Source organism: Sinohyriopsis cumingii, chromosome 6 (genome assembly GCF_028554795.1).
Source record: "Sinohyriopsis cumingii isolate HCF-2022 chromosome 6, ASM2855479v2, whole genome shotgun sequence".
Classification (NCBI taxonomy): Eukaryota; Metazoa; Mollusca; class Bivalvia; order Unionida; family Unionidae; genus Sinohyriopsis; species Sinohyriopsis cumingii.
This window is the reverse complement of record NC_142966.1, coordinates 104,344,180-104,460,384: the sequence shown is the minus strand read 5'-3', so window position 1 is coordinate 104,460,384 and position 116,205 is coordinate 104,344,180. Positions and strand designations below refer to the sequence as shown.

At 37.0% G+C, this 116,205-nt stretch overlaps 2 protein-coding genes across 6 annotated transcripts in view; one reads left to right on the top strand and one right to left on the bottom strand.

Annotated features, from left to right (window-relative positions):
* The window catches only part of LOC149797618 (protein mono-ADP-ribosyltransferase PARP14-like), an 18,998-nt gene extending 13,998 nt beyond the window's left edge, over positions 1–5,000 (top strand). For 2 of the 5 annotated variants that reach the window (XM_089962505.1, XM_089962504.1), the window contains 3 exons: positions 869–1,047; positions 1,739–2,183; positions 2,716–5,000. In XM_089962505.1, the coding sequence (XP_089818631.1) occupies positions 869–1,047; positions 1,739–2,183; positions 2,716–3,083 (992 nt within the window). In that variant the 3' untranslated portion in view covers positions 3,084–5,000. Of the gene's footprint in view, positions 1–868; positions 1,048–1,561; positions 2,184–2,715 lie in introns of those variants that run through there. The other 3 variants (XM_089962508.1, XM_089962506.1, XM_089962507.1) reach the window with 3 other exon arrangements.
* A 4,626-nt stretch (positions 5,001–9,626) lies between these two features.
* Positions 9,627–83,877, bottom strand: LOC149797617 (uncharacterized). The gene is made up of 11 exons (XM_089962503.1): positions 83,761–83,877; positions 42,706–42,798; positions 41,750–41,986; positions 24,805–25,026; positions 23,295–23,334; positions 22,326–22,417; positions 20,175–20,402; positions 19,292–19,522; positions 15,808–15,850; positions 15,390–15,494; positions 9,627–13,539 (listed from the first exon to the last, which is right to left on the bottom strand). The coding sequence occupies exons 2-11, from the start codon at positions 42,790–42,792 to the stop codon at positions 12,680–12,682; spliced, it is 2,145 nt and encodes a 714-aa protein (XP_089818629.1). The 5' UTR covers positions 42,793–42,798; positions 83,761–83,877; the 3' UTR covers positions 9,627–12,679.
* Positions 83,878–116,205: the final 32,328 nt, after the last annotated feature.

Below are 116,205 nucleotides of genomic sequence, written 5' to 3'. Positions count from 1 at the left end.
ACGATACAGTGAGTAACTTCAAATACCCTGCTTAATTAATTACCAATACCACAGTTATGATTGTAGGATACATATTGTATGTTTGACATGTGAATTACGAGAAAATACAAAATAACACACGGATATAATGTTTTACTGATCGGAAAAATTAGCTGCGAATCAAACATTCAATTATTGTCACTGTATTCAGATCGCACAGACTGCTACAATGCATCTCCACCTCCCGTAATGCCCGTTGGTCCCAGTCAGCGTAATTCTGTTTCCTTCTCATAGAAAGGTGCTTATGATTACCTCTTTCTATAACATGGACCAGTCTAATTATCATGCAGGAGCGCTATCTATCAGCAGACAATACTGATGAGCGAGCTTCATTCGTGTATTTCAACATGCTTTGTCCGAATCACTGGAATTTAACTTTGTTGACATGTGAAATAATGTTATAAAACACCGCTAACTTGTGATTGGTTCAGTTACTCTATCTGAACTGAGATTCCTGTAGAATTACATCGACCTTTTATGACCCGTGCGATACTCAAAACCGACATTTTTCTGAGGCAACGATGTTACAGGAAGAAATTACATATAACCGGTTCTGCATATAGCATATTAAATCATTAGCCAATTATTGACTTCCGTTTACAGATGGTTTACATACAAATTCAATTGAAAGTTATAACGTTTGACTATAATTCAACTAAATCAGCCTTAATGTACTATAGCCTATGTAATATGGAACGAAAGAGATATAGGACACTTGTATGGAATCACAATTTATAATACAATACAACATGCGAAACAAACCGGTTCCATTGGTACGTTCACCTACATGATCGACACTTACAGGAGGATTGTATTCTCTCTTCATCAGCCCCAGTACTAGCTGTACCTAAACCAAAATCTAAACCAAAACCGAATCGGAAAGATACCAAGGACTACTTTGCGTATCTGTATCAGTCGGACCGAAAGACACCAAAGTACTGGGAAAAATTTCATCATAAGAAGACTATCAAGGAATGGAACGGTAGCAAGGGCGATCTGTCCCTGCAGGTATAGTATTACTGGTGTAGAAGGAAACAAAATTTGTCATGCCTATATATTAATAGATTATAATATAAGGTGCCCGATATTTCCTTTCCTTTTCTAGATCTGATGAAACACTTAAATTATATATGATCAAAATTTAAAAACTTTCTTTTATTTATCCCCAAGACATCTTGAATATTTTTATTTTCTCCTGATTTTAAGGTATTCAAAGGTTGGGCTATACTGGGTTGCAAAATAAACCAACAATACATGGTTTTAATTAAGTTACGAGACTGATATTTGTTAAATAAAATGGTAATGTTTTCTACGCATATACATATGTATTTGAGATTAAAAGATATTTAATGAGATCGTTTTCGATATTTCTTAATGCAGTCTGTTGATATTTTGTTATACGTGACGCGTTGAAATATTATCATCGTGCTCCTAAATGTAACTTGACAGGTTATGTCCCATACAACCCTATAAAATTACAAATGATACTCTGTATGATCAAATATCTTATTTCTTTAAAAAGCCATGGACTAATGAACATCATCTCAATACGGATTGCCAAGTCAGTGAATAAGTAAGACCACAAATAGGTAATCCTTACTTTTTTACACTGAGATTTAATTTTTTTATTTTTAAAAAGTAGTTTACGCATACATTTATCATTGATGATATTTGTGTTTAGAATAATATACATTTTTAGATTTTTCAAGTGACAGGATCAGCTCTGAGTGACATTATACAGTTGGTAAATGATACACTAAAAGACCAACCATCCTCAGACTTTACAAACATTAAGGTCAAGGAGGTCCAACGATTGGAGAACTTGCAACTATTTGACAAGTATGCCAGCTTTCGGCATTCTCAGTTCTCAACAGCGTCCAAAACAGGGAAACTGACACCTTTAGAACATATCCACGCATGCAAGATGGGTCAGCCTCTAACCTTAAAAAATACGAAACGTGGCTGTATATTAGACCAGGACATCTACCCTGAGGTGAATGAACATTACCTTTTTCATGGTACAAAAGCAGTCACCCTAGATGGCATCTTTCAACAAAGCCTTGACAACCGTCTGGCAGGCAAAGGTCTTTTTGGAAATGGTATCTACTGTGCCGAAACACCAGCAAAGAGTAACAATTATACCGGTGTGTACATACCCTTAATCGACATTGTGGCTGTGATGATGATGATGATGATGATGATGACGATGATGAACAATGATTTTTATTTACAAAGTGTTCATGACACCGATACGATCAAAGTTATTCATATATAAATGAATGTATTCAACAGGGACTGCTGCCTGTTTCACGAAATGTTTGCTATGACTTGTATAACTCCTGACATGCCAATCGAAATCATTGTGTTCAATACCTCTGTTTTTGCTCTCTGATACGTGATGCACGATACATCCACTTTTAAATTATTGAATTATTACTAACCATTGATATTGTTAAGATCAAGCAGACCATGAGGTATGTATCATTTTGAGCCAATTTGTCATGAAGAATGTATTTCCGGGCAGTAGCACTGTGTCCCAATGGTGACCTACATTTTGACTTGAGAGTCACATGCCTATCACACTGTAATAACATTATTGTCTTTTTAGAGAATCTGCTGCATATTATTGATTGTACAGATTGTAATGAACCATTAAAAGCATTATCTTTTTCATAGATAAAGCCGGAGAGAAGAAAATGTTCCTGGTTCGGGCGTGCCTTGGAGAAATTTACATTCACAATGGCGAATGTACGAGTTCAAGCGAGCTCCCTGCAAAATATGCCATAAAGATAAGTGTGTATGCGGCATGCCTTTGTATGACTCTATTGTTGCTGACGGAGCATTACAGTATCGAGAATTTATTCTTCACAACAGATACCACGTCTATCCTGAGTACCTTATTACTTACACTTGTAGCTGAAAATGTCATATTTCATGAGTCGCGCAGAAAATTAATGCAGAATACATTAATGCCGTCGTCCATTCCACTGCTGGCTCGAAGAACTCACCCTAAATGTCTTGATATATCCATCCTAACTATATAACACTTGGTTTAATATGGGTAAGAACAAATCAGGAATGTTTCTTTCTAGAGAATGCACGTTCAAATTTATCCCTGACAATACAGTTTTCTGTATAATTATCCTACAGTGTTTTAATTTATGTTTTTTTTATATAATTATTTTACCCGGAGAATGAGGAGTTTCAAAAAAAGGATTCCCATGTATTGCTGCGTAACACCGATTCCTTAATTTATAGCTGAGTCAAGGCAAAAGTTTATAGTTAATACCCTTAAAGTATTCTTTTCTTAACATAAGAGTTTTGACAGATTTGAGGACGATCTCGGATGGAACGTTGTAACTAGGGGTGGGGGTGGGACGGTGAGAAATCTGGCGAAGTCAGTCTCATAGTCGGGTTTAGTGAAGCTAAGTTTTAAATACCCATAATTAAAGCAGTACCAAAGGAGCATTACTCTGAACCCTACCATGGGAATTACATCATTCATAAGGATATTATGTATTCGTTGTCAATATTAATCGAGTATCTAATTTAAAATAATCTCAAGCTTACACTCAGACCAGACTACACATTCGGAAGTCTGGATTGCTGATGTGAAATCACTGACCAGTCAATGAGGTCCCGAGATTCCAAAACAATTCTCCCGTCCAGGCTCAAGAGTTAAATCAAAATCCTGTGGCCTAATTGGTTAGCTATTTGAGTTAAGAATGAGTGTGTCTAAATTATAATCCTTGAGTCAGATCGCAGAATTAGTAATTATATATGAGTCTGTGAATGAATGCTTGTAAAACTTTGAGGGCAGGCATCGTCTTTTAGTTCCGAGTTTTAGCTCAGTCAACAATTTAAAAGCACGCTATTTAGGATACATTTACTAGTATATATATATATATATATATATATATATATATATATATATATATATATATATATATATATATATATATATATATATATAGAGAGAGAGAGAGAGAGAGAGAGAGAGAGAGAGAGATCATTTCAAATTAAATTTACGAATGAACTGACAACTTTCAACTTATCGTGGATTTTAGTCTGATTTGAAAGTATTCAAGGTAATGATATGTGAGGTAAAATCTCAATTTATTTCCCTGTGAAAAACATTTTGGTTCTATTTGGGTTCAATATCTACCATCAATAGTTTTTTAAAAACAATTTTGTATGCTAATATTATTGAACTGATTATTAATGATTTTAACCTCATTATAATTGTTATGTATTTGTGGGGATTAAGTGTTTAAACGAGTGTAGAGTTGCATGCATCATTGACAATGTTTATTTTGTTCGAAATATTTTAAGATGTTTCATTGTGTTTGTGATACTTTCTAATGTATACCCATTTTACTGAAAGTGATTCTTGCATATTTGTGGATAGGTCATATTCGTCTTGAAATGCGGCTATTTCGATACTATGATGCAAAAAAAAACGTAAAATACCCCCCTCCCGCCGATTGGGATGCCACTCAAATTTTTTGTTGCTTGTTCCTCTACAGGATGTCATGTCATGTTACAATGACATTGCCACTCTACAGGATGTCATGTCATATTACAATGACATTGCTACTCTACAGGATGTCATGCCATGTTACAATGACATTGCATCTCTACAGGATGTCATACCATGTTACAATGACATTTCCTTTTTCAGTCAGTAGCAGTGACAACAACATTAAAACATGATGTTCATTTCCTTCTATCAGGTTTTGATTGTGGTCGTCGCATAATTCTGTTTTTTTAAACATTTCGAGGATTCTTGTGCACCTCATCTGATAGTTACTATTTTAGAAACGGTATAGATGTAAGATCAAGATTAATAATTCATTCTCTAATATTGATTGCTCTTATGATTGTCTATTGAATTCATGGTGTTTATGCAGATAATAAGGTTATAAAATAACCACATGGACTGCAATAAAAAGTTCATTGTGCAGCTTAGCTGAGTTGCATGTCTTCTAGTTTGACATTCATTATAGATCCATGGAGTTTCTTTTTCTTCTGAAATGATTTGAAGCACCTAATTCTTGTAGTATTGACCCAGCCTTATGAATAAAACTATTAAAGCTTCGTTAAACACAAACACACACATCATTCTTGTCAATATTAATACTCGATTTAGTGCCATTGAAAAATAAGAATAAGTTACAACGATGTCCGTCTATCCAAGAGGAATGGCGATGACATTATATTTAAGATGGCCATAGTGCGGAAATACTGGATGCAAGATCGACACCGTTTTCACTTACGACAAACTAGTTATCATAAGACTATCCATTCAGGATTATTAAGACTTTCATTTGGCATTAGAATCATGGGCGTAATAATTCCTACCTTTCCTAGAAACAAAATCCAAACTTGCGTGATATATTTGGATTACTGAAAGTTATTTAGCCTGATTATTTCCCTTCAAAATATGGTTTTCACCGCATAGTGCATAGTAAAAATCCATAATGTACTATTAATATGCATATCCTAAATTTCTAAACGAACTTAAAAACTATAAATATATAAACATTACATTCAAAGTCAATCATGGCAAACTTACCTCATGATGTCATGCTGTTTTGATTGATTTGTGCGGGTGCATTCATCGATAGAAAATCAGGTGATGAAAACGGACAACTCCTTACTAAAACTGACTTAACTCACAGAAACTCAAGGCAGATTATGCAAATGTGTCAGTAGTTCATGCGAAATGACATATATACAGTTCCCCAGCTCTCATCTTACCTTGGTTTGCGTGGGTTCGAGTCTAGGATTTGGCCAATGTGGGTATGTAAGAAAGCTTGCCGGTAGCTTCTCATGGGTCCGTGGTTTTTTCCGGGGTTATTCCGGGTTCTTCCTCCATCATTTATACTGGCCGCCGTGTATAGCCTATCTTGTGCTAAAAATGCCTTTAAACCCTACAACAACAACAACAACAACAATAAAAAGAACCACTTCCTCAATTTGGCACTATTTACATGACTTAAGACAATATCATTTTATTATCATGATTCCAAAATGAAATTGCATTAAAAGTTTTTTTTAAATATATATTCCAGTTAAGAAATGGAAGTATGTTAGAAACAAATCGCGTAATATGCAAAGTATGTCTTGTTCTAAAATAGTCTCTTTACAATGTCTCTTAGAGCTGATAGTTCAACTGGAGACCATGAAACATTTGCACATATACAGTGGCATCATTGCGGTTGGTGTCACCCAGTGCGGTAACTCAAGTTGTCACCACCATTGACCTTCTTCCGTAACAGACCATGCATAATCCTTAGTAATGTCATTTTGGTGTCACCCCCTCTCATGGTGTCACCCGATGCAATCCGCACCCTCTGCACCTCCTACTGACGCCACTGCGCATGTACAATTTATACATTGGATATTGGATTTGATGACCAATGTCGGGGTCAAAAATGTACTAACAAAATGTTCATCTCATCCGTACTTTTTCAGCCTGCACAATATTGCAACTTGCGCAACATTCTCTCTCTCTCTCTCTAAAACTACAAATAAACCAACATGCACAATGAACAAACAATAGTTCAGTTTTCTTTTAGTTTAAAGTTGTACTTTTAACAGTTTCCTTATAATCCTTTTGTAGCAATATTGTAGACCAACGCATGACATGTAAGCCACTACAAAAAGCAAATTAAATCTTTTTAACTAAATGGCAGTTGATTGACTGCCTGTCATAAAATGTGTACTATCATCGGTTCCATTGGACTCGTCCTAGAACACATTTATCCAAAAAAGCAAAAAGGATAATGATTATTCTTCTTTCTAATAAGTTACGTTTGAACTTTAAGATCTTTTTTTATTGTAGCAAGTTATAGGAACAAAATCTGCAATGACCCCATGACTTTATAATCCAAATAACGCATTTGTCTCAGCAAGTTTACTGTTTTCTTTGTTGTGAACGAATGTCTTGGCTGGTAATGTGTTCTCCAGATATCATGTGGCGAACAAGAGCAGATTTTTAAAAATTCTTAAACTCTGTCACGAAAGGATTATTCACTTCTGCATTCTTCGCAATCATGCGATTAGTAGTCACACCGGTAATCCTAATGGGTCTGCCGTATTACAGTCAAGGGAATTGTTTTCTCTGTTTTTCATTAAAGTTAGATCCACAGTTATTAACTGTGTTCTGCTTCTCTCACTTTCTTAGCTAATGATTCTGAGTCCAAGCCGTTTTAAGCTGCTGATCATTTTCTAGGTCAACAAGCATTGACGTTAAAGGTCACTGGCCACCTATCCTGCACAAACATGTGATGTTATTATAGTCATAAGCAAAACGCATTTCTTATGTATGTACACCATAAAAATGTTTATTTAGACTTAAAATTCCGCCTTTTTAAATTAAAAAGTCATTCGGCAATCTCCGTAAAGAATAGGTAGTTTCCACGTGCCCAAAACGGATATGACGTACATTTATCCCATCTATTCAACCTAGCCATTCAAGTGTTTATTTTCCCCACGTAAATCTCTATGTGATATATCTTCCGTTCGTGCTTTTTTACAGCACACATGGTCACTGTGCTGCATATGGCTGTAACCAACAGAGTGATGATGGGACAAAAGGGTTCTTTCTTTTTTAGAAAGATCCTGTTTATCAGAAAAAAGTGAAATGAGGCTGTGGGATCGAATACGGTGAGGGATGGGAAAGTTGTATCATTTGTGCCGGATTATAATCAATTTGGTGCAAAGACGATTTGGACCATGACAGTTCGGCCCAACTTAACAATAGTTGGAACAAGTTATTTTCTTCAAACAACAAGTAGATACTATGTAACATAGGTTTTAGAATATATTTTAGAAGAAAAAAAAACTAAATTTAAACAAACCGAACTATCTTCATATTCTTTTAAAGAAAATAATTAATCATACTTCGTAACGTGCATACATATATGAGAAAACACAAACTGACATATTCTGCTCGTTCTGATTAAACTATTTATATACATTTATGTTAATGGCTAAAAGATGTATGCATCTGCACAAAGACATTCTCAATTTAAGTCTTCCGGTTAGCTTATCAAGATTGATTTATAAAACATGAATACTTAACAGATAATATTCGACAGAATACGTATACATTTTTCTAATGGTAGCGTACAAGATATATTATAACAAATATATTTAATTAAAGGCCTCAGGTTGTAACACGGCTGCATATAATACACTCGATTACACACGAGAGAGAGAGAGAGAGAGAGAGAGTAATGTTGAGCATTTTGTCAGTGCTTAGTTGCTGCAATATGAAGTCTTACTAGTTAATTGTATTGTTGGTTTTTTATTTTTCAAGATGTCGTAGCGTGTGCACGCGTAAATTGAAAGCTTGTAGTCAATTTTGTCAATGGTATTTGCTCCACTATTCCATACAAATAAGAAAGGAAATAATTTTGTGTTGAATTTGTGCCCCCCCCCCCCCCACGCACGGTACAATAAAATTGATAAACAAACACTTATCTGAAAATAAAACGAAACAAACTAACCTTGCATTGTTATCATTTATTCCATGTTTTTTCATCATGAGAAATTTATTTCAGGAAAAAATATATCCACGAACTCCGTATATGTAGCGGATGCCTGCTTGCGTATGCATCCTTACTGTAGTGTGTATCGCTTATGTCAAGCAACAAAATCGCAAAAGATACGAAAATATCACCCGATTGCTTGAAGGCGCATGCCATTCATGCATGATAAGTTACAAGGTGCAAACTAACCAAGATTGTTTTGCATCCAGGTTAACTATACGACGGTATTTCGCAAATAAAAAAAAAATCATTATTTTAAAATACATTCACTATGAGTGCAAATGATAATCTTTTCGCTATCATAGGTTACAAAAGTACTATTAAAGCAGTTTTTGTTGTGTATACGATTTGCCCTGCAAACATCAATTATGATTACATATGGCAAACAATAGAAGCCCAGGTGATGAATAAGCACAACTGGCAGCGAGCAATAAACTCCGTGCTTAAACTTACCGACAGGATAACAAAAAAAAAGTTCATTTTATTACAAAGCAAAAAAACCTCGGAAACTGGCTTTGGTATTTTTTAAGTGTGCCGAATTTTTTCTTATGAAGTTGGACGACATGTGTGCCTATTTCTTATTTTTTATTAAGTCGGTCGGCCGACATAGGGAAGCCAGCATCGATTCCTTTTTACCTGTATTAAAGGGAATTTTCAAAATAAATTGAAGCCATGGAACAGTTTTAAAAGCGACAAAATCTTGTGCGTCGTGCACGCACGTCGATATAAGGCTGAACAGCAAATTAGGTTGCAATAGTTTCATCTAAATGTTCCCTATCCATAGTTTTAAAGCGTTTTATTTTTCGAAAACAAGAAGCATGTACGTTGTCTTGTGGGGATAAATGTACGTCATTACAAATTAAGGTAAGTTGAATAAATGTGATTGATTAATCAGTGACCCTAGAGTGTGTGTGTATATATATATATATATATATATATATATATATATATATATATATATATATAGTTACGAGTCTATCCTCGAAAATAAGTAACAGAAAAGGGTATAAATCAACAAACTTTGTGAAATTCAACAAATAATTTATTTCTCTAGAACACAAAGTGAAAATAAGAAAAGACTTTACGGTAAAGCGAATTAAATCCCAAATTAATCATATAATTACAGATACAAGTCCTACAAAGAAAATTTCTGAATAAACATTAGTAGAAATCCAAATTATATCCAATGCTGAAGGTGTCAATGTGCTGGTAGCGGCCCGTATTGTGTTGTTGTACCAAGTCTTTCGTTGAATCAGTCATATAATTCCAGGTTTGAAATCCCTGTAAATCCAAGTGAGTGTCTCTGTCCAAGGTTATTATTTTTATGAGCATTCTGTATTTCCAGAGAAAACTCACTTGAATTGAACAATTTGAAAAAATAAACACCAGCCCAAATGAACTACTGAACGCAACAATAATACAAATCAATTCTACTAGATCTTAAGCATGAATGAATAATGTTTTCAGTAACAGTCTTCCATTTGACCTCAGGTCGCAATTAACATTTTCTATTAAAAAAAATGATTACCTAATGGAAAATAACCTTCAAGAAGGTTCTTAATATTTACAAAATAAAATAATAGCTATAATTAGCAGTCTGTTACTAAAATTATAATAGAAAATGTTCAGTAAACAACAGGTAGACCTGGCAATTCATATGCAATTTCCAAAGTTCAAGAATAATAATAACAGTAAGTTTGTTTTGTTGCGGGATAATGTAAATTTGATTGATAAGAAAGTAAATCTTCTAGTACTGAAAGCGTTTAATGTCGATTTACAAACCAATGAAGACACTGACACTGATTAACATGAAAAAAAATTAGGACATGAAGAAGAGCCATGATGAAGGAAAACGGTTCATTTCTAGAAAGGTCTTTGTTATACAGTAATTAGAAAGTCTGTTACTAAAATTAACAACAAGGTAAACACAATGTGCTTGACTCAGGCCAAGATTATAAACTAATAGTTAACCCATACTCATAAAGAAAATATTAGCTATGTATTAGGTTTCTCCTTTTTACAGAATTTAAGTCAATGATTCAGGTCAGGTAGAAATCGAACCTGATTTTGGACAAAGTCAAGTCCAAAATACAATCATCCATAGCATACACTGAATAAAAAAGAACAAAATAACAAACAATACAAATTAAATATACATAATTCAAACAATTTGGTATTCATTTATGAATCATTTAACAACAAAATCTAAGTTAGGGTTATCACTGAGACAAGGAAATCCCAGTCAAGGGGTTACATTGTTCGTCGCCCCAGGAGGCAAAGTCTTGTGGGGAGACAAATAATGTGACCCCGCCACTGGGATTTTCTTGTCTAGATACAAACACCAACACAGATTAATATTCTCACACATTTTTTTCTCCAATTAAATTAAAATAATCGTGCATTTTTGCAATATATTTAGCAGATTCAACTAATATAGTATTAATCAGCTACTGTTATTGTCTCTCACTTCATATAAAGGTCATCAGGTCTATTAATCTTTTATGAAAATATGAATAATTATCTAAATAGAATCTAGCTATATATGCCGCTCTCAGGAAAAAATAAAAAAGAGTTATAATCGCTATACGTTGGCAAATGTGTACAACGCGCTTGTTGGAGCAACGTGCTATTTTATATATATAAATACCGCCCATTAATACAAATATAAATTAAGGGTAATGGGGTGACATGTCGACCCTCAGTACAGAAGTTTTATGCATGACAAAATATAAACATAAAATAACCATTTGATCTTTTTTACTGGATTGTCACATTTAATCGACGCATGTCATATGAAAATAACAATAAGCAATAATGTCTTTTAATACAGTTAATATTTTATTTTCATTATTTTCTGTTTGGGAAACGTTCTATGCTAGGCAGTAAAATATACATCATATGTACAGTCATAAATAAGTGTGTAGTGATTGAGGGTATTTTTAATTCATGACTTTTTTGGAAATTTATATTTTTTGTCCTGGAAATATAACAAGTGTTGCTATCACTAGTGCAATGATACTGTACATGCAAATCGTGTGGACAAGCGCGTGAACTGATAAATGAACCAATCTGGTTGGTAAGTGCAGGGGTTTTCATCTGTAATCGCATTATTATGTTTGATTTAACTGGGGCGGATTGTGAGTATTTGCCAAAGTTAAAATAAACCAGTCTGACATAACACATTTCTGGTTTTTGCCAGCTTTGCAGACGTTCTTGAGAGAGTTTGGATTTTTGTTGTCAGTGATGTGTATTGCCGGTGTGTTGTCTGGAGTTCTGCTAAATTGCTCGACTTCGTCATTGTGTGTTTGTGTGACGAAGTGTTTCGTAATGTGTGTTATCAAAGTTGAAGAGACCTTAACTTGCTTATTGAGCGAATTTATGTTTGCTATATTTCTATTGTTATTGGATTTTATAACAAGTCCGTCAGGTATAACATAATTAACAAGGTTTTTTTTAAATATTTTTTAAAGTAGTTACTGGCGCATGGGCATCATGTCTCAGAAGACCGGACTTTGATTACTAGAGTGAGATAAGTAAGTTTAGCAAAACAGCAAGATTTCTCTCTCGCGTGGGTGATATATATATATGTTTTTTATATATATATCTTGATCTTTTGGGATATAAATATCATGTGAGTATTATCTAATTCTTACAGAAAGTATACCCACATAACTTTATGTTAATCCTTTGAACAATTATAACGTAGAAACCGAAGGTGACTTTGCTGACGAAAAGAACAAAGGAAATAATTGATTTCTGTAGCGATCAATTAGAGGTTTGTAATTACATGGAATATAGATCACTATTTATGCTACAGTTAATTACTGGAGATTATTAAACGCCCCATGGAGTTGTTACAAATTATTATTAATCAAACATCATAATCACCGACCTCGTCATAGTAAGCAATTTACTTTATTTCCTTTATATGGCAATTATAGAAACAAAGTATGTCAACACTTATGCATTCATAAGCACTAATAACTGCGTACACAGAATAAAATTAATTCAAAATACAATTCCTGCCCCGTTTTTCAGCAAGAAAGTAGAAAAATTAAACATCGATTCAGGTATTATTTTTTTCATGCACATTTGTCGAACTCATTTACAAGCCCCAGCGCAGATGGCCGTTTTGATGGATCATAGTCAACGCAGTTTGCGATGGCGTTTCGTACATAGTACGGTAGTTTAGAATCAAGACGCTGAACAGCAGGAGGTTTTTCATTCATCTTCATCCGCGTCATTATGTCAAGCTCCGTCACCAATGACCCATTAAGAGCCCATAAATCTAGCTCAGTGAAAAGTTCGATAAATGTACACCCAAGCGCCCAAATATCCGATTTAAAGGAACTACTTTTGCCCCCAATCAACAACTCTGGAGCCATAAAATATGGGGTTCCTTCCGTGGTGGGTTTCGAGGAATAAGATCGTATCTTGGAAATTCCAAAGTCACAAAGTTTTGCCTGTTTGGTGACTTTGGAAACCAGTACATTGGATGGTTTGATGTCCTGGTGTATAATTGGCGGCTTGACTCCATGTAAGTAAGCTACAGCTTGGCAACATTGCTTAGCAAAAACATATCTACGAGTTAGTTCCAACTTCGACCCACCAGGTCTAAATATTAGATTCTGAAGATCACTTCCATCAATGAACTCGGATATGATGTAAAAGGATGTCGGATCGGTGCAAACTCCCATGATCTGCACGATGTGTGGATGTCTGAGTCTGCTGTGCACCTTGACTTCCTGTTCCACCATCTTAATGACTTCTGCCGAGTTCGACCACAAGGTCATTTTCTTTATGGCCACATCAGTTCCCATCCACTTGCCATGATAGACGACACCAAAACCTCCTCGACCAATCTCATCATAGTTGCTAAATTGGAGGTCGGACATGTCAATTTTAGGTAATGTTTCGAAAGGTTTTTCAAGAGGTTTGGGACCTAGAAGTTTCACCAAAGTAAAAATTAAAACCCATTAGTTCAAAGTACTATGTGTCCCATGAAGAGTATTACGTCAAAGGAGATTTTGAAGACACAAGTAGCTGTTTGATTTTAATGATTCATTTTTCTAGATAATACGACCTATACGGTGATCAATGGAACAAACTTTACTGGTTGCAATTATGTTTGATTTGTTATGAACCCTATACGTGAAAGACAATCTTAATAACTGCATTCGTGACCTATTGACTGATGCAAGATCAGCTTGTATAAAGGAGACCCGTTTGACCATTAGTGTTTCACACACAGAGTCTCAAAACAGATCTCAACAATTAGCGCAGTTCATTGTTCATCAATTTATACACAACTATTATGTTGTTCTATGCGTATGAAGAGTAATACTGTTTAGCTACATTTCTTATTACAAATATCCTATTTATGATTAAAATAAAATCTTACGTTTACCGTTTATATATCAGTTAGAAACAATATCATTTTAACGCAGTAATTAAAATACAATCAATGGTCAATTATTCAGAGTGCAGCGTTCATGTACACATATTTGTTTCTTTATTTAAAAAGCTGTTTTGTAGTTCATATCTTTCAGAAAAATAATAAATAGATGTTTATCATTTCGTCGAGAGTTTGTTTCAATATAACTTGAGAACTATTTTGCTTACATAGACGAACACGATAATGTGTCGGAATAACAGATTCGCTTAAGCCATATAAGCTACTGAAAGACAAAATAATCAACCAATCACACAGTGAGTAATCGTATTTTCTGAATTATTTGTTCCGAAAAATAACTTATACCAAATTTATACTGAACAAAAGAATAAAAGAGCAAGCAAAGACGGGTGTTTTGCAACCGTGTGTTAATCCCAGTGACGATATCAACATTGGGGAATGTATGGATACTATATATTGCGATTTACTGTTAATTTGGCTTAAAGTAAAACCACTGAGGTATTATTGTTGCAACCCTGGCGCTGCCCATGTAAGATATACCACGTATAATGCTATTATTGCATGTCATTTACTTGCTACTTTAAGAAAAAAGTAAGTTAAAGAAACAAACAGGATCAAAGATGGAACAATTTAATAATGAACTGAAACTTAAAAAGTTCATATAAACATCATATAAATAAATTAAGACCGTTTTTGGATCGCCTGTTATTCTTTGAAGACGACCAGAAGACAGACTGCCAAGCCTCGTTACTAAAAAATACAACCCTCCTACGTCATTCTACGTTTTTTTCGTCCAAATATCTGACACAAAATTTGAAAGGCATACATAAAGACGTTCTTTGATATTCACTAAACATATCAAAATCTTGACTTAAACACAAAATAAATGCTGCCTATTTATCCAGAGTATATATTCATTTGATAGTAATGACAGAAAAGAAGGTACAAAAGAATGAATGAGACAAGCACAAAAATATCCTTAAACCATGTAAAAAAAAGAAATGGATAATTCCTATATTACATGTGGCTCAAATCTTTTTATTCCCCCAAAAATTTCTTAAAATACTTAGTTATTATTTGAGTCACATGACAAGCTCAAGATCTTTATTACACCTCATAAGAAAATAATGGAACAAGATAATATATAAACTATTGGGTTTTCTGGCTTTACATAAAAGAAAAAATGTAGAGAAACAGCGATATTTTGGTTTCACGTCTCTGCAGCACAGAACAAACGCTCCATAAATATGACTACATGCACTTATATAGATTTTTCGCCCGCATAGGATTAGAAATGGTTATGCAAAATAAAACTGACCACGGAAGGCATCAGAAACGGTCAAGAAAAATAATGGACATAAATAGATGCGAATAACTACCTTTTGGTCTGTGATGATGAGAAGACAAATGTTGTCGTCCTTTGGGTTTGGGATGATCAGCATACGAAGGTGTTCCTTCAAGCAGTGGGTCAAAAAAGTCCTTGACTGACAACAATAGAATTCATGATTTCAAGTCAAGCTGAATCTTCCCAACTTATGTGTTCCCGGTATAAGTACACATACATACATACACACATTATATATAACTTTTATTATTATTATTATTAATATTATTATTATTATTATTATTATTATTATTATTATTATTATTGATTTGAAGTTGTAAAATTATGCAAATTAACTGCACTAATTTTTTAAATCATAAATAATTGTTTACATGCTAGTTTCAATGATCTAATTTAATAATTGTACAACGATTATATTATAAAAGTGTAAGTGGAAAAGTACTAGCGTTTACCTTTCTGAAACACACTTTTCTCTGAGAATTCATCACGGTAAGCCTAAAAGAAAGATAAATGGATGGATGGATATATCGATAAACAACTGTAGAAAGAAGGACAAATATAACGTAAGAACGAAGCAGGAGTCCCAGAAGGTAATGATGTTCTACTGGCTGAAGATAATTGTTTCCTTTTAACTACAGAATGTTAACCATTTCTTATATTCTTGAGCGATGCCAAAATCTTTACATTAGCTACCGTGTTGACGACATAAGCTGTCTGTGCTTTACCGTTTCATCTGACGACCAACTAGACATCATACAGAAGTATTTTTGACCATTCATTCAAGAGGAGCTACGATAACACAATTTTGAAGATGGTCGCTGTGGCAGTCATAATATATGTAAGATTGGCATAATTATAATTTGGGACCAACTAGACCCCTCAAGAAGTTCTCTGTCAAATCATCATATCAATATGACTTTCCATTCAGGAGAAATATCAAAAAGATGATTTTCAAGAAGGTTATCATGGTGGCCATAGTGGATATGGCATCGGCATTTTTTTCCATAAGGACAGACTTAACATCACAAACAGTCTCCTGGTGGAAAACCCATGTCGATATGACATTCAATTTAGGAGAAGTAGTGATAACAAACGTTTCAATGGCCGTGCCGTTTTGGTAGCCATACTTGATGACTGAGCGGCACTATTTTCATTCAAAAGCAACTAGACATCATCAGAAGTCATATTGCTGAAATGACTTTCAATTCAGAAGAAATTACTATAAAAGATTATCAAGATAGCTGAAGTGACAGCCATATTGGATGTCACAGTGGCATTGATTTGGTTTAGAACCAACATTACATTTTATAAGGAGTCTTTTGGTGCAAGTGCTGTCCATCAGAAGTAGGGATAACAAGATTTTCCACATGGGTGACGAGGACGTCATATTGTTGGTCAGATCGGTTCTATTTTCATTTGGAACCAAATAAACACCATAAAAAGTGTTTTAGTAAATAAAAAAACATGTTTATATATCCATCCGTTTAAGAAGAATAGCAATAACAAGAGTTTCAAGATGTTCATATTGGATGTTCGGCATCATTTTGGTAACAAGTCTTCCGGTGTAAGAACCATGTCGATATGACTTTCTGTTCATAAGAGTCAAATTGTTAGGTTTGCTCAGCATCAGTTCGTAAGTCGTGTATAAACTAAGGTATTATTATAAGCCATGTTTGGATGTCTAAACATTGCTGCAGGCTATAGCTAATCTCTTACGCAAGGTTACGGTGACCAGAGAGAAGATTCGGCATCTTGAGTTAGGCACTCGCGTTGGATCGCGCGACTTCCCACCTATGTGTTACAGCTTAGTCCTAAGATCAGAGGAACCCGCGAGGGATCGGGACGTGTTCTAAATACGTCCCCACGTGGACAGACAGCGAGAAGGACATTGTCCGCTAAGTTGGATTGGATCGGGTCTAAGATAAAAGTTTCATAAAGGAAGAGTTTTGGAGGACAGAACTTCCGGTTCAGTTAGGTTTCGAGGATGTAAGAGGCGAGACGGAAGTGAGACTAGCAGAACAGTCGGAGTCGACAAGACTAGTCGGTGGAGAGAGTCAAGGAGGAGGAAAAGGAGTCGAGGAGGAGACGTGAAGAAGGAGGTGGAGTATAGAGAAGTCAAGGAGGAGAAGGAATTTGGAGAAAGTTGGGAGGAAGAGAAAGAATTAGAGGAATAATAGAGAGGAATTAACAGATGAGTAGAATACAATGACATATGGAAAGCTATCTCACACTACTAATCAAGTGATGCTATAGGTTATTACAGGGTCGAGCGGAAGGAGAGTACTTGGGAAATTTTAAAAATTCGATTATTGAATTGTCGTTAAATTGTTATTAGTTGGATTTCAGGTTTTGTAATTTCAATCATTTAACCGTAGGCATTGCTGACTGGGGACTCGGAGTTTTACATCTATCTTTCACTAATTCAACATCCATCCCAAATCGAGCCTGGGTGGGCCTTCTAAAATAATTTAAAAGAATATTGGGTGCACCCCATTCCCAACCATAGCAAACCTGCCACAGTGACGGCATAACAACCCGTCACACCACACACAAATAGCAAGAATTTCAAGATGGTTGCCATGGAAACCATGTTGAATGTCTGATAACCACCATTTTAATTTAAAATCAGGTAGATATCTAAAATTATTTCAGTGTATGATTGCTGGGGTAGATAACTTTATCCCAACTACCTTCTACATCGTTTTCGTGAGAACAACTGGATCCATCAATGGGCGAATTCAAACGATCTCACCAAAGTATTTTATGCTGACTAAGATTTCACTATCAAACATATTTTTGTCTAGGAGCTAAAACAGCTGTGTTAAAAACAAACAGGTTTTTTTCTTCTTTTCCTGAACGATATTTCAAACCATTTCAAAATCTATATTCTTAGTTTCAACTCAATATTACCTTTGCTTCTAACACAAGATCAAACATATTTATCAGCTCGATTCACTGATGTAGTGCTGACATTTTAAGCAGTTGAACTGTCTCAAGACGCTGATCCGTCCACCAGCTTGCCCCCATTCTGCATGGGAGTTTAAGGATCAGAAACCATTGGGTCAAGAAAATAGAAACACTAAACTAAGGTCGCCGCAAGGGCAGAATAATTACAAAATACTAAACACGTGTATCTGCAGATACTCATCTGAACAAAATCTAGGTTGAATCCAAAGCAAGGAGACACGTGTTTCACATATAAATACGGCCGATTTTTCTGTCAAATCTAGTGGGTATTTTTCTTAAAAATGGATCTCATTCGGTAGCGCTTATTTTGTCTTTTGCCATAGCATTAAAGATATTCAAAATGACACCACCACCGGAGCCCTTTGTCAGCCAGCAGGATCTAAATAGGGACTGTTTTTCTTATTGTGATGAACTTCCATTCTAGGAATTATGGTGTTGTTGGTATGGATATATATTAGGAGACATATATTAATCTCTATTGCTGATCTGAAGGTTTTCAACCCAGGTCTGTGCGGGGTTAGAGCAGAATGTACTAGCTCTTGCCAAAATACCGGTGACTAAACTTTTGCACGTTTGATTCGTCAGTATGATCACAAAAACATTTTCGCTGAGTCCTACTCAACGTTCAAGGTCTTCTTCATGATATATGTGTAAAAACAATTGAAAGATAACCAGCGACTGAAGCCAACAATACAGTGAATGAAAGTTAACCTCCCTTTTGTCTACAGTAATACTATCATGCAAAACCTTCGTTTTTGATTTCAGTATTGGTCCTGGAGATTCAATAGTTGTAACGTGCAAATGTCAGTTTGATTTTCAGTTATGTCTGTAGTGCTAAAAAGGTAATCTAATTTAAAGCATATTATAATAAGGAAATTTTCTAAGACGGCTGAATTGCAAAGTTATTTAGGTACTTAGCACATTTTGAAACTGCTGTGTCGTTTCAATTATGACAGAATACATTCTTACCTTCATGACATCTTTCCAGTTTTTGTCTCCGTCATATATGACCACATCAATGGTTTGCAGAGACGGTGTTTGGTTTTGTTTCAAGAACTGTTTCACACATTTCCTTAAGATTTGCGCAGATTCTTTTGGAGGATAGTCAAGAGCCCCTGTCCCAAGAGCCGGAAAAGCTATGGACGTCATATTATAAGTGTTCGCCATGTTCAAACACAAGCTGATAAAATTGGACATTTCCTTGAAGAAGAAAAAAAAGATTTCAGCATAGCTAATCATGGAGAACAAGACATTGGTTTTGTTGTTTCAAGGTACGTTTTTGCAGGGGAGCTAATGTGTGAAAATTGGGTATAATTTGTTTCGCAGACGGGTGACAATTGAATATCTTAGTGGTTAAACCTCTCGCATTTGCCTCAAGTGAAAGGCGATTTTGTTCAGTGTCTCCGGTTTCCATTAGTCCAACCAGGAAATCCACAACCCATATCGTCAAAAGTACTTCACGATGGTCTTTAGGCCGCATCGCACAAGTAAAAGTTGTTTCCAATTTGCAAGAAAACTGAATAGTAATGCTCCTCGTAAGTTACGTTAGAAACACATCAACAACTCCCCCTCCAGAAATTAAAACGAACACAATTGGAAAAATGAATTGTCATTTAAGAATACATGTCTTCGAATAATAATATAAATAATAATGTTATAAATAATGATGTCCATTAATACAAAATGAGAAGGAGCATTTTACCAAATTATTGATCCAGCAGATTAACAGAAGCTGATTAACATATTAAAAGATAGATACGCTACCTGTTTATTAATTAATTGATAGATATATAGATAGATTCGTACATAGATAATCGGACAGACAGCATACATACATATACGCTCCTCTAACCTGCACAGATTGCTGAGAAGTGTAGGGTAGCAATACACCAAAATACACATGTTTACAGTTGAGCTTGTACCCGCCGACAACGCCGACCTCAGTGGATGAAATACCATTGGGATACTTCGAGTGACATTCTGACTGGAGCTTATCGCCGCCCGCATGTAAGAGTGATCTTGCCAAACCGCTCTTAGTCAAATCCATACTGCGATTGCAGCTACACACCAGGATGTCGGCCTACGTACGTACGTACGTATATATATATATATATATATATATATATATATATATATATATATATATATATATATATATCATGGCTTTATGAAGGTTGCTAAAATTCAATTTGCCATGCAAATAAAGTATATGTATAAAATTGTGATTCGCCCACAACGTACGAATTCGCATAAAACTGGTTTCATCATGAACCCATATCTTCTATCGAACAACCAGTGATAAATGTTTCTAAGATAATTGAAGCCCAATTATCTAGGATTTCAAGTTCGAAAATCTCGAGCAATTTTCATTATAAATCAGGTAATGTTCTTTGTACTTCCCGACAATATAATGCAGTCATGTTTTGTACTTGTAGTATATTATATACAAACCAGATTCTTCAGTCTTTGTGGAAAACACGAATCTTTGTTCCGTCATTTGAAAATTGTAAGACACGTATATGTTTGCGAAACATTCGTGATGTAATAATTCCAAGACAATGAAATCTTGACAATGATGCATCGTGAAAGCAAATATTGAAAATATATTGCTCAAGAAAACACAATAAGAAATCAAGCAAATTTAAATGATGTGCGTCGTCTGAACACAAGATATAGATTTCCGAGTGAAACAGACCACACAGGCATAACTACAAAAGCGATTACATCAGAACAGCGAATATTAGACGAAAGAAAATGGAAATTATATCCTTCTCGATAGTGCCTCAGATTTCATAAATCTGTTTAGCAACAGTACTGTGAATGCTGTCGAGAGTTCTCAAAATGTCGATTAAGCTATGTCCACACTACTTGCACGCAAACACCTTGTGATAAATGCACATAATTACATGACATCATTTAGAATTGTTCAAACATTCTGAAATAAGAACAAACATATTTGTAAGGCCTTACCACATTTTGAATACAAGCAATTTTGAAAATAGATGGGGAATCAAAGCCTTGTGAAAACAAAAGATGCATCGTGCCAACACAACAAGGAACAAACACATTATCCATCAGTCACAGGTGAAAAGCTAAATATTCACAAAAATACCATAACATACAAGACAAAAATTGTGATCTACGTCATCACCTGCAATGAAAGCAGCACCTAGTATGTTGAAGAGACAAAGAAATTACCCATCAGAATGAATTTCTTTGATGAGACTAGCAATGCAACAAAATTGCAAGGAACCTAGTGGCGGAAAATTTCTCTTCCTCCGGCAATGCTTTCAATGAAACCATTTTTGAGTAGAATCGCTCGTAACTTAAAATTGACCCCAGCAAATTGGAAATACAAAAACATATATTACATTCGCACGGCTTCAAACATTCAAACAGAGGCTTAAATCACGAAGAACCCAACATATGCATTTTCCGAAGAATAGGTAACAAGGAATTCAGAACTTAGTATAATCACATTTTCCTGTCATTAATTCGCTTTGTCAAACCCATGAACTTAAAAATAGGAGTCTTCTGTAAATAAATTTCGAATGTTAAAAACGCCTGTAAATTGATTATTTAAGCTATTTATTTATGCTAATGATTACTTTCAACTCAGGTATGTAATGCTTTTTCCAACGCAACTTCAACAAGTTTTAAAAAAACGCCAGTCCAACAAACTACTTTATCCTGGATAAAAAAAAAAACTTAATTGGAGAATTGTAGATGGCGTAAAGATGTCAAAAACAGAAAACCCGAACAAAACAAATCAGAAAGCACAAGCATATAATACCTATACAGAATCTACATGAAAGATCACTATATATGATTATACATACATGCAAAAAAATGAAGGCAAAATATAAATAAAATGGTCGTACGGTTTAAGTTGCAAAATCACGTGGAGGTTAGAACTGACTATAATTAGATTTCGATAATATTTATGAAACTTTTTCATGGAAAATTTAGTAATTCCCAATAAAATACATTGCAGTATTACTACCTTCCATTCTGCTAATTTCCCTTGTTGAATTGTAACAGGTCCAATGTTATTGCCATTAGACAAGCCATTTCTGTGTCCAGTACCACCAAGGCCTACCGAAAGATGAAGAATAAATAAAGAGAGCATTAATTGAAAATTATCTTTTTCGTGTACGTCATTTCTTATTACAAAATTTATTAATAAAGGAAATATGTATGAATAAACGAAATAAATTACCAACTTGTGGATTACACAACGGTTTACAGTGGGTGGAATAAATGTTTTATGTCAATAGCAATGGTGTTTCATATGTTCTAGGGTAGAAATGACGTTTTATATCACCAAAATAAAAAACATTAGTGGTAACGTAATAATAAATAGAAGCCGTGTACTATGCCACAGGACGTAAGTGTCGCTGAATGTAATTTTGTCATGACATTTACATTTTTATGACTGGTTTCAAGTGGATTCTTAGATACAGATGCATTATGCGCCTGTTTTGTTGCATTTCTTGCCAATTGTTAGCAAAGTTTTGCTACACTCTCTCCCCAAGACAAAACAGACAGACACACACAGACAGACATATATAACTATTTCGAATTCATCATTTTATGGAGGAGCCATGGTAGCTCAGTGTCTAGCGTGCCGTACTTACAACCAGAAGGAAACTGGTTCGAATCCTCATCGGAACAGGCCTGGTCGGCGACCGTAGATTGTTTATGGGCAGGGTATCTTACTATAACTGCTTCGACATAATATATGTCATATGTTGCTGTGTTATTAAACACCAAATCAAACCAACACTAAATAGTTTTCTGAAGTAGGACTGTTTTAAGGACATAAAATAATCTAATATCCATTAACAAAATATGTTTACTCACAAACGTCTTAATTATTTAGTAATGGCGTAGTAATGTGAAAAATAACTGGTTTGTGATTTGCGTTCATAAAAATCGCGATGAGTTTTCAAGGTTCATCAAATTCACTTACCATGTCTAAATGCCCTGGATTTTGCTTCTGATTCAAAAATCTGTGAAAAGAGAATGTTGCTCATTGCGAGATCTAATTATCATATCAATTCGCTTAAGTGGACAAACAACATTGTTTATGGCCTAGGATGGTAGAAACAAATTGTTCACCCTAAATGTTATGACTCGAATATGTTTATATCAAAATAACTACAAAACAAACGCAATTTGAAAGATTTACAACTCATAGTTTTGCTAGAAACCTGAATAGATGTATGACACCCGCATTGTGCCTTGGAACCAGTATTCAATGAATATGATTTTGTGCTCTTATAATATTCTCTGTTATCAGATGCAATAATTTAACTAATGAAAACGAAGAAGTTTAAAAGAAGAAGATAAAAGAAAAAAAAAGTTTTTTTGGACAATATACATCATACGAGTTTGAATATAACCATCGTTCTCATAATTTATTCGAGTTTAAATCTATTCCTCTCAAATGATCTTATCCAACAGAGATGTTTTGAGATTGGTGGCCTTACTTCCCTTTGTAGTTTTTATTGACCGCATTATGTTCACATTTGTTTTGGTATAAAGTCATAAGGGGAGTGGAGAGGATTAGGTAAGTACATATTGTCAACGTGTGTACATTCTTCCATTCTAGTGTTTCAATTGCACAGTTTTAATGCCTAAATTATTATATTAATTAGTTATATTTCTCTATTTCGTCGATTGTCCCTACCACCACCCCTACTCCACACAATCTCTAGGATATTATAAGGTTTATTGTCTAAACCATTATATCTCTTCAATTATATCACCAAATTTCCCGAACCCCATCTGTATCCGTTTACATTATCGGGAATTCTTATCGATTTAGACCGATTTCAGTTTTCTGTATTAAAAGAGCCTCTACCACCTCCACCGGCCCCCTCCAGCCACATGCTAGCCCAAAATGATACCTGCTCTTTTTCGAAAGAATGCAAACAAATCATATGGTTGATGGGCATTGATTCCTGGATACCACTTTAGTGTACATTTTTGTGTGCATACAATTAGCTATTGGTAAATACTAATTATATTTATTTGTAAAAGCAATTAGATATAGGTAAATACTCCTTTATTTATGTGCACAAGCAGTTAGTCTTCGGTAAATACGCTTTCATGTATTTGTAGATGCAATAAGCACTTGGTAAATATTCTTACAAGGAACTGTAAACACTGCTAGCATTCCATCAGAAAACTTTAGATACAGTAAAACAGGAAGTAGAAGAGGCCTTACAAACGTTACCAATGTATATTATCTGATTAGTTGATCTGAATCACGAATGCGCTTACAGTGCCAGGATGTTATGTAAAATAATCCGTGTAACGTTTGGAATAAATCAGCTTTATGTTCCTCGCAACCTAGACATAAGACTAATGTACCCGAACTTGTACGTAACCATGGTATCTGATGTTGAACAGGTTATCTTATACCTTGTTCCTATAGTACTTTCTAATATACCTTCATCTAAGACCATATACAATACCTTAAATGTGTCTGTATCCTTTGTGTGAACAATTATGTCTAAATTCTTCACGCTGGATGAAGGATTTCTAGTGCTGAATTCTTCAATGGTTTTAAACATCACACTAGCAACAACAGTTGGTCGGTAGCCAGTATTTCCGGTTCCAAGTGCAGGAAAGGTGACAGATTTCAAGACAGCCTTGCTGGCTTTCATCAGGCATTCATTGGTAATATTTTGAATTTCCTGCATATAGATAATATTGCAAGGAAGAAACTAGAATTCAATTTGAATGTACAGGAGATGGAAATGTGTTTCGCATTTGGGCATAAAACAATTAAATGTGATTGCTATTAGAGACCTTAGTGCCAAATTTATGACCGATAACTTTGGAATATTAATTGCAGTTTGAAAATGTAGTCAAGTAAAGATATAAACATGTGGGTCTTTTCTTCTTAAAATATCCCCCCCCCCCGCCCCGATCTTACTGATAAACTACACACTAACATAAAGTCTGCTGTTAAATGTAGCTGGTAAATGTTGGTCATGACGATTTAAAAATGAAGCAATGTAGTAAAGAACAGAGTTTATATTTCTATATTACATATATTATTACAGATATCTATTATAACCAGCTAGGACACTTGTTCACGTTCTTTGATGAACGCCGTACACTAATTTCTCTATATGTTTACTTTAGCTTGCACATGCAGGTTTTTCCAAAACCATCCTCAGTAATATCCTATTTTGGAGCACCGGACGTAAGAGAGAATTTAATTCAAATGCTCGTTTTAACGCAAAATAGTTGAGTGAGTGAGCAAGCAAGTAAGTATCTGAAAAGATAAACGAATAAAAATTCAAATTTCAGTACTTCCAAGGTTTAAACGGCTTTTAGACAAGTCAGACCAGTGGATGCTTTTTCACAAGTACAAAAAAGTTACTCCCGCTACCCGAACTTGAAGACAATTAGCGTTGCGAAGGATCGAGCACAATAATTTGATTTGTTTTTCCTATGATAATGAAAGGCACAATACAGAGCCAGAGACGATTAACGAAGATACATTTATTATTGTATTGATGCCTATTTGCCTTGATAGTAGTATAGATACTGCGACTTCAAGCACACCCAACCTCTGCTTTTTTGTATAGATTAAAAACAAAGTATCTAAACAATGGAGAAAATTTTATAGCAAAATAACTAAATAAATCATTTGTTAAATAGTCCTTAAGAGTGCACTGGCTTTTAAGATTATTAAAAAACTGGGTATTTAAACGAATCATATGTCATTGAAAATTAACAGGGAGAGGAACGTTATATAAGGAAACTAGACTTTAGAGAGGTTACAACATGATATAAAGGAAATCAATTAAACTCTATGGTCAAAATAATTATAAGCTCCTAAGTGCCATGATTACGAAATACTTTACAATGTGCGTACAAAATATAATAAATAGCAGCAAATGCGACCTGTGAGAAAGGTACTATGTGAACGCCTGCAACTGAGTCAGAAGTTGATCTTGTGTGGGGTTCATGCTGGAGATCTCTCCCACAGAAGACAAATACAAGAGAGAAGGCGCTGATACAGGTGAGCCAATGTTGCAATGTGAATTGGGAATCCAAAGAAGAGCTACAGGAAGTCATAATGTCTGGGGGGGGGGGGAGAATTGGTCTCTTGAGTGACTCATTAACAATGGGCCACGTGTAACGATCGAAATAATAATAATATTCAAAATTCACAAAGTATATTCGTGAAGCGTAAATAAAGAAAAGCGGTAAACAAGCGACCTACCTTTGGAGATGGTAGGTGTTGCACTAAAGTAAAGAAATGCATTAATCCTTTTGTTAAGTTGGTTTTATTGACACTTTTAACTCATTAATGGCTAAATCATGCATAGGCTATGGAAACTAAGTACTTTTCACTAATTCACACCAAGGAGCCGATCCAGGCTGGCCTAGGCGGGTATCGATCCTTAGATTGCGAGTTCGACGCCTTATCACTTGGGCTACTGACTCTGTGTAGGAAAAAATCCATAGACAGGACTGTATGCAAGTTTGTGATCAAGGTCAGATGTCATGTAATAAAGAAGCATGCACATAAATAAAGTTAAATATATATGTTTAAAAATGTATCGTTAAATAAAATCGAAATGAACACTTCGATATTAGTACTTGATGCGACAATTCCCCAAAAAGTAAGGCAAAAATTTCCGACCTCTTCAATACTTCTTCAAGCTGAAACATTTGGATACTGATAATTTAAACATAGTTAGCACTAACATATTTAGAAAATAATTTTGCAAATCTCTCAATCAGTACAATGTTTACTGCAGCAGAAATCAACATTTGGATGCATGTTTCAATGACGCTAATCTACATATGAAGAGCATCGTTCAAAATACTACTCCATTTTGACTTATTAAACAGCAATTAGACGTTGCGATCAGACTGTGAACATACCCAATCTGAAGAGGGAACAACCTGCGTATATTGTTTACGTTGCAACAGAACAAGATTCATTATTAACATATTTAACAGAGGTGAGATGAATAATGTCTTTGAAACGTTTACTGGACATTTTATATATCACCTTTGGACAGGACGTAAGCAAAAGGACAACATGAATGTTGACATGTTATGATATTCAAATCAACGAATGTCACAATGGGTCAAGAAAAACTTTATCAGTGTAAAAATAAGGACAGATGATACTTCTTTAAGAATATAATTACTATTGTACAGACACCAAGTGAAAACATGACTACAATAGTGCTGGAAAGAGAGGCTTACATGTCAATCGCATTTCACTCTCAGGTCTTAATAACTACAAAGATGAAAGGTAACAGTACACTAGAATATATTTTCCTCCAGATTATTTTTTTTATCAAAGATAGTCATATATTACAAAAAATATTCCTCCGCAAAGGTGCTTGAATGTTTTCTGGTACACAAAAAACATTATTTGAAATCGGAAGATTATTTACAACATAGATAACTTTATAAATATAATGTCTGAAGACGGCTACGTTGAAAAATACAAAACTAACAACACAAATTAAAATTTACGAATGTCGTTTGTTGTGATTCTGAAAGTATCATTATTATATGCTCATTTATATCTCAATTAACCTTAGATTGTCAGAATCGTTCAGTATTTTACGATATTGCACACCTTCTTACTGAACTCACACGCAGGATACGTGTGATCAATAGTGTATTATGAACTACTTTGTAAACAAATCATGTACTCTCGTATAGCAGACGCTTTAAGTGTTGGTTGATTTAATTTGTTTCTGAATGAACTAAAGCAAATGTTTCGGGGACTGCCACATACCAGCTGCTTTGCTACATTCCGCGATAACTCTTTTGATACAATGTTTCGGATTTTGGCGATAGACGCCAGATTTCATAAAATTTCTTGGTATCTACAAATAATATGCAAGTTATAAAGGCATAACTGTCACCTTTAGCTGGTAATAAGAATGGCAAGAAATATACTTACAGTTTTACATCCTGAATTTCCTCAAAATGTACTTTCTTAGTTCTGCAAATCCAAATTACATGAGCCATGTCATGAGTTCTCAAGCTTGATTACACATTTCGAAATTTTACTGTAATTTCGACTATATTCCAAGTGCAACTACATCCTCCTTACTGCACTCAAAATGAAATAAACATTAAATTAAATAACCTCTGTTTGATAATTGCAATTAAAACACTACATATTTTCCCACAGTATGATTTCAAATAGGCAATGACAGAACAAACACACTTGCAAATGTAAACACGCTTCTCCCGTGCCACTTCAAGTATTTCATGTACAATTTACACAGATGAATCCAGTCCATAATCACGAAATTTCGTAGAATCAACAAAAATACAAAAATTGATTCATTCCAGATCAAATGGAAAACTTATTGCAATGCGCATTCATACACAATAAGACTCCATATTTCAATTTTAAGTAGACAAAAACGCCATTTTCTTTCGAAAAATATGTCTAGCGCAAACAAGTTCAAATTTATCTGGGCGGAGTTATGTGCGCATTAATAATGTTGTTGTGTAATGATGAATTTGCGCTTGTGTATTTAGTTTGGAATACGGCATACATTCATTTACGTTGTTTCTTGTAGTGTATTTTGTTTATATAATTAAGCCTTAGGTAGAATTAAAAAATGAGCATATAATAAAAGGGTTACTGCATTTGTATGGGAAAATATGAACTCGTTTTTTTGGATGGATATACTGCACTCCCAAGGTCGTGCAGTATTACATCCAAAAATCTCGTTCATATTTTGACATACAAATGCAGCAATCTATAACTGTGTCAAGAAAACAATATACAGTGGATCTTAAATACAAAAAAGACATACTGAGTTATTCTAAATCAATCCACGTGATATGTAAACCAATGGGTTACAGAGATACATTAAATACTGACATCTGAGACGGTGAATTGAATTCAACTACAAAACAAGTGTATGAAAAATTAAAACCTAAAAATATAAACACAAAAATATGTAGTTCAGAAGAAGATTGAAATATTTAACGTATTTAATATATTATATTTGCGAGAGGAAATATCTAAAAACAAAGCTCACGACAGCAAAACGATGATGCAACACCACAATCAATCAACATGCAGGTATAGAGTCCAGCACATAACAGTTTGATATTTTAAATATCCAGAATACATGCCATTTTCACTCATTACTTGTCGATTATGATATGCGTTTATTCATCAAGACACTGGTGAAACATGGTTAATGTAAAGCGGTAAAACGATGGCGACCAAAAAGAAAAAATATTTCATTCATAGTTTACATGAAAACAGGGAAATAAATACGAGTTAGAGGTACAGGTGGGTTTAAAAACAGCTGTAGATAGATGGATAGTGTAAGAAAAGCAGACTAAACATTAAAGTGATGAACACGTACAGAATAATAGAAGAGGTTAGAGACATGAAAACCACTTAGAATGTCTCTTGCCATCGTGAATATACAGGAATGAGTATTTTTTTAAAAATACCATTATACTTTCAAAATCACAATAAATGACTTCATGCCAGGATAGATCATATTTCGATATTACAACTCTTCTTTTCTAATAAGAATGATAATGGTTTATTGGTAATGTTAGGTCATAGGTTCCAATTGGTAGTTACAAAGCAGTATTGCAATAATGTAGAGCGCCATATTTCATTAAAAATAAACGCAGAGTCATATGCCAATTTTAATAAATATGAGGCAAACAGTACAAAATTAGAAATACACATCAGGAAGAAGTAGGAATAACACCATATAGCTATTATGTTATACCTGGAAGAAAAAATATAGTGTAAAATATAATGCTATAATATACATAACCATTTAATCTCTTTTATGGAATGCTTGAAAGACACATTAAGCAAGGTGAGATATTATGACTGTATTCTTAGACTGATAAAAGAATAAACGATTTCCTCACAAGGGTGACTTTTGCTGAAAATCCCAGATATGAATGCGTTTCAAAGGGTTGTTAACAACTAGCATTGTAAAACAAAATTATATTCAACTTCCATGGGATTTTTTTGCGATTACATACGTATACGATCACTAGGAGGGAGTCCATGATGCCGTCTGTTGCCTATAGCTCAATTACAGGGGGAACAACGGAGCCTAGCTAACACATTTAATAGATGGCTAAGTACATCAATGGTTATATATATATATATATATATATATATATATATATATATATATCCGGGGAAAATATTATAATGTTTACTGTAGCCATTTTGCGTTATGTGATTTGTTTGTAGTTGAATTTAAATCCTGAATTAGTTTGAACAATACTATTTTTTATATCTGTCACCTCCCGTGCGTGCCAAATATAACCAAATCTATATAATAATAGTATGTCTTTAACTGTTGTAACCGGTCTCACTTTACCGGACTCATTTGTTATTTTTAAGCATACAATAGAACCATTTGTGTATTAATTATCATCCAATCTGTGTATCCCCTTCCAGCAGTTAATATATTTATATTTATAAAGGGACGATGTTTCTCCATGAAGGTTCAGAAATATATTGTATAAATTTATAATGTACTTTTGAACTGTATATAAACATTCCTACACATTAATTTAGTGGAGAACCTAACATGGATGTTCTACACTGGTGTACTCATATTATCAAATGGTTTTGAAACTTCTGCCCAACTCATTTCGGTCAATACACATGTGTAAAGACTTGCTTCCTTAAGCTGCATTTTTTTCTCCCATTGTATTGTTTTGTATATTTCATTTGCATTATTTATTTATCTTTTTAATTTTTAATTTCATTATATGCTGTGGGTAACGTAACATTGTATCTAGTAGATGACTTTGTCCAAAATCAGTTAAAAGTTTGTAAAGATTTTTTAAAATGAGGACAGTTATCTTAAGCTGAGTCAAAGACATTATTTCTTCATAGGTAGACTATGTGATGATTGTCTGGTACTTTATTGTTATTTTAGTGATGGAACTTCTAACTATAACTAAGTTCTTTCTAGAAAAATGTACTTTTGATCATGATATGGGGTACCATTTTATGTCTTAGTTAAAAATATAAATCTTATTTATTTAAAAATTAATTAATTTTGTTGTAATTATGACGGAATCAGTTATTTAAAAACTAATATTCGTGTTGTAATCCTAACAGAATCAGTTGTATTATTGTTGAATCCAGTAATTCATTTAGGCTGGAAGTTTTTATTCAAATCATTTAATTCTAATTATAACTAAGATCTTTCTTGAAAAATGTACCTTTTACCATGATCTGTGGTCTCTTTTTACGTCTTAGTTAAAACATAAATCTTGTTTTTATTAATACTAATTATTAATGCTGTGATTTTAGCAGAATCAGTCCTATTATTGTTGTGTCCAGTAATTCATTTTGGCTGGAATTTATTTATTCAAATTATTTAATTCTAATTATTCTTTTCCAGAAATACAAACTGCAAAAAAAAAATAAATAAAAAAATAACATGAATTCATAACTATTTGTCCAAATGAGTTTGCCAATATAGTATAGTCTCGCCTATTTGTAATTAGCTTCATACCACTGAATGAGGTGTTGTTTTTAAAGTACCGTAAAATCTTTATTCATAATACTAATGTGCGTGTGTTGTGTGTGTGTGTGTGTGTGTGTGTGTGTGTGTGTGTGTGAGAAAGAGAGAGAGAGAGAGATCTTAGGGTCCTCTGAAAATTCGCTTTCTGAAATTGACAGAAAATGCCTTTCCAAATTGTTTAAGGATGTGCACTGTATCTAAAGTTTCGTTAAGTAATCTGAATAAATAAGTTACTATTCCGTCCAGCCCCAAAATGTTCCTGATTTGAGATTTATAATACTTTTTAGTGGACTTTCAAATATATTATTCAGAGTTTCAATCACATAACAAATATTTTGATTAGTTTCTGTATCACTATAATGAAGCAAGCATCTGAAGTATATAAATTATTGATGACATAAAAGCATGGTCTATCTGCTTGCCTTGCATGTCCTTTTTTGTTTATTTAGCAACAAAACTTTGAATCATAATTATCTCTTTATTCATTCATTTGATCCTATTGCAAATCCTTTGATTTTCCGTCAAATACTTTAATAGAAATATCGAATCTAAATTCACGGAGAGAATATATTTCGTTTTCATTTTAAGAGAACATTTGTTTATCCCATCAAAGTATTGTGTTTGCTATCTTTGATATACTGTAAAAATGCAAAGACCTTTTGTTTCGTAACATAGGATCAGTGGTGCTGCTGTAAAGTTAGTCTGGTTCCCTGACTATTTTAACTAATTCTAAGATGAAATCCGGATCCAAATAAAACACGGATGTACCAAATATCCGGATTTTTCGGAAACGATCCTTGTCAGTAGTTTTTTCTAAAATGCCTTAAGGAATCGGGTCACAATTAATACCGCCAGTTCAGAACCCAGGAATGTAGTTCTAGTCTATTTTTAGAACATGTTTTCCTCTCTCATTTTAGTGGTGATAGAAGAGTTTATTTATGCATTTTTGGTAGGGATTTAAAGGTAACTGTTTATTCTTGATAATATGAGCTCAGGGTGTTGTTGTCTGTGTGCATTTCGGCGACAGTGCACAGTGAGTAATAAGGCCTTAGTGATGATCCGGAAGTGAAATCTGTGTTATGTTTACATGCTGCTATGTTGATAGTCCAGCATCTCAAAAAAGAGGTCAACCTTTGACAAGAACTTGACAGTGAAGTCATCATTGAAGGTATTTTAAGTTAACATATTATTTGCACTGATTATCACACAGTAGAAAGGTGAGTACTGAGAAACAAATGTAGAGAACATATAGTAAAAATAATTGTATCCTATTTCCTGTCAGTGCAGTATTGGAGTAAAGTTTTAAATTGGTATAAAATCTTTATTATTAATGAGAGTCATACGAAATTTGAACATGTTATGTATATTGACTTTGAAAATATAAGAATGAAATTAAAAGTAAAACTTTAAAACAAAAATAATTAAAACTTTCCCCCTAAAATGCACATATATAATATTTTTTGGAATGATATTAAATTTTATCAGCATGTATATATTAGTACACTATATACAAGCTCCAATGTTGGATATTTGTCACATTTTGTCAGAGAAAATATCTTTGTAAGTCAAAATGAGACCTTCATTTAAAATAAATGAAGACACAATTGAAATTTGTATTGGCCATTCAGACTATTTATTAGGGGTCCAAGCAGGTAATTTATATGTTTATGATGGGGTCACTTCCTGAGTAACACACATCTGCTTGTATAGCCTTCAGCAATTGTTTATAAACATAGTTATAAGGTATTTAGTGAGAGGACAGAGATGCAAACTTGATACTAGAACCTACTCAAGTTCTCTACTAAATCATTTTAAACTGTCTGAGAATGAAATACAGGTCAAAGGGATACAATATTCTTTTCCCAGGTATATGTACCCTTGGATGTAAGAAAACAGCAAAATGATGTAAGTTGAAAACAAAATGTATCCATTTTATTGTTCAGTTTGGTTAAGATATGGATTGGTGTAGTGTGGCATTGTGACCTATATGATGTTATGGGAATTCTAATGATCCATCTTGCTTTATGCATTATTAATTACTAATAATATTTGTTAACTGACACTCAAAAGATTACATAAGAAATATTCAAACAGATTATTTGAATCTAACTTTGTAAAACTGATCTTAACATGGTTACATATCCCACATGAACAAATATCCATACATTTTAGAATGTTTGTGATCAAAAGATCACATTCAGTACATCATATAGGCAGACACTGCACCTATAGTGAATCTGCAAGGCACATTTCTGGCTGTGTGCACTGAAAATCCCCAAATGTTATTTTCATCATGAATATGCCTATGTATGGTAACATATTTGAATTTAGTACTTTGACACAGTGTGGTATTGAAGCATCAGCTGATATCTGATTCCACTGAATCAATGAGCTTAATAATTGGTAACCAACACTCTTAAAAATACACTATAAATGTTCAAACAGATCATTTGAATTATGTTTGCACATTTGATCTTAACAAGTACATTGTATATGTCCCACATATACAAATTTCCATCCTTGTTTACAACTTTTGGGGATCAGAATTTCACATTTAGTTGATGATATAGGATTTATTGGTACCTTTAGTTGATTTGTATGACCATATTTGGCTGGATTCACTTGCAATGTCAAAATTCGTTATTTCCCTCATGAATACGATTGCTTATAGTAATATATTCTGATTTAGTACATTGCCATTTGACTTTCCTGTATACTGGTATGTACTAATGTTTGCACCAATGATCAAACTTCACCACCCCAACATTACCTTAAACTTTATGATACATAGTCTACCTGATTAGTTATTTAACTTGTAAATGGCTAAATATGCTTCTAGAAACCTCGTATATTTTTAGGATGAATTTATCACTTTAATACATGGTCACTGTTTCACATTTCTGAGTGTCACTCTGTCAAGTTTAATATTTTTCCCCATGCTTGCAACCTGAATGTTATTTTGAAATCACCATATCTAACACCTTTTAACTTCTTTTACCTAGATCTTACTGTTTTCCACAATTAAGTGAAACATATTGCATCTTTTCAGGTCTAGCCTGGTATCTGGAACAAAGTGTTAGAGTTGGATCAGCTTGGAAGCTCTCCAGTAGTCCGGTGGTATAGCAAGGTTTCATAAGGGCATGTGCAGTGTGCTGCCATAAGTGACCAAGATTAGTTCATATCACCACACTGATATATATAGCACCTCAAAGACATGGCTTAGGCCTTCACAAGAGAGATCAGCACCATTTTTCAGTAAGGAGCCTACCTTGAAGCTATTTTCCTATCCCATTGTCACCTTTTGTAGTTATCAACATTGAAATGGAATGCATTTTTGCTATAAAACATGGTAGTGGTCCCATCAGAACTTTGAATCTGAATGTGCTATTAGTTATGGAAACATCTGCCTAAGTACCTGACACAATAAACATGGAACATAGCACCTATCGTTGTTTCTTTAGTGTGTACACATATATGCATCTGGACAGACATATTGTGGTTTGCTGCCAAATCACTATGAGCTATGTTGCTTCACTACCCCTGGGAAAAATGTTATCAGTTGTACAGACCCAAACTACCATTTGTTTTAAACACCATTCATTGGTCAACTTTTCTGTATAAAATTTGTTAAACTGTGTTTTAAAACTTGTATGAAAATTTAAGCTTTCAATAAAATTTAGTTTTTAAAATTAAAATGTTTATTTAATTTGCCATTAAAATTTAATTTATCAACATTTGTAATTTTCAAACATATTTTCAGACAGGGTTTATCTTATATTACAATTAATTAGGTTTTTACTGCATTGAAAAATTCCTATAAATAAGGAATATAGAACAATTTTAGTTTTGGTTTCTCAAGAGCACTTGGACTATTACTTGCACCCTGTGGAACACCAACACTACATACTTTCTGACAGGTGTCACATGTTTTTGTTTGCAAGGAAATTCAAAAAGACTTCATGTATAAAGTTGAAATAGGTGTAGCATGCAAATATAAAAGTTTGACTAAAATTTGCGTAAACAATGGGGCCTGTCAGGAATTGGGTCACAATTAATACTTTCAGTTCAGTATCCACGAATGTAGTTCTAGTCTATTTTTAGAACATTTTTTCCTCTCTCATTTTGGTGGTGACAGAAGAGTTTTATTTACGCATGTTTGGTAGGGATTTAAATGTAATTGTTTATTCTTAATAATATGAGCTCAGGGTGTTGTCTGTGTGCATTTCGGCGGCAGCCCACAGTGAGCAATAAGGCCTTGGTGATGATCCGGAAGTGAAATCTGTGTTCTGTTTACATGCTGCTATGTTGACAGTCCAGCATCTCAAAAAAAGAGCAGGTCAACATTTGACAAGAACTTCACCGTGAAGTAATCTTTGAGGTATTTTAGATTAACATATGCTTTGCATTGATTATCACACAGTGCAAAGGTCAGTACTGAGAAACAAATGTAGAGAACATACAGTAAAATTAATTGTGTTCTATGTCCATAAGACCGTATTTTAAAGGTAATTGTAATTCATTTGGAACACAATACTTCCGGACTTGTGATTGAACTTTATGGATTATGTGTAATTTATTTCACGATATTGTAAGTTTCTTTTAAATTTTCACTTCGTATTCTACAGAAATAGTTGTTGAATTTAAACAAAACTTGATGTTTTTGCATATTTTTGTTACATAGTTTTAGACCATGTAATAGTCATATAAATAGTCTGACATTCATAGGCAATTTCAGTTAAACTACAGATGTACAAGGCGATATAGATGTACTTCTTTATGATTGATTGCTTTCTTTAATAATTTCATCCCTAGACCTCAGTGCCACGTTAATCACTTTGAGTTTGAACACCTGTTATATCTCCCATTAAGTAGAATTATTACATAATGTTAAAGGTCACCTGCCACCTATATTGTACAAACGTGTGTTATTATTATAGTTATAAACAAAACGCATTGATAATGTATGCACACCATAAAAATGTTTAATTAGACTTAAAACTCCGCTTCATAAAATGAAAAAATTATTCGGCAATCTCCGTTAACAATCGGTAGTTTCCGCGTGCCAAAACCGGATATGACGTACATTTATCCCTTCTATTCAACCTAGCCATTCAAGTGCTTAATTTCCCCACGTAAATGTCTATGTGATATAGCGTACGATCGTGCTTTTTTACAGAAAATATGGTGCACTGTGTTGCATTCGGATGTAACCAAAAGAGTGATGATGGATAAAAGCGTTCTTTCTTTTTCCGAAAAACCATGTTTACCAGAAAAAAGTGTATTTAATCTGTGGGAACGAATAGAGGAGAGATGGGAAAGTTGTGTCATTTATGCCGGATTATAGTGAATTTGGCCCAAAGACAATTCGGCCCAACTCGAAATACAATTCGGCCAAACTTAACAATAGTTTGTACGTTCTTTTTCTCGAACAAAAAAGTAGATGCTATGTAAGATAGGTTTCAGGGGGAACAAAATAAATTTAAACAAGCTACTTTGATTTTCTTTGAAAGAAACTAAACATACTTCGTAACGTACATATTTATGAGATAAAACACAAACTGACATATATTACTTGTTCTAATTAAAATATTTACATACATTTTTATACTAAAAAATATATGCATCTGCACAACGACATTCTCAGTTTAAGTCTTCCGGTCAAATTATCAATAATCATTTATAAAACGAAAATACGTAACCGATAATATTCTACAAATTACGTATAAATTTTGCTAAGGGTAGTGTACATGAGATATTATAACAAATATACTTAATTTTAGGCTTTACTTTGTAACACAGCTGCATACAATACATACTAGATTACACATGAGAGAGAGAGAGAGAGAGAGAGAGAGAGAGAGAGAGAGAATAATGATGAGCATTTTGTCAGTCTTTAGTTGCTGCAAAATGAAGCTCTTACCAGTGAATTTTATTGTTTGTTTTTATTTTTCAAGTTGTCTTAGTGTTTGCGCGCGTAAATTGAAAGCTTGTTATTACTGGTCAATATCGTCAATCATATCTGCTCCATTATTCCGTACAAATTAGAAAGGAAATAAGTTTGTGTTTAATGTGTGCCCCTCCTCCTACCCCCCCCCCCCCCACACTCACGGTACAAAATAAATTGATAAACATACACTTGTTTGAAAATAAAATGAAAGAAATTCAACTTGCACTGTTATCATATATTCCTTCTTTTTTCATCATGCGAAAAATATTTAAAAAAATATATATGTCTAGAAACTTCGTATATGTAGCGGATGCCGGCTTGCGTATACATCCTTAGTGTATCGCTTATGTCAAATAACAAAATCGCAAATGACACGAAATTATTGCTTGAAGGCACCTGCCATTCACGCATTATAAGTTACTTATTGCAAACTGACGCAGATTGTATTGTATCCAGGTTAACTATAAGTCGGTATCTCGCAAATAAAATAATCATTATTTTAAAATACATTCAGTGTGAGTGCAAATGATAATCTTTTTGCTAGCATGTGTTACAAGATTATTATTAAAGGAAGTTATTATTGTGTATACTATTTGCCCTGCAAACATCAATTATGATTACATGTGGCAAACAAATAGAAGCCCGGGTGACAACCATAACTAGCAGGGAGCAATTCAATCATTGTTTAAACTTACCGACAGGATATCAAATACAGAGGTTATTTTATTACAATGCAAATCAACCCCGGAATCTTGACTTGAGTATCTTTTTCGTGTGCCAATTTTTCCTTCTGAAATTGGCCGACAAAAGAAAGTCGAGTTTTGTTCCTTTGGATTCTTTAATTGTGCCGATTTCTTTCATCTTTTTTTATATAAAGTCTGCCGACGCAGGGAAGCCAGCATTGATTATTTTTACCTGTATTAACGGGGATTTTGAAAATAAATTGAAACAATGGAACAGTTTTGAAAGCGACAAAATCTAGTGCTTCGTGCACGCATACCGATATAAGGCTGAACAGTAAATTAATTATCATTAGTCTCATCTAAATATTCTCTATCCATAGTTTATAGTGTTTTATTTTTCAACAACAAGAAGCATGTACTTCGTCTTGTAGGGATAAATGTACGTCATTTCCGGTTGCGTCCTCTATAGGTGGGAAATCGTAACTAAGGGGAAGTAACAGCGTTGTATACTTCTATTTTGAGTAATAAAATTATTATTTCTTCTTTACATTTGATAATTTTTTTGTTCTTTTTGTGCGAGTATAACTATTTTTAATCATGTAACGCAAATCTGATATAAATAGGAAAATGTTGGAGTACGGCCAGTGACCTTTAAATTTAGAGTTCCTAAAAAGCTGTAGATTCAAAAGTCAGCATATCTAAACAAATGGTTTCCTAATCCATATGGTGTAATACATTTTATTAATAAACTCACTTTACTTTAGTATTTTGGAATATTTGTGAAAGAATATTTTACGGACATAGTGAAGTTGTACATGATAATAATATTGTCTGCGAAAAATGCATCGTTTACTGTACATAATTTAGTATGCCGTTGTACGAACCTTGAGTGCCGTTGGTACAGTACCGATAGTTCTATGTACTAAACTCGAGAGAACAGTAAATCTCTCCATTTGATTGCATAACGTTTAGTCTGCTAGTTTCCTTGAGACGAATCTGGAACCGACTTCGTATTTTGAATTTCATGTATCCATCTCTTCTTTAATTTTATGCATTATTCAGTTTTTCATGTGTACCATTTCGTTTTATACCTGTAATATTTTGGGATGTACTTTCTTTTTTTCTATCCGATTTTGCAATACATACAAATTCAGATATCGCATATGTTTGAACTCCTCAGTGTTTTAATGCACCAAACATTTTGAATGTCACATTTTCCTTCCTGCATATTTAACAGTGGTTTAATGTTGTCATTTGGTTTTTAACCGATTCATTATATCATCTAGATTGTACAGTCACATTCCATTTGTGTTCATTCTTTCGAACTGAAACATTATTAATTTTGTATATGGCATCGTCTTTGTCATAGAACGATAACTCTTCTTGGTAAAGAATGTCTTTTATATTCACTCTCTTTATGTTTTCCTGTTTGTAAATGACTAGATAGATTAAAATTTTATTTTAAATAGGTTAGAGGTATCACATTTCAAATATTATTTTATACTTTGAAATTCTGAGTAACTGATTTGAAATGAGGCATTCCAAAAGTAACATTTTGTCAAGTAACCATATAAAGTGATTCATACTTTTAAAATCTGTCTTTGTCATTGCTTGTTTCACTCGTTGTTGTATCTATTGACCTGCCATTGATTTTATCATAACCATCAAATAAACCTGGTAAATAGCCAAGCTGTTTACTGGCTTCATTTTGTGTGAAACACGTTTACATCCTAGTTTTCAGAGTCCTGTATAAGCTTTCCATTGCATATGCTATTTTTTTTCAAAGTAAATTAGAAAGTATTCAAAGCTTTCCATTTGCAGTAGCTTATTAATGTTCCTGCTGCACAAGTCTTTCATTTCACTAAAATATTAAATTTCAGGTTTTCACTCTATCTCTAAAATCATGGTGTCTGTTGCCTACCAATTCGTCTTAAATGTTTTTTTGTCCACGTGTTTTTTTTGTTGTTGAGAAAATCATTATCAATATATAACAGTATTTGTTATTTGTGTCTATTTTTGTCATCTCATATGCTTGCATGTCCACTATAACAGCCGACAATGCGTGATCCATGTCACTCATGGAAGTAGATTGTTCTGTATCATCATTCCTTTAATTCAGTGTATTTTATTTTATTTGTGTTATATATATATATATATATATATATATATATATATATATATATATATATATATATATATATATATATATATATATAATATCATGCAGGTTATAGAATTCTTAATTTATACTCTATGGAGATTAGAACCCAGGTCCAAGAGTGAACGGCACCCATCGCCTTGCCTGCATACTAGTCCATTTTCCACCAAGTGTAAGTACATCTCACCTAACAATGATGCCACTTAGTCAGTTTTATAAGCAATCATGTGCAAGTTCGAGAGCTTGTACATTGTACATTAATCGATTAAAATAATGTGACAAAAAGAGACATAATTTATTGAAAACAAAGTTCAATTTAAAACAATACATGGTGACTCGGTATATGAATTAGCTGTAGCAGAGTTTAACACTGGAATGGCAAAATTTCATATACCTCTGAAAGTATTCATTTGTATGAAATGATTGAAGAAAGATTGTTAAACTGTTGCAAGGAAATGTAAATAAATGTAAATGTGTTAGAGGATCGTCCACACACACACACACACACACACACACACACACACACATATATATATATATATATATATATATATATATATATATATATATATATATATATATATATATATATATATATATATATACATTGTTCTTTGTCGGTCATTTAAAGAGCTATCATTTACGCAGAGAATGTCATGAAACTTTTCTTTATCACCAAATAAAGTGGATGACCCTCTAAAACGTTTACATTTCTTTGCATCAGTTTAATAACATTTCTTCAATCCTTTCAAACAAATGAATAATATTTGCTATTATTTAAGATATGTAAAAAAATAACAAATTATCATACTGTGTTCGCTCCATCTTTGTAGCCGTCCTGCTGAACTCATTAATCTAACTGGGCTAGTTATTTATTTAGTTATTGGTCTCCCGAAAGTGCCGTCTTCTGTAAAATGAACTCTGCTCAGAGTTATGATGAAAGATTTTGTTGGAGAAAAATGTAAAACAGCTATGTAAAAATTCAAATGCATAAAAATCAGATATCTAAGGAAGCACATATTAAGGAAACATTTATTAACAAACCTGTGAGAAAAAAAAACGGAAAAAGAATTTACAGATTTGTGCACTTACAGATTCTTGACGGGAAACATTTTCCTGATCAGTCATTGGAATACAGATAAAGTACACAGTCTGACATTGGAGCTTTCCCGGGCCAACCTCTGCTATATCGCCACCCTTCAGCCCATTTGGGTACTTCTTACTACACTCTTCTTGGAGGGACTTGCCCCCAACATCAAGGATCGCTCTGGATATTCTTCCTTCTTCGAGTATTAGTGCGCTTATTGTGGTACAGACTAAAACATCCGTCTAGAAAGAAACCGAAACAACTAATTTAACATGTATTTGAGTATGAAAAGTACACGAATACACCAAAGTGTCCTATGAGAATGCAACTCAAATTACACGAATGCACCAGTTTCTGCGGTTTAGTTGTTGTTGCTATTATTATTATTATTTCTATGATACCTAAACAACAAATATATTCTTATAAACATTTAAGTTATGGATTGTTTTTGTTGTTGTAGATGCCAGATGTTAATGTAATACTTTTCTCAATAAACAAAACAGCAATATAAACTTGAATATCATATCTTATCATGCACGTTCAAACTTTAAAATAACCCCATTGAATTCAGTACAAATGAGATGAATTACGTGATGGTACCGAAATGTGACATAGAGGATTATTCACTTTTGAAGTTTTGGATCTTCCAGATGTTAGAATGGACTCCAGTAAACTGTTCTTTATTTTATTTCTTGTAATGACCTATACATTCTCTGGTTAAAAATCGTACAATAAAAATACAACTGAAAGCTGTTATCACAGTCAGGATCAAATTATTAGACATGAAACAGAAACATAACCAAATAATCTGATGCAAGCTAAAACGTAGGATTAGATAAAATTATGACAAACGCATTCTTTTGAGCGTTCACTTGATCGATGATTCAATGTATCAAAATAAGTATGCTGCAAAATTAGAAACACTACATATGAGAGAGAGAGAGAGAGAGAGAGAGAGAACCTTATGCTTCACCAGATCTCCGACGAAGACGGACACCTGAATGCCTCCTACTAAAACACTCTTCTTTCCACCTGATGCGCGAGCCATGTCATCCTTAAAAGACAAGAAATAGGTCAGAAATGTGTATTGTAAATCTTACATCTCCTGTCCCATCTGGAAATATATGAAAGCGAAACATGTCTTAAAAGAGTACTGGTGGGAATGCTAAATGTGGTTCCTGAAGATATGTGGTCCTTTAATGTAGGTTTTTGTGGTTTCTTAATTATGAAATATAGAATCAAACTTTTGTGAGAAGCGTTGAGCGGTAGTTCATAGCCACTAGCCCGTATCGATATTTGTAAGTTTGGTTTGTACGTTTCGTGTAGTGATACGGAAATGCTACAATAAACAAGAATGTAACCAAAGTCGCATCTAAGAATCTTTGGCAATCTCAAGTGTCCTTGAAAACATTAATTATCATGCAGAAAATAAATTCAAAATAAAGTAAATTTGACAATGAAATGTTCACATCTTTGAAAGGGCGAAGAAAACACAAAATAGTTAAAATGGAAAACTCTTTCCGGTGTCAAAGTAGGGTTTTACAATGAGTTGGTAAAACCAAAGATTCTTTTTTTCTTTTTTTTATGTTTCTACAACAATCAAGATTCTAAAATTTCCTTTAGAAGCTATTATCACACAACCTATCACTAGAAGCAATATTTTACTGGGTGATAGTCACTTGGGTTTGGTAACATTGGATTGACAGCCAGTATGAGCACTCTCAAAAAACATATTCATGTATCAGCATTTACCTTAGTCACTGCAGATCATGCCTCACATGAAAAGCAGACAGTGCATTCACTTAATTTCTATGCTCGTTCCCATATACAATACACACTATACTTGTTGAGAGAGCAATCTATCATAATATATAACGTTTAGTTATTATGTAACGTTTACCACTGTATAAACATATTTAACTCCATATTTTCCAATGCATTGGTGGTAACGGGCATATTGTGCAGACTAGGACATGTGTAGGATGAAAATATAATCCAGTTGACTATTTGTAAAACACAAATATTTGGTCTATGTTAGCGAGGCATAAATTGTAGGTCTCACGATGACGCTATGGTATAATAAATAATACTGCAGAAGACGTGCATTTCAAATTTAGAGCACCAGTATACTTGTTCTTCATTCATGTCGAACCTGATACTACAAACATGTTTGGCAGAAAGATTAAAACAAATTGTAACACGTTAAACTCCAAGTTGTGTGCAATAATAATAAAAAATTCAAAAAGGTGAAAAGATAAAAGAAATGCAAATTTTATATTATTCAAAGTAATTTAGAGAAATATTTCAGTTTGATAATTGAAATTACAGATCTATTTGACTGTTTGAACATGTTTAGTTTAATCAAAAGATCACGCTGAATATGATGTGGACGGTTTCTAAAATATAAGCGTTTTATCTGAACATTAGCACTTTTACACGAATAATGGGTGATAGTGACGTCGATTAACCTCGATGAATGAAGAAAACAAAAAGTTTGCATCACCGTAAAAAATATTAAATAATATTTTTCACTGCTGCATTCAACTAAATTTTAAACACATAATCTAGATCCCAAAAGGTTGATAAAATAGAATTTAAACAAGTTCATATATATATATATATATATATATATATATATATATATATATATATATATATATATATATATATATATATAAAATGTACTTGTTTAAATTCTGTTTTGTTGAAAATCAAGACAGCGGATAAACAAATGAACACAAACGACCCTAAACAAAGTATGTAACACAACTGGCATCATAATGGATCATTAGTTACATTTTTAAAAATCATAGTCATTCACTCAAAGTTGATAAACAATTTAATGATAACATGACAGAAAAGTTACACTTTTATGAAACAAGCAAGATAAATAAAATCCATAAAGTCAACCAGAACGTGTAGGACTGTTAATAGGATGCAAATTAAAGCACTCAGATTAGAGAGATTGTAGATAAGAATTCCAAAGTTTGAAATTGTAAATGTATAGGGAGTGCTTAATCAATCACAAGGACAACAACTAACAAATGACATTGGTTATTTCGTAGAATCATGATATATACACGGTTCAAACGAACAAAGTGTCTTTATTACAAACAACATTTAGATGACAGTGGAAATATATTTCTAAACGGCCATTTAGGGCCAAAGAAACGCCAACCTTCTGTATTAGACACAACTTTCAGAAATTTTAAAACAAATTAATCTTAACAATCTACTAAATAAAATATCTCATACGCTAGATCCATGAGTTAAAAATGAGTGTTGCACTGACATTTGTTAAATGAAAAAGCTGAGATCCGTCACATAAAATTTCATTAGAGCTAAATACATTCTCCCAGCATTAAATGGACAGAAACGGACCGAATGAGGCTCAAATCACAGGTCTTCCTTGAAACACTTACAGCCAATTTGTAGAATGACACGGCATATCCTCTCCATTTATATGTTAGAAACAACATGTCAAGTAGAAAAAAAGAACAAAACAGTAATGAATAAATATTTGCTGCAGTTCCAGGTCATGACATCCTTAAGATACACCTTCTTGGCAGCGCAGACAAATATGGGTTCAGCAAGATTTAAGAACACCTAAATAGAGACCAAGGAGACAGATGAGGCACTTATAAATCAGAAGCCATCTAACATACATGTAAATTTACATAATGACCAATGATAAAATAACTGAGTTTGTTGAATTCGCGAGTGGCAATAATTTTTGTACATTCTTAAGGAAAAGGCAATAGTGTAATAGAACGATTACATTGGATTAAATCCTGCGGAAAAGTTACAAACTTACGCGATGATAGCATATCAGGCATAGTTGTGAAATGCTAGATGATGCTCTGAAAGAATAAATCGATGAAACAGATCTACTTAAGGACGAGTAAGAAGAAATTAAACAATAGATCCAATGACTTATAGCAAAGAATCCTAATTATGTTCAAAAAGAGGCAAAACTTATTCAACAACAAGAAGAAAGTTAAGGAGTCAAACTGATGAAATATATTGAAAATAATTATTAGGAACACCAAGTTGTCTGAACAATAAAACTGATGATTGTTGCCAACGTAAATAGTCGATAACTGAAAATGATATTGTCCTTCGCTAGAAAGATTAACCACAGGGATTTAAGAGTTTCAGGCATTTAAGATATCGATTAAAATTGATTGAAAGTATAGGTTCAAGCCATGATTCTTGCTTGGCTTGATATCAAACCTTGAAACAATGGTGCAAAAAGGGTCCTATACCTTTCTCGGTTATTCATCACACTGCTAGTTTTTAATCGTTATTTTTCAGTGAAAAACATTTAGTGAATTGCAAATTGGACCACCCTGTAAATTAAAATTCGAAGAGATGATCAAGCTAATTGCGCCTGTATGTCTTTTGCTTACTTTACCAAGGACTGCTTAATAAGCTGTGATTTATTGACTGATTGTATTCTGCCATAATAAGTGATTGGTGTAAAATTTTACATTTGAAACATCAGTCACAATAACAACAGGCAACATATAAACAGTCATTTTAAAACCACGCAACAACATTTGCATACGAGGCAAGAGATACATATAGGACACTCGCCCTGTTTACGTTCGATGCTGAAAATCCTATGGATGCCAAAGGCACCAAGCTCTACTGAGAAGGATATATCTGTATGGTATTACATGCAGCCTCTGGGAGTCTTTATTAAGAATTATAGCAACAGGGAAGGTAAATCCTACAAAGGTTAGGAGGGTCCGTTCGCGAAAATAAAGCTTCCAACGAAAAATGAAAATACAAGGTCATTAACGCCAAATCGGAGCCTCAAACCGACTGAGATTTTCTCTAATTGGGTTAGCTCATTTTGTTATTTAATTTTTGACGTTTGTGTTTTCGAATTTGTATGCGTGTTTGTTTACCCACCCGCCCACTCAATTATTGTCGTCACCTTCCCTGCTGCTGTATCTCAACCGAACATTTTATCAAGACCACACGATATCGCGACCGAGGATCATATAAATGTATCGTGATAAATCCGTGTGGGGTAGTTTGAGCTTTTGAAAGAAGTTTTTGAACTTAATCATATCCATACCACCAGAACACCAAGTCCTTTGAATGTTTCGCAGAGTATGTGTATCAGCTCCATTAACAACAACTAAAATATTGGAGTTATCTCTGATCACTTTAGGTATTTGTGTATATCACTGAGTAACATAAAGCACGTCTGTGTTTTTGTGTCTACATCGAGAAAATATCCGAGGTGGATTTGATTGTTTGTCCAGCATCACATCGTCGTATACTACGAGATTATTAATAAATCCATGGAGGTCATCTACAGATGGGGCTTTATCAATATCGGTGATAAAATCAATAATGGGGGTCCCGAGTGGCCGAGTGGTCTAAAGCGCTCTCCGTTACGGATCACTGCCATCTCACCTCTGTCTGCGTGGGTTCGAGTCTAGGATTCGGCCAATGTGGGTATGTGAGAAAGCTTGCCAGTAGCTTCTCGTGGGTCGGTGGTTCTTCCAGGGGTTTTCCCGGGTTCTTCCTCCACCATTAATACTGGCCGCTATGCATAGCCTATCGTGTGCTGAAAAATGGCGTTAAATCCCACAACAATAACAACAATAAAATCAATATCATTGCCATCCTCGTCCAACAATTTTGCATTTTCATTAAAATCTTTAGGCACTTCGTAGCATCTCTGACCATCTACAGATGGTGCAAATGAATATAACTTATCCCACTTGAGCGATCTCATTATCTGATTAAGCATCAATTGCGTCTTACCAAATCCAGACGGACCTATGATAATTGCTCTGATAGGACTTGATAGCGCTGGATGATGCTTGACTGGCTCTTGCTTTCGTGTCGCTGAGAAATCAATTATATCCTTTTGTACAAAATATAATAAATAATATGGATTTATATTGTAATCGATGCAGAACACCAACACCCACAAATGGAATAAGAACAATAATAAAAAAGCGTGCACTTACAGGCACGTGTGTGAAATGTGGTACAAAAATACAAATTTATTTAATCTCGTATGAAGACAGGTGGTGATATCGCTGCTTCACTGGCAAAATTACCAGGAGCTCCATGGGCTAAGTACCCAGGAGAAAAGCATCTTCCTGGATATAATTCTTGCGGTCCTGGACCCCGACCTGATATCAGACTTGACGAACGAGAGCAGCCAAGACATGGAGAGGAGTATCCATTAAATGCGATTGATCAAGCACGCAACGTTCATGATGTTGCTTATAAAAAGAGAGATTTATACCAACGACATATAGCAGATGTAAAGTTGATTCACTCGTTAAATTCCATAAAAATAAAAATCAGAGAAAAACTTGCTAGCTTTCTAGTAAAATCTGTGATGAAAGGTAAACTAGTGCTAGGGACCGGTAATTAATCAAGCGATTATCATAATGGAATCGGTTTATTATAGCCCAAGAGGATATTGTAGGGGTTGAGCAGCGATTAGTAGACTTGCTAATGCAGCATGTGTCGCACGTTAAGTTGCTGCAAATTGGATAGCACGACAGGCAATATGGCAAACTTATCAACCATCACCTAAAACAATTTAGTACGAACATGTCAGCACTACCGATGAAGTTCATCAATCGGACAGTTTGCTTTTGCCACATGACACCATTAAAATTGCTAGACGTCAATCACGCACATTTTAATACGCGTTAATTGTCGTTGACGTTGCAAGAAGTTATAAAGAAGCAGAGTAGCTATCAACTAAAATAGCAACTGAAGTTCCATCTGCATTTGCACGAATTTATCAACGTGGCGGTCTACGATGGCCACAACTATTACAGGCTGATCCTGGCAAATAATTTCTTGGTTCAGTATCATCTCTGATGAAATAACATAACGTTAAAATCCGACGAAGACACACAACAATTCATCGCGATCAGGCAATCATTGAACGATTTAATCGAACACTTGCTGAGCGGTTATTTTGATATCAGTATGTGAAGCAAATATCCCTAAATAAAGTTCAGAAGGACATGAGATCTTGCGAATGGGTTGCAAGACTATCAAGTGTGATAGCTGTGTTAAATAACGAAATTACTCGTGCAACTGTCAAACCAACGCAATAAAAAAACAAGTATACCAATACAACGACATGACTCCTTCTCAGAACAACCAGGTAATGTGACTGTAGGATATTTATATGAACCTGGCGAGCTTAAAGGTGATATAAAAGAGCAGCTAATCCTATTTGGTGTGATGACACATACGAAATGGTAAGATCTACAGGTAGACCTGCAATCTACATACTATATTCAACTGCACCTCAACATGAACAATTACAAGTAATTCCTGAAGACACAATTACCACCGCATTCACTTTTGTGAACTGGCTAATCCACGTCGATTACATTCAAGACTGGTCAGCATCACATTTTCGCTTGTGTGACCAAGATTGCTAATAATTTTATCTACGATAAACTGTTTTGGATTATTATTATTTGAATACTGCCACAACATTACCGTATTACAGCTCGCACAATGGTTATTCTGTCGTTTCAATGTCATGATAAATTCAGCATCGAGATCAAAATCGCGCTTATATTTTTTGTCACACTGCTTACAACTAGCTAATTTGTTCATACTACATCATCGTCATTGCGAGCAGTTTGATTATTATTTCCCGTGAAGTTTATGATAACCTTCCGCAGCTGAGACATTCTTCTGACTCGAGACACTGCGAGATAAACTAAATTTGACCATTCAATACGATCATCAACAATCCAAATATTTGTATCAGAAATAGTTAATCCTTGTGACGAATGAATCGTTATATCATATCCTAGAGTCCATAGAGTTTTGTCCGTCGTTAACGTGCTATCAACAGCACTGATAAGAACCAAAACAATATCATTTAATACAAATTTTTGTTTCTCATTAATTCCAGGAATCTTAACTTAAATATTCTGTCGTCGCGTATCTGCTGGGCGATAATATACTGGTACAGGTAGATTTGAAAAGTTTTCTTTATGTAACAGAAAAAACTGTTGTTGAAGTGTATCACGAACTATCTTTCAATTTGCAACTATCAAATCAGCAGGCTTCCATAAATCCCAAAAATCATTCATAGGAGTTTATGGAATTACTCCACGCATTATCGCACACTGTATTTTATCTGCCTGAAGTCTGATTAACCTTTGAAACTATTTCAGTGTTTCATCAATAGCTCTATGATTATCAATTATCTCCTCATAATAATCTACGAATTTGTTTTTCAGCCATTCATGCGGAGATGATCCAACTAAGGGTGGTGGTTGACCATGATCGCCACACACGATAACATTATTAGTTCACGTCAACAACAAATCAAGAAACATTTTGAATACCTCAACGGACACCGTGCATATCTCATCCCAGATAATGATTGTATTGATATATATCTCATCCATGCGCTCAGGAGTCATATGCATCTCCTTTCCATCTAAAAAGGCTGTGATAAGTATGAGATTTAATTCCGCGTTCGCTCATTTCTGTGGCGAGATGGTGAGTCGGAGTTAGTACACTAATGTCAAAATTTCGAAATAATTCAATCGCGTGTGCTGTTTTACCAGAACTTTCAGGCCCCTTGAGATAAACTGTTTTATGCCTGGTCACATTATCATATACAGATGGTGCTGACAATTGTGACATCTGTTTAATTTTATAATTTATTTCCTAAGATTCAACCTCGGCAAATTCGAAATAACTATCTTTTCTCGTTTTATTCTCCATTCGCCCAGTGATGCATCAGCGCCGATATGCAATTATTTTAGCATATTTTTTTTTATTGATATAAAATGAATCTGTGGCGACTCTAACTGCGGTATCAGGACATCTGTTTATCATCGAAAATAAATTTATCGAAACGTACGCGAGCATTGAAGATCTAAAATGAGTATACTGTAGTGAGTCACCATCAGTGTAACTCACTATAGTTCCTAATTTAGTTCCGTCTGGTAAAATAACATTACTTAAACTTATAAATGTGTTTCTCTCCGTTGTATCAGCAATTATAAAATCGAGTACAGCACTGTCTATAATTAATCTTATAAATTGTCGTTTGTGATCATATGATCCTCCTTGCGTAAATTTACCAATTATTTGTCTTACAAGATCTTTTGCGATTTTATTCTCAAAATTAGTTATATCAGGATTTTCATCAGGGGAATATTTTTGTTGTCGTGGTAACCAAACTTGTTTCTACGGACGAAATGAGATCATTGCTTAACTTACAACCAACGATATTATTATTTTTACATGAAGCATATATCGCAATAAGCCTATTGCAGCCCAACCGCATTCGCTAAAATGTTTTCCAAACCAAACAGCGACAACTGGATGAAGGTTTCCGGTGCACAGTCGAATAACAGAAAATCGTACACCCTCCCACCATATTACCACGTGGTGGGGTCTCTTTTGCACTCACCTGGGTTTATTATGGCGGAGGGTGTGCACACATTTGTTGAACGTAGAGAAGGGCCCCGTTGGTGTATGTTTGTGCCGTCCTTAGAGCTAAGATTTTATATTCTGTAAATTGCGACTATAGATAAGATTGTATGTTGTGCCTTCCTTAGTGCTAAGATTTTATATAATGATGTAAAGAGCTTGATATGATATAGTTAAGACTGTGTTATGCCATAATTACAGCTAAGACTTTATATAATGTAAATACGTGTAAATATTTCGAATTACGCTCTGGACCTGCTAGAATGTCGTTTGTTAATCTAGTGGTTCACACAGAAGTTGTGCTGTCCTTAGATCTAAGATTATATATAATGCTGTAAATACAGTAGTATAGTTAAGATTGTGTGGTGCACCGTCTTTAGAACTAAGATTATATATACTGTAAATATGTATTAAGAAAAAATTAATATTATTTATGTGATTGAAAAAATACATGACGGTAAAAAAAAATTCTGATCAACTTGATCCTGAAAATTTTTTTTCGATTTTGAATCATTTCAACAAAGAAAATTTGAAGATAGATATATATTACCAGCGGAATACTGATTCATTAAGCTAATTTAGCAGTCTATGTTACGATCCTTGGCGACAGTCAAAGATACACAAGTCGAATAATTCGTTTCATTCGCACGTGTGACTGAGAAAATTATATCAGAATTGTCTCATGAATACGAAACAAAAAAATAAGTGAATACGCGCGTAAGGCAGCTGAGAAAGATTATGTCCCACTGTGAAGCGATCCATTGTAAATATGAAAATGAAAACGCTGTCAAGAGTGACTATGAAAGTGAGAGTAGTGAAAACGTCACTAACAGCTAAACAAAGTGGAAGTATGAAATCCTTGACAGGGTCAAGGGTGAATAATTCATTTCTGACTGTAGTAAAATATATAATTTTTTTTATTTCTGAAAAAACATTTACTCAGAATCAGATTATAATATTTATTTGTTATTTCTGGTCGATCATCTGAAGCATTTGACTAATAATCATAATAAATTTGAGTAATAGACCCATCAATAAGAAGAATTTGACCAATATCAATAATAATTACGGGTAATATACTGATAACGATAATAAAATCAATGTGCCGCTAATAAAAATATTAATAACAATGACAAAATCATTGAACCTGAAATCATAGTACACTTGGGTAATATACCCATCAATTTGATGAAATTGTTTGATAATTTAAGTTGTGTAGGATACTATTCAATTTGATAAAATTGTTTGAGAAGCTGAAATTTTATGGGCAATATAACCGTCAAGTCTGTGAAATTAACCATTAATCTGAATTTATATTAATAACGATAAAATCATTCTAAAACCAATGATACAATCTTTAATTAATTTGCGATCTGATGCAATCTGATTTAGGTGTTGTGTTTATTCAATATTCTGTTATTTTTACGTCATTGTTATAATGCTGTTATAAAGAGGAAAAAAGATTTTGCAGATAAGCAAGTACACGTGTATGTTCAGAATTAATCGAAGCGGAATATGATTTAATATTTTCTTCATTAAATTTATTCTGATCATATATTTGTTTTTGTACCACATGAAGTTTTTCACCACTACGCGTAGTAAAATATTATTTTCGCCACTAAATCTCCATGGATATTCGTTTTGGTATTCTGGAAGTGTTAAAAATATTCTCTTGCACGTAGCAAAGTCGACTCGTTTAGGTTCTGGTGATCCCTCATATACCGGTCGAACTTCTGGTCATCTTAACACAGTTCTAATCGATGAAGAATATATATATCTGCGGCATAATCTGGAGTTGATATTTATATCGCGGACGATAATGTTGGTTAGTGAGCAGTGATAGCTATTTTAGAACTCGCTGTTGATCTGTTTGATTCGATAATTTCCTGTTGGTACACTCACTTGCTAATCTGGGGTTCCATCAGGTTTATTTGTGTTCATATTGATTCATTATATTTCAAGTAGGTGGAAGTTTAGCAATTAATTCAACACCAGTAGTGCAACACGCTGACGCCTTTTTCTTTGGGCTCCACCACAAATGTTACCTCATCGTTTTGATCTAGTACTACCAATACTACAGAAGATCCAGTTAGTGGATAACGCCGTGAAATTATGGTAGATATCGTAAATCTTGAAAAGCCGAGTACTAAGAGCCTGTATATACCGGTAACATCAGAGCGATGTTTGATGGATTTATTGAGTGTTGTCCATAATGCTGATCCGGACGCAACTGCATATACTACTATGTCTGTGATATTTTTGATTTCGGAGAGTTTAATACCGATAACTCATGGTTTTCCAAAGAAATTATCAAAGATTCCATTTTTTATGCGAAAATTTGTAAACAAGTTTATATGATTAGAATATCCAGCTCTAAATGCGGTCATTCCATCATTGGTTGTCATTAACGATGTCATCATCGGGATGTTGATATTGTCAACGTATTTCTTCGCTGCAGCGTCATCGTTAGATTCTGGTTCTATAAGACATGTAATCTTATTATTATCCATATTGGGAGAACCAGTCATTGTATTACCGGCGGTTAGTAAACGATTATTGATCTCAGTTCCGATCGTGTTGCTGCTGCTGTCTACGTATCTTTTTGTTGCCACATCATCATCTAATTGTGCTTCTCTCACATTAATAACTGTATTTTTACTCATGTTGAACATCGCCAAACATGATATCCCCAATTCTTCTGACGCGTCCAGTAATCTCTCCCATGATTGTTAAAACTGATTCCTCCGAGTTTTCAAATTTACCGTTTGTTTTTACTTTGTAAATACGGGTAAGTTATCCTAGGTCTCATCTGGACCCACATAATATCTATCAATGGGATAGTGCTCGTATTTAATCCGCCGTGTTTATCCTGAAAAACAACGACCTAATTTTGGTCCACATGCGAGACTCAAAGATAAGCGAGTTCATTGTTTTTACCTCGTTAACAGTTACATATTTGGATAAGTCGCCTTGCTGAGTTTTACTCAGGCGAGAAGATCTTCCGTAAATATCTACCATTATCTATTAACTGAGACCTGTTTAAAATGTTGGACAACGTGGTATACTCGTATACACGTGCACAACCTTATGAGGCGATATAAGGGACTTTGACACTGCGTCGAGTACAGCAATAACTTCAGGGCCACATATTGGCGGATCTGCTACTGTCTGTGTTGGTAATGTTGAATACCAGATAGCATGAATGCTACGTATTCCAGTGCTGATATATTTTAAAAATTCTTTTGGTAATGCCAGTCCATAGGAATCGAAATAAACAATTCCACGTGGATCAATATCGTATGCAACCCAATGAGTACCTTTTCCAGAGCTTTTATCTACATTAATAATACCGTTTTCCTGGAGTTTTAGTTGTTTTGGTAACTGATCACACATAAAAACACATCTAAAACTTGTTATATTTAATCGCTAAGCAGCATCAATTAAATGAAACTATTACGAAGTGTCCCGGGGAGTCTTAGACCTTTTCCATACCACGAATGAGGAGTTCCTGGCAGTCTTGGACCCTTTCCCTTTTTTGGAAGTTTGTATTGCTTTTCCTGTTGCTTTCTTTAATGCATCACAGCAGAAGTTCCAGCAACACCAGGTGCAGCTGATTTTTCAACAGCTAGGGCTGCAGCAGCTATTAACGCTGGCATAGCTGCAAGAAGTGGAAATATACCACCACTTTGACCTGCGTCTTTAATGGCACCCACAGAAAGATTAAGTCGTATGCCGGTCTGTGATCGTTATGCTTAATTGAAGTACCTGAGTTGACATTTTGACGTTGAAAGTTGATTCGGACCACCTTCAATTTGTTCTTTTTTGTGATATGTTTATTCCACAGTCCCACTTTGATAATGATTGTAGCTTTTTAATCTGACCAGGAGTCCGAGTAACACTAACTTGATGATAGGACATCATAATATCATGAGCAATTTAATTACATGTTTTCTACTTGGGTATCAATAACTCTCATTCGTCCACCAACACCTCCAAGGAGCATTGTTTTGTCTTAGAGTATGACAGCGATTGCTCTATAAACAGTAATACCGACCTCGAAAATGTATGTCAACGACTGACTGTCTAAACAAAACTGTATGTTCCAGTGAGAAGTAGTAGATCGGATATAACGTCGAGAAATCCCGCTGAGATACTTGCAAACCAGAATCCACATTCTGATCACGCCCCATGAATGCTATCAAACGATGATAAGCACGTGCTAGAAGATTTTTAAATTCCGGCAACACAGTTTCACACGGTTCTTGATGTCAGTTTATCCTTAAAGAAATTTCACTAATCCAAAGTGGGTCAAATACCATATGATCTCGTATAAGAGAATCCCGTCGTTAGATATAAAGAAAAGCTATAAATATATGTCGTGGTGCTTAAACTCCCTGTTGTGATCCGATCTGCCATGCACATGTGCCAACAGTTGTACTCGTGATCGAGTCTGTAGTCGTTGTAAACCACGATAGCGTTGATTTTCCGCCGCTGTCCATAAAAAAGGCGAAGCCATTGTTCCTCAGCAAGTAATGTTGACATTACTTGCATCCACAACGAAAGTTTTGTCAGTGTCACATTTCCATGAAGTGCCGCGGTTGCAGCTGAATCAACTCCTTCAGCGTACGAGATAGCATCGTCGTCCGTGGATTTTTGAACGAGAATTACTGTATGTTTTGACCAGAAGATAACTTTTCTAACATTTCTGCAGAAACCAAAGATATTTGACAATGGTATTGCACAGCTAAATCTTCCCTGAGTATCAATTTGACTTTTACGTGCTGCGAATCCTAGCTCAAAGTTTGTATTTGCAAACTGCAAACCTTCAACACCGGCGGCGTCAGCCGTTGCAGTAACTTTTTTTGTCTCCGAAGAGTATAAGGTCGGCCATCAGCGCGATCAGTGGTATCTTTTGCAAACATCACTGATGGACCAGCAGACCGTGAATAATCATCACTGTATCGGGATAACCCCAATATCGTCTTAGCAGCTTTAATATCATTATGACAAACCATCAATACTATATCATGCACTGTTAGATAATGCCATAATTCCGTTATTAACAAACCCACCCTGCGCATCACCATAAGAATAACCCTCGGTTTTTATGCGTCTACCCTGAACTTCAATGAATGCCTGGGGGGGAAACTAATATCTGCTTGTATCATGAACTTGCAGTTCGATTCGACTACGTTGGTTTGGTTCTCGTGCTTCATAAGAATAATACTGATAATCACGAACATAGTCATCCTTGATCAGTGCTGGATTACCAAATAGGTAGAGTAGGCACCTGCCTATAGGCCACACGCCTTTTAGGGGCCCAGCGACAACGCATCAAAATCATATTTAATAACTTGTCTTTAATAACATTAAATGTTAATTTGTTTATAAACATTTTTGTTAATATTTGATTTGTGTAATAAAATTGGTTTATTAAGTTGTTGGTTGGCAAAATTAAAAACGTATTAGGAGATAATCTGCGATGGGGGAGGGGGCGAGATTTAGACTGCCTAAGGGCCTCCACAAGGTCTAATCCGGCATTGGTCTTGAGTACTGGTGCGTCTATGTCACATTCGGATCAGATACGCGTTTGAACATTATTTATATGTGCCACTGTCTAAAATGATGTTCCATCACGATCGCTTAGCGACTGCGACGATATAACCCACTACCCGATACCAAACTCCACTCCGGTGGCTTAGTGGTTTGAGCATCTGCCTTGGATGCGGGAGGTCGTGGGTTCGATCCCCCGCCAAGGCATACCAAAGATTTACAAGAATGGTACTAAAAGCTGCCTCGCTTGGCGCTCAGCATTAAGAGGTTAGTGTTAGGACTGGTTGGCTTGGTGTCAGGATAATGTGACTGGGTGGGACATCAAGCTACATGTCTGCGGCATGATGCCCAAGTGCTAGATATCACTATAAACTGCCACACTGCAGACATCGTAGCGAAATGACTCAAAAACTGTTAAAGCTACGTTACAAATCCAAGTCACACACACACACACACACACACACACACACACACACACACACACACACACACAGAGCCAAATTTGCAGTTATACTTTGAGCTTCTTCACCGGCTAATTCCTTCAACAGTTTATTTGCACCTTGATGTATTATTTTACTAACATTTGCAGGCATGACTTCGATACTGGATAATTTTAATGGCTGCGGTTTTCGACGTATTAATTGCATAGTCTATTATTGATTGCGGAGAATGCTTAACTAGCAACATCACCGACAGCACCAATACCTTTATCACGAACATCATCAATAGCCTTCACTCCCAGTTGCTTTGCAATCGGTATTGCTTTTGGGGCTATTCTTCTAAACAGATCCCGAACAACATCACCGAGTCCATCTCCCTAGGTAATCGCGAATGTATCACCCTGACCATTACAGGTACACGTTGAGCATTATGTACAATCATTTTATTTTCTTGTCACTGAGCTAATTGTATACCCACAATTACTGTGACAATCATCGACGATTTCATCAATAAGAGACCGATAAACATTAATATCCATGATACCGCCTGTAAATAATCTCTGACAAATATCAGCTGATTCATTAATAATTAATGGGGAGTTATTACCTGCTCGTTTGCAGCCAATCAAAATTTCTGGTCTGTCAACATCAGCAAGGACATTACTGGGGCAGAGTTTATCAAGGCCACCGTTGGGCAAAACAATTCCGTTTTTTGTTTTTTCGTTACTGGTTCTTGTCGATATTCATGGATTTTCTTCTTAAGGTGTTCTTGCCTTTTTGTTACTTCTTTTGCTACTTCTTTTATACTTTTTTATACTGGATGTTGTAGTTTATGTAATTCTTCTTCTGCTTCATAGCAAGACTATTTCCAATGGTAATGAGGCCAGGATCTGTATAATTTTACTTACTTGTTCTTAAAATTGATTTCTTTTCTGTTCTTGCTTTCTCAAGCTGCTGCTTCATTTCTTCTACTCTTTACTCCTTTCTTGTCTGTTTCGTTCATTATACTCACCTACTGTCTGGTTAAAAATGTCAAACTTATTAACATCTTCCTTAGATCTGATCAGTAACGACGCGATATACATCCCTGACCTAATTGACAGCTTTTAGATCCAAACGCGGCAATATTAATTATTTGGTCTGGATTATGGATATCGGTAATACCTTCGGGCGTAAAATTATCTATTATCTTGGTTCTAGCCTTGGGCGGTTCAGGTTGTGGTTGAGGAGGCTGCTGGTGTGGCGGTTGAGCTGCTTGAAGACCACAAAAAATATTAACAGGTAATGTCTCAAGAGCTTTTTGAGCCGCCTCAGTTGCTGTAACAATTTTCTCTGTTGGTTCGACAATCGGTTTAAATAACTGTTCTGTACCTTCTGTAAATACCACTTGAGACTCCTGACGCGCTTGTAGTTGTTGCTTGACAGAATCACGGACTGGAAGATATTTCATAATTGCCTCTAGTCGCTGATGAACTACTTTAGCTGTGTGAGATTCCATTATTAATATAATGGTGATTTAATTACACCACTCCGGAGCAGCAGGGACACAAATTGAGTGGGCGGGTGGGTAAACGAACACGCATACAAATTTGAAAACACAAACATCAAAAACACAGTAAGAAAATGAGCAAACCCAATTATAGAAAATCTCGGTCGGTTAGAGGCTTCGGTTTGGCGTTACTGACAATGTATTTTCATTTTTCGTTGGAAGCTTTATTTTCGCGCACGGACCCTCCTAACCTTTGTAGGATTCACCTTCTTCGCTGCTATTACATGTGGCAATCAGTAAACAGTAGCTTGACTGTGCAAATATATATATATATATATATATATATATATATATATATATATATATATATATATATATATATATATATATATATATATATATATATATATATATATATAAAGAGCAAGGAGCACAAGTAATATCTTAAATAAAGAAAAAAGTCAACATTTATTATATGGACCGCATTTTCTCAAAACATCCAAGATTTACTTGGGTTGTACATGACTATACAGTTTCTTCCTGTGGTTCACATCCAAATTCTTCTGTCTGACGGGGTGAATGTCGACACTAAAAAAGAATGCATTTCACTGTTAGTGGACACAGGCATTGTATGCATTATGATTGCGGTTCACCATTTAGGGTGTGTGCACTACTCAGGTATATGTTTAGGCATCAATACTGGATTACTCATTAGGCACACTAAGCATGCGCTTAGGCACCAGCCCAGCAAGTGCACAACAAAAATTCAAATTAACTGAATGAATTATATATGACCATTTCAATCTGCATGCACGGGTATTTTTATTTGGAATGATGACAACATTGGTATTTTACCACCTTTTTAGGTTTTAATTCTTTTAGTATCCCATTTTGAGTGTGTGTGTGTGTGGGGGGGGGGGGGTACCATCCTATCTTTAGTGCTCAGGGCCCTGGAAAACCTTAACCGGGCACTGGCAGTCATACAGACGACCACATGGATTCAGACAATGGTATGCGTATAGGCATAAACACAACCACTTAGACACATACAAAGGTTTTGCTAATAAGGTGATTGTTGAAATCAGCTTTTACAAAATGCAGTTAAACAGACCAGCAATATATTAAGTGTAGCAGCAGAGAGATTTAACCCACCTTTTCCCAAGGGTCCGGAAAAATCAATAACATCAATGATACAAATACATATACAAATATGAATTTATATTGTGCGAAATGTGGCACTCACAAATACAAGTGATGTATCAACAATTATGACAAAAAATAAACGATATGCATTAACAGGCATAAATACGCGATGTGTTACGCGTAAATATAAGTTTATTCCAAAACAATCTGGTGGTGATATAGCAACTTCATTAAGATTATTACCAGGAACTCCATGGGCTAAATATCCCGGTGAAAACACCTTCCTGGATATAATTATTACGGTCTTGGTACCCGACTTGATATCCGACTTGATGACCAAGACCTGGCGAACACCCAGTAAAAGATATTGATAAACCATGTCACATTCATGATGTAGCTTATCAAAATCCAGATCTACAGCAGAGATATATTGCAGATGTAAAGCTAATTCATCAGTTAAATTCCATTAAAAAAATCTACAAGAGAATCCCATGTTAATTAGTTAGTAAAATCCACAATGAAAAGTAAATTATTGCAAGGTGCCGGTAATTAATCAACCGATTGTTATAATGGAATCGATTTATTATAGCCCAAAAGGATAGTGAAAGGATAAAGCAGCAATTAATAAACTCGCCAATGCAGCCAATGTTACATGTGCCCATGCATGAGCGTGGTTAGCGCGACAATCAATATGGCAAATTTATCTACCGCAACCTAAAAATAACGTATTTACCCAAATTTTAACGTCAGTAAACCTAATGAAGTTCATCAAGCAGATATTTTGTTTCTACCATATGATTCTATTAAAATTAGAAGACGCCAAATAACGTATAAATACGTATTAACTGTCACTGATGTTGCAAGTAGATAATCAACAAAAAAAAAACCCCAAAAAAAAAAACCGAAGGTTTCTTCTGCGTTTGAGCGAATTTATCGACGAGGACCCTTACAATGGCCACAACTATTTCAGGCTGATCCTGGCAAAGAATTTCTTGGTGCAGTATCATCGTTAATGAATCGACATAATGTTAAAATACTACGAGGACATACTGCAATTCATCGTGATAAGGCAATTGTTGAACGATTTAATCGAACACTTGCCGTGGGGTTATTTGAATATCAATATGCGAAGGAATTATTCAAAATACAAGATCTCACGTATACATTGCAAGATTACCAAGCGTAATAGCGGCATTAAATAATGAAGTAACTCGCGCAACTTCATTAAAACCAGTTGACGCAATCACAAAACATATATACTACAACGACGTGATATTTCAGCTAAGACAGTATTAGGTAATGTTACCGCAAGGTATTTATACGAACTAGGTGAACTTGAAGGTGGTAAAAAAAAGAGCAACTGATCCTATTTGGAGTATTACTACACATCAAATTTCTAGCGTAATTACATCAACAGGTAGACCCGCAATATACAGATTAGATTCAACTGCTCCTCAACGAGGATATGTGCGTGAAAATTACAAGTAATTCCGATACGCAATTACCACCGTATTCACTTAATTAACGCCTTCATTTCGATTACACCCAAGACAAGTCAGTATTACATTCCCATGTATATGACCGAACTCATTATTAATTCTCTCTACGGTAAATTGTCTTGGATCATTATTTGAATATTGCCACAACATTATTGTGTTACAGATCATACAATGATTATTCTGTTGTGATTTTAATGTCATAATCAGTTTATCGTCATTATTAAAATCACGCCCATTATTTCTGTCACATCGCCTATAACTAACCAATTTTTTCATTAAATTATCATTGATTTTCATCAGCACTAACAAGTTCGTTATTTGCGTAATTTACTTCTACGGGAATAATCCTCCTTAACTGAGACATTCTCCTAACTCTAGATACTGCCAAGTAAACTAAATTTGACCATTCCATGCGGTCATAGACAATCCAAACAATTGTATCAGAAACGGTTAACCCTTGCGATGAATGAATCGTCATTGCGTATCCTAGTGTCCATGGAGTTTTTTCTATATCTAATTTGCTAACGGTATCAAAATATAAACCTTAATAATTTCATTTACCCAAAGATTTTTATATTCAGATGATACTGGTGTGTTAACAGAATATTTGTCGTCGCGTATCTACAGGTCGATAACAAAGCGGCACCGGTAATTCTGAAAATTTCTCCATATGCAATGAAATAATCTTCGCATAAGTGTATCACGATCTATTTTGCAACTATCAAATAGCACAGTCTCCATAAATCCCAAAAATCATCAATATTTGTTTCTGAAATCATTATACGCGCTATTTCACATTTAGTTTTATTTGATTCTAATCTGATTAGTTTCTTAAATTCTTTCCACGTTGAATCAAGCAATATATGGTCATTATTTACTTCCTCGTAATATTCTACAAAGTTTTTTGAACCAATAATGCTGAGATGGCCCAAATATTGGTGGTGGTTGTCCAAGACCTAAACACATAACTATAGCCGCATTTTAAACAATCAAGAAATGTTTTTAATATATCCAGCGACACATCACATATTTCATCCCAAATAATAATCCTTGGAATGCATTTATCACCCATTCTATCAGGTGTCCATGAATCTCCGCTCCATCTATTAAAATCAGCCAAAAGAACTAACAAATAACATGTAGAAACATGTAAAAACCATCATTTTAGGAGTATTTTACAAGAATTAAAATCGGTCGAAAATGATGAATTTTGACTATAAACCTTGGATTTTATCTATAAATCGGCAAAATTTAGAACAAAATAAAAATATCGCAGAAAAATAAAAATCATTATAATAAAAATATTAACTGTAGTATTGTTAAGGTCATAACAAAGTTAGGAATATATGATCAGAAACATTAAGACTTTACATATAAACTTATATTAAGTTTTTTACCTCTTAAATCGTGTAAATGTCCGGACTGGTCAGTAAGTTTAAAATTGATTCTTGACAAATACTGATTATGAGTGAGCAGATAAACTGGATTGATCGGTTCTTGTACAATCAAATATCCAGGGGAAACATGCTAAGTAAATGTATAAATAATATATCTTTAATGGCTCTCGCGGAAAGATCAAATTTAATTCCGGTGTTTGATTGTTTAGCTTTACTGAGGCATTTATGTTGACGCGGCGATAATGATATTTTATTTGATCCACCTAAGATCTGATCTTGTTTTAACATTATTTTTGTTCCGGTATTCTTTTTTAATGATGACTGTATTTTTCTTATTTGACAAGGAGTCAGAGCTACATTAACATGAATATATGGCATTATTAATACCGTGAGTGATTTAATTACGTGCTTATTTATTTTCAACCGGAGCGTCAATAACTCTCATTCGTCCAGATATGCCTTCGAGTAACATTGTATTAGCACTAAGAATAACTGCCACTGCTCTATAATTAACAATAACTCCACCGTCTACTTTAGCTCGAAAATAAATGTCAACAACAGTTTGTTTAGTTAAATCAAAATGCTCCAATGAAAAATAATAAATTGGATATAATGTTGTAAAATCCAACTGTGATATTTGAAGACCAGTATCTACATTTTGATCATGTCCAATAAAATGCATTAATTGATGATATGCACGTTCTACGTTACTATTTTCAAAATTCAACAATATATTCTCAGCTGGTTCTTGATGCCCGTTAATTCTTAAAGAAACTTCGGTAGCACCGATTTTGTCAAATATCATTTGACTATACACTTGTGAATTTACTCGCGCAATATTTTGAAAAGCAAAACAAAAGCATGCCGTGGTACAGAAACTCTCTTCTGCGATGCTATATGCCATGTAAAATTATTTTTATTATCTTTAACACTATCTGTAGTCACTGTTAACCATGATAATAATGATTTGCCGCCTAAATCCATAAAAGAAAGTAATTTTTATTCTTCAATAATTGTTGGAGTTATTACAGGCATCCATAGTGTAATGTTTTTTAGTTCTATTTTACCTACAAAGCGCCAAACTGCATCATTGTCAGTAGACTTTCTCACAAGAACAACTGTATGTTTGGCTCCAAAAATGACATTTCTAACATTTCTACAAAATCCAAGATGTGAGATAGTGGAATTGCGCATAAAAAGTTTTTAGGACCGCCTATTAGCATTGATCGTCCAGCTGTAATTCCTAAGTTGAATTCTGGATTAGCACCGTGAACCACCGGCCATACGTCAGCATCAGCGTTGTTGGCGAAGTATCTTGGTCGCCTCATATTATACTGTTTGCTGTCTGGATGATTAGAAGTATCTTTGGCAAACATCATTGACGGACTAGCTGATCTCGTATGATCACCTGAATATCTTGTTAGACCTCTTATTGTTGTAGCAACATCAACGTTTTTTTGGACTGATTCAATATTTTTTCCGTCAACCATATACGAAGCGCCGTCAAATAATGCCATGATACCGTTATTAACAAAACCAACTTCAAAATCAGCTGCACAATTAGTGTCATGTCTTTATAATTTTACCCTCTACTTCGATAAAAGCTTCAGTGGGTAAAAAAATATCTACTTGCATCTTGTACTTATAATTCACCTCGTCCACGCTAATCTGATTGTCGTGCGTCATAAGAATAAAATTGATAATCACGCAGGGATTCATCTTTAAGATCGGGTGCGTCCATGTCAAAAGCTGGGTCAGATATATGTTTAAACATTATTAATATTATTATCATTTAACACGAAGACCACTTCCTGATATTAAACTTGATGTTATATTCGCTGTTTCATTGGCTAAATCTGATAGTCTTTGATTCGCAGATTGATTTATTATTTTACTGATATTTTCAGGCATAACTTCGGTGCTAAGTAATTTTACTTGTTGTGGTTGGACCACTGGTGAATCTCTTTGAGGTTTACGTATTAATCGTGTTAGTCTTTCCTTGATTGATGAAAATGCTTTACTAGCAAGATTACCAACTACGCCAGGAATTTTATCACGAATAATATCAATAGATTTCATTCCTAATTGTTTTCCAATTGGTATTGCTTTTGGGGCTATTCTGGTAAATAAACCTTGAACAACATCGCCAAGTCTATCTCCGTAAATTGCTTTATAGACCGCTGATCGTGAATTCACTACCCTGACCATGGTCGGTCCACGTTGAGCAGTGTGTATGATCATTTATATATATATATATATATATATATATATATATATATATATATATATATATATATATATATATATATATATATATATATATATGTTTAATCACTGTAATAATCATCGGCAATTTCATCAATAAGGGATCGATAAACATTAATATCCATGATTCCGCCAGTAAATAATCTTCGAGAAATATATTTCATTAATTATTTCTGAGGAATTATTCCCTGCGCGTTTTCCTCCAATCAGAATTTGTACTCTATCTACGTCAGAAATAATGTTGTTAGGAGAATCATTAAAGCCACTTCCTAAACCACTTCCAGTTGCTTCTTCTTTCTTACATGGTGAACGTGATTCCCTCCTCTAATTTCCTCAGATTGTATATCTTCCTCGTCCCTTTGTTTTCTCGACTGTTCAACCGCTTTAAATTTTGACTTTATTTCCCTTTGTTTTCTGGTTGTTTTTGCTTTTTCAAGTTGCTGCTTAATTTCTTCCTTTTTCTTGGTCTCCTTTTCTGCATTGATTGTTTAACATGCTCACCTACTATTTGGTTAAAAATGTTAAAATTATTATTATCTTGATCAAATCTGATTTGCGGAGTACTAGTAGAATGGGATAAACATCCCTAATCCAATCGGCAGATTTCATCGCTTTAACATATTCTGGTTTTACATATTTTTCTCTTTCATGATATCCAAACGCGGCTATGTCAGTTATTTGATCTGGGTCTCTGATAGCTGCAATACCTTCAGGTGTGAATTTATCCACGATACTGACTCTAACTCTTGGCAGTTGCAATACCTCAGGTGGCTGTTGAGGAGGTTGCTGGGGTGGTGGAAGAAGGCCAGCAATATCAGCAGGTAATGTTTCAAAAGTTCTTTGAACAGCCTCAGTTTCTGTGATAATTTTCTTGCTTGGTTCGACGATTGGCTTAAATAAGCGTTCTGTACCTTCTGCAAATTCAACTTGTGCTTCTTAACGTTCTTGTAATTTTTGTCTAACAGAATCTATCACATAAATAAATTTCTTTATTGCTTCTAGTCGTCTTCGAACTAATCTAAATGTGCAAGATTCCTTAGCTGGTGGCATTTATTATTATGATGATGATTTAATTATATTGCAGACAGATTATCTATACCCACGGGAAAATAATCGGTAAAATGTTTCTGATAAAATATTTATCTGAATAGCAGCAGAGAGATTTCGACACCAAGTTGGTTCAATTTTAGTAATATTTATATAAATATGTACATTTCAACGTATGAAAAATATGCAGAATATATATGCTAACTCGGCCGGCGCAGCCATGATTGTAGAAAGCTCGATTCGGCGTATCGACGTCTTTTAATCATCGTTTTTTACAACCTTTATTTCGTCGTTCCGGACCCTGGGGAAAAGGTGGGTTAAATCTCTGCTGCTAGTGTTACATATATACCGTTAAGTTCAAAGGTTATTATTCACGTGACATCTATAAAGATATACCGATCTATAAACATAGGTATGACATGAATAATACGCTGCCATGCTTAGCTCATATCTATCTTTTTATCGTCAACCTACCTAACTACATACTAACCTAAAAACCATTCTTACCTACGATACGTTGAAAGAAAAAAAAAAAGCTTTCAGTGCTTCCTTTAGAGAGAGAGAGAGAGAGAGAGAGAGAGAGAGAGAGAGAGAGAGAGAGAGAGAACAGTGGTGGGTTTGCTTTTTTTCTCCAGTGCTCTGATCTGGGTGTGTGTGTGTGTGTGTGTGTGATTGTGTGTGTGTGATTTGGATTTTTAACGTAGCTTTAACAATTTTTCAGTCATATCGCTACGATGTATGTTATGTGACAGTTTATAGTGATGTCTAGCACTGGGAGCAGCAGAGAGGGTGAACAGACCATAGAATTCCGACAAAACAAATAAAACAAACAAATAAATCATCTCGTAGAAAGGTCAAGATTTTACAAATGAACTTTTCCTTGAGATGTTTTATTTCTGTAATGACCGATTGTACTAATAAAACCTCAGTTTGAAATAGTATCTGAAAAAATAAAGTACTCTACGTGTTTATTTATTTCTTGTTTATTTTTTTGACGACCAACGTTGGTAGGTACCCTCTCTGCTGCTCCTCTTCTGCTGATATTAATTAAATTATTATGTTATAATAAATGATACATCCAGAATCTCATACTGCAAGAACAGCTCGAGAACGATTAGAAGCAATTAAAAAATTTCTTCCTGTCAAAGACTCATTTAGAAAAAATCTACAAGCGCAGCAAGAAGCAAAAGTTGAGTATGAAGAAGACACTAAAAAACTGTTTAAACCCGTCACTGCAGCTACTGAGAAAGTTGCAACTGTCATCAAAGAAGATCTTCTTCCGGTATCAGAAAAAATAGCAAGAAGAACTAAACAGGCAAAGAAGATTTTACGAGACCTTCCAACTGACATAGCTGCAGCTCAACCTCCACCTGTTGGTGAGGAAATACTTGAAGGTATTGGAGAACTTCGTACTGAAGTCGCCGATGTGAGAAAAAAACTTGCATCTAAATCCAAATCAGGAGGAGAGAGCTTAAAATTAATTGCAAGATTTAACGAAGGAGTTGTTGAGGAAATTAGAAATATTGAAAGAGAGAGATTACCTGAGATGATATCAAAAAATATATCTAATAAATCTAATTTTTTAAAACCCTCTCATGAAAAAACAAGTAATGATAATTTCATTAAATGGATATATCGCGTATATTACAATAAAAACCAAGCTAGAGGTCCAGAATTTGAAAGACTTAATGAAGAAGTAGAAAGACTTAGAGGGAGACGGGAACAACTAGGACAAGGAGAGTCCTCCCAGTATCAGCTTCCTCCACCTCTGCAACAAATAGAACAACAGCAATCTTCTTCGCCACAGCAAAGGTTGAAGTCGGAAATTAAAAAGGCTAAAGAGTCACTTAAACCATACTCCTCGAAGAAAATTTCTTCACCTTTACATAAAATTTCTGCACCGGATGAAACATTTACACCGACAGGTTCGCCACATGGATTTCGAGAAAGTGACTCACCCCCGGCCACCCCTGAAGTACTTACTCCGGTAATGCAACCACCAGTATTTAAAACACCTCAAGATGAACCTAAAACAGGACATGGTTTATGTCCTGATAATATCATCAATGACGTATCACGGTTAGAAGTTCTCATAGGAGGAAAACGAGCTGGAAATAATTCACCAGAAATAACCAATGAAGCAGCTGATATTTGTCGGCGACTATTTCAAGGTGGTATCATGGATTTTGGCGTTTACCGAGAACTTATTGATGAGCTCGTTGATGACTAGTTGTTAGATAAATGGTAAATAAAATAAGATGATTGTGCATGATAATCATCGTAAACCCACACAGGTTAGAGCGGTAAACTCACGATTACCAATCTATAGTGTTATTTACGGAGATGGACTTGGTGATGTCATTCGGGGATTATTCACGAGGATAGCTCCAAAAGTAGCACCTGTTGCAAAACAATTATCGATGAAGGCTATTGATATTGTTCGTGATAAAGCTCCTGGTGCAATTGTCAATGTTGCTGGTAAGGCGTTCTCGGCGATCAAGGAAAGACTAGCACGATTATTGCGACGAAAACAACAACCACCGGTGAAACTGGCAAGTACTGAGGTGATGCCTGCAGATGTTAGTAAAATAATAAATCAAGCTGCAAATCAAAAACTAGCGGCGATATCTGAAGAAGCAGAAAAAAATATAACAGCAAATTTAATAGCAGGAAGTGGTCTTCGTCGACGATGATCATCATTTGGAAAAATGGTAACTATAATAAAAATGTTCAGGCGCGAATCAGACCCAGCATTTGATATGGAGGCACCTGTCCTTAAGTACGAGTCAGTACGTGATTATCAATTTTATTCTTATGACGCAAGACTACCAAATCAGCGAGGGAGAATCGAATTACAGGTTCATGATACAAGTAGATATTTCTTGCCCGCTTAAGCGTTTATTGAAGTAGAAGGTAAACTTGTGACGAATGTTGTAGCTGATACGGCATATGGTGCCAATTTGCGTGTTGGTTTTGTCAACAACGGAATTATGGCACTGTTTGATAGCGCCACATACATGATTGATGGAAAAAATATTGAATCAATTCAGAAGGATGTTGATGTTGCTACAACAATAATTGGTCTGGCGAGATATTCTGACGACTTTACAAGATCAGCTGGTCCAACAATGATGTTTGCCAAGGATATTACTGACAACGCTAACCATAATCAGTATACCAAGGTACTCACTCCAAGGGCTTCTGCTGTTGATCCACAGGCAGAAGCTGCCAACCCCGATCGTGAAGCTAGACCAGCTGCTGAATTTGAAATCATAAAAGATATTACCCCGACTTTCAACTTAGGATTTGCAACACGCCAAGCAGCGCTGTCGGGAGATGATAGAAATTTTTCGTGTGCAATTCCATTATCTCACATCTTTGGATTTTGCAGAAATGTTAGAAAAGTCATCTTTGGAGCTAAACACACAATTGTGCTCGTAAGAAAAGGTGATGATAATGATGCAATCTGGCGAGGTGCTGGTGTTGCTGATGCTGGTAAAGTAAATATATCAAAACTTTCATTGTGGATGCCAGTAATGACTCCATCTATTACTGAGGAACAAAAATTACTATCTTTTATGGATCAAGGAGGTAAATCATTGCTATCATGGTTAACAGTAACCACAGATGCTGCTCAAAGCAATATTAATGGTTTATTTACATGGCATATAGCATCACAACAGGGTGTTTCTGCACCACGACATATTTTTATTGCATTGCAAAATATTAACCGGATAAATGATCAAGAACAATCACATATGATATTTGATAACCTTGGAGTTAGTGAAGTATCCTTACGGATAAATGGACATCAAGAACCGTCCGAGGATATATTGTTAAATTATGCACAAAATCATGTAGCGCGCGCATATCATCGTTTAATGTCATTCATGGGACGTGATCAAAATATAGATACTGGTTTGCAAATATCACAACTAGATTTTAAAAAATTGTACCCGATTTATTATTTTTCACTAGAACATCTTGATTTATCCAAACAATCTGTTGTTGATATACACTTTCGAGCTCATGTTACTAACCCACCAGCTGGTGGTGCCTTTTACAGAGCGATCGCGGTCATACTTAGCGACAAAGCCATGTTACTTGAAGGTGGTAGTGGTCGAATGAGGGTCGTTGATGCACCGGTGGAAAATATTTAATCGTGTTATTTAGAAAAATATTATTTATATAAAAATGTCGTATAGTCATGTTAATGTTACTCTGACCCCCGGTCAGGTAAAAAAGCTTCAATCAAAAACCGCCAACAAATGCGGAACTAAAATATCACTAAAACGAGATCATATTAGTGGTGGTCCAAACAAATTATCGTTGACAAATAATCAGATTAAACATTTCAATAAAGCCCTAGAATCAAAAACTGGAGTTCAATTCCATCTCTCCCCGAGCGCCATCAAAGACATGGTTAAAACGGGTGGTATATTCCCATTTCTCGCTGCCATTCCGGCATTAATAGCTGCAGCTGCTCCAGCCGTAGCAAAAGCGGCCGCGTTAGGTGCTGTTGGAACAGCCGCTGAAATGGCACTAAAGAAAGCAACAGGGCAAGGATACAAAAAAAAGGGACGCGGTCTAAGATTACCGGGATCTCGTTGGGGGAGAGGCCTAAGGCTTCCAGGGTCATTTCGTTAGACGTTCCAGCATCAAATTTTGATTTACTTGATGCCGCTAAAAAATTAAAAATATCCGCCTTTAGAGGTGTTTTTATGCGAGATCAATTACCGAAACAACCAAACAAACTAGAAACAGGTATTATTAATCTTGACAAACGTTCTGGACCCGGTACTCATTGGGTATCATACGCGGTTGATCCACGTGGAATTGTTTATTTTGATTCGTACGGGTTAGCTCCACCTGTTGAATTTATCAAGTATGTCGCACCACTCCACGCAACAACCAGAGGTTCCAAAGTTTGGTATTCAACGCTACCCACACAAACAATGACAGATCCGCCAATATGCGGCCGTGAAGTAATTAATGTACTCGACGCTATATCAAAATCATCCAGGCCGCCACATAAAGTCGTGCACGATTATACAAGCAACCGATTTGTTGCGCGTAAAGCATTTTAAACAACGGATCTTATTATAATGGTTGACATCTACGGAAGATCTTCTACTAGTAAGAAAATAAAATCCGACGTTGATCTGTCAAAGTATGCGACCAGGGATGACCTTGCTGATATTATGAACCTGGCTGGAGTTGACCCAGATGAAGTTGTTATTTTTCAGGATCGATATGGTAAACTAAAAACTAGCAATATCAAATGGAATGATATAGTCCGGCGAGTACTCGGTGCAGTTACAGATAATATTCCCGTGTTTACTGACGGTGGTAGAATCAGAGATTCAAGTATGTCACTTAAAACCATCAGAGATGAAATTGCAAAAAGTGTTGCTAATCGCGTGAGAAACACCGGTGACACAATGACAGGTGAACTTAGCATGAACGGGAACAAAATAGTAGCTGTAACAGCTCCAAAATCTGACAACGACGTCGCAAACAAACTATACGTCGACGACGTGGATGGAAAACTATCCACGCTGCGGGCCGAATATGACGTTCACGTAACCGGTTTTATAAGGCTTCGAAGAAATTTTCAGAAAATCGATGATGCCATAAATAAGTTCTTTGGAACTCCTTCCGTCATTGACATGAAACTCGTTGATATCAAAACTGACCTAGACACGATCAAACAAACACAGCTAGACATCGTAGCGGGAATTCCTGAGATTGTCAACAAAACAAATTTGATTAAAATTTCAGCTGCAATAACTCCCGGGCATATCACAAACATCGTATGCACGGTATCATCGGGATTTGCAACATGGTCGCAGCAAAATAATACTATCAAATATACTGCAACAGTCACTGGCGTGTACAGGCTGTCCGTGTTCAGTGCTGCAAAATTTGAAATATTTACAACGTTTCCATGGCGTCATTCCACAGACAGGTTTTCCGGGGTTGTATCTGTTGTATTAAATAGCGGAACCGAAGAAATATTTATTCTGGAAGCAGCTGATAAGAAATTAACCGCAACATCCTTCTGGTGGTGTTTGGAATTTGTAGCTGAAACACCTCAATTGGTTACTGCATAAAAATATATATGGACGGTGCACAATACAGGTACAATCAAGCGCGTGAATGGCAGGCGGCGCTAAAAGATCAAGTTGATCAATATACAGTAAAAGTAAAAAAATATCGACGACGATTGGTTATCGTTGATGTGATTGTTTATTCAGTATCCGCTGTTGTTGCTGTAACCGGTGTAATATTATCAGCGTTGACAACGATGGCACCAGTAGCTGTAACTATTTGTATTTCAGCAGCAACAACTATTGCAGGTGTGCTTAATATCATCACAAAAAAAATATGTACTTGTACGAACGAAAAATTATCCGATTACAAAATAAAATTACATACAGCGACGGTAGCATACTCGAAATTATCCTCGTTGTTATCAGCGAGTCTCAGTGATGGAATTATATCTGATTTCGAATTTTCAATGATAACCAAACTATACGACGAAGGTATCGGTATTAAAGATACAAGTATCAATAATGACAGAATTACTCCAGCAGATCGTGACCAACACAACTCCGCCAAAGATAACGATGATCTCGGTAAGTTCAATTAATCCTGAATTTAGTGTTAATTTTCCTACTGCAATTCCGGTAAAAGAAATAGCACTAGCACAATTACGGGTATATTACAGCTGGCCAAATATCAGATCAAAATCATTTAATGGTACACCAGCAAATAATTCGCTCGTATTTACTAACAAGAACAAACCCGATGGAACACCTGACTGGGTTGTTGTTGGAATACCAACTGGCAGTTATGAGATCGAACAAATCAGTGAGGAATTTGCGCGTAGAATAAAATCAATAACAGGAAAAGAATCAAAAATATCAATTAATGTTCATGAACCCACCCTGTCCTCGACGATTGAAATAAACTCGCCTGATTATGCCGTTGATATTTATCAATCTTCAATCAGATCCGTACTAGGTTGGCCTGAAATTCCCCGGGTGTATGAAGGACCACCAGAACCAAAATTAAATGATTTTCTCACGGACGAAGCAAAATTTATAACAACTCCAGAATATAGAGAAAAATTTCTATGGAATAGAGCCGGTGATGCGTATCGGGTTTATAATTTCAGTGATGATATAACCTACATGAATGTTTTTAGACTGTATGCTAATCCCATTAATTTTGGGATCCAGCAATCAATCGACAAAATACAAAATCTGTTTTCATCGTTATCGCAACATTATTCTGAGGATATAAAACAACAAATTATTGAGTCAATACAGCATCTAAATCAAGTAGGATCAGATCTTAATTATATTAATGATATTTTTGTTGAAGCAGCACTTAAACACGCTCTTTCCTTCCCCCGTCCTAGAAGACCATTTCTTGATCATTATACAATATCAGAAAAAGAGTATGAAGGACCGGGTAATCTCGAATTTATAGTACCAAAATATAAAAAGGATAAAATAGACAGAATTATCAACGAAAACTTCCCTAAAATACTCGATGCATGGAAAAAACTAGCACCATTAGCAGTTGTTCTCAGATATGATAATGATCCACATGGCGGCGGAAGACACGTATCTCCGGGGATCGTTAATATAACACCGACGGTCGCGGTCAATCTGGTTTGTGACGTAATCGATGGCAGCTATCAAATAGATCTCGGAAGATCAAATCAAGCTCAACAAGGATACATCCTGTACACGTTCACACCACAAGTCCCCCCTGGAAGTTTAATCGTGCAAGAACCAACTAATCCCGTGTATTTGCGGTGTCACAATAATATGTTAACGCGAATCAATTTTAAACTCACAGACCACCTTAATCGCTTGATTGACATACGTGAAGAAGAGCTTGTAATAAATCTGTATGTGAAATCTTAAGGATTTCTGTCCTAAGGACTTCCGTCGTAAGACTTCCGTCGTAAGGATTTCTGTCCTAAGGACTTTTGTCGTAGATCTTCATGTAATGGAGGGTTTTTACACGCGAGGATTTCTTAACAGTTAGAAGAACATTTGTAACAGAGATCAGACTCAAATTCGATCAACTTAAAAAAATAAATAAAAAAATATTTTATTATTACTGGCACAAATTTGTGTTTGGTACAAATTAATCGGCCCAGGCAACTAAAAAAGCTGGTCGATGAAAGTAAAATTAAAATTTCTATCACAAAAAAAATAGGATTTATTAATTTTCCTGATTTTTACTGAAATTGTACAAATTACTTGATTTTGACTACCAACTACCCCGTCAGAAACATAAAAATGCACGAATTACTTGATTTTGACTACCAACTACCCCGTCAGAAACATAAAAATGCACGAATTACTTGATTTTGACTACCAACTACCCCGTCAGAAATAAGAAATTCTAACCTTGTCAAATTGTTCCTAACAAATTTTATTTATTATAAATTAATTTTATTTATTAATAATATTATTTTTACTCAGATTTTTATTTTTTTTTTACTAAAATACAACGAAATTGCTCAATTTTCCTGATTTTGACTACCAACTACCCCGTCAGAAATCAAGTAATTTGTGCATTTTTCTTTGATTTTGACTACCAACTACCCCGTCAGAATCAAGTAATTCGTGCATTTTTCTTGATTTAGTAAAAAAAAAAATAAATTAATTCAGTAAATAAATAAATTAATTCAGAAATAAATAATTTGTAAAATTAAGAAATTTGTACAATTTTATGTTTTTGATGGGGTAGATGGTAGTCAAATTAAGAAATTTGTACAATTTTATGTTTTTGATGGGGTAAATGGTAGTCAAAATTAAGAAATTTGTACAATTTTATGTTTTTGATGGGGTAAATGGTAGTCAGAATTAAGAAATTTGTACAAATTTGTTAAATTTCAGTAAAAAAAAAAAAATTACTAACCCATCAAATTCAGAAATAATATTTCTGATCAAAGATCTCAGTCATCTTCAAAATTACTACTTTGGATCGTTTCACGATCTAACATTATTTTTCTTAATAGTCTTATGCGAGTACTAATCGTTTTCTTTGCCTCATACTCGTGGGATAATAACGATTTAATTCTTTCTACGGCGGCAGAGAGAGGAACGAACTCCTTCACATGATCATCTTCTACGGTAGCTAGCGACTGAAACATTGCCAATTGAATCCGTTTCATGAGACTGTATTCAGATGATAGTGTGTGTGTCCCCTGGGTTTTACGTTCTTGTAAAATCTCAAAGTCAGAAACTATTTTTTCAGGATTAAGTTCATCAGATATATTAATTCCATCTTTTTTCAATTTTTTAATAGCGACAATTACATCATTGATATTTTCATGGTTCATTCTATAATATATGAATCTTTAAAATAAAAAAAAATATCCCTAGAACACCTATCGAGTTCGTCGGGATGTTTCAAGGACAGCACAAACATATACTAAGGTACGCTCAGCAAAAACCCACCCATAATAATTAATCCAGTGGGTGATACGAAAAATAGGTATCAACCACAAGTCAATATTGTGGTTGGGAATTTTGCTGAGCGGGGGGGGGGGGGTTTGCGGTTCCCCCCACTATTATAAAAATCGCAATTATGCGTACACCACCGACAAATTGTCAGCCATGGGGGTTTGATCCTGGACCGCGAGCGTCACAGTCCAATACCATACTGATCGAGCTATCAAACCTTGTTACGAACATATGTTTTGGAAGTTAATATATAGTTAGCTATATAGCTAAGGAACCAATATTTACACTAAACAGCGGTTTCTGAATAAATAACAGTTTCTGTATTTATAACAGTTTCTGAATAATAACAGTTTCTGTATTTATAACAGTTTCTGAATAATAACAGCGTTTTTCCTAAGCAGACTGAGAATCAATAACAACAGTTTCTGAATAATAACAGCGGTTTCTGAATAATAACAGTTTCTGTATTTATAACAGCGGTTTCTGAATAATAACAGTTTCTGTATTTATAACAGCGGTTTCTGAATAATAACAGTTTCTGTATTTATAACAGTTTCTGAATAATAGTTTCTGTATTTATAACAGCGGTTTTCCTAAGCAGACTGAGAATCAATAACAACAGTTTCTGTATTTATAACAGCGGTTTTCCTAAGCAGACTGAGAATCAATAATAACAGTGGCATGAACACACACCTGCAGGTCGATTACCATGACAACGGTTTCTGTTCCACACACAGCTTCCTACGGATCAATAACATTATCATGATCTCTCGTAATGTTGTATGATGGGGAAATATTTAAAAAACATAAATAATACTTCTACGAGTAATTAATTACGATGTAATTAGTTAAAATGACTAATTACGATCATAAAAAATCAAAAATCTACGAAGAAAACTATATATTACAAAGTAATCTCCCCTTTATATAATCAAAAATTCAGTAGTGTATGGAGGACCTACTGTGACATAAATTAAAAAAATTAATTCAATGTGGTGATGATAGTTAATAATGTGGTGATGATAGTTATTGATACTTAAAGATAATTTTCTGCTTATATTTTTTCGATAAAGTAGATCTGGTTATATTTTCTGCGACGTATTTTACCACACGCGAGTCAATATCAAAATATGTCGCAGCCGCGTTCATAGACTGAAACATAATTTCTTTGCCAGTTTCTATGTTTGTGGAAATTACCGCCCTCTTTCCGATTGTCTTACATCTTCCTGTATTACCACAGGCAGAGTTCACGCTTCGAGTGACAACTCGAAGGTTGTGTAGGGAGTTATTTTTAGTGTCCCTGTCAATATGATCAATAACAAGACCGTCTTTGATCATCCCATTATGACACTCATACACAAATCTATGACAGAAATAACCCTTCTTCCCCCCCTCGCATGTGAACATTAGATAACCAACATTAGTAATATAACCAACTTGTCTCTTCAACTTGCAGTGTCTGATGATACCATTAATATTTGATTCATAGTTTGTTATGACAGGATGTGGGACAAATATATTTTGCTCCATTATAATAATATTATACGTTTAAATCATTGTTTGTCTGAAATCTTGATATATAATCCCTCACGGATTTTATAGCGTTTTCACCGCTATTATTTTTTTTGTCATAATATCTTTTAAGTTCTCTGAACCGTTTTCCGCCGCACTTCCCACATAATTCTGTCTTTCCTCGCACTCCAATACCACACCGTAGACATGGTATTGGTCCTAGACTTCCTCGTCGTATGTTTTGTGAGTGTATCCAACAAAATTCCCTTCTACAGGATTTGTTGCATCGATTTACCGAGCCGATCATCAACCATCTGCATTGGGACATTGTATATATATATATAATTTTCTTTATTTAAATATTTGTTTTAATTATATGAACGAGTTTGAGAGATTATCCCAAACTAGGCCTGTTAAATATAAATTCAACCTTGACAGATTATCTTCTGACTTGCCAGTACGAGATCTGGTTGATCCGAAAAATAAAAGTTTGATCTCGAAAATTCACGACGCCAAGAAAGAATTTTACACGGATGGTGCATCTCATACATGGTCAACGTTCAAGATCATACGCCTTGACGGAGTCAAGAAAGCTGGCAAAGTCAGTGTCGACAAAGTCAAGGACGCCACAATGAACGACAAGCGAGCGGCAACTATCATTAACTACATCGCTGAATACGAGGGCAATCAAAAATATTTCTTCAGAGTAAAATTTATTGTATTAACAGAAACAGATAGTTGGATTATCCGTAACAAATATGATCCTGTCCTTGGCAATAATAAAACTATCATATTAAGTAAAAATTCCAGACCGGGTCTACTGACGGGTATTGACAGACCGTATTATGAACGAGCATATCCTGTAACAGCGGTTATTTATGGAATCTATGAGATAAATAAAAAACCCAACGTTGATAAACTAGCGCCGATGAAATTTTCAAGGTTAAATTGTGTGGCTGAACGAGTAATAGAACACTTTACAAACGCGATGCGTGGAAATGGATTAACTGATTTAAGGCGTGAAAAAATAAACTCGTGGGCTGATTCGGTTAAGGATACCGGTGCTACAATAAAAGATGTTGCTGAGTTAGGAAAAATATTAAAATTTCCAATAACCGTAGCGACAATAACGGGAGAAGTACTGTACCAGTCGAAATATAAATCGAAGGGAGCTCCAATAAATATTATCGATCATAACGCGCACGCATGGACTAACGCAGTAACAATATTTCCACGTGATCGAACTGTTAGATTTTACTCCCCAGATAATTCTGGGGCAGATAATTCTGGGGCAGATAATTCTGGGGCAGATAGTATGTTTGATTTTATTAAAGAAATAAGTAAAACCGATCGTGTATCGGTATGGTTATTTAAAAGTAATGAGGAGGGTGAATTTGATCAGTTTGTCAAACCGAACGGTGAAATATATCGCACAGAATCCCTCCATGACGAGATGAAAAATCTTGCGACGTTTTTACAGTGCAAGCACGCGGAAAATACTGACAAATTACTAACTAACTGTTTTACCGTTCCATCTGTTGCGGCTCATTTCGCCAGAGAACGAAATTCATGGAAACCAACACGATTTGATTTACTCGAGGACGTACGCGCAAGTTGCGTCGAATATGGAATACCAAATACAATTACAATGATGTTATTTCGGTTGATATGGTTGCATGTTATCCAGGAAGTTTTCTGGGATACGGAGATTGTTCTGTGTACTTTGAAAGATTTGGTCACCCAACAAACGAGATGACGCGAGTGGCAATTAATGGACCATTACCTGATTTTGATCTGGCTGGATTCGCCTGTATTGAATCGTTCGAGTTTAACGAAAATCTTCACAAGATTTGTTATGTTTGGTTTGGCAGACATTTTTGTGAAAAACGTTGGGCACCTATAGTTTTGTTGCGATATATGCTAGATTGTATGATACTGACATCGTTGGTGGTCAGTGAGGCAATTATATCATATCATGCACAGACCAAAGTTTGGTTGCCCATGTCAGATTCTGAAGTTATCAGCGAGTTTAAGGAAAAATATCCTGATATTTCCGAAGATGATATTCCTAATAAACTCAAAACCGCAAAAGATCTCGGTAGAAAAATTATAGGTAAATTTACTCAAGGTGGTGCATATGATTATAAAAGACATCACGCACGATTAATTCTAGATGATGCCGAGTACGATTTTATAATCGCTGATACAACGGCGAAAAATACGTTTGTAAATCGAGAGAGTGTTTATTTATCCGACGGAATAAAATTAGGTACGATCGTTAGTTACATAAATGACGTCTCCCCGCAATATACTCATCTAAGATCTTCCATGTTGGCTTATGTTTCTATAAATTTATTATCGATGATTAATAGATTTCCTGAGACCGCAGTCAGAGTCGCAACGGACTCGTTTTATATTTCAAGTAAATATTTAGAACCTGTTAAGAAATTTACAAGTAATGATGAACGATGGGGTTCGTGGAGAATAAAAAAGGAACTATTACACAATTATGTAGAATCAGCAGATGTTCCAATGAGAGATTTTTATCGTGAGGGTAATAAAATATCAGAAATGTCGAAGGCACCATCGTTGAGTGATCCAATAACCAGATATAAGACAGTATATCTCAATGGACCTGGTGGATGCGGCAAAACAACTCGAACGATTAATGTTTTTAGAAATTCAGATATAATCGTGCTGACACCCACACATAGACTTGCACGTGAGATGAAACAGCGGCAAGTACAATCGTGTACGTATCATAGTTTCTTTCGGTGGCGCGGAGATACATGGACTCCTAAACGGATGGGAGAAAAATATATACCTAAAATAATTATTTGGGATGAGATATGCACGGTCTCATTGGATACATTAAAAATGTTTCTTGATTGGTTGTTGACAAAAAATACCGCCATAATAATGTGTGGCGATCATGGTCAACCTCCGCCTTTTGTTGGACCATCTCCACATGATTGGTTAAAAAATTTCGTTGATTATTACGAAGAAATAGATGATGATCATAGAACTCTCGATGCAAATTTGAAGGAGTTTAAAAAATTAATCAGATTACAATCAAACAAAATTCAGTGTGAAATAATACGTGGAGTGATCTCAGAGACATCAATGAGTGATTTTTTGAACTCATGGAGACCCAACGATTTGATCGTAGCAAGTAGAAAAATAATCAGAGACGCTTTACAACAACAGTTATTTCAGCTGCATAAACAAAAATATTCAGAATTACCCGTACCGTTGTGTTATAGACCATCAGATACACGAAAACAGAATATTAATGTTGATATTCCAGGACCCTTGACAGAGTCAAGGAAACAGAATCTCGTATTAAATGATATTGTCGCCGTTGATATCAGTGTGGTCGAAGATGCAATACACGCTGACAAATCTCCATGGGTGTTGGGATACGCTATGACAATCCACTCGTCTCAGGGATTAACTATTTCTGATACACGAGTCTGGATTGTAGACGATCGCATCGAGTGGTCAAATTTAGTTTATTTGGCGGTATCGAGGGTCAGAAATATATCTCAATTACGTAGAATTATAATTCCTGAAATCGTTGATAAATTTAACATCATCGATGATGATATAATAAGAAAAAAATTAATCGGATACAAACAATCTGATAAAAAAAATAAACACGACTTTGATCTTGATGTTGAATTTATTATTGAGTTAAAACAGCAGCAGAACAATCATTGCGCCAGTTGTAATTGTATAATGTTATGGCGGTATTCGAGTAATGATTCAAGACAATTTACCGTAGATAGAAAAGATAATAGTCGCGGTCATACACGAGAAAATACCATGTTAACCTGTCTCGAGTGTAATCGACGTAGAGGCGCTGGCACTAGTGCTAGTTAAGTGATCGAAATCACTGGAGTGATCGCGGTGGTAGTTGTGTATCCGCGAGAATTATTTGTAGTTGTTCACGTGTAAATCCACGTTGAGGAGCGGCCGAATCTAATCTGTAGATTGCGGGTCTGGAAACGCCTACATTTCTTCCAGTGGATCTTGTCACGGTAGATATTTTGTGTGTGGTAACACTCCAAATAGGATCAGTTGCTCTCGCTTTACCACCTTCAAGTTCACCAGGCTCATATAAATATCTGACTGTGACATCACCTAATATTTTTTGTTTTCCAGCATCTTTTCGTTGTGTTGGTATATTTTTTTTGTGACCGCGCTAATGGGTTTCATGTTGGTTGTTCGTGTGATCTCATTATTTAATGCAGCTATCACGCCTGGTAATCTTGCAACCCATTCGCGAGATCTTTTATCCTGAATAAATTCCCTCGCGTATTGATATCCAAATAACCGTTCAGCAAGTGTTCGATTAAATCGCTCAACAATTGCTTGATCACGGTGAATTGCAGTATGACCTCGTCGTATTTTGGTATTATGTTGTTTCATCAGCGATGATACTGGACCAAGAAATTCCTTACCAGGATCAACCTGTAGTAGCTGTGGCCATCGCAGACCACCTTGTGGTCCACCACCTTGTGGTCCACCACCTCGTTGATAAATTCGTTCAAACGCATCGGCTACTTCAGATGATGTTTTCGCCGATAGCGGCTCTGCTTCTTTATATCTACTTGCAACATCAACTACGGTTAGCGCGTATTTGTACGTTTTTCCACGCACAGTATCATGCGGTAAAAACAGAATATCAGCTTGATGAACTTCATTAGGAACACTGACATCGAAATACGCGTACTGAATTTGTTTAGGACGTGGTAGATAAATTTGCCATATTGCCTGCCTGGACAACCACGTTTTAGCAGTAGAATGTTTAACCGCCGCTGCATCAGCGAGTTTACCAATTGCTGCTTTGCCTCTCCAGTATCCTCTCGGTGAATAATAAATTGATTCCATTATTAATTACCAGCCCCAATCGCTAATTTACCTTTCATCGAGGATCTTACTAACCAATTAGCTAATGATTCTCTAAAATTTTTTTTTTTATAGAATTTAATGAATGAATTAATTTTACATCTGCAATATGCCTATCTTGTAGATTTTGACTTTTATAAGCTACATCATGAGCATGACAAGCTCGATCAATAGCGTTTATTGGTTCCTCTCCGCTGTATTTAGCCCATGGAGCACCTGGAAACTTTGACATCAAATTAGCAATATCACCACCCCGCTTATTAGGTAAAAACGAAAATTTCTTTCTACCGCATACAGAACATTTTCCACCATACGCTATTTTTTTATTTTTTGTTATAACTGTGGCTAAATCAGTAGTTGGAGTTTTAACTCTACAGCGTAAACAATATAAATTCATGTTATAATATATATGGATATAATTGATTTCTCAGCAACTCGGCAGCGAGAGCCAGTTAAGCATCATCCTGCGCTATCGAACTCCATCAGAATGATTATCATAGGACTATCTGGATCGGGTAAGACGCAATTATTACTTAATCTGATAATGAGATGGTTGAAATGGGATAAGTTGTATTTAGTAGCACCATCCGTTGATGATCAGCGATGTTATGATGTACTTAAAGATTTCAATGAAAACGCGCGATTACTGGATGAAGATAATGATGTTATAGAGTTTATAACCGATATTGATGAAGCACCATCCGTAGATTCCATAGACGGATTTATTAATAATTTAGTTGTATACGACGATGTGATGCTAGATAAACAATCAAATCCAGCCAGAATATTTTCCCGAGGGAGACACAAAAATACAGACGTGATCTATGTTACTCAACGATATACACAAATTCCGAAGGTGATCAGAGACAACTGCAACATTTTAGTTGTGTTTAATGGCGTAGACACACACACGTTGCGAAATATTCATCAAACTTGGTGTGGTGGTGACATGGATATAATTAAATTCAAAAATTTCTTCTCACGAGCGCAAGCTACCCCGCATGGATTTATAACAATAAATTTACATGATCCAAGAACAAGATATCGTGTGGGTATTGATAAAATATTTGGGTAACAGGGGGAGCAGCAGAGAGGGTACCTACCAACGTTGGTCGTCAAAAAAATAAACAAGAAATAAATAAACACGTAGAGTACTTTATTTTTTTCAGCTACTATTTCGAACTGAGGTTTTATTAGTACAATCGTCCATTACAGAAATAAAACATCTCAAGGAAAAGTTCATTTGTAAAATCTTGACCTTTCTACGAGATGATTTATTTGTTTGTTTTATTTGTTTTGTCGGAATTCTATGGTCTGTTCACCCTCTCTGCTGCTCTGGGGCATTATGCCGCAGACATGTAGCATGATGTTCCACGCAGTCAAATTATCCTGACACCAGGTCGACCAGTCCTACCACTAACCTCTTAATGCTGAGCGCCAAGCGAGACAGCTGTTAGTACCATTTTTGTAAGTCTGATTTGGAAACGATCTAATATTAATATTTCCTTAACGCATTCGATCGATTAAAATATTGAAGCAAACTTAGGTACCTTGTAAAGAAATCTAACGTTTCATTTCAAATAAAGAAAAATATTTGATCCTCTCGTATGATATAGTTTTGGTGAGAAACTTCTCGTACAAATAAACTAGTAATATTACTGACCATCGACCACCCCATCCTTCCTGGTATTTCTACTTTCATTTTCTTTCGCGGCAGTATGCCTATATACCCAAAATGGACCTTTCTTTAGTTTGTCGATATAGGATAAGAAGTGGTACGACCTATCTTTACTTTACTTACCAGTAATATGTTGTCCCCAGCTAGAATTTTCGTTTTAGGTCATTATCAATCTTTAAAAGAATGCCATTTAAACTCGACCATCCATATGTAGGTTAACGGCTATATGCACTGCCTGGAATAGTGGAAATGAAAACAATTATTAGTTGGAGCAATGTTGGATAAGGTCATACAGCGTATTACGGATCCAAATCAGTACTTTTCATATCTATATAGAATCTTACAAGAGTAGAACCGACTCGGCAACTTTGTGGCTTTAAAATAATTTCAGTGTATGATTTTTTTTTTAAAATTTGTTAGATTGAACGTTACTTTTTCTTTTCGGGGGAAGATGACGGAGATACAATTGCTGATACTTCCTCACCCATTCCCTCGTCAGAAACAAATTTGAAATGTAGCATGTCACACAAAGGCATACACTTTGTACCTTTAGGTTGGTTAAATATTCTTATGGATACCCAACCAAAATTGAATGCGTGAAAGCTATCCTCTCATTTTTGTTTTCTAAACGAATATACGTACGTATCTGAAGCTTGCTAAGACGTACACTTATCTTGCTAAGGCATAGCAAGGATGATTGAATTGCCTGATATATATATATATATATATATATATATATATATATATATATATATATATATATTAGACGCTTATATCGTCCCTTTCCTCTTGATTTACTTTAAGCATCTAAAAGATTTACAATTATGATCATTGTCCTTCTTGATGTTCTTATAAAAAATTGAATTATGGAACATTGTACAGTAGTAAATAGGGGCGATCTAGGGACAATGGGACTTGCCATTAAAAACAGGGTCCGGCACTCTGGGGACTATGTAAATTTAACATGGGAAATATTGCCGCGGCACTCTAGGGACAAGGGGAATTTAACATGGGAATAGAGTGTGGGTCTGTCTAGGGACAAGGGGAATGGAACAGGGAACTATAGTTTGGGTCTGTCTAGGGACAAGGGGAATTTAACATGGAATTTTTAAAAAAAAAATAAAAGAATAAAAAAAGGGTAGGCAATTGAAAGTCAGTCTCTTTTCGAGACCTATGAGTGGCCCTGAAAAGGGCCTTTGGGTTTATGTTAATGTATCCATTAACATAAAGGGCACCGCATTGGTCTTCTTCTTGTCCTTAGGCTACGTCTCACTATAGGACCGTAAATCAGGACTCTTTTGAGGCATCCTTGTCTTTCTACGTAGATCCTACGTATCCACAGACTGGTGTCTGTCCTGTGGACAACTGTCCACTTGGATCGGACATACATGGGTATGTCCGTCCGGAACGTCATTGAAGACACAAGCGTAGAAGATTGCACATCGGTCCACATCTTGAGGCGCCGAGAACAGGTGAATCAATGCAGTGAACTGCGCTTATTTATAGGTAGAGGAAGGATTGAAACGGATTGAGTTCATTGACCAATCCAAACACACGTTACAAAATTCAGTCAGCCCACGTCCAATCGGAAGAGAGCAGTCTGTGACGTCACGTGGTCTATATAGATTCGCTAGCGCCTGTGTGTAGTCAATCCATGCGACAGTTTTTCAACATGACGGAAACTCAGAAAACGATCAGCTGGGGTGCACCAGTAGTGGAGACCACCCAAGGGAACCCAGACTTACTTTCAGAAGAGGTAAATTGGGATTTTGTGGATTTTCTTACCTCGCAAGAATTTGTTCCGGAACCTTCGTCTCCTTCTTCATTACCGCAAGTGGAGAATTTTAGACAGAGGCAGAAAGAAGAATTGGAGAAATTTATACAACGACAAAAGGAAGCGGAACAAGCTTTTCTCCTACAGCAACAGCAGCAAGAAGAAGAGGTAAGAAAAAAAACAACAACAAGAAGAAGTAGCAGCAAAGAAACAAGAGGGTGAAAGTCAAACCGTCACGGTACTGTTGGACATTTTAGCGGAGTTAAGAAGTCTGAAACAAATGTATCAGGCTTCTTTATCACGACCTAAGAGAATACGACCTTCCCGAGCTAAACACGCCAACTCTGTGACTAAGCCTACCGTACCACCCTTAGTGATTTCAACCAAATCATCATCATCTGAAGTAGGCCTCGGCCGTGGCAAAGGCTTAAGACAGTTAAAGTTGATTGCTTAAACTCACCCCTACACCAAAAAAGGCCCTTTTCAGGGCCACCCACGTCTCTCGAAAAGAGATACACTTTCAATTGCCAATAACTAAAAAAAACAACAACCCATTTTACCCCTATATTACGTGTATATGAGTACGTGAGTGTACGTTCTTATTTTAAAATCAAAACCCAAAGACACTTACCTTTTTTATACCTAATTTATTCTTTTCTCAATAGTTACAATCCAATTCACAACTCACAACAGAGCACTTTAAAAAGTACATTCACTTCTTCTGTTTCTTTTTTTACTCTCTCTGTTTTTTAAATTTCTTCACCGTCACAGTCTTTTCCTCCTCTTTTTCTTCACCTGTCTGCTATCTTCCTCCTCTTCTTCCTCTGAACAATCCCTCTCTTCTTCTGACTCCTCTTGTTTCTTTTTTGGGCAATCTGGAGACCAATGTCCTTTTTCTTGACAATAATAACAGGTATCTTGACTTTTATCTTTTCTAGCCCCTGTTTTTCTTTTTTGACGGTCTGGACACTCTGAAGACCAATGCCCTTTCTTTTGACAGATATAGCAAGTATCTTGACTTTTATCTCGAAAGGAGGGAGAGTAGTCCGTCGGCTGGTCTGAAGAGAATTTTCTAATGACCCCTCGCAAAGCTCTGTTGAAACGTTCGATTTGGCTAGTCTCTTCCATCGTTGTGCTCGGTTTGAGAGTGAAATGAATAGTGAAAGGACAAGACACACACCCTTTTATATACGCTGGTCTGCCATGACTATAAATTAGTCTATGGTGTTTAAACTTGAGTCATTTGACCTTTTGCACTCAAGATGAAACGATCCAATTCATTTGAGAAGAAAGAAGAAGAAAGTAAGAGGCAGAAACGTGATCTATCGCCTCGTACCAGGGCTGAAGTCTGGGCACAAAATCATGCCAGTGATTTTGAAGAGGACATGAGTGAACCAGAATCCAAACCCTCTAAACAAAGTTCGCCACCCTTAGTCAACCCTGGAAAATATTATTCCATTCGAGAGACCGAAAAGCGCTCCTCTAGAAAATTTAGAACCACGGCTTACAAATACACGGTGAAGTTTAAAGATTTCAAGTCCGAAGTACCGTTAGAGAAAGCAGAAGGGTTCATCACTGGGGTGTGGGATTCTTTGCTCACCACACTCAAGCGACAATGTCAACCCAAAGAAGACGATCGCTTGAGACTTTCCATACAACACGACGGTTTGAAATCCCCTGTTTGGATCGAGTTTAGCACCCCTGCAGAATTGACCGCTTCCAAAGTCATGGACAAGATTCAACACGTGCAACAATCCAATGAACAGTTTGACATCACCGATGGAAAAGCCACACTCGACATGACCCACGTCTCTCCTTCTCAAGGGACCGGACAACGCAATAAGGTGTTATTGGTGAACGACCTTCGCAGCACCAAAACAAGTCTCGTCCAAATTCACAATTCTCAAGACCAGATGTGTTTAGCCCGAGCCATCGTGTTGGGACGAACCTATGCCGACAAGAACGACACGGCAGAATGGAAAAGAGACTGGGAGAACATTGGAAAATCGAACCGAGCCAAACAACGAAGTGAAGCAGAACTCCTGTTGCAACAAGCCGGCCTGTCCAAAGACACACCCTGCGGCATTCCTGAAATGCAAAAATTGCAAGATGTCCTAGCTCCATTCTACACCTTGAAAGTGCACCCTCAAGAAGTGCGCGGACCTCTGCTGTTTCGAGGGAAAGACTTTAAAGACGGAAAATACATTCATGTCTATCATCACGATGACCATTTCGATACCATTACTACTATCACTGGATTCCTGGGATACAGTTATTACTGTGAGAAATGTGACTATGGCTATAATAATCGAGAGCAACACAAGCATTGCGGATCGAAATGCTCAGGATGTTTGGCCTCTCCACCCTGTCAGAGCGAAGGACAAAAACCAGTACATTGTTTCACTTGTCTGCGCACGTTTGTCAGCCCTGCCTGTTACCAACAGCATTTGAAGACGCAAATTTCACAGAAGAAATGCGCTTGTCAACTGCTGAGATTGTGCCCCACGTGTGGACAAGGCCTATCTACCAATAGTGCCAAGGGACACTTATGTTCAGGAAAGAAAAAATGTCACATTTGTCACCACATCGTGGACTTGGAACACGAATGCTACGTGCAAAAATATCAACCCCCACTAGAGAAAGAGGATGGACACAAGAAGAAAGGCAATTTCATCTTTTTCGATTTCGAATGCATGCAAGAGACCGGCATTCACATTCCTAATTTCTGCGTGGCTCATCGAGCGTGCGAGAAGTGCATTCAAGAACCTATCTTCAGTCATTGCCCTCACTGCAGCAAGATTCCTGGAGGGCGTGAAAAAATCTTTCGAGGACCGAACACGTTAGCCGATTTCGCCCAATTGGTCTTAGACCACATCGACAAGACGTGGAGCCAAGAGGACATCGAACGTTACGGAGATTGTCATCGTTATGCCACGGTGATGGCTCACAATTTTTCCGGATACGATGGACAGTTTCTTTTGAGGTACTATACGGAACATGGCACCGAGCGTCCTAAAGTCACTTTGAACGGAGCCAAAATCATTTTCATGCAAGTGGGACAAGTACAGTTTAAAGATTCGATGAGTTACTTGGCCATGCCTTTGAGCCGAATGCCTAAAATGTTTGGAATGACAGAAATGGCTAAAGGGTACTTTCCACACTTTTTCAATACGGAAGCCAATCAACACACCGTTCTACCCCATTTACCTGAGGCTCACTATTACGACCCCGACAACATGCGTACCGAACAAGGAGAAGCTTTCTACGCTTGGTACCAGGCTCACGCCTCCGACCCTTTCGACTTTCAGGAAGAAATGCTAAAGTATTGTCGTTCCGACGTGGACATTTTACGGCGATGCTGTGGAAAATTTCGAGAACTGTTCATGGAACACGGAGGGGTCGATCCTTTGAAAGAAGCTTGCACCATTGCCAAAGCGTGTTCCTTAGTGTACAGGCAACGATTCATGCCTGAAAACACCGTGGCTGTCATCAGTCCTCAAACGACCAACTATGTCAAACGTCAATACTCGGTCAAAGCCCTACGCTGGTTACATTACTTGTGCGACAAGGAAGACAAATGGATTCAGCATGCCCGCAACGGAGGAGGTGAAAAGACCATCGGAACGCATTCGGTCGATGGCTGGGACTTAGAAAACCCCAAGATTGTGTACGAGTTTAACGGTTGCTTATTTCACGGATGTCCCGTCTGTTACCGTGACCGCGACACTAAAAATCAGTTTTTACAACGAACCATGGAAGACTTGTACCAGGACACTTGTCAGCGACGCCTAAAGTTAGAACAGGAAGGATACCAAGTGGTGGAAATGTGGGAACACGAGTACGATCACCGTTTGAAAACCGATCCCGAGTTTAAACGCCTCGTGGAAAGTTACCAGTTCATGGACCCGCTGATCCCGAGGGATAGTTTGTACGGAGGAAGAACCAATGCCACCTGTTTGCTGTACCAAGCCGACGAAGAGAAAGGAGAAGAAATGAAATACTTGGACGTGTGTTCGTTGTATCCCTACGTGTGCAAATATTGTCGCTTTCCTGTAGGGCACCCACAATTGTTGACGGAACACATCGACCTGAAAAACATTCGACAATACGAAGGTCTGATCAAGTGTAAAGTTTTGCCTCCCACGGACTTGTACTATCCCGTGTTACCTCACCATTGCCAAGGCAAACTGATGTTTCCTTTGTGCCGTACTTGTGCCGAAACGTGCAACCAAGACCAACCTTGTCAGCACACCCAGGAAGAACGGGCCTTGACGGGAACCTGGGTCAGCGTAGAATTGTTCAAAGCTCTGCACATGGGATACCAACTGTTAGAAGTGTACGAAATTTGTCACTTTCCCAAGACAGAACAATACCACAAGGGTGACCCCAAGCAGAAAGGCATTTTCGCTGACTACGTGGATGCCTTTTTGAAATTGAAGCAAGAAGCCAGCGGCTATCCTTCCTGGTGTCACACTCCCGAAGACGAAAAGACATTCAAAGAGAAATACTATGAACAAGAAGGCATCACTTTAGATCACATCGAGAAAAACGAAGGCAGGCGATCGTTTGCCAAAGTGATGTTAAATTGCTTGTGGGGTAAAATGGCACAACGACCGTGTTTACCCAAGACGGAATATTTGACAGAACCTTCCCGCTACTTCCAGATGATTCACGACAAAACCAAATACATGAAACACGTGGACGTCGTTCGCGAGGATTTGATTTTGGTCAATTACGAAGAAGATCTGGACTTTGTACAAGACGACCCCTTTGGAAATGTCATCATTGCGGCTTACGTGACAGCCCATGCTCCCTTAAAATTGTACGAAGCTTTAGAACTGTTAGGGGAACGCGTCCTGTACTTTGACACGGACAGTTGCATTTACATCCATCACCCGAGTCAACAGCACCCTGACATCGAAGGAGACCATTTAGGAGCCTGGACAGACGAGCATCCCGACGACAAGATTCTAAGTTTCGCGAGTGGTGGTCCTAAAAACTACGGTTACGAATACCGGGACAAACAAGGAGAAGTGCACACGCAGTGTAAGGTGAAAGGATTGACTCTGAATTATCATACCAGTCGAGTGGTCAACTTTGGGGTACTGAAAGAAGCCTTGCAGTCTGGAAAAGATCAACACTTTAAAGTGACCACCTATCAACCGAACAAGATTGTACGTTTACCCACTCACCACATCGTCAGTCGACCCTTGGAAAAAGTCTATCAAATCGTGTATCAGAAGCGAGTGCGACTTCCCAATCATTTCACCTTACCATATGGACACGTCGGTATTGGTCTGTATATAAAAAGGAACCCTAGGCAAAATCGATAGTTCATTGTGACTACCAAGACCAAGCGAACAAGATGAATACTTTCAGAAAAACACAAAACAAGTTTAGAAAGGCACAATTCAATTGTGGGGCTTCTGAAGTAGAATGCGATTGTGAGCCTTGCAATGGGAACGATGCTGTACGCTGTGACCTTAGCGATGCCGTAAAGCGTCATGGGAACTTTGTTCTCACTACCCCTATCATGGAAAGTTATGCTGTGCGTGTCAAACCTGAGGGATGCGAAGGCGATGCCGCTCGTCCTCTTGGACATTTTACTGGGTTTCGTTTTAAAGGGGAATGTTCACCTTCACGTCTACCCCCTTACGGATGTCATCCAGCCCTGAGCAAACTCCTGTCCATGTCACCCAACCCTCATCGAAACGAACCTGTGAAAGACGAATATTCGTTTCCTGTGCGTTTGTCGGAATACTGCGACTTTGAAAATCGTCTTCAATCGTTCAAAGGAAAATGGCCTAAGTATCTGGGAGGACCGACCCCAGAAGAATTAGCCAGAGCCGGATTTTTCTACTTGGGCGAAGGAGATAAAGTCAAGTGCTTCAGTTGCGGTGTGTCACTTCACCACTGGGTACCACAAGATTCGGCCTACGTAGAACATGCTCGATGGTCAACGAATTGTCATTACTTACCCTTAGTGGGACCGAGACATTGAAGTAACTTACCATAATCTGTTTATGGATACTTTACAAGAGAACATTCATGCTTTGCCTGTGGAGTTGAGAGAACGCATTTACCGAGAGCTGGTCAAAATACAAGTCAAACGTAAAGAACAGTTGCATCCGTTACGTCACCGGTGTTTGAACCACTGGTACCTGAATGCTATACAAGGACTGATTGAGTTGAAAGTGTTCCATTGGACAGACATTGATCAACGACCCGCTGGTTATAAAAAGAATTGGTTTGGTATGGATGATTCTATCTACTACATTGTAAACGTACTGGATCCAATTCCAGAGGAAGAGTTAACGAATTACCAACATCTTTTACGCAATGTCAACTTAGTGAAAGAGGAAACTTCTGAACGAATTTTAATGTTTAGATTAGTGATGAAACGATTTAGATTCGACAATGAATTAAAACCATGTCTGTGCAAACGGTACATTTCTTGTGTCAGACAAAAGAGGATTTAGTATGACCTATTCATGGATACTTTACAAGAGAACATTCGTGCTTTGCCTGTGGAGTTGAGAGAACGCATTTACCGAGAGCTGGTCAAAACACAAGTCAAACGTAAAGAACAGCTGTATCCGTTACGTCACCAGATGTTTAACCACTGGTACCTGAATGGTATAAGAGAACTGATTCGTCAGAAATTGTTTCAGTGGTCAGACCTTGTTCAACACTTTGAATTAGTGAATGAACGAAATGTTCATCATTTTGGTTACTTCGAGATTCACCTAGTGCAACGCATTGAGGAAGACGAGTTAAAGGATTACCAACATATTTTATGTGGAATCTACTTAGAGGAAGAGGAAACTTCTAAACAAACTCTGAAGTTTAGGTTACAGTATGCAAGATTTAGATTCCCCACTGGAGAACGAAGATCTCTGGCTAGAAAGTACGTGTATTGTTTCCGAAACAAAGAGACTATAAAAACAGGCTGCCATGCCACGACTTATGTCGCATGTAATTGAACAGATTCCGTGGAAGGAACTCAATGACCATATTCAAACCGTGGATCATTACCATCGAATATTACAAGAACTGTATCCATTCAATTTGGGTCGACAAGTGGTGTGTGTCTTAGTGACTTGTTTTCTGGGATTTCGTTTACCAGCCGATTCCTTGTGGACTCTTTACGAACAGTATTTACCACCCCATTCAACATGAAAGTGGTGCCTTTAAATGTTCACGAGAGACTCCTTTTGCTCAAAGCCTTACGTTTTCATCTGGATACTTCTCGACCTCTACGGGAAAAAAAGATTCGTCAACTTTTAGCTACCCAAGACGTGTATGACGATGTGTGTGTAGCTTGTGACTTACACCCCCATTGGACAGATGTCCGTGCCTGGAAAAAATGGGATTTTGAGGCTTGGACCCAAGAAGTGGCCCAGTATGCTCGAGAGTTGTGATCCTTCCTTTCAACGTCCAAAGAAAAAAGTTACTTTTCAACCTGTGATAGTGACGGTGCCAGAAGAACCCGTCACCCAGGACAGGACTGTCGTGGACAGGCCTGAAAGACCCTTTCGGGAGGACACTTGTGTGACCTTACCCCCTATAGAACTGGTCAGACAGACACTTGTTTTTATTCCACGTTGATGGTTATCATGTGCCTTTTATCGTTGTACTTAAGCCTTTGGCTTGTATGTATTTGTGTCTTTCGTGTTCATGTTTAAAACATTCAATAAACGTGTTCTGAAAAAAGTATATAAACTCTCGTCTTGTTTGTTTTCGTGTCACAAGTGACATTCCTGACACTATGGCTACTTCTGCTGTCTCTGCTCCCTCTTCCTCCACTGTCAAAGTCATCGACGAACACTTAGATCGTGCCAGTTGGAAGGCTTTGTATCTTCGCCATCCCTTTAACATGCTCATTGCTGGACCTAGCGGTTCAGGCAAAACCGAATTCGTCAAACGTTTGATCGAACATAAACATCATTTGATCGGTCGACCACCTCAGCGGATCGTGTGGTGTTACAAAGAGTGGCAATCGGCGTACAGTCTCTTGCGAGAAAGTCAAGGCGATTCCATCGTGTTTGTGGAAGGCATTCCTAAAGAAGACGACGGCATCGTCTCTGACTCCCATCAAACCCATTTGGTCATTTTTGACATGTTAGGAGAAGACGAAGAAGAAATTAAACTGTGGTTCACGCGCAAAGGGCATCACCGTAATGCCAGTGTCGTTTACATCACCCAAAATTTGTTTCAACAAAGTAAAGCCCATCGCACCATCAGTCTCAATGCGCATTACGTGGTCTTGTTTAAAAGCCCTCGAGATAAATCGCAAGTGCAAGTCTTAGCCAAACAGTTAGGAACGCCTTGGCTGACTCAGGCGTACGACGATGCCACTCAAACTCCACACGCCTATTTACTCGTCGATTTGAAACCTACGACCCCCGATGATTTGCGATTTCGTACCCACTTGTTTCACCACTGGTGCTAAGACGGAAGGCCTGTCCTGTTAATTTCACTCCACAAGAAAATCTATAAAAACCTCAGACCTTTTTTGTCTGTCTCACACAACGTCAACATGACGTCCCTTCAGTCGCCTTGATTCGTGCCTTGTATGGCATCAGTCGAGAAAAAAATTAACAAACACGAGCTCGTGTCTTAGAAGCTAGTCTCAAAGAAGTCTTACGATGGTTCACGGTGACAGCACGTCAATTACTCCAAGGGATCATTCAGATTCCTCATCAAACTAAACGCTTTTTTGATCGAAACAAAGTCGCTTTGACCCAACTGGCCGATCCCCGCATCGACACTCAAACCAAAAAACAAATCATTTTGAAACCTGGAGGGAGCGGTACTCTAGGAGGGGTCATCATTCGCTCTCTCTTAAGATGGGATCCTAATGCCCCCAAAGTTCTCCCCAAGAAAAAAGTCAAACGAAGCTCCAAGAAGAAGAAAAAGACCAGGTCCCCAAGGAGAACTTCTCCAGTGGCGGGACCCTCCTCTTACCAAACACCACCCCGGAAAAAGAAAAAAAGCCCCCAGAAAAAGAAACAGAGAAAAAGTCCCCAGAAAAAGAAAAGTCCACAGAAGAAAACTAGTCGCAAGAGAGGCAGTTCGGCCAGGACGCAACCTTACACTCGCAAACCACGACCTGCCACGACGGTGACTGCGTCTCCGGCAGGTTAACGTTCATCCACTTCTCCGTTGATGACACCAAGAACTGAAGAGTACTTGGAGATGTTGATCACACCAAGAACTTCTCCGTTGATGACCCCAAAAAGAACTTCCCCAGTGGCAGGACCCTCCAATTTAGTGGCAGTGGCTGCTGCTCACAAAGTACCTTCTCCCAAAATCAAAGTCCAAGAAAGATCGGGCATGTTACAAAGTTTACTGGATTTGTCCAAGCAAGAACTGGCTCGATTTAGTCCGTTGCGTACCCCTGCACGACGTGTCATGCCTGTCCTGAAGTTGATACGACGCAAAGACAATCAGTGGCGACGCGTTCCAGTATAAAAAAGGCCTGTGACCAAGTCGGGGTATCAGTGTTTTTGGTGCTGAAGACTCAAAGATGTCACCCTCCAGAAAACATCCCTCTTCTAAACAGCCCCAAGGAAAGAAAAGAAAAGGACTGCCTCCTCGTTTAGTCAAACATGGGAACATGTTATCTGTCCTGTCCAAAGCTTCTCCACCTCTACGAAAAAAACTCATTCAATCAGCCTCCAAAGAGGTCATCGATACCGTGTGCGAATGTTGTTTGAACGTCTTGAAAGGCACGATCCCTTTGTCCAAACACCAGAAACAATGCTTAGGCAAACATCGTCACGTTCTTCGCCAAATGGTTCAAAAGAAAATTCCGATTCGTCAAAAGAAGAAGATGTTGGTCCAACGTAGAGGCATTTTACCCCTCTTGTTAGGCCCCTTAATGAAAGGAGTCTTGGGAACCATGTTGGGAGGACTGGTGGGAGCAAGATAAAAAGGCTCTCGGAAGTCCCAAGATCTCAGAATCGACCCCTGACAACCCCATGGAAGGACGAAAACTAGCTTTAGTGCCTTACAAACGATGGATGGAATACCATCGTTGGCAAGAACAACGCACCCCGCATTTACCTCCTAATCCCCATTTAAGCGAGATGTCCCAGTTACAACACGAATTGCAGTCCTTGATGGATCGCCAAGATTTGTCCGAAACAGAAAAATCGCAAAAGTACGGTCAACTCTTGCAACGACTGCAACTCTTTCACCAGAAAGCTTTAGACGAAACAGCTCTACCCACTCTGAAAGATTTTAAGACCTTAATGAAAAGTCCAGCACCATCATCACTACCACCACCACCACTACTACCATCCCCAGGAGTCACCAGAGATGCTACCCCACGAAGACCTGAGGAAGAAGAGATGCGAGAAGTGTTTCAAACACCGTCAGCAGCTCCCATTTCGAGTAAGATTGCAGCATCCTTGTTGACCCCGTCCCCCACACCCCAACGAGAAGAAATGAAAGCTTGGGTTAAAAAGATGATGTCCACTCCTCCTTCGACAGAAGTGAAAAACAAAGAAGGGAAACCAGAAGTGAAAAAAGAAAAGAAGACCAAAGCCATTCCATTGCCACCTCCACCACCACTACCTTCGACTTCTACTCCCGTAGCCCATCGGACACGTAAATCCGTTTCTAAACCACCCTTTCGACCCACCCAAAGTAGCATCACCGAAGAGTGGGTGACTTATTAACACACAAACAAACACAAAAAATGGAAAAAGTCTTAGCCAGCATTTACTACGATCCCTCCCATCCTGCAGGTTACGCAGGAGTTCAAAAATTGTATCGTGCTGCCAAAACTCGACTGAAAAGTCTCCGTTTACCTCAAGTGCAACGATGGTTACAAGAACAAGCTACCTACACTTTACACAAACCCATTCGACGCAAGTTTTCCAGAGGTCGCACCCGAGTGGAAGGCATCGATCATCAATGGCAAGCCGATTTAGCCGATGTCTCTCATTTGGCCAGCTACAATCGTGGTTACAAATTTTTGCTTTGTGTCATCGACGTCTTTTCCAAATTTGCCTGGGTCGTGCCCTTGACTTCCAAATCCAGCAACGAATTAGTGCGAGCCCTGCAACGAGTGTTGAAACAAAGAGGTCGTCACCCTCTTCGATGGCAAACGGACAAAGGTACGGAATTTCTGAACCAAGCTTTCCAAAAAGAATTAAAGAAACGTGACTTTCATTTTTTTACCACCGAGAATCCCGAAACCAAAGCTAGCATCGTGGAACGTTTTCAACGCACTTTGAAAGAACGCATGTGGAAATATTTTACGCATCACCACACTCTGAAGTACATCGACATCTTACCGCACCTGGTGCAAGCGTACAACCAATCTTACCATCGAAGCATTGGACGTGCCCCGCAAGAAGTGACTCCCGACAACGAAGTGCTGGTGTTTGAGCACCTGTTTGGTACGTCCCCGACGAGGGCTGTCCCCAAGAAAAGTGGAGAGTTGACCGTAGGAGATTGGGTGCGCATTGGCAAAACCAAACGCACTTTCGACAAAGCTTAGTTACCTAACTGGACGACCGAATTGTTTCGTGTGACTGGACGAGTGCATGGCCGTGATCCTGCCGTCTATAAATTGGAAGACATGAACGGAGAAGTGCTCAAAGGAACGTTTTATTTGCCCGAGTTACAACGTGTCACCAAAAAAGAAGACGACGTGTACGACATCGAAAGCATTCTCGAACGCAGAACCCGTAAAGTGGGCAAACGAAGTGTCAAAGAAGTCAAAGTACGTTGGAAAGGATATCCACCAAGTTTTGATTCTTGGATCGACGCTTCGCAAGTCATCGACTATAAAAAGAAGTGACCATCATGCCCTTTCACACAGACGCAGCTACGTCGACCACTCCTTCACCCAGTTCTTCTCTGCAAGATTTACAAAAACAACCTTTGTGGGTGTGGTGCGTAGAACGTGTGCCTAAAACGCAAATCGTCTTTTTCTGCCAAATCTTCGTGGTGTATTGTGTCATCGGGGCAGCCATTGCCAATCTGAGTTTGCAACAAGGAGACAAACAATTGTGGACCATTTTATTGAGCAGTTGCATCGGTTACCTGCTTCCTAATCCCTCCCTGAAATTCACCTCGAACGGGAACAACGGGAACCTTGTGTCCAGTGCCAGTGCCAGTCACCACTCCAACAACAACAACCCTATTTTGGGCGGAGACACGCCTCTGACGTCCAGTAACCCCTCGGACAGCCATAGAACTCTGGAATTATGAGTCACCAAAACCAATTTTACTTAACCTTACCTAGTGACAGTTCCATGGAGGTGTTTCCCAACAACACGTTGTGCTGTTAAACGGCCAAATTACCTCAGGCCATCCCATTAGATCACGAAGCCCATTGGGAAGTGGCTTTAGTGGAAATCATTCACCCGACCCAAGTCCTCAATGTCCTTCCCAATCATAGCTTTTTTGATATGGAAGTTTATGACGAGCAAATGCAACAGTACTTGGATACCCATGGCAAATATGAGAAGAAAACCCCTGGCACAAAAAATCAAAAGTACACCACCTGTCACTTGTTCATTACCCCAGGCTATTATTTTAGTGGTCAACATTTGGTGAGCACCATTGCCTCCAGTTTTAATGTCGTGTTTCTGAAAGCTTTGGAAAGTGTCAAAAAAAGTGACACTGTGGAATACCACAAAGCAGCTCGTCGCTTCTTGATGAAATTTGACGGGAGTAAAATCGTGTCCATTTTATTTTGTCCTGAATTGTTTGACATGTTGGGCGGAGACATGGAACTGAGGAAGAAAGTAGAACAACAAAAAAGGCGAATCAGCAGTTATTTACGACAACGATTCTTTTAGCAAGTTTTTTCGTGCCCCGGTAGAACTGAACCAAGGACTGAATTTGATGTTTGTGTACTCCGATGTGGTGGAGTATAACGTGGTGGGACACACCTCCGTACCGTTACTGCGTGTCATTCCTTTCAAAGTGGATTCTGCCACGGTCGCTGACGAGGAAGGTGGAAACACTTACCACGTTCACCGCGAATTTGTACATCCTCACTATTTGCCGGTCAGCAAGTCGTATTTGGATACGGTCAACATTGCTATAAAAGGAGATTTGGGACAAAATATTCCATTCACCAAAGGAAAAGTCACGGTGAAACTCCATTTTCGAAAACGGTTCTCTCACGATTCGTAAGTCATGTATCCAGTGTACCGAGGGGTTGCTCGACAGCGAGGACACGGTTTAGGAGATATGTTAAAATCAGCCTTTCGTTCGGTGGCCCCCGTGTTGAAACCGATGGTGACACGCGGATTGCACGCCTTGAAAGATGCAGCTCTGACACACGGTAAAGAATTTCTCCAAAATGTCATCATCGACAAACAAAACCCCAAAGAAGCTTTCTTGAGGGCAGGCAAAAATGTCTTGTTGCAAACGGGTAAAGACCTTTTGGGCCGACGAGAAACACCTATAAATGCCCTGCACGATACCGAGTCAGGCATTCAGCAAGGACAAGGTAGAAAGAGACGACGAAGAAAACACCCTTTCACCAGACATCACACTTCTAGAAAGGCAAAGAAAAGAAAAACCGTTCGAGACCCAGACGTTTTCGATTATTGAGAAAGAACAAAAAATGATGCACCGAGAGTCTTGCGCTTGTTCCAAGTCGGAACTGGATCTGTTTGCCATGCCACCCACCATGATGACCATGCAAGAATCCCAGTGGGTGGAATTTCACCCCGTCTCCTCTTTGACAGCCTCAGCTCCCATCGAGTTTGAAATCAAAGGACAGCCCGAAGATTACAGCGATCTGAATAGCAGTTACTTGTACCTGAAAGTCAAAGCTGTCGATGAGGATAATACGCCCCTAGATGGTGATGAGGTAATAGCTCCCGTCAACAATTTCATGGATTCCTTGTTCAGTGGAGTGGACTTGTACTTGAATAACAAACTAGTCAGTAGCAGCATGGATATTGACCCTTATCGAGCGTACCTGGAAAATCTCTTGACGTACGGAATAGACGCCAAGAACAGTCATCTCAATGCCTGTGTGGTATGGGAAGCTGACGATGCAGGCCAGTTTGAAGAATTCGAAATTAATACAACCAAAGAACACAATGCGGGATTTGTAGAACGAAGAGACAGAATCAAAAGTGGAGATAGTTTAGAACTGATGGATCGTTTGCATTTGGACATGTGGTTACAAGAAAAGTATTTGCTGAACGGAGTGAATCTCCGCCTGAGACTGAATCGTAGTAGTGCCGCTTTCCATTTGATAGGTACTAGTGCTTGCAAAACTGTCATCGAGGAAGCCAGGCTCTACGTACGACGCGTGGAAGTGTTACCTAAAGTGGGTAACGACATCAGTCAGACGTTGAGCAGAACGACCGCCAAGTATCCCATACGACGCGTGGAAGTGAAAACCTTCACCATTCCTACGGGGCTGCGATCCATGATCGAAGATCATCTGTTCCAAGGACAGTTACCCAAACGTTTGATCATTGGTATCGTCGAGAATGCAGCCTTCAACGGAGCTTTGGCTAAAAATCCTTTCCACTTTAAACACTTTGACGTGTCCAAGATCGAAGTCAGTCGCGATGGCAAGACCTTGTGTACCCGACCTTTCGAACCTAACTTTGACAAGAAGAATTACTTGAGATCGTACTTGTCCCTGTACGAAGCCACCGGTCAGTTAGGAACCAACACCAGTCACGGGATTACGTACGAAGATTACGCAGGAGGCTATGCTTTGTGGGCTTTCGATTTCACTCCAGACCAAGGCAGCGACGAGGGACATTTCCACCCTATAAAATCCGGCCAGATTCGTGTGGAAATTCAGTTTACTACAAATCTAACAGAGACGGTGAACGTCATCCTGTATGCCGAATTCGATAATACCATAGAAATCAACAGTTTGAGAGAAGTCATTCTAGATTATTAGAAGCTATGGAAGACTGTTATCCCTCTTTACCTAGTGAAGAAGCTTTGGACATGAAATGTGAGGAGACCATGGAAGAAGAAGAAGAAGAAGAAGAAGAAGAATCCCAAGACGAAGAAGTTATCATGATGAAGTCAAGATGGCCAGAACAAGAAGCCCATTTAGTCTCCTGTTTTGCTACATTCCTGACAGATGTAATGAAAGAATTGATCAAGGAAGAGTGCTATGGATGTCACAACGATCATCCCAGTCAAATTCAAAACGACAAATGTCTGATGTTGAGCCAAGAAGAAAAATTGGACGAATATCTGGACAAAGCTTGGGGTGTCATCGAGATAGAATTCGTGTTGAACGAGTGGTATAAAGGCTTGGATAAACATTCTTCTCCTCCATTAACGTCTCTGGAGCGCCGTCGCATCGAATCTCTCTTTGACCAGAATAAGAAGTCGGAGCCAAACGCCTTTTACTTGTCAGACATTTTCAAGCAAAAAGGTCAGGATCGAATTGATCACTTATCATTACCTGTGAAGAAGAAAAAAACATGGATACCTGGGAACTTTATTACCTTTTGAACCACAGTTCGTATACGGCTTCTTGGAATCCTGTCGTCTGTGCTAAAGATGAACTCCCTCATCGCAAACCTCAAGACCATCTAGCTTATGTGATCAACACGGACGACAGTCATCTCCCAGGAACCCACTGGGTAGCCGTCTACTTTCTTCAAGAAGGATGTGTGGAATATTTCGATTCGTACGGATTGCCCCCTTTGGAAGACGATATCATTGACTTTATGAGAAGAAATGCTCAGACAACCCGATTCAATAATGTGAAATTACAAGGCACAGATTCCTTGGTGTGTGGACAGTACTGTGTGTATTTTCTGCATCATCGCAGCCTGGGCTATTCCTTAGAACATTTAGTGACTCATTTTGATCCTCGTTCTTCTTCAAGAAACGATGTGAAAGTAGATCGATGGTTCTGTGACCATTATGCTTATCTTTTGTCTCAACATAGGAAACGTAGTGTCCATCAATGGCCTAATGACTTCCAACAGTGGAAATCACAGTTTCATTCACAACGTTGTCAGCCCTGTCCAAAATAATGTGTAAATTGAAGAAAAAAAATGTTTGTGATTTGAAAGAAAAAAAATGTTTGATGTTATAATGTTAGATTATTGTTAAAAATGTTCGAGTTGTTTGTTAGTGTTAAGTGATTTTGAATAAAAAATGTTGTGTTTTGAAAAAAAAAGCCTTTGTCTTTTGTTTGGCTATAAGAATGTTGATTCATGCTCTTTGACTTCTCTCTATCCCTCTCATGACACTCATTGAACGTTGCGGTTCGAAAACCGTGGAGGGATGTTTTCCTTCACGTCCGCGCTTTGACTTTAAGAACCGGGGGAGTTTCCAGTCTAACCATCCAATGTCGACTCATCCTCCTACGAAGATGTGCTCCAAACTAGCTAAGCTAAACGAAGCCTACGTGAATTTGCATAGGGTCAGACACAGTCTGATACCGAAGCCAGAAGAGATAGAGAATGTGAGAATGTTAAAAGTTACTGAAGACCTGATAGAAGAGCTCTTCAGAGAAGAAGTGAACAGGGAGAAAGAAGAATGGCCAGAGAAGTACAGACTTCAGAGACAGCAGCAACAGCAACAACAACAGCAGCAGCAGCAACCTGAACCTGACAGAGGCTTTGTCGATTGTCGTATCGACACCAAAGAGTTCTTCTTCTATTTCCGAAGAAGCAGACCTATCGTCAGAAAGTCTATTCTCAGAGGACGTCGCATTCTTAGAAACTAAAAGATTGCCATAGCAAACAAAAAAACAGCCCTTTTCAGGGCTACCCAATACTCTAGAAAAGAAATAACAATCGATTTGCCAATGTGTGTATGTAGAGTAGTGTGAATATAAACACTGACTCTTTTTTATAGTGTGAGTGTATGTGTTTGTGTATATGATTGTGTGTGTTTGTAAGTGCTCACGTACGTTTGTGTGGATAGTAGATTAAGATCATGTTTTTTTGCTGTTTGAGGTGTGGGGAGAGTAGATTTGGGGTTTGATTGGATTGCTTTGCGTATGTGAATGGTATATTATTTGTTTAATAAAATTTTTTAGAATAGTGATGGGCAGTATAAAAATGTGAGTGAGTGTTTCTTTTAGGTCCGCGCGTTGTTTGGTTATGATCTAGGTAAGATCAATTTTGTTTTAGGCGGATGTTTTCCATCACGTCCTCGCTTTCAGTATAAATTAAAAATCACTCGGCAGTCTAGCTACCCTGTTCATTCGTTAACAAGAGAATGAATACCAGAATTGTAAAGCTTCTAGAACTCCAGATGCACCTGGAATATGCCAGGCGCATACTAAATGAACTGGCCGCGGAGGTCATTGTCGAAGAGGGAAGGATGAAAGAGGAGGAGGAAAGAAGAAAAAAAGAAGAGGAGGAAAAGGAGAGAGGAAATTTCAGAATCCCAGAGACAGAAAATTGGGATTCTGAAGCCACTTATCCCACCTCTGCACTGTCAAGAAAAAAGGTAAAAGGAGACTGGGGAAGAAGATGTGTGTGTGGTGCCAGGCCTGGAAGGTGCCATCATTAACCAGGTGTCACTGGAGTTCAAAAAACAAACAGCCCTTTTCAGGGCTACCCAATACTCTAGAAAAGAAATAGTAATCGATTTGCCAATGTGTGTGTGTAGAGTAGTGTGAATATAAACACTGACTCATTTTATTTGTGTGAGTGTGTGTTTTTTATGTGTGTTTGTAAGCGCTCACGTACGTTTGTGTGGATAGTAGATTATTGGGTTATGTAAGAGCTTAAGTTGGTTAGTGTGAATAGTAGATTAGGGTTTCATTTTAATGCTTTGCGTGTGTGGATAGTAGATTCGGGGTTTGTTTATTGCTGGTTCACGTATGTGGATAGTAGATCATATGAAATGAGAAAAGTAGGGGATGTTTTCCTTCATGTTCGCGCGTTTTAAGTGATAATCGAGGTAATATCAATTTTGTTTTAGGGGATGTTTTCCTTCACGTACGCGCTTTAACTATAAGAACCCACAAGGTTTGATGTTCGAACCATTCTACGGAATAATAAAAACGAAGATGGTGGTTGCAAGTGAGTTGTTCAACAACTTGGTACATATATACAATTGGATAATGGATGGTATCTATGTAGTGGAGATACTAGAAAAAGAATGGAAGATAGCAGAGTATCTGGACTACGCTAAATGCCTAAACGTAGCAAGAGATGTGATAGCAGAAATGATAGAAGAGGAGGAAAAAAGATTGAGAGGTATGATAAATCCCACCTATGTCAGAGTGGGAAGCCTAAAGGAAGCACTTGACAATGCAAGCAAAGTCAGGTGCTTTCTTGAAAATATGTCACATGGGACAGAGTGCTCTTTTGTGGAGAGAGGTCAGGACAGACTGAAGAAAGGAGAGGAGTTGATGAGAAAAGTGATGGAGGTAGAGGTAAAGAAGATTAAAGAGAGATGGAATAAAGAAAGAAAAGATCAGGAAAACAAAAAGAAACAGGCAGATTTTGAGAGGCTCAATCAGAATTGGATCAAAGTCCAGGAAAAGTTTAGAGCCTTGGGCCATCCAGACTGGATGCCAGAGGAGAAAAAGAAGAAGAAAGGAATAATGGAAAAAGCGAGGACTTGGTGGAAGAAGTGGAGGAGTCAGAAGAAGAAGAAGAAACCCAAAGGCCCTTTTCAGGGCCACTCATAGGTCTCGAAAAGAAATTGACTTTCAATTGCCTACCCTTTTTTTATTTTTTTATTTTTTTTTAAAAATTCCATGTTAAATTCCCCTTGTCCCTAGACAGACCCAAACTATAGTTCCCTGTTCCATTCCCCTTGTCCCTAGACAGACCCACACTCTATTCCCATGTTAAATTCCCCTTGTCCCTAGAGTGCCGCGACAATATTTCCCATGTTAAATTTACATAGTCCCCAGAGTGCTGGGACCCTGTTTTTAATGGTAAGTCCCATTGTCCCTAGATCGCTCCTATTTACTACTTTGTACATCGCACACACACACACACACACACACACACACACACATCTCTCTCTCTCTCTCTCTCTCTCTCTCTCTCTCTGACGCCTATTATAAGACTTTTAACTTGTATGGCCTAATGATGTAAATGTCTTTATTCACGGCATCATATTAATGTATTTTTTTCCATTGCTATCAGGCAGAAGAAGAAAAAAAGCGTGGAATGATTTTATTTTATCTGCATACATTCTAATGTATTTTGGAAATGGATATGGCTTTTGTATTCCTTACTATGATTTAGAGAGTTTGTACTGTTTTCAGATTCGCATTCGTTACTTAGATAAACATATAAGTCACGGTTTTCCACATATTATAATCACAACTGAACTGTTCTTTTTTTTTTCTTGAATGATCCGTAAATCTGTACTTGATTGGGAATGTATTGACTCTCCTGTTATATTCTCTGCCACCGTGTTTAACTTATAAAAGAAAATTAGGAACCCTCTCAAGGACTTTGATATCAGAAATTGTAAAATTTGTTGTTTCCTTTGGATCGTTCTCACTTGTCAGAACCTCGTCCCCGTAAAAAAAATAATGCCTAGCTTTAAAGTGTATCCATGAAAAGCAAAAGTCTCTTTTTACAGAGTTTTGTCGTCAGTTATTCAGAACAGGCTGACTAATTGATTCATATTTAAAGTTATATCAACATCTGATATGTATTATCGTGCTAAGACAATTGGATTAATGTGCCTTGCTCAGGGACACATATAACCTTTGAACCACCGAAGAATCGAAACTACGCAAGAGTGATGTCTCATCAGTGGCATGACACCTTTGCAACAAATTATCTTCATAAATACCATGCAAAATTCTCATTTCTGCTGTTTAATAATCTTCTACAACGATAAATAATGTAATAATTTAATATAGTTTATAGTATGCTCAAAAATGGCGTTCAACACGCAAAACCAAACCAAACTTAGACTCGGTCGAATGCCTGAATATATTAATATTCCTTCTTTTCTTTCAAAGATAACACAAAAAGAAAAAAAAATTAAATACACCTTGTGTGACATGTTATTGCTCGCAAGAATGAAATTTATATCAAAAATAAAAAAAAATAAAAACAACGCAATTTGTAACAGCTGTGTACAGTCTTCCGGGTAGTGATAACTTAATTTGACCACTGTTAATTATTTTCCTTGTCAAATATTCAACGTTCATAGATATGTTTAATCATTTATTCAGTATTATCAATAAATAAGGAATTTGCAATAGTTACTCGTCTTTGTCATTCTTTTCATTCGTGCAATATTTGAAAATGCAAGAAAATAAATATCGTTTGGTTCTATGATTTGCAAAATCATCCTAAGTTACACAAGCCAATACCTAAAGTAGGGAATCAGACTATAAACTTAAAGGGAGACAACTCTATACATTAGTAAATGTCTGTTTCATCACATGAGTTTGACGTTTTATCAATAAAGTACGGCGAAATCTCTGACAGCATGAAATCACCTGACCGGTAATATAAATGAACATTTATAGTCAGACTTCTGTGGTTTCATACACGATCTTGCATTATTGTATCCTTTCAACAGTCGTTATCGAAAAAAGAAAACAAAAACAAGAAACAAATATTTTAGTGTTTATACTAAGACTTGTAAAACAAAATATTTCGTCTTAGGGTCATGAACTTTAATCTCTGTCTCTCTTTAGCGTCTTAATATCGGTTAAGTGACATGACGGCAGATACATGCATGTGTGATGTAGGCTTAAAAAGGAAAGAAAGTTTGATTACTCAGAAACGCGTAAGCGTAAAGAAACCATTTCTGCATAATACAGAGTACTCTATATAATCATTAATGAAAGGGTCTCTTCTTGAATTCCTGGAAATTATTTTCAGACAGTAGTACAGAATTATAAAATATACATCATCATAAAAGACAGAACATGTGCTCTCTCTTGGTGTTTCAGTAATGTGTTGCTGGCTTCCCCTCAATACGGGTAAGTTTCTTACCATTAAGTATGAAAATCGTTTGATGATGAGTTTATTAAAATATTCGATGGTGTAAATATTGGAGGTAAAATCCAATGTATTAATATTTCAGGAAATTTGCGAAATCATCACAAGAATGAACAGAATCCATGGGGTATAATATTGAAGGAACTATCAAAGGATGAAAAAAGAGAGCTGGACTAAAACTTCATAAAGTACTGTTGCCTATAAAGTGATTTCTATGTCACATATGCTGATGTAGCCTTCACAAAATCTAGAGCAAGTCTGATGGCTCAACATTGCAATTCTCATGCTTTTTTAACTGTATACTTCATACTCACCTTAAGGAGAAGCAGTGGCTTACTTGACTCTCTACCAAAAAGGGCGAGGGCTCAAATTCTACCACTGTGCTGTGTCTTTGGGCAAAGTACTTTACTTCAATTGCTTTGGTATAAAATACCCTACTGTACCATAAAACATGAATCAAATAGTACTCTCTCTCACCCCTCAAGACCCCTTGTGCTCACACACACTTCCAGACCATGATTCAAGGGACATAACAAACAGTCACACATGCACCCACACGAACACATATAGGGTTCTCAGTGGATGCATACCCTCAGGTATTGTTGCTTAGAATTTAAATTTGACCCATTTCTGATGCATGGAAATTCCAACCAGAGCTTTTTTGTGATATATGTTTATTTTTGGCAGGAGCATCAGTCTGATTTGTTACTGAGCACACACTGTCTATAACAAATTCACAGTACAAGTCATTGATTGACATTGGTACACTACTGTTGACACTTTATCAGCCAATGAAAATATACATATGTAAAATCAATATGAACCAGGAGGAACTAACAGGCCACTCATGTGTCGCATATTTGAATCTACCTTTGATTGTTCTTAGATTATCATTGACATTTATGATAGAGGAAAACAGTATCATTTATTTCTTCATTACATTGCACTTTAATTAAACATCAAATTATAATCAATTAGACAAAACTCGAAAATATGGTGGCTTGTAAAGCCAGTTGTCAACTGTATGTGGACAGACTTTGTTGTCTTTTATTGGTGATTAATTTGCTTCAGTTGGTGAAACATTTAGAACTTGGAATCAGTTATGACTTTAATGGATTACCTTTTGATCAAATATCATCAAGAAAGTGTGGCTTATGAGTTGGGGCCTTTCTTGCCAAAATCATTTGAAGATGAAGACAAGATGCAGACTTAATCATGGGAAATTAACAAAAGTCAGTAGGATATGCGAAGAAGGGCCATCAGTCAAAAACCTTTGATGCAGAGAGGGTTGCTGTTAGGTTTGTAATGAGTGAAATAGGTGGAAATAATTGACATGTTCGGTTCACAGATGATTTCATAAGTATACAAAGCCATAAGCCATGATGTTCATAAAGCTGGATATGCCTTGCTCATGTTGCATGATGCATTAGTTTGATGCATGATGGTCAGATTGAATTGGTTATGATATAAAATTAGATGTCTGATTCATGTATTATTATTTGTTGGCATTTAAAGTGATATGAGGCATTAATATTAGATTATGTTGAGAAGTAAGTAAATAATAAATATAAAGTATAAAATAATCCTTTAATATACCAAATACACACACAGTTATACATAATTAGATGGAAACACTTTAATAAAATTAAGTATGGTCATGTCTGTCTCACTATCTGCTAGTTTAATTCTTACTAAATACTGTACAGCTTTCTCTTTATTCAACAGGAGTCAAGAAATCCTACACATAAGTTTTCTCTATGAGTAATGAACAACACCATCTAAGACTGACAAAAATAATTGAGATTTCAGTTTTGAATTGAGATTTTAATTTTGACTCTTGAAATTATATGGACAAGGGTCAGATGACTCGTCAGTTTATATATATATATATATATATATATATATATATATATATATATATATATTGTTTTGTCACAAAGTATTAATAGGTTTCATAAGTAATTTCAGTTATGTGGTATCAGACTGAGGGACTGACACTATAAACTGTTATGTATATTTAATTTTCATTGCTTGTTATTTTTTTGATATTCATTATATGTTATGGATAATCATATTTTGTGCTTGGCCTGGTCGAGAATCAAGTTCACTGCATTTCTGACTAGATACACTGATGATGTTCTAATATTTTCTCTATGAGTGTGGGTTTAATATTAGGATCATTATTAATAGAAATAAAAATATTTATTAGGATTTGGGTCATGATTATTGGACTTCCCCCCACAAAAATATCTAATCTACCTGATGTTTGCTACTTTTAATATTATAATTTTAGTAATAGAAACTTTTAGAATGGATGTTTCCATAAAGTAATGGTTGTTTTTTTCAAAATGTTAATTGTGACCTAGGTCAAGTAGAGGGCTTTCTTGCCCTGTTTACCTGAGAAATTACTTATTTGTGCTGTAAGATCTTGAAGCAGAATCAGTCTTATTGTGTATTTGATCTGTGCTAGAAATGTACATATATTCAAGTTATTTATTTACTAGAAGTACAAAGTACTCATCAATAATATTCTTGGACAGAGACAGTAACTGTGAATTATAGTGAATTCAAACAAGGACATCTTGGATAATATTATTGCAACTTATCATAAGACTTGGCACATCGTCATACTTCAGGCTATTGTTACATTAATGCATTTTAAACTACATGCACATCAACACCTTCAGTGTTGAATCTTATGTGGAATACTACTGGAATTTAATTAAAACTTTATTCATTAGGGCTAGTGATGCAGCTTTTTGGACTATTTGGGATTTAATTTGCATTACTATAACTTCTTTTTAAATTTTTGCTTGGTATTCAAGGGAATTGAATTATTTGTTGAATGTTACAAAACCTTGGTCTTTTTTGCTATTTCTTATTACTTAGTTTAAGACCAAAGAGTCATTTTAAAACTATTAATAAAAGATATTTACAGATAAATTTAAGCCTTAGTGGTCAGAAATGTACATGTATCAAGGGCAAGCTAGTAAATGGTCCTTTATAAGTCGACAAAGACTGGCAATTTCCACATCTCACTGAGACCACAGATTACTAAGACACCTATAAAAAGCCCATTTTCTGCCCATTCTGTTGCTGTATATTTTATAATTTGTTATTGAGATGACAAAAATCTGCTTAAATTAGTATACCCCTATATACTCTTGATGCAGTTATATCAGTTGTCTTACAATATAGCTGCTGCTGAGGCCATCATAATAAGTCTATAAATAAAACAACCAGGGATTTGTAGGGCTTACGTAACCTCAGCCAGTACATTGAAACCATGTTACATGTAATTTAACCACAGGGACAAAGAATATTTAGCAGGTTTGCAACACATTTTCCATCATAACTGGTGCATCAGTAAGTTCTTACTCTTATGGGTGTTTTCAGTTTATAATTATAATAAGCAATGTACACAATGTAGGTTAAACAAATACACATCATATTACAGGCATAAGAAATGCACATTATACAGTACATTTCAAACTGCATTTATTTGAAAGGGACCAGTTTAAAATGGCTTTGGCATTTCATAGTTACCTGTCACTACCATGATCATTGTTTTACTTGGCTTGTGCATGTAGCAGCATATTTATGATCTCCACTCGTCCATTCTTTCCCTATAATACCTTTTGGTTTTCTAATAAAGATTACATCCAGTAATAGGCTTATTTGGTCAAGAGAGACTGGCACATCAAGTCAATGTTGGCAAGGGTGGAGTGGTGTAAACAAGTAGATGAGCAGTCTGTGTGATAGAACTCTAAATGGGGGTCCACAGGGCAAACCTGCATTTTAAGCATTTCAGGGGCTTACTTTTAATCATCAAACTGTAAAGAAAATTCACTCTAGGAAACTGGTTGTTTTGTGTTCTTATTTGTTTGAAGGTGGGTGAGTGGCAAGTAGGCTCTGCCTTCACCAGCATGGAGTTTTAATGTACTTGTTCCTTTTTCACACACAGAATGATGAGTTATGATAAACAAGTACATGTTGGGAGCACTTTGAATCATATTATTTCAATTTAGAGCTTGAATTCTTTATATGTGTTGTAATTTAAAGACATACATTAATTAAAACTCATTATGTCTACTTGTTCTTAGTTAAAGAACAATACTCATTATTTCTTTTTTTAACAACTTGATGAATTACCTTCAGCATTTGTAGGTGAGCAGTACTTCAGTTGGGTTTATGACTCTACACAAAGATTTCTGTCCATTTTTTGGAAATATATGGATTTTTCTCCATTATTTTATGTACTATATGGTACTCAATTTCCACACATTTTAGCAAGGAGAGGACCTTATAAACAATAATCTTCAGTCCTTGTTTTGTAAGAAATCATTTGAGTTCCAGATAATGTGTTTTAAAAACAGTACATCCGTTACGATTTGTGATCAGAACATTGGAGTTATGCATCATGCATACATGGTATTACGTTTTATGTCTTGAAGTAGTGGATAAATCTTTGTTTCCACCTACTTATACTAATCAATATAGAAATGTCATTTAATGTGTTATCTTATACAATCACCCACCATCCTACTCCAGAATATTTAACATGCTGTTAAACAAGAGAAACTGTATTAGAAGGGAGATCACTCTTTTTTCACCATTTTATCCATTGGCATTGAGTTGTTGTATATGTGCCATTTTAAAATAGTGTCTTATTGTCCATAAAAAAATATGTATCAATGCACTTGAAATAAACTTAATGCTACTGGCGTTTAGTTGATACAAATCACTGGTAACAACCTTTTGCTCTAAAAGAGAATATTGCCTAATAATTAGATAATAGATAACAAATACATAAATATTAACATGTAAGATATCATAGTCCTATACAAAAATTGAAACCTAAATTATTTGGTCATGGATGCTTGAGGCCTAAATAACAAGAAGGTATTTTGTGTGCACCTCTGTGTTCTAAAAGCCCAGCTAAGCTTCATGGTTTGCATAATTACATAAGTGTCACAGTTTGCATAATTACATAATCATCATGGTTTGCATAATCAGTAGATCAGAAGTTTATGAGCACAAGCAGGTTGCACATAAAGCTATTACTTTTCAGTTTGGATGTAATTATGAAGACGAGATAAGGCAGTAGGCTATCTTAGATCATATTTTATATGGAGTGCAAACGTTTGACCTTGAGTGATATAGGGAACCTCATTTTTGTTTGGCCACATGAAAATTCCTTTAAGGAAGAAAAAAAATTGAATATCCTTTTAGATAGCTATTTGCAAACAAGCTGTTTTACTACAAAACCTTTCCAAAACACTGCCCTTAAAGATGTTTAGAACACATTTCATCCTGTTCAATATTCATAGAGAACAAGTTTTGTATTTTCTCTCTTGCTGTACCTAGCCATGCTGTTTCTTGGCATCCGTCCATCTACGAGAGACGATGGCATAGCTCCAAAGTACGCTTTTGCTTATCCTTCTTTTTAGCTCTCTTTTCAGCTTGCTTTATTCTTCTCTTTTCCTCTGCGTTTTGAACTCCCTGCCTGACAGCTAGACGCCAGCTGGAACGGTTGTTTGCACAGCTCTCCCAGTCGTTGACATTGATGTTTGCTGTCTTCATATCCTTCTTGCAAACATCTTTGTAGCGCAGATGTGGTCATCCAGTTGGTCGTGCACCTTCTGCTAACTCCCCATATAACAGGTCCTTGGGAATGCGACCTGGGTCCATTCTCTTGACATGGCCGAGCCAGCGAAGGCGCCTCTCGCTGAGTATGGAGAACATGCTGTTCATGTTGGCGCGTTCTAGAACCTCTGTGTTGGGTACTTTGTCCTGCCACTGGATGTGCAGAATGCGCCGCAGACATCTCAGGTGGAAGCTGTTGAGTTTCCTCTCGTGTCTTGCATAGGTGGTCCATGTTTCGCTGCTGTAGAGAAGTGAGCTGAGCACGCACGTTTGGTAGACACGCAGTTTGGTCTTCTCTGTGAGGTTGGGGTTGTTCCAGACCCTCTGGTTAAGTCTGGCCATCACTGCTGCTGCCTTGGCAATCCTGCCGCCCACCTCAGAATCAATGGAGAGTGAGCTGGAGATGTTAGACCCGAGGTATGTGAAGTTCTCGACAACTTCCAAATTGTACCCATCGATGGAGACAGAGGGAGGGGAGTCTGTGTCCTGTGCCATGACATTTGTTTTCTTCAAACTGATGGTCAGTCCAAATTCCTTACATGCATGGGAGAGGCAGCATACCAGCTGCTGAAGTCCATCTTCCGTGTGTGATGTCAAGGCTGCATCGTCGGCAAAGAGCAATTCACGGATGAGTACCTCTGTGACTTTAGTCTTAGCACGGAGACGGGCGATGTTGAACAGCTTGCCATCAGCCCTGGTATGGATGTACACTCCCTCGCTGCAGTCCTTGAATGCGTACTGGAGAAGCATGGAGAAGAAGATGGCAAAAAGCGTCGGTGCAAGGACACAGCCTTGTTTGACTCCGCTAACGACTGGGAATGCTTCAGATGTTGCGCCATTGAAGCACACTGTGCTGTGCATGTTCTCGTGGAACGACATAATGACAGCAAGCAGACGTGGGGGGCAGCCGATCTTCTGCAGAAGTCTGAAGAGTCCACTCCGACTAACCATGTCAAACGCCTTCGTCAGGTCTATGAAGGCAATGTAGAGGGGCATCCGCTGCTCGCGACACTTCTCCTGCAGCTGACGTAGTGAGAAGATCATGTCTACAGTTGACCTGCCGGCTCGAAATCCACACTGGGATTCTGGGTAGACGCGGTAGGCTAGGATCTGCATGCGTGCCAAGGCAACACGGGCGAAGGCCTTTCCGACGATGCTGAGGAGGGAGATGCCCCGATAGTTGTTGCAGTCGCTACGGTCTCCTTTGTTTTTGTACAAAGTGACGATGTTGGCATCACGCATGTCCTGTGGGATGTATCCCTGTTCCCAGCAAAGGCAGAGGAGTGTGTGTAGGGGCTGGAGCAGTGCTGGTTTTCCGCTCTTGAGGACTTCAGGCGGAATGCCGTCGCTTCCAGGAGCCTTCCCACAGGCAAGGCAATCGATGGCTTTTCCGAGCTCTTCCAGGGTGGGCTGTGTGTCTAGCTCCTCCATGACAGGCAGGTCTGGAATGGCGTCCAGGGCAGTTCCAGTGACATTGTTTTGGGTTGCATATAGCTCAAGATAGTGCTCAACCCATCGCTGCAGTTGTTTCCCCTGGTCTGTGATGACTTCGCCCGTCTTGGACTTGAGGGGGGCGGTCTTGTAGCTGGAGGGGCCTGTCGCTTTTTTGATACCCTCATACATTCCTCTTGTATCCCCGGTGTCAGCAGCTGTCTGTATACTGTTGCAAAGGTTCAACCAGTAGGTGTTGGCACAGCGGCGGGCGGTCTTCTGGGCGTTATTCCTTGCAATCCTGAGGGCTTGTAGTGTTCTGGGGCTAGGTGCAGCCTTGTATGCCAGGAGGGCTTTCCTCTTTGCCTCAGTCACGGGCTCCATCTCCTCCCAGTTTGCCTCATACCAGTCGACATTCTTTCGCTCCCTCTTCCCGTAAGCTGTGATGGCTGATTTGTACACAGAGTCACGGATATGGGACCACTTGGAATCAATGGTGTCATCAGGTGTCACTTTGGTGAGGGCTTCCTTCAGTTTGCTGATGAACTGCTGTGTTTTCTCTGGGTTGCTTGCACAGTAGGTGTTGATACGTGGGTGACCCTTCTTCTTGGCGTGGTGCAGCTTCTTGGGTAATATTCGCACCTTGCTGGCCACGAGGGAATGGTCCGTGTCACAATCGGCACTGTGGTAGCTGCGGGTAAGGAGGACACTGGCCAGTTCTGTACGCCTGGTGATGACGAGGTCTAGCTGGTGCCAGTGGCGTGAACGTGGGTGTCTCCACGACACCTGGTGGATCTCCTTGCATTTGAAGAAAGTGTTTGTCACACATAGGCTGTGGGAGCAGCACATCTCCAGCAGTCGCTGACCATTCTCGTTGATCTTGCCCCTTCCGTAAAAGCCGAGACAGGTGGACCAGGCCTCATGGTCAGCTCCCACTCTAGCATTGAAGTCTCCTAGTAAGTAAAGGCTTTCATTGTTGGGGATACTGGATATTGCCTGATCCAGAGCCTCATAAAACTTGTCTTTCTCCTCGTAGGTGGAGTAGAGGGTTGGGGCGTACACACTGAAGATGTTGACTGGGCCTAAGGATGTTGACAGCCGGAGGGCAAGGATTCTCTCAGTACCTGATGATGGAGGTTCAATGAAGGCGATTAGCGTGTTCTTGACGGCAAAGCCTACACCATGCTGCCTAGGTTCATCCAAGGGCTTCCCCTGCCAAAAGAATGTGTAATTGGCTTCCCTGATGGTGCCGCTGTCAGCCAGTCGGGTCTCCTGGAGGCAGGCAATGTCGATGTTCAGTCGGGAGAGTTCTCTGTCAATGACGGCAGTCTTCCGTGCATCGTCGATCTGTTGTAGGTCAGTGGTCAATCCAGGACACATGGTCCTGATGTTCCAGGTTGCAAAACGAAGAGTTGGAGTCTTTTTATTTCTTCTTTTAGTCTTTCCTGGTGCAGAGTTTTGTGGCCCACTTGTCGAGATGGTTCTCTAAGCTCCACGCACCCAGTGAAGCAGGCAGGCCATGGCGGGCAGCACCTTACTGACTGGGGGCTGCCCAGCTTGAGGCGGGCGGTAGCTGTCCAGTGAGACCTGATGATCTCTCCCACCGTCAGAAGTAACCCCTGGCGCCAAGCTCTACGCCAATCGAGCTTTGACTTAGAACCGGTAAACTGCTACTTCTCGTGTTGTGCCGACGCCGTACGACGACGCTGGAGTGTCCTCTCCAGTGGAGCTATGAAGCCTGGGCAGGGTGGTATGGAGAATCAGCTGTTGCCCATGCAGCAGATCCCCCCTCTCCACGCAGCTGGTGTGCCCAAGGGAACGACGAATGCCGATACAGCTTGGCACCAACGGCGTCGCAGGAGTTGCCGGAATGACGTTGAAGTCAATGTCATACCGCCTTAGGGACTCCATCTCCGGATTTTCTGTCGGGGTTTACTCCCTTAGCCTTTCCCATGAGTGGGTATAGCCACAAGGCAGCAGAGGTTTGGAATCGGAGTTTTCCTTCTCCTAGATGAGCTACCATCCAAGGTTTACGAGTCCCATCTACCCGAAGCAACTGGTTTTAAGGCGCCAGTGGGCCGCCTTCACCCCTTCTCCTGTTAGTAGAAAACATGGTCTGCCGGGCTTCAAATCTAAGCCACTCGCGAAGGCCAGGAGCTGGATTTTAGTTGACAGAAGCAGTAAGAGACGCAGGCCGTATGGGGCATTTTGGAGGATTGGGGCGCTTGTCTCCCACTCCCACCCCGGGCAATGTCAACCTTAGACCACAATGATGTTTATTGTACTCATATTTAAGTCTCTGCCACAAAGCATGAGACGTATTAGTTTTGTGCCATCCATTCATCAGTTTGTCGGTCACACTATGCAAGTCATCTTAAACAGCTATTGAGTCAAATCACACCAGACTGGATATATTGAACCTTAAGTGGAATCTAAGATCAGAATTGATTCTGGCAGTTGATTTTATCTTTGAAATCGCTTTTTTACACAATATGTTCTGGGTTTTTTTCCAGACCATTTAGCAAAAATCTTGTAATTTATTTTTTAATCACTGAAAGTTGACAATTAGAATTTGATAGCCTTATTTATATTATACTGTAATAGCTCATTAGATTTTCATGCCATTTTTCCATCATGTTTACATTTTTCAACATTTTTTAGGACTTTGACTTTTTTGACATAAACCTTGTCGGAAAGATTAAACTAAAATCATGCGAGACAGACAGATGAAGTTTCTTGGGCATGTTTTTAATATGTCGATGAACTGACTAGATTTTCAAACCATTACTTGAATTTGTT

What these genes read in the sequence shown, in the direction of transcription:
- LOC149797617 (XM_089962503.1), bottom strand. Translation starts at nt 42,792, where the DNA reads ATGGCTCGCGCATCAGGTGGAAAGAAGAGTGTTTTAGTAGGAGGCATT. An exon ending in GGAAATTAGCAGAATGGAAG is followed by an intron (nt 20,403 to 22,325) that starts GTAGTAATACTG and finishes GTACGTACGTAG; the next exon opens with GCCGACATCCTGGTGTGTAG. An exon ending in ACTGGAAAGATGTCATGAAG is followed by an intron (nt 15,851 to 19,291) that starts GTAAGAATGTAT and finishes TCTTTCTTTTAG; the next exon opens with GCTTACCGTGATGAATTCTC.